Source organism: Peromyscus leucopus, chromosome 22 (genome assembly GCF_004664715.2).
Source record: "Peromyscus leucopus breed LL Stock chromosome 22, UCI_PerLeu_2.1, whole genome shotgun sequence".
In the NCBI taxonomy this organism is placed as follows: Eukaryota; Metazoa; Chordata; class Mammalia; order Rodentia; family Cricetidae; genus Peromyscus; species Peromyscus leucopus.
The window spans coordinates 10,152,496-10,291,986 of NC_051081.1; the positions used below are offsets into that span (position 1 = coordinate 10,152,496).

The 139,491-nt window shown below is 38.5% G+C and overlaps 1 protein-coding gene and 1 pseudogene across 6 annotated transcripts; one reads left to right on the forward strand and one right to left on the reverse strand.

The window, feature by feature from the left end:
• The first annotated feature begins 17,106 nt into the window (after window positions 1–17,106).
• Window positions 17,107–19,015, forward strand: LOC114684976 (annotated as a pseudogene).
• A 40,890-nt stretch (window positions 19,016–59,905) lies between these two features.
• Window positions 59,906–121,475, reverse strand: LOC114684975 (vomeronasal type-2 receptor 116-like). Of its 6 annotated transcripts, none has more exons than XM_028859526.1 (7): window positions 121,291–121,475; window positions 87,680–87,959; window positions 86,491–87,297; window positions 85,438–85,662; window positions 84,537–84,660; window positions 74,161–74,163; window positions 59,906–60,810 (listed from the first exon to the last, which is right to left on the reverse strand). In XM_028859526.1, the coding sequence occupies exons 1-7, from the start codon at window positions 121,473–121,475 to the stop codon at window positions 59,906–59,908; spliced, it is 2,529 nt and encodes an 842-aa protein (XP_028715359.1). The 6 variants fall into 6 exon arrangements, with proteins under 6 accessions (XP_028715359.1, XP_028715360.1, XP_037054140.1 ...); XM_028859527.1 differs by lacking the exon at window positions 74,161–74,163 and adding an exon at window positions 81,520–81,522; XM_037198245.1 differs by lacking the exon at window positions 74,161–74,163 and having other exon boundaries at window positions 84,537–84,667; window positions 85,439–85,662.
• Between the last annotated feature and the right edge of the window lie 18,016 nt (window positions 121,476–139,491).

Consider the following 139,491-nt stretch of genomic DNA (forward strand, 5'->3'; position numbering starts at 1 on the left):
CCAAACAAGTACCAACATGTGACAGCATTTATTTTTGCCATCAAAGAAATCAGCAGAAGTCTCAATCCCTTACTTAACATGTCTCTGTATTATGATAGGTACAGGATTAAGTAGAATCATGCAAAGACATTGAAAACTTCCCTCAAGTGGCTCATAGGATTGAATAAGGTAATCCCTAACTATAACTGCAGAAAAGACACAAAAATCTATATCATTAGTTACAGGAACAACATTGGAAATTTCTTCCCAAATTCGTACCATTCTAGAACACTGCAAATGTCCTCAGGTGAGGCACAGTGAAATGAAGAAAGGAAAACTGCATCTCTTTAGAGATACTTGAAGGAATTATAGGGGTTGAAAGGATTAAGTGATAGTAGGTTCCAGTTACATTTTCTTTTTTTTTCCCTTTTTTCTATTATTAAGAAATTTTCTGTTCATTTTACACACAAACCACAGATCCCTCCCCTCCCTCCTTCTACTCCCCAGGTTTCCCCTCTACCCTTCCCCAATTCCCACCTCCTCCAAGTCAAGGTCTCCCATGGGGAGTCAGCAGAGCCTGGTACATTTAGTTGAGCTAGGTCCAAGCCCTGCCCCCTACACTAAGGCTGCACAAGGTGTCACACCTTAGGTAGTAGGCTCCAAAAACCTTGCTCATGCACCAGGGACAGATCCCGATCCTCATACCTGGGGGCCCTCCAAACAGTTCAAGCTAAACAGCTGTCTCACAACTGTCTTCCAGAGAACTAGTCCAGTCCCATGGGGGTTATATAGCTGTTGGTCCACAGTTCATGGGTTTCCACTAGTTTGGCTGGCCATCTCTGTATGTTTTCCCATCATGGTCTCAATTTCCCTTGCTTAGAGAATCCCTTCTCTCTCTCAGGGATTGGACTCCTGGAGCTCAGCCTGGTGCCTCTTGATGAATCTCTGCATCTGTTTCCATCAGAAACTGGATGAAGTCTCTATGAGGACAGTTAGGATATTCACTAATCTGTATACTGAAGTAGACTAGTTCAGGCAGCCTCTCCATTATTGCTAGTAGTCTAAAGTGGGGTCATACTTGTGGATTCCTGGGAACTTCCCTAGCACCCTGTTTCTCCCTATTCCCATGATGTCTTCATTTATCATGGTATCTCTTTCCTTGCTAAGGGCAAGGAATGGGGGATGAGAACATAAGGAAATGGGAGGTTTGAGCTGGAACAGGAACAGAGTGGAAGAGCAAGAAAAAAGATACCATTTATGTTTTCAAACCAAGACTCCAAGAATGACTACTATCGAATTTGGTTAAATAACTATATAACAATAGTTTTCATGGATGAAAGTCATGGGAATATAATGGATTATGACAGAGTTCTGAGTATGTAAGTCATTTTCTATGAAGCTTTGTGAAATTTGAAGATGGCTTCAGAACAATGAACAAATATTCACTCCTAGTTATCTCTGTGTCTTTCTTAAAGGCCATTAGATTTATTTAAACTCCATGGAATTTTTTTATTCATGGCACTACCCATACTATTTTTTCCTCAGCTGACCTTTGATTCAATACTGAGTGACCATGTTAAGTTTTCCTATTTCTATCAGATGGCTCCTGAGGACTCATACCTGACTCTTGGCATGATATCTTTGATGGTTCATTTAAGCTGGATTTGAGTGGGGCTGGTCATCTCAGAGATATATGGCAAGAAAGATGGGGAAAGACAGTGTGAGTAGCCTTTGTATCTGCTCAGTGATAACCTCCTGTACTCCTTGGTTATTCATCCATTTTTAATACCTTAATCACAAGAAAAATGCTGAAATTGTCATTGTTATTTGGTGACATTGACTCTACTGTATTTGTTGTAGCATTGCAAAGGGGATATGTACTTCTGTCTGCAAGGGCAAAGGAGTAGAAGTGGCAACAGAGAGCTTTGTACATGGCTTGTGAGCATGGACAAAGACAGCCTTCTGGAGACTACTTTCAGTGAAACAAGTCAGTTTTATTTCAGAGTGAGGGATATAAAGGATTGGGACAGAGACTGGGACCAGGAACTGTGCCAACAGTAACATTGGAGATGAGTCAGGCATCCAGACATAGAGATATCCTCCAGATAATTTCAGGTAGAGAGGAAGAAACCCCTGCTAAGAGGGAGTCCTTAATGTTACCAAGATCAGGGAGAACTGCCAGGCCACTGTGGATTGCCACCTCTGACTAGCTGATGCTCCCAATATCTCCCTCTGTTTTGTTTTATAACAGAAAGGTGTAATCATAAGCCCTAAGGAATCTATCATATGTGTTAGAAGGGTCCAAGCCTTGATAGTGAACCATGACCTGATTGGTGGCAATTTTATCAATGGTGGTGATCTGTTACCAGAGGAACTGAATAAAGACATGGGGCAAGTACCAAAATAAAACAGCATTATTAGGGGGCTGACAAAGGGTAAGAGCCATGAGAACAAGAGTTTCTTGAATTAAATAAGTTGTATAAGGGCTGAAATCTTGAAAGCAGGACTTTTCACAGTTTCTTGAGGCTATTAATGTTAGTTTCAACAACATTTGATTTGTTTACATAAGGCAGCATTCTTCCCTCAAACCAAGAAAGTCCCTCCATGGTCAGCAGTTATTAGATCCAGGGATCTTCTGTTTTGGATGATGACCCCACCAAGAGAGTTTATCTGCTGCTGGAGGGATTCAATGCTGTCAGTTGTGGATATCATTTCTTTATTTAGTCTGTTTAAATAAGTCTCCATCTAGATGATGCATCTGGGTGATGGGCAATTGTTGCAGTCCCAGCAGTCCCAAGGGAGATAGCAAATTGTATTCATATCAGTAAAGGAGGGAATATTACTTGTATTTGGTTTGTAGCAGCAGTATTGCTTTTTCATCCTCATATAGATAGACCTGTGGAATAATAAGAGGGTTGCAAAACCCTGGGAGGGGAGTGTCTATGCAGGTTATGAATGTCTTTCCAGGAAAATTGGTTGCTCTGCAAGGAATGGCATTTCCTCCATCTCCTCTGCCCTTTACTTGTCAGTGAAAGGCAGGCCATCTTTTTGGTTGGCAGGATGATGTTGGATATTTTTGGCTGTGACTCAAATAATCCTTAGTTGGTCCTGGGGGGCGGGGGCGGGCGGAGCACAAGCTAAAAGCTTTTCCTTTTGTGAGGAGAAGTTTTATCTCCCTTCTGTATTCCATTCATTGGTGTAATGCCATTGGACAACAATTAGAGGGTGTTTGGAGTTTTTGTAGATATTGAATATATTTAGGATAGCCAGGGTCATTGCCAATTGTATGTTAGAGGTGTAAATGATTGTTTCTTTTTTAAGTTGAGCCTTCAGAGTTTGATGTGTTTTTCTATGATAACTTGGCCCTGGGGATTGTAAGGAATCCCAGTGTGGTGGGCAATCCCCCACTGTGAGCAGAAGGCCTTAAATTGGGAGCTGGTAAATGTGGGACTATTGCTAGTTTTTAAAATTTAGGACAAAGTATGTGAGCCATAATCTGTTAACAGATAGGGACTGAGGGACACTGGGAGAACCTGGCAGCCAGGGCCAGGTTTGATATGTTTAAAAGGCACCTCAGTCTTTTGTCCCAGGTTGGAAATATATATATATTTTCATATATATATATATATATATATATATGAAAGTAAAGTTAAAAATTAGCTTTTATTAATATTTAAAATATTGACCAAGATGGAATCTTGTCAGGCGCACCATCTGGAAACTTTCCAGCTATGTGGCCATGAGACATGTGTTTTTAGAGATTATGTGGACAAAACCTTTAGGCCAATGGACCTTTTTATGAGGCTATGTTGTTATATTGCAAGAACTACAACTCCCAGAATCCCTAGGAAGTTACCCAGTCCTTGGCCAGGTATTATCTTTTGAGAACTACGATTTCCAGAATTGCAGGATGTTATGCAGTCTTCAGGCAGGTGGATCTTTTATGTTAATGTTAGGTCTTACATTCCCCTCTGAAGTTGTATCCTGGATCAAATCTTTGACTTTATAATGGGTAATCATTTATATTTGGCTCTAAATACCATTAGCTCAATGATTTCCAAATATGAATCATCATTTAGTTCTCATATCAATGTTGTAAGAGCCAATAGTAATTAATAGAAAGCAGATGGGCCAAAGGCCTCTGATGGGCAATATCTCTTTATTTTGCATAAAGCAGGACAAGTGATCTATCATATTATAGAACTATTTTAATAAATTAATATACCTGTTAATAAAATTGAGCCCATTTTTATATATCAATTGGCATTATAGGTAGTTATTTTGTCCCCTGTTTCAGGGAGTATCTTTTTGACTTAGCCTTTTTTTTTTTAAGATTTATTTTATTATGTATACAGTGTTCTGCCTGCATATATGACTACAGGCCAGAAGAGGGCACCAGATCTCGTTACAGATGGTTGTAAGCCACCACGTGGTTGCTGGGAATTGAACTCGGGACCTCTGGAAGAGCAACCAGTGCTCTTAACCTCTGAGCCATCTCTCCAGCCCCCTTGACTTAGCCTTTTTTAACAACTGTTATGGGGATAGGGATGATATATTGTATTTTGTAGCTGCTTCTAGCTGAACTGTGGCATAGGTTGTCAGGACTCAGGAAGGCTGAAAGGCTAGTCAAAGGCTGGGTAACAGGGCATTTATCAGAAGCATCCAATTAGCTACTCCAGGTGAAGTGGCAGGGAGCATTCATATTGGGTGCACTGGTTCATATCAGCTTTTAGCCAAGTCCAGAGCTCAGGAGCTTGTAGTTTGTAGGCACTCTCTGGATGATGATTGTCAGCCAAGTGGAAGTTCATTAAGATATAGACTAGGGACAGAAGTTAAAGTTTAGGAACTCAAGAATAATTTTAGATTTTGGAACCCTTATTTTTTTTCTGTAAACAAGTGGATCCAAGCCTTATAATTTTGATCCTCTGAAACTTATATGAATTTTAGTTCTCCATAAGCGACAAAAGTTTTAGACATATTAGGATTACCAATCTATTGAAATCCACATTGTAGAAAATGCAATTTAGCTAGTGTCATTCAGCACAAACAGCTGAAGTAGACTCATTCCTTTGAATCCTAGCAAAAGCTATAACTTTGGTGAAAAAGAATTTACATTTTTTCCTCTGTCTCGAGAGGCAGATATAGATTGGACAGAGATGTCTTTAATCCATTGAAAAGCATCTTCAAGTCTACATTTAGAGAACAACCAAGGGATACTTAAAATCTTGTGCTTGTGACTGAACAATAAGTAGTCAGTGTTTTTAGAGCTAGATAATATCTTGTCAGAACTCCATTGGATAATATTAAAACTCTGAAATTTCAAAATCTTAGTGTAATGAAAGCACAGAAGGGGAAATAAAGCAGAAATATTTTCACATACCTTTAGCCATTTTTATAACCTTTACAAGTTTTATCCATCCAAATATATCAAAACACCCTTTGAAATCCTCACAACACAGGTCTTGATTTCCTCAGACCTCTGTATCCTGAATTTACACACCTTTATAACTTGTATTTACACATATAAGTCACTTTCTTATCACAAGTTAAGCTTGCTTTCACGTTCTCAAACCTATATAACTTGATTTATATACCTTAAAATACCTTCTCAGACTCAAGAACAATTTCTTAGATCCTCACAACTTAAGGTTTAAACTTTGCAACTTTTTTCTATCAAAGCATATACCAGGGGTCACAGATGGTAGATTACTAAGGACAGTCATTGTAGAGTGAGTTCCTTTAAATAAGGGAATAGTAAAAAGTTACATTGAAATCTGTTTTGTGAGATTATCTTTTGGGCCCTGACCTTGGGTAGTTGTTGCTTTGCTTGCTGACCTTGATCAGATGTCCTCCCTATGCTAATTCCCTGCTGGTTTCCTTCCTCCTAAACAGCTTACCTGAGGTGTAATCAGGTAGGTTGCAAGAATGTCAAACATCTGTAGTGAAATTCTGCCCTCCAGGGTTCTCCCACTGTGCTGCAAGCCTGTATTTAAGGCCTCTTCCCTCCTTCAATAAAAGGCATTTTACTGAGATGAATGACCCGCTATCTTGTCTCTGCTTTAATCCTCAGCCCCTGGCTCAGACATGGTGAGTTACAGTGTAGGCACTACAATTATCTGTTTTTGGATCTGGTAATAAGATAAACTGTATCTAGACCTAGTAATAGCTCTTAGAAAAGCAAGTTTTGTGGCATGAATTTTACACATGTGAAAGAAGCTGAAGCTTTGGGGGGAAAATGGGTACTTGTTGTTAAAGCTACTTATTTACCAAAACTGTATTATAATAAAACCTTTTATGAACTCAAGCTATTTTATAGCCTTAAAATGCTCAATATTTCTAAAAATGATTTCTTAAAATATATCCAGTATTTTTTTGTAATTTTTAAAATTTAGTTTTTTTTAACAAAAAATATTTTACATTCTGTTTCTTTATTTTACGTACCAACCACAGTTTCCCCACCCCCTCCCTTCTTATCCCCTCCCCACCTCCCTTCTACACCCCCTCATCCACTCCCTCCTTTCCATTTAGATGGTATAAGATCTCCCCTGGGAATCAACAAAGCGTGACATATCAAGCTGTGACAGGACCAAGTTCTTCCACCCTGCATCAAGGTTGAACAAGGCATCCTACCTTAGGGAGCAGGTTCCAAAGAGCCAGCTCATACATCAGGGATTGGTCTACGTCCCACTGCTAGGGTCCCCACAAAAGACCAAGCTATATGGCTGTCACCCAGATTCAGAGGTCCAGGTAAGTCCCATGCTGGCTCCCTGTCTGTCCAGAGTCCAAGAGCTCTCACAATCTCAGGTCAGCTGTCTCTGTGAATCTTCCCATCATGATCTTGATGCCCCCTTGTTTATATAATCGCTCCACTCTCTCTTCAACTGACTCTGGAAGCTTGGCCTCATACTTGGCTGTGGATCTCTGCATTTGCTTCCCTCATTTACTGAATGAATAATCTATGATGACAATTAGGGTAGTCACTGATCTGATTACAGAGGAAGGCCAGTTCATGCATTCTCTCCAGATAAGGAGTTTTATCTGGAATCATCCTTGGGGTTTCCTGGGAGTTTCACTGGCACCAGGTTTCTTCCTAACCCCGTAACAGCCACCTCTTTCAAAATATATCTTTTAATATATTTTTTTTCATTTTACATACAACTACAGTTGCCCTTCCTCCCCTCCTCCTGCCTTGCCATCCCCCATTCAGTCTTCAGAAAAGAAAAGGTCTCCCATGGGGAGTCAGCAAAGTCTGGTACATGAAGTTGAGATAGGACCAAGCACCCCTACCCCTCCCCACAACAAGGCTGAGTAAGGTATCCCACCATAGGGAATAGGCTTAAAAAACCAGTCCATGCACCATGGATAAATCCTAGTCCCACTGCCAGGGGCCCCACAAACAGTCCAAGCCATACATTCAGAGGGGTTAGTTGAGTCCTCTGTAGGTTCCCCAGCTGTCAGTCCAGAGGTATTGAGCTCCCACTAGCTCTGTGAGTTCCCCCATATGGAAATTTATGCCCCCTGCTCATGCAATTCCTCCTCCCTCTCTTTAGCTGGATTCCAGGTGCTTGGCTCAGGGCCTAGTTGTGGATCTTTGCATTTGCTTCCATCAGTCACTGGGTGAAGGTTCTGTTGTGCCCTGGGTGTGAAACCCCCTAAGAGACCACCAGAGACATGAACTCACCGAAATGCAAAAGCAAGGTTTATTTCAATTCAAGCCGCAGCAGGTACCTCAGTCGAGCATCCCGACACAGTGGAGGTTAGAGGAGGTGCCTGCCCCTCTGCAAGCTCAGTTTTTAAAGGCAAAAACCTCAAGGTTACATCATTTAGGGGTGCTAGTATGGGTACAGTTTTGACTGGCTCAAGTTTAAGGGGCTTTTCAGAATTTCTGTTACCTTACTTTGTAGTTTTAACTTGTTGTCTGTTAAACTTTATAGACTAGCTCTGGTATTGGGGCATTCTATGGTTAATCAGTTGCTACCAGATAGTCCTTCAAACATCCTGACTTTGTACTTTGACCTATGTCAGCAGCTCTGGGAATTTTGAAACTCAGGTCTGTTTCAAGCTGGGGTGAGGGGCTTGCTTGAAATGGGGGTGTTTTGGTTCTTCAGGTTCTATGATGACAATTAGGGTAGTCTCCAATCTGATTATGAGACAATGCCAGTTCAGGCACCCTTTCCACTATTGCTAGGAGTATTAGCTGGGATCATCCATGTGGATAACTAGAAATTTCCCTAGCAACAGGCATCCCCCTAACCCCATAATAGCTCCATCTATCAAGATATCTCTTTCATTGCTCTCCTTCTTCACCCCTCCCCCAACCTGCCCATCCTGTTCCCTCATGTTCTCATCCTTCATCCCTTCCCTTTTTCCCCCTCCCTCCCAGTTTACTCAGGAGACCTTATTTATTTCTCCTTCCCAGGGTGATTCCTATCTGTCCCTCTTAGGGTCCTCCTTGTTACCTAGATTCTCTGGGGTTGTGGATTATAGTCTGGTTATCATTTGTTTTACCTCTAATATCTACTTATGAGTGAGTACTTACCATGTTTCTATTCCGAATCTAGGTTACCTCAATTAGGATGATTTTTTCTAGTCCCATTTATTATCCTGCAAATTTCTGATGCCTTGGGGCATGGTTGGGCTGCTTACTGGCCACTGTGGCTGAGATAGGTGGGGGGAGGGCATGGAATGTACCTTGGGGCCTAGGGTATAGAGACCAAGCACTCACCTCTTCCTCTGATCCAATACAACTGTAGGATCAGTGAGTCTCCAGGTAGAAAAAGTTCCTGGAAAGGGACATAAGTGCAGACCAGGGTAGCAGAGGCTGCCCCAGTCTAACTTTAAAATTTACTCTTAAAAAGGTTTAAGATCTCTCAAAAATAAGGTACCCTTTTTTACTTCAAGAGGAAAAACAACCATAATCCACACAAGGTAAAAACACATTTTAATAATGTAGATTATTTAATATTTAATATATGGGATTTATTTATAAACATTGTTTTTAGGCCAAGACAAGAATTATCACATAAAAATCCATCCTAATAAAAAGTTATCTTGGAGCCCTATTGTTGTCTACCTGGCAGGCCCACCCGACATGGTCACCTTTAATTCAGATGGTGGTGCAGTCACATGGCACCTGTTTTCTCCAATCCTAGCAAAAATGGCAACTAGCCATGTGCTGCTTCTGTGCCAGAAGTAAACACAGTCTCTTTAAGATAACTTTTGTATAAATTTTTAATTATCAACCATATGTTACCAGTTTTAAGTTAATTCTTTTTATAGGGTTTTTTTTTTGTACAGATATTTAACCAAATCCAATAAAATGAACTTATAAGTCTTGAGGTATATAATGTTTCCATAAATCAAGTCTAATTTTTTGGCTGTTCTGCTTTGCTCTCTGTAAAGGAGGCTTAGCCTGCCACAGGGCACAGAAGGAAGCTTTAAAACATGCTTGAATGTAGAAAAGAGGAGAGCCAGACCCCAACTCTAGAGACAGCTTTTCAATAAAATAGAACATCCAAAAACATCTAACCTTCTGTTAACCTGCATCCAGTGACCTCAGAGGTGTATTCTGAGGTCTGGCCATAGAGGCAGCCATGTGGTAACTGGTGGCTGGTGGCATTTGACCTATTTTGTCTCATCCCACACATAAAACCATTTATGGACACATCAGAGTGCATATAGGCAAACATACTTTTTTTCATTTTTTATTAAACATTTTCATTTATTCTACATATCAACACAGTTTCCCCTCCCTCCTATTTTCCTGTTCCCTCCTACCACCTGCTGTCTACAACCTCCCCCCCATCCACTGCTCTATTCAGAAAAGTTCAGGCTTCCCATAGGAGTCAACAAAGCTTGGCATATCAAGTTGAGGCAGGAACAAGCTATTCCACCTGCATCAAGGCTGGGCTAGGCATCCCAGCATGGTGAATAGGTTCCCCAAAGCCAGCTCATATAACAGGGACAGGTCCTGATCCTGCTGTTAGTGGCTCCACAAACAGACCAAGACACACAACTGCTAACCACATGGAGAGAGCCTAGGTTGGTCCCTAGTTGTCAGTCTAGAGTCCATGAGCTCTCAGAAGCTCAGGTCAGCTGCCTCTGTGGGTTCCCCCATCATGATCTTGAGCCCTCTTGCTCATGCAATCCCTCCACCCTCTCTTCAACTGGACTTCTAGTGCTTAGACCAGACCAGTGTTCAGCTGTAGATCTCCATATCTGCTTCCAACAGTTACTGGATGAAAGCTCTCTGATGACAATTATGGTAGTCACCACTCTGATTACATGAGAAGGCCAGTTCAGGTACCCTTTCCACTATTGCTAGGAGTTTCCAGTGGGTCATCCTTGTGGATTCCTGGGAATTTTCTGGCACCAGATTTCTACCTAACCCCCAAGTGACCCACCCAATAAGATATCTCTTTAATTCTTCACTCCTCCATCCCTCCCCCAACCTGTCAAAACTAATTGCTCCTGGTCCCATCCTCCCATCTCCTCAATCCACAGATACCCAGGAGATGTTTCATTTCAACTTCCGAGGTAAATCCATACAACCCTCTTAATGTCCTCCTTGTCACCTAGCTTCCCTAGGGTTGTGAATTGTAGCCCGGTTACCCTATACTTTATAGCTAATATCCACTTATGAGTGAGTACATATCCTGCTTGTGTTTCTGGGTCTGGGTTATCTTACTCAGGATAATTTTTCTAGTTCTATCCATTTGCTTGCAAATTTCATGATGTCATTTTGTTGTTGTTGTTGTTTAGCACTGAGTAATAGTCCATTGTGTAAATGTATCACATTTCCTTTGTCTATTCTTTGGATGAGGGACATCTAGGTTGTTGCTAGGTTCTGGCTATTATGAACAACACTTCTGTGAGCATAGATGAGCAAGTGTCCTTATGGCATGATTTAGCATCCTTTGGGTATATGCCCAAGAGTGGTATTGCTGGGTCTTGAGGTAGCTTGACTCCCAATCTTCTAAGAAACCACCATACTAATGTCCAGAGTGGCTATACAAGTTTGCATTTCCATCGGCAGTGAAGGAATGCCCCCCTTATTCCACATCCTCTCCAACGTGGGCTGTCATTATTGGTTTTGTTCTTAATCATTCTGACAGGTAGAAGATAGTATCTCAGAGTTGTTTTCATTTGTATTTCCCTAATAGCTAAGGATGCTGAGCAATTCCTTTTGTCTTTCAGCCATTTGAGATTATTTTGTAAAGAATTCTGTTTAACTCTGTAGCCCATGTTTTAATTAGATTGTTCAGTATTTTGATGTCTAGTTTCTTGAATTCTTTATATATTTTGGAGATCAATCCTCTGTCAGATGTGGGGTTGGTGAAAATCTTTTCCCATTCTGTAGGCTGTCATTTTGTCTTATTGACCATGTCCTTTGCCCTATAAAAGATTCTCAGTTTCAGGAGATCCCATTTTTTAATTGTTGCTCTCAGTGTCTGTGCTACTGGTGTTATATTTAGGAAGTGGTCTCCTGTGACAACGCACTCAGGGCTACTTTCCACTTTCTCTTCTATCAAGTTCAGTGTAACTGGATTTATGTTGAAATCTTTGATCCACTTGGACTAGATTTTTGTTAAAGCTTAAAAATACAGATCTTTTTGCATTATTCTACATTCAAACATCCACTTATGCCAGCACCATTTGTTGAAGAAGATTTCTTTTTTTACTCATATAATTTTGTCTTCTTTTGGTGTTCATAGATGTGTGGATTTATTTTAGGGATTTCAATTCTATTCCATTGATCCACCTTTCTGTTTTTATGTCAGTACCATGCTAATTTTATTACTATAACTGTATAGTAGAATTTGAAGTAAGGGATGGTGATAGCTCTGGAAGTTCATTTATTATACAGGATTGTTTTGGCTATCCTAGTTTTTTTTTGTTTTTCCATATGAAGTTGAGTATTGTTCTTTCAAGGCCTCTGAAGGATTATGTTGGGATTTTGATGAGAATTGTCTTGAATCTGTAGACTACTTATGGTAAGATTGATATTTTTTGCTATGTTATTCTTACCAATCCATGAGCATGGGAGATCTCTCCATTTCCTATCACCTTCTCCAATTTCCTTCTTAAAAAATTGAAAGTTCTGGTCATATAGTTTATTTTCTTGTTTTGTCAGAGTTACCCCAATATATTTTATATTATTGTATAGGGTGGTGTTTCTCTGATTTCTTTCTCAGCCCATTTACCAGTTTTATATAAGAGGGCTACTAATTTTTTTGAGTGAATGTTGTATCTAGGCACATTACTGAAGGTGCTTATCAGCTGTAGGCATTGTCTGGAAGAATTTTTGTGGTCACTTATGTATACTAGCATATCATCTGCTTCTTTGATTTTTGATTTCTTCCTTTCCAATATGTATTCACTTGGTCTCCTTTTGTTGCCTTATTGTTCTATCTAGGACTTTGAGTACTATATTAAATTTATATGGAGAGTAGACAGCCATGACATCCAAGCAAACTTTCTAAGGACACAGGCAGACACAATTTCTTCAGAAACAAAAGTTTCCATGGGAAAGACACCTTTTATGAATTATATAGATTTTACACCTTGCCTGGCAGGCAACTTACAAATCCCAAGACAAGAATTTATAGTACAATCTTAATTTAGAGGAAAAGGTTTTTAGTGGGTCTTATAGGCAGCTGCAGGTAGGACTTCAGCTCCTGGAAGAGAGGAAAGAAGAGAAGAGGAGATGTCCACAGGGCAGCATCAGCCTGCATGAGTCAGACAAGCATGTGTGTACCCGTGTGGATAGTAAAACAGGGCAGACAAAAGCAGCAACTGTAGGCCTATAGGTTTTTGACTCAAAGACAAATGAACTATCCATGTCTTAGATCTGCCTGTGTTGCATGGGAACGACTGTGCTCACACAAAAGCAGCAGCTGGGGACATCGTAGGGAAAGAAAGAGTCAGGGACCTCTTTCTCTCTGATACCATGTTGTAATAAATATATGGACAGGAAATTTATCTAGTTTGAGAGAGGGAGAGGGAGAGAGAGAGAGAGAGAGAGAGAGAGAGAGAGAGAGAGAGAGAGAAAACAGAAAGGAACAGGCAAGTTTGAAGTGAAGGGAAAAGAAAAAAGAGCAGAGAATTCTCTCTCATTTCTCAGTTGCTCAGTTTACAGTAGAGGTAATTGCCAGAGGCAGGTAATGAGTCACTGCTGCAGAGCAGCAACCTTCCACCAGGTGTGGTGACTTGAACTCTGCCTGTGCTGCAGCAGTGATGGACCAATCCTGCATCCTAACAGGGCTTGAGTAGGCAGGGACTTACCTCCACCTATGCATGCAAGGCAGGATGGCTAGGAGACAGGCTCTGTCAGCATACTCACATGGTAGCTTGGAAGGGCTGAGCTCTGTGTGTGTGTGTGTGTGTGTGTGTGTGTGTGTGTGTGTATCTGTATGTGTGTGCAACTGTGCTTGTGCTATCACATTGCAACTACCATGGGACAATCTGCACCCTCTGTGGTTAGAAACATTACACCTTTAAGCAATTTATTATGAAAAGATGAGGATAATATAGATAAGTAGCTGATGAAAAGCAGAATTTCTGTATTATAGACAAGAGAAAATTCTGTCAGATGCATCTAACTTTCCTGAAGCAATTTCCACTGTTTCTTTGTATTTTCCTGTATTACTTTCTATTTATCTGTTTATCTATCTATTATCTATCTATCTCTTTATCTATCTATCTGTCTGTCTGTCTGTCTATTTGAATTTTTCAAGACAGGAGTTGTGGTGATATTTTATTTGTGCTGAAATGTGGTGATATTTTATTTGTATGTTAATAAATAAAGTTTGCCTGGAGATCAGAGGTCATAGCCAGCCATAAACAGAAGTGGTGTCACATGCCTTTAATCCGATCACATGGCAGGCAGAGTCTCTGTGTGTTCAAAGACACAGTCAAGCGTGGTGACACATGCCTTTAATCCCAGTACGACCATAGAGACCTGGAGGTCTGTATAGATAGGTAGTGACGAGGAAGTGAGGTGGCTGGGTTAAGAGCCAATGAGAAGGCAAAACAGTGGGGCAATAACGGTGCATGTTAGACACAAAGCTGGTTCTCTTGCTTGCTTGGGAAGCTATGGCAATGTGGTAAGCTAAGGTTAGTTGGTGGCTATTTGCTATTTCTCTGAACTCTTAGGCTGTATTTGGCTCTGTGTTTCTTATTTAATAAGACTGTTTAGAAATTCATCTACAAGGAGTTCTCCTGTAATAGTCCTGCTCTCCTGAAACTCATTTTGCATGCCAGACTGGCATCAATCACACACAGATCTATAGCAGAAATTCTTTTTTTTTTTCCATTTTTCTTTATTAAGAAATTTTCTACTCACTCTACATACCACCCCCACATCCTCCCTCCTCCCACCCCCCAGCCCTCTCTCCCAAGCCACCCCACATCCCACACCCCCCAAATCAAGGTCCCCATGGGGAGTCAGCAGAGCCCAGCACACTGAGCCTAGGCTGGTCCAAGCCCCTTCCCACTGCACCAAGGCTGCACAAGGCATCACACCACAGGCACTGGATTCCCAGAGGCCTGTAGCAGAAATTCTAATTGTTCTTTTTGTTTGTTTGTTTTTGTCTTTTGAGACAGGGTTTCTCTGTATAGCTTTGCACCTTTCCTGGAACTCACTCTGTAGCCCAGGCAGGCCTCAAACTCACAGAGATCTGCCTGGCTCTGCCTCCTGAATGCTGGGATTAAAGGTATGCACCACCACCACTCGGATCTAATTGGTCTTAATAATAAAAATCCAGAGTCAAATATCATGTTAATGCTGAAAGATCAGAGAAGTAAAGGACCAGCCAAAATCACCTCTTACCTCCACAACTCCTTAGACCGAAAGGGCTGATCTCCTGTCTCTACCCACCTTATATTTCTCTGTCTGCCCAGCTACATCACTTTCTGACTTCTGTCTGTACAGACCTCCAGAACTCTATGGTTAACTATTGGCTAGCTCCACTTTCTGATCTGTAGGCAAGCTTTGTTAAAGCACAAATAAAATATCACCACACTCCCCCCTTTATGTCTAAAATAAAAAAAAGAAGATGATAACTAGAATAAGAAAACCTATATAGTAAGCACAATAACTATATATAATATATACAGGCCACAAATACATCAACAATGTCTAGTCCATAAACATTACACAAATTCAGAGAAAATACTCCATTATCTATCCTATCTTGGTGAGTCCTTAGGGTTGTACCTAATTCACCTTCTATCCTAACTTGCATTACCAATCAAAAACTATCTTTTGATGTCTCTCAACTGTATACACTTTACACCTCTTTAGTGAATATCTTTTCTGAATCCAATAACAAGGAAAACTAAAACTATCTATAAATATAAAGTTTTCAACTCGATCAGAGATCCAAGAAGCAAATAATATTGCTTGAGTAAACAGGAAGTGTAAGTAAGCAACTTCCAAAACAATGTGAGACATGACAAAAACAGGTGGCTCTCTGGACAGTCACTCAAAGTTCCTCTGTAACATTGGGGAATCCATCTTTGGCCTACAGGCCTAAAATATCTGACAGACTTTTCTGTGAAGCAGGATATTCTGAAGGGCTGTCCTACCTTGTCTTGGCAAAGTTTGGCAGTCACTTTCTTTTGTGTCCTGCTTATCCAATTTAAACAGCATATATCAGCAGTCAAGGCAAAGAGCAGTTTCTTGCCCAGTGAAATCCCTATGGAGTTTTTTCTTAGCCCATCATCTTCTCTGAAATAGATTGGTGTTGCCAAGAGCAGACATGTCTTATATTCATAAAAAAGAACCATAAGACCATATTCTGTAGATCTTTGCAGTGTGTGAAGACTACTTGTCTATCTAAAATGTATCACTGTTTGACCTTGAAAACATACCTAACATGACTACAAGTTTGGTTGTAATAGATGCCTAACTAATAACTTGCATTTATTTATTATCCTAAACAGATTGTAACAATAAGTTTCAAGAAATAGAAATTTACATTACCTTGTTAGATGAACCATATAGGTACAATACCATGAACAAGAGTAGATACATATATACACCATGCTTACCAAAATATTCTTAAATTTGTATCAATATACCAAAATCCATATCAATGTAAAATATTTAAAACTAGTAGTTGCTTTTTTGGTTTAAAAGTAGATTCACAAGAGATGGAACAGAGAATCTCTGACACTGAAGACACGATAGAGAAAATAGATTCGTCAGTCAAAGAAAACACTAAAGACAAAAAAGTAGTAACACAAAACGTCCAGGAAATTTGGGACACCATGAAAAGACCAAACCTAAGAATAATAGGGATAGAAGAAGGAGAAGAATACCAACTCAAAGGCATAGAAAATATATTCAACAAAATCATAGAAGAAAACTTTCCTAACCTAAAGAAAGAAATACCTATGAAGAATCAAGAAGCTTACAGAACACCGAATAGGCTGGATCCAAAAAAAAAAAGTCCCCTCGCCATAATAATCAAAACACTAAACACACAGAACAAAGAAAAAATATTAAGAGCCACAAAGGAAAAAGACCAAGTAACATATAAAGGCAAACCCATCAGAATAACACCAGACTACTCAATAGAGACTATGAAAGCTAGAAGATCATGGACAAATCTCATGCAGACACTAAGAGACCACGGATGCCAACCCAGACTATTATACCCAGCAAAACTCTCAATCACCATAGGCGGAGTAAACAAAATATTCCAGGATAAAACCAGATTTAATCAATACCTGTCCACAAACCCAACCCTACAGAAAGCACTAGAAGGGAAAATTCAACCCAAAGAAGCTAAACACATCCATGAAAAATCAAGCAATAGATAATCCCATACCAACATACACCACAGAAGGACAACACAACACAACCACAAAAAATAACAGGAATTAACAATCACTGGTAATTAATATCCATCAATATCAATAGTCTCAACTCACCTATAAAAAGACATAGGCTAACAGAATGGAAAAGAAAACAGAACCCATCCATCTGCTGCATACAAGAAACATACCTTAACTTCAAAGACAGGCACTACCTCTGAGTAAAGGCCTGGGAAAAGGCTTTCCAAGCAAATGGACCTAAGAAACTAGCTGGTGTAGCTATCCTAATATCTAGAGAAAAAGGATGTTTCAAAAGAGAAGTCTTGTGGCAATGCCTCAGTGGTCCAGGTAACTACCAGAACTCGGAAATCCGAGACAGAGACTAAGGCAGCAGAGACGAAACACATAGATGTACATACAGGAAATAATAAAGAAAAAGTCAGTAAAGCCAAGAAGAACAAAAGAAAGGTGGTTGCTGAAGCCCATCCATCAGATGAGCCTGTGAACGAGGAACCAGTGACAAAAAAGAAAAAAAAAAAGATGGAAAGCAAATCCAAAAATAGTACCGAGGTGCCAAAGGATGACAGCAAGACGGAGGAGACTAAGGGGGACAATAAAAAGCAAAATACTTCCATTAAAAAAGGTGAAAAGAAGAAACCTCAAAAAGGTTAATCAAGTAAGAAAGGCAGCAGACCTGCTCGGGAGACACAGAAGGAGACGGCTCTGGCAGAGCCTCCTTCCATGGAGCTGGCTCAGGAGCAGGTCTCTTCCAGTCTTGCGCTCACTCAGGTGGTGGTCACCCCTACAGGCTCTACTCAGACCGGGCTTCCTTCTCCCATGGATATTGCTCAGACTGGGCCTGCTCAGATGGAGCTGCCTTCTCCCCTGGAGCCTCCTCAGAGGGAGCTGCCTCCTCCCCTGGAGCCTGCTCAGAGGGCGCTGCCTTCTCCCCTGGAGCTTCCTCAGAGGGAGCCGTCTCCTCCCACGGAGCCTCCAGGGATGGAGCAGCCTCTTCCCATGGAGGTTACTCAGATGGAACAGCCTCCTCCCATGGAGCCTGATCAGATGGAGCCTCCTCCTCCCATGGAGCCTACTCAGAGGGAGCCGCCTCCTCCCATGGAGCCTGATTAGATGGAGCCGCCTTCTCCCATGGAGTCTCAGCGGGGACAATGTCAGAAGAAGCTGCTTTGTCCTTTGGACCATGCTCAGGTGGAGGTTGCTCAGACAGGGCCTCCTCACATGGGATCTGTTCAGAAGGAGCCTCCTGCTGTCATGGAGTCACCTCTTCAAGTGAAACCAGTCACCAAAAGGTCTTCTCCCCAAAAAGAGAGTACCAAGAAGAAGTCGGGCATGTGGAGTGAGGTGGTACGGCAGGAGCAAGTCCTTATTGAAGTTGGCTTAGTGCCTGTTAGAGATAACCAGCTTCTGAAGGGCAGCAGGTGTGCATAGGATCTTCCAAAGGGAAACTCAAGAAGAGACGAGACACCTAAGGACCAAGAAATTGGCTCTGATGGGGAAGGAAATAAAATGGCCCCTCTCAAGAAAGTGGGAACAGAGGAAGCTGGCAAGAGTCTAGCTACGCTTGCTGCTCCCAAGGAATCTACCAGTGCCTTATCCTCGGAACAAAATTCAAATGGGTCAGATGGTGAAACGTTACATGCTAAGTGTCAGACTGGTTCAGCTGGGCTTTGTGAAATGGAAGTGGACACTGAGCAGAACCCAGACAGTGTCCCTGTGAAAGCCTCAGCACCGGAACCGGCGTCACCATTGCCTCCTGTCCCATCACCAACCGTAACAGCCTCGCCTCCTATCACTTTGGCTGAAAAACGAGTCACCGGACATTGATGAAGACGAAGGCATCCACAGCCATGATGGAAGTGACTTGAGTGATGGTATGTCCCAGGAAAGTGATGATTCTGGGCTGCATGGGGCTTGGCCAGTGCCACAGGAGGCAGGTTCAGAAAGTGGGAAGGAGGGGTTGGCAGTTAAAATAACCGAGGGAGAGTTTGTTTGTATTTTCTGTGATCAGTCTTTCAGAAAGGAAAAGGATTACAGCAAGCACCTCAGTCGCCATCTGGTTAATGTATACTTCCTTGAAAAAGCAGCCGAGGGACAGGAGTAGTGAGCCGGCCGGTGGAGGGCGGCTCGTCACAGTTTGTAAGCAATGCCTCACTTTTAGTTTAAGGCAGTAGACATACACAAGCTCGCTTTAATTAGTGTCCAGTGCTGATTTTTAAGTGACATTATTTCCTTAGGACTGTATATGTTATCTAGTGACTTGCAAAAACCTTAGCAAATCCTAGGGAGTTAATGTAAGAAAACAGATACTTAATCTGTTAGCTTGTGCAGTGCAGTGAAGAATGGCGGGAAGGATGTTGAGAAAGATGCATCACAAGCACAGGCTGGAGGCTGGGGGCTAGATGGTTTTGAGGAAGAGGTCTTGGTGGACTCTTTCATAGAGCAAAGGGAAGCAATGCCTTCTGGGAAATGAGCTAAGTTTTAATCTAGTCTTTAAGATTAGAAGTCAAAAACAAAAATATTAAGGAAATGAAAACCTAATTGATCTTTGAAGTATTGTTATGTGGAATTGAGTGGGACTTTTGAGGCCTTTCTTCCAGAAAACAAGGACTTGGTTGTCAGGCCTATATTAGGCCTAAACCTTGGTGCCATGTAGTTGTACTTAAATCATTTTAATGGAAAGTGTCTTAGTGATTGGAACTTCTAGTGCAGTTTGGAGTTCTTCCATTTGAAAAATGTGATATTTGCATGGGATTGTTTGAATCTTGTTTTCTAGTCCCTCCCCATCACCATCCTCATAGTCTGAAGGTAGATTCTTCTCTTGATAAAGGAACAAAAAAAGTGAACATCTTGTTTGTAAATAGGTATCTAGTAACTAGTGGTAAACTTGAAATGGTAGAATTCTTTATAGCCTAATTCTAGGTAGCCTTAGGAAAATGTATCTTAATTATTTTTGAACCTGTATTCACCTTGTTTTTTTCAAATATCTTAAGTTATATTTTTTTTCAGAGCTGCTTCTTATTTGGGGCTACTTTTTTTTTTAATTGAGGCATAATTCATAAAAGGGTATATTGTTTTGATGAGACTTTTTACAACTGTGGCTGGATGTCTTTCTTTAGTCTTCCAAGAAGGGCCATTTTACTTTTTTAGAGTTACTTTTTAAAGTCATGAGGTCAATAACTTGGACTACTATGCATGTAACTGCTAATGCAAATTAAAGTCCAAGTTGACCTCCAGCAGCAGTTCATTCTATGTTGACAGTGAGAGAACACTTTGCCTGTTAGGATACTGTTACTCGTGGACTGAAATGCTGAAGAAACCCCTCCCCCTATTTTGTTTTTTGCAAAAATCAAGGTATATTCTAGGGTTTCCTGGTTGACCTCAACAGATAAACTGAGATGATAGTCTTAGTTCAGAAATTATCTGAATGTAGATTTACAGTCTACACGTACAGCTGGCTAAGTGAGATCATTTTCACAGTTCTGCATGTATCCCACCGGCTCCCCATTAGTCACTGAACTCTTAAAACTGGTATTGTAACATTATCACAATGTTTTGTGCCAATTTTATAAACTTTACAGTGCAATATGTGTTCCTTTTCTGAGGCAAACCAAAGGTATATTTCTCAGGGTTCTGCTGCTGTCAGCAGCACTGATGGAGGATTTTTTATACATTTGTAATAGATAGAAATAAACCAGAAAAAAAAAAGGAGAAAAAAAAAAGTGGCGGAGGAAAAAGTGAACACTGCAAGAATACTCAAAAGGGCTGAGAGTTGCAAACACCAAGAATGGCTTTGCATAGTAAATGGAATAGAACAGCTCTGAACTATAGCTTACTTTTCCTGGTTTGCTCTGACAGAATGATTAAATGCTTTTGTACAAAAATCAGAGCCTTGAAAACAAGGATTTGGTGAGACTGTAAAATGGTGTGCCACTTTGGCAAAACAGTTTGGTGGTTGGTCAAAATGCAAAACATTGTTACTCTGTTACTCAACAATTCTACCCTTAGGAATATATCCTCAAACTACTGAAAATGTGTACCTATGAAACATGTACATGAAGGTTTACAGCAGTGTGTTGCTAATAGTAAAAAAGTTAAAACAACTCAAATACCTATCAAATACTGGAGAGAAATAAAATGTGGCTTACTCATACAATAGAATATTATTAAGACATAAAAATGAATGAGAAGCTGACAGATTAAATGACTTTGGTGAACCTTCATAATTTCATTTGTAGATCTTTCCATTTTTAATTTATAAATACATTTGGGGTTATAAATTATAAATGTACTGTCTCCTGTCAACATTGTATACTTCTATTTGATGATTTCTGTGTCAAACATTATATGGAAATGTTTCCAAGTATTTTCTGTATTAATTGTGAATGAATAGAACAAAATAAATTGCCTGTGATGGAAAAAAAAGTAGATTCAATAATCTACCTTTTTATCCTATCTATATTCCCCATATTTCCTTTCATAATGGATTCAATAATCTACCCTTTTATTCTATCATTTCTATATCCTCCTTTTTCTTTTTAAAACAAGAACCCTGAATCTAATCTCTTTTGTTTAGCTTTTTTCCTTATCACTGCCAAAAAACACCAGCCACCCTAAACAATAACAAATATCCATAAATGACTGACTGACCACAAACTGACCACCTCCCTCTTGAGAATGTGGGTGTCATGTTCTTAAATTTACTTCCTCCTCTCTGGAGGCAGTGGTATCTTTAGGGGACTCTGAAAAAATAGAATAATTATCAAGTCCTGGGAGAGGTAGCTGTATCACTTGTCCAGTATCTGCATAATAGGAAAATATGTGGCTTATCTCAAGTCTTAACTAGAGTAGTCTGTGATGCTGGACCATCTCAGCTAGCTACCTCAAATTTGTCTTGAACAGTTTGTAGTCCAAAGCAGATCTTTAGGTGGTGTTTTTCAGCTTAGTGGCATTACCATAAGCCAGGTGGAATTATCATTGTTGAGCTCCACCATCCTTTTGTAGACTTCAAAAATCACTGCTAGGCATGGACTTGGTTCACTGCAGAAAAGTTAATTAATATGACATTTTAAATGTCATATGTAGCAGATCTCCAAGAAGTTAAAGGACCAATATTGTTATATACATCCAGACTATAAAAACTTAATTGCTAGTTACTGGATAGAGACTCAAACCTCAAATTATATTCAGGAAGCTAGATGAAGCCTTTTTATACAAGTATAGGTTGATCTTATAAATTTTGAGAAAGTAAACCAAAAAATTATGGCATTAGTGGCAATAAAATAGTCCCTAAAATTTGGGATTTCTTCTATCCCATACAAGCTATCTCTTCTGACATGAGACAGAAATTTAGAATTTTACTCTAACAAGAATACTTAGGTTTAGAGGAGAGAGCCACACTCAAACTCCAAAACCAGCTTTAGTTTTCAATTTGAATAGGAACTAGAAAAAGACCATTTGCATTATATGTCTATAGAGGAACAGCACAAACAAACATTTAGGAAAATTTATGAAATTTTATCCTGTTGAAGATGTGATATACTAATAGGACAATTTACTCTTTTTCTAGGGACGTTTTTTCTTGGTGATATGTCCTTTTTCTTCACACGTCTCATTTGTCCAGTTGTATTCAGATTTCTTACCTGGATACCTTAATTCTCCTGAAACAAAAACAAAACCCTGCCCCACCCTAATCTTCAGGAGCTTTCCCTTTGTCAAGTTACATCTGGTCAAAGAAAAGCATTTGTTAGTTGTATAGGTTACTTTAGATTGAACAGCCATGCTGTTTGAACTATCAGCTCTTCTAATCAGGAGGTCTTTCTTGTTCAAATATAATCTTTATCAATTTTGATGGAATTTGTATTTTTTCTTCTCCTGTGGAAACAAAAGCAAAACTTCTTCTTCATTGTAACATATATCTTGGTTTCCATTCTGAGGTCCATACATTTTTAATGTATACAGGCTGATTTAGGAGACATTAAGTTCTTTATTTCCTCTGGGAAGGAGTTTGCTCCATGATGCCAGGAAACAACTAACCAATTTTGACATGGAGGCTGGAGAGAGGCTCGTCAAAGCATTTCTCAAAGACAAAGTTTGTTGATCTACTTTAATTAGTCCGATGCCTGCCTTTGCCAAACCTTCTGCACAATCCAGAAAGTAGGGGTGTTCTATTTAGATTATTTTTAGGAAAAACCATTATTTCTAGGAAGGCCCCATTTACAATCTCTTTTTTGGTGACCTTGTTTACTGTAATTGAAATACTTGACATTTTGGTTTTTCCTCAAACCCCTGGAAATCACCTCTTCTATCCAAGCATCATCACGGTTAAGAAATTCAATATTGACTGTATCTTGGATCCATTCCTCTATGGGTGCTGATCTTGCATTTAATGGCCTAATTACCATTTTGCATTGTGCATTAGCATTTTCAAAAGCCAGATATTTAATTATTAATTATCTATCTTCTGAATTTGGTATCTTTCTATATAATGCTGAAGTCAATCTTTGTAAAAACTAAGTGAAGGTTTCTTTTGGGCCTGGTATAACTTTCCTAAATGACTCAGTTTTCTTTGCTACTTCTTCAATTTTGTCACAAGCATTCAAATCAGCTGCATGGCATAAAGCCAGGTAAACATATAGAGATTTCCTTTGTACATTTGCATTATCTCTTTCTCCAAGAAGTTGATATTGATTGTATACCTCTAGTCCTACCTCATTGTTCAATGGTCTTAGCTTTATCTTTCTACCAGGTCCTCCACTGTAAGTGAGGACCAGGCTCCAAGACTACAGTAACAAAGTCTGTCCAGTCTTGAGGGATAATTATATTACAAGTTGACAACAAGTTTGACATCTGCTTCATATAAAACTATCACTTTCTTGAATCTACTTAAATTTAACATTTCCACAAGAGTCCATTCAGCTCTTACACAGTTTGGGGTATATCTATCATTTGGCAATTCCTGTGAAGTTACAGGATAAATTAAGTTTGGTTGTTTGAAAACCTTTGGCTGTTCCTCTTTAAACTGATAATGCAATGCTGAGATTGGTTCTCCTTTAAATCCCTCTGTCTGGAACTGAGTATCTGTTTTAATACACTTTTCTTTTTTCCTTATTCATTTTACATACCAACCACAGATCTCCCTCTCCTTCCTCCTTCTGCCCCCTAGGCTTAACCCTCAACCCATATCCCATTCCCATGTCTTCCAAGACAAGGCCTCCCATGGGGAGTCAGTGCAGCCTAGTATATTAAGTTGAGGCAGGTCCAAGACCCTCCCCCTGCACCAAGGCTGTGTAAAGTGTCCCACCATAGGCACTGGGCTCCAAAAAGTCCACTCTTGTACCAGGGATGGATGCTGATCCCACTGCCAGGATCCCTTAAGCAGGTCAAGCTAAACAACTACCTTGCCTAAGCAGAGGGCCTAGTCAAGTTCCACAGAGGTTCCACAGCTATAGGTCCACAATTCGTGAGTTCCCACTAGTTTGGTTTGCTTGTTTCTGTATGTTTCCCCATCATGATCTTGATGCCCTTTGCTCATAGAATCCCTCTTCTCTCTCTTTGAATGGACTCCTGGAGCTTGGCATGGTGTTTGGGTGTGGATCTCTGCATGCTTCCATCAGTTACTGGATACAGGCTCTATAATGACAGTTAGGTTATTCACCAAATTGATTATTGGAGTAGGCCAGTTCAGGCACTCTCTGCACTATTGCTAGTAGTCTAAGCTGGGGTCATCCTTGGGGATTTCTGGAAACTTCCCTAGCACCAGTTTTCTCCCTATCCCCATGCTATCTCCCACTATCATGATATGCCATTCCTTGCTCTTACACTCTGTCCCTGTTCTAGCTCAACCATCCTATTCCCTTATGTTGTTATCCCCCATCCCCTACCCTCCATTGCCCCCCATCAAACCCAGTTTGCTCATGGAGATCACATCTACTTCCACTTATCAGGGCATGCATCCCTCTTAGGGTTCTCCTTATTAGCTAGCTTCTTTGGAGTTATGGGTTGTAGCCTGGTTATCCTTTGCTTTATATCTAGTATCCACCTATGAGTGAGTACATACCATGTTTGTGCTTCTGAGTCTGGGTTACCTCTCTCAGGATGATATTTTCTAGTTCCATCCATTTGCCTGCAAATTTCATGATGTCATTGTTTTTTACTGCTGAGTAGTACTCTATTGTGTATATGTGACACATTTACTTAATACATTTTTTGGTTGAAGGTCATCTAGGTTGTTTTCAGGTTCTGGCTATTACAAATAATGCTGTTATGAACACAGCTGAGCATGTGTTCTTGTGGTATGATTGAACATTCCTTGGGTATATGCCTAAGAGTGGTATAGCTGGATCAAGAGGTAGATTGATTTCCAGTTTTCTGAGAAATCACTATATTGGTTTCCAAAGTGGTTGTACAAGTTAGCACTTCTACCAACAGTGCATGAGTGTTCCCCGTGCTCCACATTCTCTCCAACATAAGCTGTTGTCAGTGTTTTTGATCTTAGCCATTCTGACATGTGTAAATGATATCTCAGTGTCCTTTTGAGTTGTATTTCCCTAATGGCTAAGGATGTTTAGCAATTCCTTAAATGTCTTTTGGCCAATTTGAAATTCTTCTGTTGAGAATTCTCTGTTTGGCTCTGTTACCCATTTTGTAATTGAATTGTTTAGTATTTTGATGTCTAGTTTCTTGAATTCTTTATATATCTTGGATATCAGCCCTCTATCAGATGTGGGGTTGGTGAAGATCTTTTCTCACTCTGTAGGCTATCATTTTGTCTTATTGACCATGTCTTTTGCCCTACAAAAGCTTCTTAGCTTCAATAGGTCTCATTTATTGTTTCTTTCAGTGTCTGTGCTACAGGTATTATATTTAGGAAGTTGTCTTCTGTGCCAGTGAGTTCAACACTACTTCCTACCTTCTCTTTGATCAAGTTCATTACAACTGGAATTATGTTGAAGTCTTTGATCCACTTGGACTTGAGTTTTGTGCATGGTGAGAAACATGGATCTGTTTGCAATCTTCTACATGTTGACATCTAGATACCCCAGCACCATTTGTTGAAGACACTTTCTTTTTATAATTGTACAGTTTTGGCATCTTTGTCAAAAATCAGGTGATCATAGGTGTGTGAATTAATGTCAGTGCCTTCAATTTGATTCCATTGGTCCACACATCAGTTTTTATTCTAATACCAAGCTGTTTTTATTACTGTAGCTCTATAGTAGAGCTTGAAGTCAGGGATGGTGATGCCTCCAGATGTTGCTTTATTGTACAGGATTCTTTTAGCTATCCTGGGCTTTTTGTTTTTCTATATGAAGTTGAGTATTAATCTTTCCAGGTTTGTGAAGAATTGTGTTGGAATTTTGATGGGGATTGCATTGAATCTGTAGATTGCTTTTAGTAAGATTGCCATTTTTTACTATGTTAATCCTACCTGTCCATGAGCATGAGAGATCTTTCTATTTTCTGATATTTAGTTTAATTTCTTTCTTCAGAGACTTAAAATTCTTGTCATATAGGTCTTTTGCTTAATTAGAGTATTTTATATTATTTGTGGCTATTGTAAAGGGTGATATTTCTCTTATTTCTTTCTTAACCCACTTTTCATTTGTATATAGGAGAGCTGCTGATTTTTTTGAGTTAATCTTATATGTTGACACATTACTGAACATGTTTATCAGCTGTAGCAGGTCTCTGGTAGAATTTTTGGGGTCACTTATGTATGCTATCATATCATCTGGAAGTAGCAAAAGTTTGGCTTCTTCCTTTCCAATTTGTATTCCCTTGATCTTCTTTCGTTGTCTTATTGCTTTATGTAGAACTTCAAGTACTATATTAAATAAATATGGAGAAGTGGACAGCCATGTCTTGTTCCTGATTTTAGTGGAATTGCTTTGAATTTCTCTTCATTTAATTTGATGGTATCTGTTGACGTGCTGTAAATTGCCATTATTATGTTTAGGTATGTTTTTTGTGTTCCTGATCTCTCCAAGACCTTTATCATGAAGGGGTGTTGGATTTTGTCAATGGCTTTTTGTTCATCTAATGAGAAGATCATGTGCTTTTTTCTTTCAGATTTTTTAAATAGGTGTATTACATTGACAGATTTTTATATGTTGAACCATCTTTGTGTTCCTGGAATGAAGTCTACTTAGTCATGGTGGATAATTTTTTGATGTGTTCTTTGTTTTGGTTTGCCATTATGTTATTGAGTGCTTTTGCATCAATGTTCATGAGGGAGATTGGTCTGTAATTCTCTTTCTTTGTTGCATCTTTGTGTGGCTTTGATATCAGGGTAACTGAAGCCTCATAAAAAGAGTTTGGTAATGTTCCTTCTGTTTCTATTGTGTGGAACAATTTGAAGAGCATTGGTATTAGCTCTTCTTTGAAAATCTAGTAGAATTCTGTACTAAAACCTTCTGGTCCTTGGCTTTTTTTGTTTTGGAGACTTTTAATGACTGTTTTTATTTCCTTGGAGGTTATTGGTCTATTGAAGCAGTTTATCTGGTCATGACTTAACTTTGGTATGTGGTACCTATCCAGAAAATTGTCCATTTCTTTCAGATTTTCCAATTTTGTGGAGTGCAGGCTTTTGAAGTATGACCTGATGATTATCAGGATTTCCTCATTTTTATTATGTCTCCCTTTTCATTTCTGATTTTGTTAATTTGGATGTTCTCTCTCTGCCTTTTAATTAATTTAGATAAGGGCTTATCTATCTCATTGATTTTCTCAAAGAATCAGCTCTTTGTTTCATTGATTCTTTGTGTTGTTCTCTTTGTTCCTACTTTATTGATTTCAGCTCTCAATTTGATTATTTCCTGGCATCTTTTCCTTCTGGGTGAGTTTGCATCTTTTTGTTCTAGAGCTTTCAGGTATGCTGTTAAGTCACTAGTGTGATATTTCTCCAACTTCTTTATATGGGCATTTATTGCTATGAATTTTTGTCTTAGTACTGCTTTCAGAGTGTCCCCTAGGTTTGGATATGTTGTACTTTTATTTTCATTGAATTCTAGGAAATCTTTGATCTCTTTCTTAATTTCTTCCTTGACCCATTATTGATTCAGTTGGACATTATTCAGTTTCCCTGAGTTTGTAGGCTTCTTGTAATTTATGTTGTTGTTGAAATCTGACTTTAAGCCATGGTGGTCCAATAAGATACAGGGGGTTATTTCAATTTTTTTGTATCTGTTGAGATTTGCTTTGTACCCAAGTATGTGGTCGATTTTAGAGAAGGTTCCATGGGGTGCTGAGAAGAAGGTATATTCTTTTTTGTTAGGATGGAATGTTCTGTAGATATCTCTTAAGTCCATTTGAATTATAATGTTTGTTTATTCCCTTATTTCTCTGTTAAGTTTCAGTCTGGCAGGCCTGTCCATTGGTGAGTGTGGGGTAATGAAATATCTCACTACTAGTGTGTAGGGTTTAATGTTCAATTTAAGCTTCAGTAATGTTTCTTTTTACAAATGTGAGTGCCCTTGTATTTGGGGTATAAATGCTTAGAATTGAGACTTCATTGTTGTGTATTTTTCCTGTGATGAATATGTAATATCCTTGCTGATCTCTTTTGATTGATTTTAGTTTGAATTTTATTTTATTAGATATTAGGATAGCTACACCAGTGTGCTTCTTAAGTCCATTTGATCAGAAAGTCTTTTCCTAGCCTTTTACTCTGCAGTAGTGTCTGTATTTGAAGTTGAGGTCTGTTTCTTGTATGCAACAGAAGGATGGATCTTGTTTTCATATCCATTCTGTTAGCCTGTGTCTTTTTATAGGTGAATTGAAACGATTGATATTAAGGGATATTAATGACCAGTGATTGTTAATTCCTGTTATTTTTGGTGATAGTGTCTTGTGTTTCCCTTCTTTGGTATTTGTTGTTGGGGAATTTTCTATTGCCTGTGTTTTCATGGGTTTGTCTAATTTCCTTAGGTTGGATTTTTTCTTCTAGTGCTTCTGTAGGCCTGAATTTGTGGATAGGCATTGTTTAAATCTTGTTTTATCATGGAATATTTTGTTTACACCATCTATGGCAATTGAGAGTTTTGCTGTGTATAATAGTCTGGGTTGGCATCCATGGTCCCTTAGTGTCTGCATAACATCTGTCCAGGACCTTCTGGCTTTTAGAGTCTCCATTGAGAAGTCAGGTATTATTCTGATGGATCTGACTTTGTACGTTACTTGGCCTTTTTCCTTTACAGCTCTTACTATTTTTTCTTTATTCTGTATGTTTAATGGTTTGATTATTATGTGATGAGGGAGCCTTTATTTGGATCCAGTTTATTTGGCATTTTGTAAGCTTCTTGTGTGTTCATAGGCATTTCCTTCTTCAGGCTGAGAAAGTTTTCTTCTATGATTTTGTTGAATATATTTTCTGTGTGTTTGAGTTGTTATTCTTTTCTTCTTCTATCCCTATTACTCTTATGTTTGGTCTTTTCATGGTGTTGCAAATTTCCTGGACATTTTGTGTTATGACTTTGCTGACTTTCGTGTTTTCTTTGACTGATGAATCTATTTCCTCTATCACATCTTCAGTAGAGAGTTTTTCTTTCATCTCTTTCACTCTCTTGGTTAAGCTTGCATTTGTGATTCCTGTTTGTTTACTCAGATTTTCAATTTCTAGTATTCCCTCAGTTTGTGGCTTTTTTACTTCCTCTATTTCATATTTAAAACCATGAACTGTTTCCCTCACTTGTTTAATGCTTTTTCTTGGCTTTCTTTAAGGAATTTATTGATTTCTTCCTTTTTTCTTTTTTTGTCTTCTCCTTGATTTCTTAAGGGAATTTTCAATTTGCCCTTAAAGTCATTTTTTTTAATTGTTTTTTGTTTTGTTTTGTTTTTTAAAGACAGGGTTCCTCTGTGTAGCTTTGGAGCTTTTCCTGAAACTCACTCTGTGGCCCAGGTTTGCCTTAAACTCACAGAAATCTACCTGCCTCTACCATCTAAATGTTGGGATTAAAGGTGTATGCCACCACCAGCTGGCTCTTAAAGGCATTTTTTTTTTTTTTTTTTTTTTTTTTTTTTTGGTTTTTCAAGACAGGGTTTCTCTGCGTAGCTTTGCGCCTTTCCTGGAGCTCACTTGGTAGCCCAGGCTGGCCTCGAACTCACAGAGATCCGCCTGGGTCTGCCTCCCGAGTGCTGGGATTAAAGGCGTGCGCCACCACCGCCCGGCTCTTAAAGGCATTTTAAGGTCATTTTTTTCTGCTTCCTCTGCAATCGAATGTTCAGATCTTTTTTTTTTTTTTTTTTTTTTTTTTTAAGATTTATTTATTTATTATGTATATAGTGTTCTGCCTGCACATATCCCTGCAGGCCAGAAGAGGGCACCAGATCTCATTACAGATGGTTGTGAGCCACCATGTGGTTGCTGGGAATTGAACTCAGGACCTTTGGAAGAACAAGCAGTGCTCTTAACCTCTGAGCCATCTCTCCAGCCCCTGAATGTTCAGATCTTACTGATGTAGAATCACTAGTTTCTGATGGTGCCATGTTGATATTTATGTTGTTGACTATGTTTTTGCATTGGCATGGACCCATCTTTTCCTCCACTTGGTGCAAGTGGTGCCTGTGTCTGAGGCAGCCTCTTTTGGTCTGATTGATACTCTTGGTCTAATTGGGGCTCTTGGTCCAATTGGTGCTGATTGAATCTATGTCTCAGGGAGCAGCTCATAGTCCAATTGGAGCTAGTGGGCTCTGTCTCAGGGAACAGCTAATTCCAATCAGTACAGAGTTGGCTTATGGCTATGGCAGTCACTGGTGTTGCAGAGGATGGTTGGCTTGGTGTGAGGGCAGGGGAATAGGCAGCTTCCTGTTCCTGGGGCTCCAATGGCTGGGGGGAGGGGCACAGAATGTTCCTTCCGGGGCCTTGGGGGTAAGGACCTGGTTTGCCTGGTCCAGAGATGGGATCTTACCTGTTCCCAAGGGGTGCAGGGTGGTGCCTGAAGTTGGGGTTTTCATTCTACCATGTGGGACCCAGCAATCCAATTCAGGTAAACAGATTTGGTGGCAAGCTTCTATACTCACTGAGCCATCTTGCCACCTCTACTGCACATGATCTTAATATGTTTTAAAAATATTTACTTAGGAAAACAGTTAATAGTATGGTTTCTTATGACTTTCAGATACCCTCATTATTATTTTACCATCCTCCCTTCTTCTACTATATTTGTTTCCCTACATCTCCTTAAAGAGAACCCCTTTCTCATTTCTTTGATTAGATCATGTGTACCCTACTATATCCTTCTCTATCATTCCCCCCAGGTCACTACTATAGCCGTGATCCCTGTTAAACTTTCCTGATTTCTGCAGTTACTCCTGGATATTTATTCATGTTTAAAGATTTGGAACTATGAACCTCAGGTGAGAGAGAACATGGGACTTATTTGTCTTTCTGGGTCTGGGTTACTTCATTCCATGTGATCTTTTCTAGTTCCATTTAATCACCTGAAGTTTATGATTTCATTTTTCTTCACAGCTGAGTAGTATTGCATATTGTATATGTACTACATTTTCATTATCCTTTTGTTGGTTATAAAAGATTTAGGTTGTTTACATTTCCCAGCTATAGTGAACAGAACAGTAATGAATATGTCTGAGCAAGTTTTTGTGGAGTATGATGTTGAGTCCTTTGGGCATATGCCAAGGAATGGTATAGCAAAGATTTATTTTTGGTAGATTTATTTTTAGCTTTTTGATAATTCTTCACACTGATTGTCATAGTGGCTGAACTAATTTGCAATTCCAACAACACTGATTGATTGTTTCTTTCCCCCACATCCTCTCCATTATTTGTTGTCAATTTATTGTTTTGTTGATCTTTGTCATTCTGGTTGAGGTAAGATGAAATTTCAAAGTTGTTTTGATTTGTATTCCACTAATTGCTGTGGATGCTATCAATTTTTTTTAAAAAAAATTTTATAAAGAAATTTTCTATTCATTTTACATATCAATGATGGATTACCCTGTCCTCCCTCCTCCCACCCCCAGCCTTCTCCCTAACACCCCCCCCCATTCCTACCTCCTCTAAGGCAAGGTCTCCCCTGGGTAGTCAGCAGAGTCTGGTACATTTAGTTAGGCAGGTCCAAGGTCCTCCTCCCTGCACCAAGACTGAGCAAAGTATCTCAGCAAAGGCACGAGGTTCCAAAAAGCTGGCTCATGCACTAAGGACAGGTCCTGGTCTCAATGCCTGAGGACCCCCTAAACAGTTTAAGCTAAACAACTGTCTCACTTACCCAGAAGGCCTAGTCCAGTACCATGGGGGTTCCTCAGCTATTGGATCACAGTTCATGTGTTTCCACTAGTTTAGCTAGTTGTCTCTGGATTTTTCCAATCATAGTCTCAATATCTCTTGTTCATATAATCCCTCCTCTCTCTCATTGATTGGACTCCTAGAGCTCTGCCTGGGGCTTGGCTGTGGATCTTTGCATCTGCTTCCATCAGTCACTGGATGAGGATTCTATCATGACAGTTTGGGTGTTTGACCACCTGATTGCCAAAGTAGATCAGCTCAGGCACCCTCTATACTGGAGTCATCTTTGTGGATTTTAGGGGACCTCTCTAGTACTGTGTTCTTCCAATTCCCATGGCGTCTTCATTTATCATGGTATCTCTTTCCTTTTTCTCACACTCTGTTCCTGATCCAGCTAGAACCTCCCAATCACATAAGATCTCTTTCCCCCAACCCTTGCCCTACATTACCCTCATCCCCTTACCCCCAGTTTGCTCGTGTAGATTTCATCTATTTCTCCATCAATGGGCAATCCCTGTGTCTTTCTTAGTGTCTTCTTTACTAGCTAGCCTCCCTAGAGTTGTGAGTTGCAATCTGGTTATCCTTTGCTTTCCATCTAGTATCTACTTATGAGTAAGTACATACCATGTTTGTCTTTCTAAGTCTGGGTTAATTCACTCAGGATGATGGTTTCTAGTTCCGTGCATTTGCCTGCAAACCTCATGATGTCATTGTTTCTCACTGCTGAGTAGTGTACCACATTTTATTTATCCATTCTTCAGTTGAAGAATTTTTCCAGGTTCTGGTTATTACAAATAATGCTGATATGAATATCATTGTGCATGTGTCCTCACGGTATTATTGAACATTCCTTGGGTATATGCCCAAGAGTGGTATAGCTGGGTCTTGAGGGAGGTTGATTCCCAATTTTCTAAGAAAATGCCATATTGATTTCCAAAGTGGCTGTACAAGTTTGCATTCCCACCAAAAGTGGAGGAGTGTTTCCCTTGCTCCATATCCTCTCCAACATAAACTGTCTTCAGTGTTTTTTATCTTAGCCATTCTGATGGATATAAGATGGTATCTCAGAGTCATTTTCATTTGCATTTCCCTGATGATTAAGGATGTTGAGCAATTCCTTAAATGTTTTTTGGACACTTGAGCTTCTTCTGTTGAAAATTCTCTGTTTAGGTCTATAGCCCATGTTTTAATTGGACTGTTAGGTTTTTTGATGTCTAATTTCTTGAGTTCTTTATATATTCTGGATATCAACCCTCTGTCAGATGTGGGGTTGGTGAAGATCTTTTCTCACTCTGTAGGCTATCATTTTGTCTTAATGACTATGTCCTTTGCCATACAAAAGCTTCTCAATTTCAAGAGGTCCCATTTATTAATTGTTTCTCTCAGTGTCTGTGCTACTGGTGTTATATTTATGAAGTGATCTCCAGTGCCAATGCATTCAAGACTACTTCCTACTTTCTTTTCTATCAGGCTCAGAGTAACTGGATCTATGTTGAGGATGGATCTTTGATCTACTTGGACTTAAGCTTTGTTCATGGTGCAAGATACAGATCTATTTGCAGTCTTCTACATGTTGACATCCAGTTATGCCAGCACTATTTGTTGAAGATGCTTTCTTTTTCCAATGTACAGTTTTAGATTCTTTGGCAAAAATTAGGTGTTCATACATGTGCAGATTAATGTCAGGGTCTTCAGTTAGATATCATTGGTCCACATGTTGGTTTTTATGCCAGTACCAAGCTGTTCTTTATTACTGTAGCTCTATAGTAGAGCTTGAAGTCAGGGATTGTGATGCCTCCAGAGGTTGTCTTATTGTACAGGATTCCTTTGGCTATCCTGGGTTTTTTGTTTTTCCATATGAAGTTGAGTATTATTCTTTCCAGGTCTGTGAAGAATTGTGTAGGGATTTTAATGGGGATTTCATAGAATCTGTAGATTGCTTTTGGTAAGAATTGCCATTTTTACTATGTTAATCCTACCTATCCATGAGCGTGGGAGATCTTTCCATTTTCTGACATCTTCTTCAATTTCTTTCTTCAGGGACTTAAAGTTCTTGTCATACAGGTCCTTTGCTTGCTTAGTTAGAGTTACCCCAAGGTATTTTATATTATTTGTGGCTATTGTAAAGGGTGATATTTCTCTTATTTTTTTCTCAGCCTGTTTGTCATTTGTATATAGAAGGGCTACTGATGTTTTTTTAGTTACTCTTGTATCCTGCTCCATTACTGAAGGTGTTTATAACTGTATGAGTTCCTTGGTCGAATTTTTGGGGTCACTTATGTATACTATCATGTCATCTGCAAATAGTGAAAATTTTACTTCTTCCTTTCCAGTTTGTATCCCCTTGATTTCCTTATGTTGTCTTATTACTGGGTAGAACTTCAAGTACTATATTGAATAAGTATGGGGAGAGCAAACAGCCTTGACTTGTTCCTGATTTTAGTGGAATCGCTTTGAATTTCTCTCCATTTATTTTGATGTTGGCTGTTGGCTTGCTGTAAATTGCCTTTACTATAGTTAGGTATGTTCGCTGTATTCCTGATGTCTCTAAGACCTTTATCATGAAGGGTTGTTGGATTTTGTCAAAAGCCTTTTCAGCATCCAATGAAATGATCATGTGTTTTTTTCTTTCAGTTTGTTTAAATGGTATATTACATTGACAGACTTTCGTATGTTGAACTACCCTTGCATCCCTGGGATGAAGCCTACTTGATCATGGTGGATAATTATTTTGATGTGCTCTTGGAGTCTTTTTGCCAATATTTTATTTAATATTTTTGCATAAATGTTCATGAGGGAGATTGGTCTGTATTTTTTTTCTTTTTTGTATCTTTTTTTGGGGGCTTGATAATCAGAGTAATTATAGCCTCATAGAAGGAGATTGGTAATGTTCCTTCTGTTTCTATTGTGTGGAACAGTTTAAAGAGTATTGGTGTTATCTCTTCTTTGAAGATCTGGTAGAATTCTGCGCTGAAACCATCTGGTCCTGGGCTTTTTTTGGTTGGGAGACTTTTAATGACTGTTTCTATTTCCTTGGGAGTTATTGGTCTATTTAAATAGTTTATCTGGTCTTGATTTAACTTAGGTATGTGGTACCTATCCAGAAAATTATCCATTTCTTTCATATTTTCCAGTTTTGTGGAGAACAGGTTTTTGAAGTATGACCTGATGATTCTCTGGATTTCCTCATTGTCAGTGGTTATGTCTCCCTTTTCATTTCTGATTTTGCTAATTTAGATGTTCTCTGTCTACCTTTTGGTTAGTTTGGATAAGGGCTTGTCTATCTTGTTGATTTTCTCAAGGAACTGACTCTTTGTTTCATTGATTCTTTGTATTGTTCTCTTTGTTTCTATTTTATTGATTTCAGCTCTCAATTTGATTATTTCCTGGCATCTATTCCTTCTGGGTGACTTTGTTTCTTCTTGTTCTAACGCTTTCAGGTGTGCTGTTAAGTTACTAGTGTGAGATTTCTCCTACTTCTTTTTTTTCATTTTTCTTTATTAAGAAATTTTCTACTCACTCCACATACTATCCACAAACCCCCTCCTCCCTCCTTCCACCCCAGCCCTCTTTCCCAAGCCACCCTGCATCCCCACATCCCCCAAATCGAGGTCTCCCATGGGGAGTCAGCAGAGCCTAGCAGACTGAGCCTAGGCAGGTCCAAGCCCCTTCCTACTGCACCAAGGCTGTGCAAGGAGTCACACCACAAGCACTGGGTTCCAGAAGCCTGCCCATAGACCAGGGACAGATCCTGATCCCCCTGCCTGGGTACCCCCCAAACAGTTTGAACCAAACAACTGACTTCCATATCCAAAGGGCATACTCCAGTCCCATGGGGGCTCCCCAGCTACCAGTCTACAGTTCATGGGCTTCCACTAGTGTGGCCGGTCATCTCTGCATGTCCTCCCATCATGATCTCGATGTCTCTCACCTGTAGTATCTCTCCTCTCTCTCATCAATTGGATTCCCAGAGCTCAGCCTGGTGCCTGGCCATGGATCTGCCTCCATCAAAGGCTCTATGATGACAGCTAGGTTATTTGTTAGGCTTGCCACTAGAGTGGACCAGTCCAAGAACCCTCTGGACCACTGCCAGCAGACCAAGGTGAGGTCAACCTTATGGATTCCTGAGAGCCTCCCCAGCACCTTGCCTCTTCCTATTCCCATGAGTCCTCATCTATCATGGTATCTTCCTTCCTGCCTTCCCACTCTGTTCCTGTTCCAGCTTGACCCTCCCATTTCCCTATATTCTCATCCCCTACTCATCACCCTCTGCCACCCCCCACACACCCAGTCCACTCATGTAGATCTCATCCACTTCTTCTTCACAGGATCATCCATGTGTCCCTCCTAGGGTCTTTCCCTGTTAGCTAACCTCTCTGGAGTTGTTCCTCCATTTCTTTTTTTTTTATTATTTATTTATTTATTTTACCATACTATTCAGTTATACATAATAGCCACAGATTCCCTTGTTCTCTCCCTTCCTGCCCCCTTCCCCTTCCCCCCAGCCAACCCCCCATTTCCACCTCCTCTAGATCAAGGTCTCCCCCGAAGACTGGGATCAACCTGATAGACTCAGTCCAGGCAGGTCCAGTCCCCTCCTTCCAGATTGAGCCAAGCGTTCCTGCTTAAGTCCCAGGTTTCAAACAGCTAACTCATGCAATGAGCCCAGGACCTGGTACCACTGCCTAGATGCCTCCCAAACAGATCAAGCCAATCGACTGTCTCACCTATTCAGAGGACCTGATCCAGTTGGGGGCCCCTCAGCCTTTGGTTCATAGTTCATGTGTTTCCATTCGTTTGGCTATTTGTCCCTGTGCTTTATCCAACCTTGGTTTCAACAATTCTCGCTCATATAAACCCTCCTCTTTCTCACTAATTAGACTCCCAGCACTCCACCAGGGGCCTAGCCATGGATGTCTGTATCCAGATTCCTCAGTCCTTGGATGGGGTTTATGGCACAACTATTAGGGTGTTTGGCCATCCCATCACCAGAGTAGGTCAGTCCCGGCTGTCTCTCGACCATTGCCAGCAGTCTTTTGTGGGGGTATCTTTGTGGATTTCTGTGGGCCTCTTTAGCTCTTTGTTCCTTCCTTTTCTCATGTGGTCTTCATTTACCATGGTCTCCTATTCCTTGTTCTCCCTCTCTTTTCTTGATCCAGCTAGGATCTCCCGCTCTCTTTCCCTCGACCCTCGCCCTTCATTGCTCCCACTCATGTCCAGGCTGTTCATGTAGATCTCATCCATTTCTCCATGTCTTTCTTGGGGTCCCATTTTCCAGGTAGCCTCACTGGTGATGTGAGTAGCAGTCCAGTCATCCTTGTTCCACATCTAGCATCCTCCTATGAGTGAGTACATACCATATTTGTCTTTCTGAGTCTGGGTTACCTCACTCAGGATGATTTTTTCTAGATCCATCCATTTGCCTGCAAACCTCATGATGTTATTGTTTTTCTCTGCTGAGAAGTATTCCATTGTGTATATGTGCCACAATTTATTTATCCATTCTTCAGTTAAAGGGCATCTAGGTTGTTTCCAGGTTTTGGCTATTACAAACAATGCTGATATGAACATAGCTGAGCAAGTGCTCTTGTGGTATGATTGAGCATTTCTTGGGTATATGCCCAGGAGTGGTATAGCTGGATCTTGGTGTTCCCCCATTTCTTTAAGGGAATTTTTCACTTCCTCTTTAATGACCTCTATCATCTCCATAAAGTTATTTTTAAGGTCATTTTATTCTGCTCCATCTGCTATGGGATGTTTCTGTCTTTCTGTTTTAGAACTGCTAGCTTCTGGTAGACCCATATTGCTCTTTATGTTATTGAATACATTCTTACACTGCTTTCTACCCATCTGAGTATGGTAACTACTGTATAGGTACAGGTGTTGATTTTACCTCCAATATGTGCAGATGGTACTTATGCCTCAGGGCCTTTCTTCCTCCAATTGATGCATGTGGTATCTATGCCTCCAATGACCTCTGATGCCAATAGGGATGGTAGGCTTGCTGATTGGCTGATGGGGCTGCAATGGGTGGGTAAGCAGCACAGAATATGCCTTGGAACTTAGAACCTGGAGAGTGCACCTGTCCAGCTGGGAGGCCAGAAACCTACCTCTTCCTCTTGTTGGTGCAGATTGCATCTTTCTACCCCAAATTTCTAAAAATAAAAGGTACCCTATCTGGGAACCATGGACTACATTGCCATACAAATTGTAAGAAAACAATCAACTTTGAAGCATTAAATTAAATCCCCTTTTCCTCTAAAGTATCTTGCATTATGTCTAGAAAGAGTCTTCCTTTTTTAGACTCCTTATGACCCATGACTTCTGAAAATTTTTTTAGTTCTTTCTTTCCAATTCTCTCTTGCCTCATCTATCTCTTGCACAGGCAGCTGTATATACCCTTAGATAAAGTCTTTCCTACCCAACAAACAGGGTTTCTTTCTGCAGGGTCCCTGTTCTGATGTCAGTTGCCAGGGGGCCAGCCCCAGCATTGAACATATTCCAGAGAGGATATAAGAATCAGGCAAGGTGGAGGCTGAATCAGGCATCCTGATGAGAAAACTTTGCAAATCTGACTAGCTAGCAATCAGAAAATTTATTTATTTATACAGTTTTCACAGACATTCATAATTATACCAATACAGATCAATTTATTGTGTCCCAAGCATAATTACTCACATGCCCAGGGATACATGTTAAGTAGAGATAGAATACATTTTATTATCAACCCTATGCCATTATTCCTACAATTCTACCAATCATTTCAGCTTAAGCAAGAATAATATAGCAACCTGTTCTCAGGCTGGCAGAAGTTTTCAGTTTTAAGATAATTTCAATAATATCTGAGTCAGTCCAAGTGAATCATCATGCTGTGAGCAGTATGATAGTAATTTTGATGGTTATTTATATTCTTTGCAAATTGGCCTAAGCCTGATTGGTTTAGGAACCATTGTAGCTCTTATTCAATGTTTGCAATATTTGTTTTTATAATCTTATAAGCATTTGTGTAGTAAATGAATTCTTTTGTTTCTAAATTAGATAACATCACAGCAACCTGATGTAAATCAATCATTTTAGGAATGACAAATATTAATAACGTACTCTTCTTACATTCTTCTATATCATTCTTATATCTCCTATAGTAGCTGTTATGTTATCCTAGCCATCCAAGTTCCTATTCCTGAATTACTTTAGAGGTATAATGTGTGTGTGTGTGTGTGTGTGTGTGTGTGTGTGTGTGTGTGTGTGTGTGTGCGTGTACCTCTAAATTTTGGGTTCTGTTCCTAAGAACTTTTCAAATTACATCCAGTAATTTTCCCTTCAAAGATGTCTCAGAAACTTTTGCCAAAACCAATTGTTTTGGTTTTCACAGATGATTCATCTAATGGAATGGCTGTAAAAATAAGAGATCAAGAAATTTATTCATGAATGACTCAAGAGACCTCAGCTCAACAGGTGGCATCAGTTGTTGACATATTGATTTTTTCTGATTTAGTTGATAGATCTTTTAATTTGTATTCTTACTCACAATATATTGTTAAATAGGTTACTTATATTGAAACAGTTACCTAGCCCTCTGGTCAAACTTTAATACTTTCACTCTTTTAATATCTACAAGATCTTATTCACAAAGGATTTTCCCTTTTCTATTGGATTTGTTAGAGCCTATTCATCCATGCCTGGCACAATACATAAAGGAAATAGACTTATAGATCTTTATACCAGGATGATTATCCTTTCTGCTGTTGAAAAAGTCAATCACCAAAATGCTTCTGCTTTAAAGTATCAATTCCATATTCCCAAAGAGGGAATTCCCAAAGAGATATTATAAGAAATTGTTCAACATGCCCTGCACTTATTCATAATTTATGTATGGGGGTAAATTCTTGAGGATTTAGACCTGGTGACTTATGGCAGATGGATGTTACACGTGTCTTCTTTTGGAAAACTATCCTATATTCATGTACTGCAGATACTTATTCACATGTTATTATGGCCTCTGCCTGAATAGGAAAGACCTACAAAGATGTTGTTCAACTCATTTTCCCTTGCTTTACTATTTTTGGTACAACCTAGGACCTTAAAAACAGATAATGTGAAAGCTTATACCTCTAAATCTCTTTAAAAGTTTTGTATTTGCTGTTGCAGGTCATTAGGCAGGATGATTACAGGCATGCCTGACTACCACCATCCCTCACCAGACCCTGTAACCTACAAGCCCCAATCTTGCCCCCAAACCCACCCATCTTCCAAGACTACAGCTGTTCCTTGAGACTCCTCCAGCTCTGATTATAACAAGAAGTAAGTCTTTGTTCTCCTAGCCAATCACCCCAGCCTCTAGGCTTTATGCCCAGGGGCACAACCCATTGCAGGCCAGCAGGCAGAACTCCTGCAGGCAGGTCTGACTACTGTCATCCCCCATCAGACCCTACAAACATCAACACAATCCATCCCCCAAGCCCATCCATCCTCTGAGACTACAGCTGCTCTTTGAGAAACAGACTCTAATTGGACCAAGAGTGACTCCCTGAGACACAGACACTGTACCAATTACAGGAAGATATAGGTAGACACCAGTGCAAGAATACATTCAACATCATAAAGTGCAATATGGCATCATTAGAACCTAGTGGTTTTTTTTTATCAACAAGAGCTGAACATCATGAAATAGAAGAAGCAGAAGAAAATGACATAAAATTACTTTAAGAAGATAATTGAGGCATTTAAAGAGGAAATCAAAATTTTCCTTAAAGAAAGTGAAGAAAAGACAAACAAAAAATCGGAAGAAATAAATAAATCCCTTAAAGAAAGCCAAGAAAATAAAGAAAAAGCAATTAAACAGGTGAAGGAAACAGTTTAGGACCTGAAAATTGAAATAGAAACAATGAAGAAGACATACACCAGGGGAATGCTGGAAATAGAAAATCTTGCCCTGGAGGAGGTGGAAATGGAGGGTGGGCTGGGGGGAAGGGGAGGATGGCAGGAGGGGGGAGAAAAAGGGAATCTGTGGCTGATATGTAGAACTGAACTGTATTGTAAAATAAAATAAAATAAAAAAGAAGCAAGGAACAAGGAAGAAAAAAATAAAAAGGGGGAAATATGGTGGTATTTTATTTGTACTGAAATGTGATTTTAATTGTAATAAATAAAAAAACAAAAAAAAAATCTGAGTAAATGAACAGGGACTACATATGCAAGCATAATCAATAAAATATAAGAAATGGAAGAATCTCTCATGTAGAGGATAAAATAGAGGAATTAGATCCATCAGTCAAAGAAAACACTAAAGTCAAAAAAGTCATAACACAAAATGTCTAGGAAATCTGGGACACCATAAAAAACCAATCTATGAATAATAGGAATAAAAGAAAGGGAAGAATATCAACTCAAAGGCACAGAAAATATATTCAACAAAATTATATAAGAAAACTTTTCCAAACTAAAGAAGGAAAACCCTATGAAGATATAAGAAGGTTACAGAGCATTAAATAGAATGGACTCAAAAAAGAAATCACCTCACCACATAATAATCAAACCACTAAACATACAGAATAAAGATAAATATTAAGAGCTGCAAAGGAAAATAGCCAAGTAAAATATAAAGGCAGACCCATCAGAATAACACCTAACTTATCAATGGAGACTCCTGAAAGCCAGAAGGTCCTGTTATGCAAACACTAAGAGGCCATGGATACCAACTCAGACTATATAACCAGCAAAATTCTCAATTGCCATAGATAAACAAAATACTCCAAGATAAAACTAAATTTAAAAAATATCTGCCCACTGTAGATGTAACCAATCGTTTTATTAAAATAAGAAACACAGAGCCAATGTAAAAGAGAAAGCCGAGAGGTCAGAGCTCAGAGATAAAATCTTACCTCCTGCAGTGCTCCTAACTTCCCCGCGAGAGAGCTACTTCCTGTTTGTCTGTGTTTAAATAGTCTTTCTGTTCTGCCTTCTCATTGGTTCTAAACCCAACCACATGACTGTCTCATCACTGCCTGTAAGTACCGCCCTCCAGGTCTTAAAGGCATATGTCTCCAATACTGGCTGTATCCCTGAACACACAGAAATCTACCTAGCTCTTCTAACCATCACGCTCTTGCTATGGCTCTAATAGCTCTGACCCCATGGCAACTTTATTTATTAACATAAAATTAAAATCACATTTCAGTACAAATAAAATATCACCATAGCCCACAAATCCAGCCCTACAGCAAGCACTAGAAGTAAAAATCCAGCCAAGGAAGTTAGGTGCACATATGAAAACATAGGCAATAGATAATCAAACACCAACAAACCCCAAAGAAGGGAAACACACAACAGTACCTCCAAAAAGTAACAAGAACTAACAATCATTGGTCATTAATATTCCTTAATATCAATAGACTCAATTCACCTGTAAAAAGACAATGCTAAAAGAATGAATAGAAAAAGATGAGCCATTCTTCTGCTGCATACAGGAAACACTTCAAATTCAAAGAAAGACACTACCTCAAAGAAAAGGGCCATCAAAGTATTTCCAATCAAATAGACTTAAGAAGCAAGCTGGTGTTGCTATCCTAATGTCTAACAAAACAGGCTTCAAAGTAAATTAGTAAAAAGAGATTGAGAAGGACATTACATATACATCAGAGGAAAAATTCACCAAGATGAAGCCTTAATTCTGAACATCTGTGCCTCAAATACAAGAGCACACACATATGTAAAAGAAATATTATTTAAGCTTAAATCACACATCAAACCCCACACACTAATGGTGGGAGACTTCAACTCCCCACTCTCACCAATGTTCCAGTCTGCCAGACAGAAATGCAATAGAGAAATAAGGAAACTAACAGATATTATGACTCAAATGGACTTAATAAACATCTACAGAACATTTGACAAAAACACAAGAGAAGTACCTTCTCCTCAGCACTCCATGGAAATGTCTCTAAAATTAACCACATTCTCAGTCACAAAGCTAATCTCAAGACATACAAAAATTGGAATAACCTCCTGTATTTTATTGAACAACCATGCCTCAAAGTTAGACTGAACAATAGCACAAATTACAGAAAGCCTACAAACTCTTGGAAACTGAAAATGCTCACCTGATTCACTGGAAGAAATGAAGAAAGAAATTAAAAACTTCCTAGAATTGAATGAAATGTACAGTGTACCCAAACTTAGGATACTATGAAAGCAGTACTAATAGGAAAGTTCATAACTCTATATGCCTATATTAAAAAGATAGAGAAATCTCACACTAACGACTTAACAGCACACCTTATAAGATGCAAACACACCTAGGAAGAATAGATGTCAGGAAATAATTAAACTGAGGGCTGAAATCAATAAAATAGAAACAAAGAGAACAGTACAAAGAATCAATAAAACAAAGAGTTGGTTCTTTGAGAAAATCAACAAGATAGACAAGCCCTTATCAAAACCAACTAAAAGAAAGAAAGAATCTCCAAATTAACAAAATTAGAAATGGAAAGGGAGACATAACAACTGACAACAAGGAAATCCAGAGAATAATCAGGTCATACTTCAAAAACCTGTACTCCACAAAATTGGAAAATCTAAAAGAAATGGACAATTTTCTGGATAGGTACCACAGACCCAAATTAAATCAAGTCAGATAAACAAATTAAATAGACCTATAATGCCTATGGAAATAGAAGCAGTCATTTAAAATCTCCCAACCCCCCCCCCCAAAAAAAGCCCAGGGCTAGAAGGTTTCAGTGTAGAATTCTACAAGAATTTCAAAGAAGTGCTAATACCAATACTTCTCAAATTGTTCCACACAATATAAACAGAAGGAACATTGTCAAATTCCTTTTATGAGGCTACAGTTACCCTGACACCCAAACCACACAAAGATGGAACAAAGAGAATTACAGAACCATCTGCCTCATGAACATTGATGCAAAAATACTCAATAAAATACTGGAAAACCAAATCCAAGAACACATAAAAAAAAAGATCCATTATAATCAAGTAGGCTTCATCCCAGATATGCAAGGATGGTTCAACATATGAAAATCTGTCAGTGTAAACCATCATATAAACAAACTGAAAGATAAACCCCACATGATCATCTCATTCAATGCTGAAAAAGCCTTCAACAAAATCCAATACCCCTTCATGATAAAGGTCCTGGGTTGATCAGGAATATAAGAACCATGCATAAACATAGTAAAGGCAATTTACTGCAATGTGACAGCCAACACCAAATTAAATGGAGAGAATCTCAAAACTAAAATCAGGAACAAAACAAGACTGTCTATTCTCCCCATATCTATTCAATATAATACTCGAAGTTCTAGTTAGAGCAATAAGAAAACAAAAGAAGATCCAGGGAATACAAATTGGAAAGGAAAAAGTCAAATTTTCACTATTTGCAGATGATATGGTAGTCTACATAAGTGAACCCAAAAAATCCTACCTAGGAACTCCTACAACTGATAAACACCTTCATTAGTGTGGCAGGATACAAGATTAAATAAAAAATCACTATCCCTCCCATACCCAAATAGTAAATGGGTTGAGAAAGAAATCAGAGAAACATTATCCTTTTCAATAGCCACAAATAATATAAAATACCTTGGGATAACTCTAACTAAGCAAGTGAAGAACCTGTATGACAAGAACTTTAAGTCCCTGAAGAAAGAAATTGAAGAAGATGTCAGAAAATGGAAAGATCTCCCATGCTCATGGATAGGTAGGATTAACATAGTAAAAGTGGCAATCTTACCAAAAGCAATCTACAGATTCAGTGCAATTCCCATCAAAATCCCAACACAATTCTTCACAGACCTGGAAAGAAAAATACTCAACTTGATATGGAAAAACAAAAAACACAAGATAGGCAAGAGAATCCTGTACAATAAGACAACCTCTGGAGGCATCATGATTCCTGACTTCAAATTCTACTATAGAGTTACAGTAATAAAAACAGCTTGGTAATGTCATAAAAACTGAAATGTGTACCAATAGAATTGAATTGAAGATCTTAACATAAATCCACACACCTGTGAACACTTGATTTTTGACAAAGAATCCAAAACTGTACAATAGTAAAAAGAAAGCTAATGAGGCAATTACACAGAATTTATCTGATAATTAAAGGGGTTTATTTTGGGTAAATTTACAATAAGCAAAAGGGAGTTGGTTGTGATGTCCAGGAGAGATGAGCAGTGGTCCAAAGTCGTTCTCTGGAGAACTCAGCCTTGGTCTGCAGTACCAGAATTCAGCATCCATGTCCATGAGGTAGCCAAGAGAGTGAGCCCATATGCATTCCAAATCTTACGAGGTTCACCCTTGGCTAGATCCCAGGGGGACAGGTACCTAGCAGTTACTGACTGCCTGCTATGGGTGGTGTTTCAGGGGCAAAGCACAGACAACCACCACTACATCACCTCCTTTTGTCTAAGGAAGAAAATTCTATCCTAACACAAAACTATGTACAATAGGAATAATTATCAAGGAGAAATAAAGCATAATGACATAAACAAATGGAACTACAATCAACAAGAGCAACATGAAAAAAGAGACACATACTAAAATCCAGAGAAAGTCTGAAGCATAGGTAAGTGGTATGTTATAGAGATCATTCCAAAAGGTGTGCTATTCTGAAGAACCTGAATCTAATACTTAATATGTTCTAGCTAAGATACAAGAAGATTGGAACTCTAACTATTCATCTTCAATCCCATCAAGGACCTGAGAAGGAATATAACAATATCTGAGAAATGGAGGATGGATGCAAGCAACTTTTGGGAGTCTTGCCAGAATAGACAGAGACAGCTGGCAGCCTGGACAGTCACCCAAAGTTTCCCAGCATCATTGGTGCATTATAATTGGCTAGAGGCCTAGAGTATCTGACAGATCATTTTTAGAAGTGGGTATTTTGAAAGACTATCTTACCCTGTCTTGGCAGAGTTCAGTGGTTGCTTTTCCCTGTGTCCCACTCATCCAGAAAGGACAGCATTTGTACTGTTGTCAGTTGAGACAAGGGCAGTTCTTTGCCCAGTAGGCCATTTTATGCAAAGAAGACAAACTTCCAAACAGAAATGACTTAAAAACCCAGCATTCTCTCAGGATCAAATTGATGCTGCTAGGAGCAACCATGTCTCATGTTTACAGAATTCTAAGTTATTTAAATGCCATATTCTCTAGGACTATGCTGTGTTTGAAGATTACCTATCCATTTGACATATGTTTCTGTAAATCTGGACAGCCTAACATAACAATAGAGATGACAAGCATAGGTGACTATAAATCTGTAAGTCTTATCTACCTAGATAACCTAAGGAATAAGGCTTTACGTAAACAAGGTAAACAGTCTGTAAGCAAATGTATGATAAAAGGACAATGACTTCAAAATTGTGACAATACACAAAATAGCTTAAGCAGAGGTCAGAATGTATAGTGCAATATGCAATATGACAATAATCTTAAATATGTATCAATATACAAAATGTCCTAATCAGAGGCAGAATATGCACACAGTATGACAAATATAATTTTATATTTGTATCAATATACAAACATTTCAAATAAGAGTAGAAATATATGTACATTACAACAAATATAGTTCTGTATTTGTATTAATATACAAATTATCCTAAATAGGAATATAAAAATAGTTTACATTTGTATCAATATACAAGAATCCATAACAGTGAAATTTATCTAAGGCTGATATTGTACTAAATTAGTTTACTAGTATATGCAATAAACTTCCTTAATAGCCTATAACTATCTATTCCCCCTTTTCTTTTCTTAAGGAGAATACTAAGTACAATATTTTCTTTCATTCCCCAACCCTATAACCATTATCCACAACGCTGAGAAACATAAAATCTTTAGGAGAAATAGAGTTGGTTTCTTAGAATTGCTTCCTGGTGTTTAGGGGTGACAGTACCTCTGTAGGGTTCTGTAAGAAAGCTCAGATTGTTAGGTCTCAGTTGCGGTAACTGTAGATTCTGGAGCCAGTCTCAGAGCATTGGGTAAGGTTGTCTGAGATTCTGACTAGTATGATAGACCATCTTATTATAGAACTATCTGGAGAATTTTCAGTCCAAGTTTGATCATTCAGTAATGTTTATGAATACCATGACATCATTCTGGACTGGGTAAAATCATTGTTGTGGAGCCCCATCTTTCTTCTGGAGACTTCAGAGATTGCTATTGGAAAAGACTTACTTTTTACTGTTGAAAAACTTGAACATTTTCAATATCAAGATTGAAAGTTTTGGGTTTATACTGGATAGAGAATGAATTCTTCAAAGGCAAAGAAAAGCATAGAAAGAAATAGAGTCTGGGTGACAATGGTCCCTGATTTATTGTTTTTTTCTGTCTCACATCAGTTGGCTCTTCTGATATGAGACAGAATCTCCTAATTTTTCTTTTAGTAATATGCTTGGGTTTAGAGAAGAAGGGAAACCAAATTTCTTTTCAGTTCAGCTGATAATTCTCTTGTTCTATTTTAAGTCCTTTTCCCCTTTTAGGGTATTAGCCAACTTTTTAAATCCATCTTTAGGTATCCCAATGATGCCCTGTAGGTTGGAAATGCAGGCAGTCAGTCATGTGTGGGCATGGGCATGTGACACAGCAAGCCTTAGACATGTGCTGCATGGACTGTAACATTCCATGGCACTGGCAGCCACAGCTGGCAGAAAGACCATGGAGCAGCCCAGGCAAGCACCAGCGGTGAAGCTGGGAAAATTGTGAGTGGTGGGTAAGGGTCAAATTCAGTGGCTCAGTTACATGGGCAGAAAGCGCTGGTAAGCCTGCCATGGGACCTGACTCAGCCACTCCCTTATGCTGCAAATGGAACCAGACTCACTGTGGAGATGCTCCCTGGCACCTGTGAAGGGGGTGGGGGTAGCAACCAGGTGGGGGTGTGCCCATGAGCTGGGGAAAAGGGAGGGAGGGAGCAGTTGTACCTACATGATTGTGGGCCCAACAGTAAGCGCCCAGGAGGGGCGGGAATTTTAAAGAGACAGGGAAGGATGGGAAGTGTGACAAGTGTGCCACCGTAGCTTAGAAATAGAGGGTGAGGGTGTAGGCCCTAGATGTTTGAAGTTGGCCCCACTTGAGCACCAGAGAATGAGGCAATTTCGTGGAGTTTATCTGATAATCAAAGGGGTTTATTCTGGGTTAACAAGCAAAAGAAGTTGTTCACAGGGTAAAGGAGGGGTGAGGCATGGTCCAACATGGTTTTATGGAGAACTCGGCCTGGGTCCACAGTACCAGCATCCAGCATCTAAGACCATGAGGTAGCCAGGAGAGCAAACATATATGCATTCCAGATCTCAAGGGGTCCCCCCTTTGGCCATGCCCTGGTGGGGGTCAGGTACCTAACAGTTACCTGCTGCCTTCTAGGTGTGGTATTTCAGGAGTAAAGCATTGACAACCACCACTACATAAAGTATCTTCAACAAATGGTGCTGGCATAACTGGATGTCACCATGTAGAAGATCACAAAATGATCCATATCTCTCACCATGCACAAAACTCAAATCCAAGTGGATCAAAGACCTCAACATAAATCCAGCCACACTGAGCCTGATATAGGAGGAAGTAGAAAGTAGCCTAGAAAGCACTGGAACAGGAAACCCCTTCCTAAATATAACAACAGTAGCACAGATAACTGGGAGCAACAATTAATAAATGAGAGCTCCTGGAAATGAGAAGCTTCTGTAAGGCAAGGACACAGTAAATAAGACAAAACAACAGCCTACAGAATGGAAAAAAATATTTACTAACCTCTCATAAGACAGTGGACTGATCTCAAAATATATAAAGATCTCAAAAAACATACCAAACAATCCAATTTAAAAAATAGGTAACAGAGCTAAACAGAGAATTCTCAACAGAAAAATCCCAAATGGCCAAAAGACATTTAAGGAATTGCTTAACATCCTTAGTCATCAGGGAAATGCAAATCAAAACAACTCTGAGATACCATCTTAGTCCTGTCAGAATTGCTATGATCAAAAATACTGATGACAGCTTATGTTGGAATGGGTGTGGAATAAGGGGAACACTTCCACTGAAGGTGATGTGCAAACTTTTACAGCTCCTTTGGAAGTCAGTATGGCAGTTTCTCTAAAAATTGGGAATCAATGTACCTTAATACCCAATGACACTACTCTTGGGCTTATATGCAAGAGATATTCAAGCATACCACAAGGACACTTTCATAGCACCATTATTCAGAATAGCCAGAACCTGGAAGCAACCTAGATGCTCCTCAACTGAAAAATGGATAAAGAAAATGTGGTATATATACACAATGGAGTATTACTCAGCTGTTAAAAAAATGACATCATGAAATTTGCAGCCAAATGGATGGAATTAGAAAATATCCTGAGTGAGGTAACCCAGACTCAGAAAGACAAATATGGTATGTACTCACTCATAAGTGGATACTATGATGTAAAGCAAAGGATAAGCAGACTACAACCCACACTCCAGAGAATCTAGGAAACAAGGAGGTCACTAAAAGTGATGTATGAATCTCCTTGGGAAGGGGAAACAGAGGAAATCACAATGAGTAAAGTGGAGATGAGGGAGGGGCAACAGAAGGTAGGAGATACAGGATGAGAACATGAGGGAACGGGAAGGTGGAGCTGGGGGAGGGTCTCAGTGGGAGAGCAATGAACAAGATGTCTTGATAGAGGGAAACATTATGGGGTAATGGAGAAACTTGGAGCTAGGGAAATTCCTAGGATTCCATAAGGACAACTCTAGATTAGACTACTAGCAACAGTGGTGAGGGTGCCTGAACTGGCCTACACTGGTAATCAGATTGGTAAATATCTTAACTGTCATCATAGAGCCTTCATCCTGTAACTGATGGTAGCAGAGGCAGAGATCCAGAAGCATACACAAGGCTGAACTCTGAGATTCCAATGGAGGAAAAGGAAAATGGATTACTTGAGCTAGGGCAGTCAAGATCATGAATGGGAAATCTACAGAGACAACTGAACCAAGTTCAAAATAACTCACAAACATTAGACTGACAGCTGTGGAACCTGCATGGGACCAGACTAGACCCTCTGCATATGAAAGACAGCTGCGTAGCTGGATCTGTTTGAGGGGCCCCTAGCAGTGTGATCAGAATCTATCCCTGGCACATTAGCCAGGTTTCTGGATGCCATTACCAATGGTCAGAAACCTTGCCTACCCCTGATAACACAGGGAGGGGCTTGGTCCTGCCTCAACTGAATGTACCAGGTTTAACTGTTCCCCTTGGGAGAACTTATTCTGTTGGAGAAGGTGATGGGTGGGGGAAAGTGGGGAGTGGGTGGATGGATTAGAGGGGCATCTGTGGTTGGTATATAAAATGAATAAAAAAAATTTTTTAAGTTTTGTATTCAAATGGGGATAAGTCATTCCACAGATATTTCATATAATCCATAGGACAAGCTATTATGGAAAGAGCTCACTGTGGTGGTATTCTAATTGTACTGAAATGTGATTTTGATTGTATGTTAATAAATAAAGTTACCTGGGGGTCAGAGCTATTAGAGCCATAGCAAGAGTGTGGCAGTGGTAGCACACGCCTTTAATCCCATAGATCTCTGTGTGTTCAGGGATACAGCCAGCATTGGAGACATATGCCTTTAAGACCTGGGGGATTGTATATTCAGACAGTGATGAGGCAGTCACGTGTTTGGGTTTACAACCAATGAGAAGGCAGAATGACTATGAAATGACTTACACACAGGAAATAGCTCTCTTTCGGGAAGCTGGGACACCACAGGAGGAAGGATGAGATTTTAGCTCTGAGCTCTGACCTCTCAGCTTTCTCTTTTACATTGGTTCTGTGTTTCTTATTTAATAAGACTGTTGATTACATCTACAGCTCAACAAACATTAAAAATGGCAAATTATTAAATTACAAACAGAAAAATTTAAATATATATCTTCACATTATATTCTTCAACATGACCTTTTTGTAATTAACCATTTAAATAGCAATGAATAATGTCTTACATCTATGCTTCAATATTGGCAACAGAATAAAAAAAGTTGCAAAGGCTTTAGTAAAATGAAAAGAACTTTGACAGGTCAATGCAAAGTCCCTGATATGCTCCTAAGAGTAGGATGAGGATATGCGAGTGTTTTTCCACATAATGCTGATTCTCCAATTTGGGTCCCTGACTACCTGATTTGACCTTTTGGCTGGCCTTCCTCTTCAGTATCCACAACAAATGAGCCTGACTCCACTCCAAAAACATGAAGAAGCCATGACTGACTGTAAAGAGCCAAAGGCTATTGTCACAAAGCTCATGCCCCCACTTCAGCAGCTCCATATAAAAGAAAGATTGCCAAGAAGCTGACATGCAAGATCTACTGCTAATATCTCAATTCCAACCTAAAGTCAAGTCAATTAAATCTCACAACAGACGCAAATAATAATTATTCAACAAGGCCTTCCACTTTCTCCTGTAAAGCTGTTTGTTGCTACAATGATTCTTATTACTGCTCAGTATTTTTTATTCCTCATGTTCGTGCTAAAAATGGTAGTACCTATTGAACACATGTTTCAGACCCCCCCCCCACTTTTTCATGAAATTTCATGGGATGTCCCTAACATAAAGTTATAACTAATAATACTAATCTCATGGGAGAAGAAGGAAATTCTTTAATTCTACATAAGACTATTCTGAATGCTTCCTATTTTGGTTACACTAGATTTCCTATGTGTTTTACTACCAAAACAAGAAATGTGCTTCCAGGATGTGTATACCGTATGCCCAGATATTTGCTTGCTAATTCTCCTAATCTAGCTGGAATACAAGACATATGGATTCTTAAGTTTAAGTCCATTAGTTAACCTTTGAAACACCTATGCAAACTTATGAGTTACCACCTCCTGACATTCCTCCTTGTAAAAAATCATAAGACAACGGATGTAATTTGGAAACATAGTAGTAGAACAATGAAATGTCCTTATTGCCATCACTGTTTTATTCTAAAAAAAGATATTTTATTTCAATTCCTCCCACACTTTTACAAATTTGTTGTTGGTCTATATACAGTCTTGATAATGATTATAGATAACACCTTGAGAAAAATATGCTTTATTTATGGAATGATTCTTCTATTCGTAAGCCATTTTTTATTAATAAATGGCATGGTCTTGGATAGCCATCACCTATATTTTGGACTCTTTATACAAATAAACCTCAAAAAGGACTATTTCACATACAGGCTGCCTCAAATTTTGTAGAATTAAAGAGGCCCAATATTAAAGATCCAGAAATATTAGCAATACAGGTCTGTGTTTTTGCTCACTTTGCTATACTAATAGGAAATATGAAAGATGGTTTTATGGTCTCTGAATCTAAATCTGCTTACATTGTAAAATGTTCATCTTGTACTGTTTTAATTGTATTAGTTCCCCATATGATAAAAGAATTTTTGTTGTAATAAATCAACTCTCTAATGTTTTACTACCTATAAATATAAGCCAGTCTTGGTTTGATGATCCAGGTATACAAGTATTAAAAACAGTCACTAACATTCTTACTGGACCTAAGATATTTGTAGGTCATCTTATACTTGGAATTACTGTATTAATTGGAATAATGCAATCTATGATTCCCTCTGTTATTGCTTCAATTCAATAAATACAAACTGCAGAGCACATTAAACAATTTTCAAAAAAATGTCTCTTTAGCATTATTTATACAAGAAAAGACTGATAAAAATTTAGAGGACACAATAAATGCATTAAAAGAAGCAGTTCTATATATAGATAATAAGATTCAAAATATTAAATTAGAGTAACTATTTCTTGCCATTCTCAGTTTAAGAGGATATGTGTTACCCCACATCAATATAATTCACCAAAGTGATTTGGGAACAGATTAAAACCTATGTCCATGGCATATGGAATAATTCCAACTTGTCTACAGATACTCAACTTTTATATCAACAAATTACAGCTGTAAGCTTCACCCAATCAAACTCTTCTTCAGTCTCAAAAGTTATAAATAAATTCTTACAGTCCATGACATTCTTTTTGTTTCAGGACAAAATTTCTTATGTTTAATTATCAATCTGGGCATAATTTTAGGAATTATAATTCTAATTCTTGTTCTACCAATCATAAACAAAGATTAAAAAGTACAATATGTGCCACACAACTAGATATACAAATCTCAAAATTAATAAATACAAAAGGGGAAGATGCCATCTCCCTAGAGAATGGTGAAAGTCATCAAACAAGCATAAATGCTTGACCATATTCCAGCAAAGCTGAACCCCATGATAGGATTGTTGACCTGATGCTCATTACTTTCCATTTAAACCTTTGCATGCTTCTCTCTTGGGGGCTATTAGCACAATAATTTACCCATATCTTTCCTGAAGAAATTGTTTCTAAACCCCCATGAAGAAATCCTGAACATACTAGACCCTGTTTTCAGGGAAGTAACCTTAGTTGGCCCTACTTGGGAATCTTCTCTATGCTCTGGAGATTGTTATCTGCCCCAGAGCAAACACAAGAACAAAACAGAACTATGTAAATTTGAAAGAAGTTGACAAACATTCAGCAGGATAGGAGAATTGGCAGCAGTTCAGAGCACCAAATTTCTTTTACACTATACTTAGAATTTCTTAGAAACATAACCCAAAAGATAGAGGAATAAATATATATTAAACCTCTAAAGAATTCAGCAATAAGAGCTAGAATGATGAGGATAACATAACAGCATCTGTAGGTGGGGTAAGAATAACAAAGAAGAATGTAAGAAGAACAAGAAGGTATTATGATTTGTCGTTCTTTTTTTTTTTAAACAGACTTAATTCACTTTACTTATTTTTCTTATATAAAAAGTCTTATGTGGTAGCCATAACCAGTGTCTTGTCCTCTGAACAAGTCTCTGGTGTGGGTTTTTACAAAGTGTTCATTGAATTCCTTATGGGGAAATTTGGTGAATACAATTTCTTTCAAGAGGTCAGGGGTCAGGTAACCGTAGGTCTTAATAATGCACCACAGGGGTCCTTGAATAAGTTACCCAGGGTGTCGGTGCAGTTCTTGACTGATGTATAGTAGTCAAGAATATTGGACATCATTAGTAGCTTCTTGGGCACAGTAGCAGAGACTACACCAGTGACTCTGGGTTCGAAGATGAGATGTACCAACACAAGCCACGATAGCCTGTCATTTTGCACAGAACAGTGTGGGGCTTGCCAATATTATTCCCCCAGTAGCCTTTCTTCACAGGGAGAATGAAAAGATTGGCCAAGATGATAGACCCATGAAAGGAAGACTGACATGACCATTGTAGTCCCCTGTAGGGTCAAAATCCTTGAACCTGCTCCACTGGCTAACACACGGCAATTTCTGCTCTCTCATGATCTTCAGAAACTCATTTTTTTTTTTTGTGGAGACAACCAGGGAAAAAAAAATCAACAATCTAAGATTCCTTAATGGGCAGGTACAGCAGGTAGATCTCTTCCAGGGACTTGATCTTCATGTCCTTAACCAGGCTACACAGCTTGGTGAGGGGGATCCACACCTTGTCTTTGGCTTTACCTCCAGGAGAGTCATGGCTTTGACCGTAACCTCAGGGACATAGGATGGATAATAAAATGCATTCTATCTGTACTTAACCTTTAACTCCACACAAGGGAGCAAAGAATGCTTGGAACCAAATGATATGAATTGTATCTCTTGATATAATCATGAATGCCTCTGAAATTTTTATAAATAAAGAAGTGTTCTGATTACTAACTAGTCTGTCAGATTTTCAATGTCTTCCCATCTGGGTGTCTGACTCAATTCACCCCTCGACTGATCCTTACATCCTCTCCGGAATTTGTTTGCTCCTGGGACTGGGCCTCAGCAACTGATGCACTAACAGGGACTCTGCAGAATGAAGCCCCATTTGTTGGACTTCAATTAAAGGTTTATGGAGCCACCTAGGTAAGAGATAGACCAGGCAAGAGAGAGGTAAAAAGAAAGAACTGAAAAAAATAATTGAAAAATCATGTGCCATAAGGAGTCTAAAGAAAGAAGTCTCTTTATAGAAATAATAAAATGTACATTAAAGAATAAAAAGGTAATTAAAGTTAACACTACAATTTAAGCTAAAACTTAAATTGTTTTCTTACAATTTGTAAAGCAATATAGTTCATGATTCCCAAATCAAGAAACTTTAGATTTAGAAATTTGGGATAGATTAGGAAAACATATTTAAGCCTGTTACCAGGAAAATGGGCAGAGAATATAATACTCAAAAGTTATATGCATCACATCAAAGATTGCATCATGTAGCTCAGTTTTGGTGGACTTTTATCAAGCAACTATGCTGGCTTCATGATTGTCACCATTCCCCTAGGAAATGGCTGTGCTACACTTCTACTACACAGCCTCACCTTTGGATACCTGATATAGATTACCAGTTTTAAAGATGTTGTACATGATGAGGCTGCAAGTTCTACATAACATAAAGATACTCCACAGACATAATTAAACAATTAACATACCTCAAACTATTGTTTTATAGTGAAGTTAGGTTATCCAGAACTCCCAATGTATCATCACATTGGCCAAAAGGGAAGGAAAATGTCAAAGTCATGTTGGGTAAAATATAAGGGTTCCTGATGATCTCATCAGCAGCAAGAAAAATTTCCAAAAAAATTATACTTCCATATTACTATTCTGAGAAAGGTTCATGAGCATTATGGGAGATGTTCTAAACATAAAAAAGTCCATCAATTGCAGTGGACTTTGTAATATTTACATGCAAAATTTCCATGGAAGTGCTATTTATAAAAATAAGTCACTCTGATATGAGGTATTTTATTATTGTGGAAATTCATAAAAATCATGTTTTATCTCTGAATGCCACCCATTAACTAAACCACAGTCCTATACATTCACTCTGCACTGTTTTTGTCTTGGAATTCTCATTCAAGAGAAACAAAAAAAAATCCCATGACTTAAACCATATATATAATCCATGGCACTTTCACCTTTAATAATTTCTGTTAATTAAAAATTACATTCATATATAAAAAGTATTTTGATTCTATTTACTATGTTATGAATTGACTGATGCATTATGACATTTTATTGTAATTTAATTTTTTACTCTTCACCTTCCTAAAAGTATCATATTAAACATATCTAAAAATATGTATAACTCAGGGCCACATTTCTAAAGCTTGAATACCAAATTATGTTTTTAAACTTATAAACTACTCTTTGAAAACTAAACATTATATTTTTTATTTATTTATTTATTTATTTTGGTTTTTGAGACAGGGTTTCTCTGTGTAGCTTTGCGCCTTTCCTGGAACTCACTTGGTAGCCCAGGCTGGCCTCGAACTCACAAAGATCTTCCTGGCTCAGCCTCCCGAGTGCTGGGATTAAAGGTGTGTGCCACCACCACCTGGCTGAAAACTAAACATTATAAAAAAGTATAAAATATTAAAGAGTGAATCACCCAGGAATATGTTTTGAAGACAGAATATGAATTCTGAATACTCAATATGTTTTCTTCTGACACTATAATCAGTATGAAATTGTCTAAGAATCAATGTACTTGAAAAGGGTTTATAATTCATTCCTCTATGAGAGAATATGTTTAATCAATGAGAAAAATTATTTATTTATCATAATAAGAAAACTAAAGTTATTATGAAAATGCTAATTTCATGCAAAGAGAGAGAAATTATCATTAATGATATTTCTATGATTTTTAGCATATGCTTAATATATTCAAATGCTAGTGTTCATCAAACATTTATTTAATATACATGTCATTTAATTAAATATATCCATTTTCCTCATATATAAAACAATGGAATATTCATTTTACTTTAATTCAAGGAAGTCTTTAATTTATTTCTTATTTCTTCATTGACCTAGAGGTGATTCAGTTGAGCATTGTTCAATTTCCATGAGTTTGTAGGCTTTTTGCAATTTATGTTGTAGTTGTATTCTAGCTTTTCGCCATGGTGATCTTGATAAGACACAGGAGATGATTACATTTTTTTGTTGAGGTTTGCTTTGTTGCTAGTATGTAGTCATTGTTAGAGAAAGTTCTATGAGGTGCTGAGAAAAAGGTATATTCTTTTTGTTTGAGTGGAGTGTTCTGTAGATGTCCATTAAGTCCATTTGAATGATAACATCTGTTATTTCCCTTATTTCTCTGTTAAGTTTCTGTCTGGAAAACCTGTCCATTGGTGGGAGTGGGGTGTTGGAGTCTCCAACTATTAATGTTTGGGGTTTGATGTACAATTTAAGCTTTACAAATGTTTCTTTTGCAAATGTGGATGCCCTTGTATATGGAGCAAAAGTGTTCAGAATTGAGACTTTATCTTTTTTTTTTAACTTTTTAACAATTCTGGACATTTTATTGCAAACATTTTAACAATTCTGGGATATTACTACTATTTTCAGTTTTCCTTTTCTATTATTAAGAAATTTTTTTCATTCATTTTACACACCAAAGATCCCTCTCTTCCCTCCTCCCACTGCCTCAGCTTTCCCCTCCCAACCCACCCTCCAACTCCCTCCCACAAGAAAGCCAAGCCTTCTATGGAGAGGCACATTCAATAGGGGCAGGTCCAAACCCTTCCCCCTGCCTCGAGGCTGTACGAGGTGTCCAATCATAGGTAGTGGGGTCCACAAAGCCTGCTCATGCACCTGAGATGGATTCTGCTTCTAGCAACACCTATTGATTATCTGTAATTCTCCATCTAGGGTGGGGACATGTGAGATTTTCTCCATCTCTTTGGCAGGTCTACTGGTCACTGTTTAGGCCATATTTAGGTGACAAATATGTAAAAATATCATAAGTTCAGCTTCAATGTTATAGGCACTCTAATCTTCCAGGTCTTACTGGTCTTACTGTCTTTCAAGCCCTTTCCAAGAAGTTCCTTGTGCCCTGGGTTGAGGAGTCATGTTGTATATGTGTCAAATCAAGTTTGGCATCCCATTTGTTCCTCACATATCTACAAGTTGGATGTTTCTGTTTTAGTCCCACTGTATTGAAGAAGTTTTATTATGAGTGGCCATGACTATGATTATCTGGGAATATAAGAATAAGTTTTCAGAATTATACTGATTCAGGAAATAGGAATAATTGGCTCTCCCTTAGACTCCAAGACATCAATAATAATAGGCACTTGGCTAGTTTTACAATAACAAGCATATGTTGAGTGTGTTAAGGACAATTAAACAGATGTTGGTTACCTCAAATATATACTTGCCACAATCACACCTTTGAATATATATTGCCAAAATAGTCTTTATGGTGGTTCACAAGCTTTACTGCTGAATAGAACTTAGACTTGCTTTTTCTCTCTTGGCAGGTTTCAGCACCTTCAAATACTCTGAAAGCTAGTCTTCAGGGAGGAGACTCACAAGCCAGTTTCATCTTAAAACTTCCATGTCTGTATCTGAAATGTGTGTTGTCCTAAGAAATAGGGCACATTTTTCATTTCTGGGTGGCAACAAGGTGAGTATCCATAGCTCATATATTTTGTAAAAGGCTTTTGGATTCCCATACCAAATTCACTGTAGAAATCTTTCTCATGCCTGATATTAATGTTCTTGTAAGATTGTCTGTGTATCTTGGGGAATTGTTATCAACCCAAGAAGTACAATGCATTTAATATTTGTATGTAAATACACAACCAATCATATATGTTTTACATGTATTTCTAATTTTCCTTTTTATTTAATCTTTTCCCAAATAATATATTTTGACCATATTTTCCCTTATGTAAATGTCTCCCCTATACCCCTCACCTGTTTATAAATCCAATTTCATGTTTTTTCTTACCTATCTGAAACAAACTATAAATGAATATAATAAAATTAAACTAAAAAGAATAAAACAAAAAAGTGTTGAAAATAACACAAAATATAAAGAAGCCTCTTTCCAAAAACAAAAAAGAAAGAAAAACAAATGAATTATGTCTTGTGTTGGCCAACTACAACACAAGGTATGACCATTCCCCAGAGTGTGGTTGACATAATCATTAAAACTCCATACTAGAAAACTGATTTTCCCTTTTTCAACAGGCAAGAGTTGCAAAATATTTCTCGTTTAGAGATGGGATTTGAGTCTATGTCCACTTGTTAGTACTGGGATATTTTATGGCTTGTATCTCTGCAAGTCTTAGGCATCCAACATCTTGGTGATTTCATATGATTGTCAGTCTTTTTTCCCAGGTGACTTGCTTCCATGCAGACATCTGCTATCTCTGCCTCTTAAAACTTTTCCACCTCTTTTTCCACATAGATCCTTGAGGCTTGAGATGTAGGATGCTCTATACTACCTCCTGTTTAGGTGGTATTCCAGGGGACAACACTTACTTATTTGATCAAATATAGAAAAGTTGAATTGTTACCCACCTAGAAACCTTTACCCTACTGACTAGAATGCAAGGTGCTAGAAAGTAGTCTGTATGATACCAGAGAAAAAATAGGTGAGAAAAAAGACTAACAGGGCTCCATTTATTAATGCTTCTCCCATTCAACATGTACATTTAGAACCAAGCAATTGATCCGTCTATGAAACCTTCCCACATCTAGACTCATGGAAAATTAAAGAAGGAAGAAAAGATCTCAAGAGCCTGAAGAAGAGGGAGGTTCCTGTGAGAATATGTCTACTAGGAAGAGTAAAAGGTATATCATAGTCTTACCTACATGACAACCAAACTGTAAGGTAAACAAAGATGACATTATCAAACTTGATAAACTGCATGGGGAAATGATTAAAGCTGGGAATGGAAGAGATAGTCATCTACAGGAAAGGGAAAACAGATATTTTGAATATAATCTAAAATTTTAAAAGTATGAATAGGTCAATAAAGTGATCTATCCCTGAACTTTTGAAGAGAATTTAAATCTGGTCTTATCAAAATAACATAACATTTTGGGACAAAGATGCACCCTAACAACCCTGCACTGGAGGCCAAAATGGAGAAGACCTCCACAGTCACCATGACCTTCCCCTTGGTGCTGTGGTAGACAGGGAGGAAGGTGACCCAGACACTGCAGAACACCAACATGCTGAAGGTCAGGAATTTGGCTTCATTGAATCTGTCAGGAAGATTCCTGGCCAAGAAAGCCACAGTGAAGCTCCCCAGAGCCAAGGAGCCCAAATATCCCAACACAAAATGGAATGCAATGACTGATCCTTTGTTGCACACAATGATGATCTGTCCATGTTCAGAGTGTGTATCTGTGTCAATAAAGGGAGGAGATGTGACCAGCCATATTCCACAGAGAACAAGTTGGACCATGGTGCAGATGGGAATAACAAAATTAGGTGCCCCTGATACCAACATTCCTCTGATCCTTTTTCCTGGAGTAGTGAGCTTGAAGGCAAGGACAACAGTAATTGTCTTGGCCAAGACAGTAGACACAGCCACTGTGAAAAAGACTCCAAATGTGGTCTGCTGCAGGATGCAGGTGACTATATTGGGATGCCCAATGAAGAGCAATGAGCAGAGAAAACAGAAGGTGATGGATATCAATAGGATGTAGCTGAGAATGCGGTTATTGGCCTTCACAATGGGAGTGTCATTGTACTTCACAAAAGCACCAAGAACAAGAGCTGTAAGGGCAGAGAAACACAGGGACATGCAGGCCAGTGTCATCCCCAATGGGTCTTCATATGCCAGAAAGGAAACATGTCTTTGTAGACAGTGTGTGTGCTCTGCATTGGAGTAATGGTCATCTGGACAGCTCACACATTGCTCCATATCTGCAGGACATTAACAACAAAGTCTTATAAAATTACATTATTATATACTTAGTCTTTTAGTGTCTGTATTATTCAAAGGATATCCTAATAATCATTTTGGTGTTCAGTGACAGTTTTCTTCCTTGTTGCTATAGGGAGCAGTTAAGACAGACTGCTGTATAACAATACACCATGATAATGGAGCACACTATCTACATGATGAAGGGAGCTGAGAAGTTTCTTATTCCTGTTAAAATTTCTTTATTCATGAAAGTTATTAAAAATAAAAAATCACTTACTTTCTCGAAGCATATGATTAGCAATAGAAAACAGCTCAAATTAGTAGATTTCTCAAATATTATATTTATTATCTTCATATCTGAGGACTGTGAATGTGTGGGGGTTACAGTGAGAGTGGTCCCCCTATGCTCATACATTTGAATGCTTTGTAAATAGGGAGTGGCACTCTTTGAAAAGATTAAAATATTTGTTCTTATGGTAGTATGTAAGATAAATTGCTAAATGATCTTTTTAATAAAAAACCTGGATTCAAGCTAGGCGGAGGTGGCGCATGCCTTTAATCCCAGCACTTGGGAGGCAGAGCCAGGCGGATTTCTGTGAGTTCAAGGCCAGCCTGGACTACCAAGTGAGTTCCAGGAAAAGGCACAAAGCTACACAGAGAAACCCTGTCCCGAAAAACAAACAAACAAAAAAAAACAAACAAACAAACAAAAAAACCCTGGATTCAGATATTATGATGAAAACTGAAATCGAGGAATATGACAAGACACAGCCCTCCTCACCTTAACAACTACTCAGCCTTCAGAGAGAGATACTACTGGTATACTCATACCTATAAACCCTTCTGTGTTCTGTCATCTTACATCTCTTTCCACCCAGCTACATCGCTTCCTATTTCTGCCCAGCTCTATCACTTCTTATCTGTCTATACAGACCTCTAGTCCTTTATGATTAACTAGCACTAAGATTGAAGGCATGTGCCACCATGCCTGGTTCTGTTCCCAGTGTGGCCTTGGACTCACAGAGATCCAGATGAATCTCTGCCACCCAAATGCTAGGATTAAAGGTTGTGCTACTATTGCCTAACCTCTACATTTAATATTATGGCTGGCTTTTTCCTCTGATCTCTGTGCAAGCTTTATTTATTAGAGCACAAAGGAAATATCACCATATTTTATTTTTTGTGTGTAAAATAAAAAATATAAGTAATATAAAAACTATACATAATAAGTACAATAACTACATACATTACGTACAGATAATAAATACATCAATAATGTCTAGTCCATTTGCATTTGACAGATTCAGAGAAAATAACCCATTATCTATCCTATCTTTGTGCATCCAAAGAATTTTACTTAATTTACCTTCTACCCTAATTACCAACCAAAAACTACTTTTTGATGTCTTTCAAACTTATACACTTTACACCTCTTTAGTGCATTTCTTTTTTGAAATTGTTAACAAGGAAAACTGTAACTATCAAACCTTCAACTTCCCCAATGGCTCCAAAAGTAAAAAGTATTAACTGAGTAAGTACAAATAAGGGACGTGCAAAAAATTTGAGAAATGACAGAAATTGCTGGCTGCCTGGACAGTCACCCTAAGTTTCTCTGTAACTTTGGGGTATCATCTTTGCCCTACAGGCTGAGCATATCTGACAGACTCATTTTTTTTGGGGGGGGGGTTCAAGACAGAGTTTCCTATGAATTTTTTTTTTTGTTCCTGTTCTGGATCTTGCTCTGTAGACTAGGGTGGCCTCAAACTCAGAAAGATCCACCTGGCTCTGGCTCTTGAATGCTGGGATTAAAGGTGTGTGCCACCACTGCCAAGCAGACCCATTTTTCAATGCAGGGATTGTCTGAAGAGCTTTTCTATCTTGTTTGGCAAGGATTGACGGGCCTTTATTTTGTGTGTTTGTCCATTTTTGACAGCACAATGTCAGCAGTCTAGACAAGGGCATGTTATTGCCCAGTAGCTAACTTTTGCCACAATGAAAGTAAACTCTATATGGAGTTTCTTCAATACACATCATCTTCTCTGAAGTAGATCATTGCTGCCAGTAGTAGACATGTCTCCTTGTAAAAAAAAAATCTGTCATTAAAACATCTTAAATGCTGTATCACAGACACTGAGAGAAACAATTAATAAATGGGACCTCTTGAAACTTAGAAGCTTTTGTAGATCAAAGGACATGGCCAATAAGACAAAATGACAGCCTACAAAATAGGAAAATCTTCACCAATCCCATATCTGACAGAGAGCTGATTTCCAGAATATATAAAGAACTCAAGAAATTAGACATCAAAATACCCAACAGTCCAATTAAAACATGGCCTATAGAGCTAAACAGAGAATTTTCAACAGAAGAATCTCAGGGCTGGAAGACATTTAAGGAATTGTTCAACATCCTTAATCATCAGGGAAATGCAAATGAAAATGACTCTGAGATACCATCTTACACCCCCCAGAATGACTAAGATCAAAAACACTAAAGACAGCTTACTTTGGAGAGCATGTGGAACAAGGAGAACACTCCTCCACTGTTGGTGGGAATGTAAGCTTGTACAGCCACTTTGGAAATCAATATGGCATTTTCTTAGAAAATTGGGAATCAACCTCCCTCAAGACCCAGCTATACCACTCGAGCATATACCCAAGGAATGCTCAAACATACCACAAGAACACATGCTCAACTATGTTCATAGCAGCATTATTTGTAATAGCCAGAATCTGGAAACAACCTAAATGCCCTTCGACTGAAGAATGGATAAATAAAATGTGGTACATATGTACAATGGAGTACTACCTAGCAGAGAAAAACAATGACATCATGAGGTTTGCAGGAAAATGGATGGAACTAGAAAAAATCATCCTGAGTGAGGTAACCCAGACTCAGAAAGACAAACATGGTATATACTCACCAATAAGTGGATACTAGATGTAAAGCAAAGGATAACCAGACTGCAACTCACAACTCCAAGGAGGTTACCTATTAAAGAGGGCCCTGAGAAGACACAGTGATCACCCCACAACAATGAAATGGATGAGATCTACATGAGCAAACTGGGGGTTGGGGGTAATGGAGGGCAATGGTCAGGGGAAAGAGCTTAGGGAAGTGGGAGATACCAGCTGGATCAGGAGCACAGTGGCAGAATGGGGAGGGAGATACCATGATGAATGAAGACACCAGGGGAATAGGAAGAAGCAGAATGCTAGAGAAGTCCCCAGAAATCCACAAAGATATCCCCATGGTGGACTACTGGCAATGGTCAAGCGAGTGCCTTAGCTGACCTGCTCTGGAGATTGGATGCCCAAACACCCTGGCTGTCATGATAGAACTCTCATCCAATGTCTGATGGAAGCAGAGGAAGAGATCCAGGGCCAAGCCCCAGGTGGAGCTCCAGAAGTCCAATTGATGAGAGAGAGGAGGGATTGTATGAGTGAGAGATATTGAGACCACGATTGGAAAAAGCACAGGGACAAATAGCCAAACTAATGGAAATTCATGAACTGTGAATCAATGGCTGAGGAACCTCCATGGAACTGGACCAGGCCCTCTGGTTAAGTGAGACAGTTGATGAGCTAGAACTGTTTGGGAGTTCCCCAGGCAGTGGAGTGGGATCTGTCCTTGGTGCATGGGCTGGCTTTTTGGAGCCTGATGCCTGTGCTGGGACACTTTGCTTAGCCTTGATGTAGGCAGGAGGGGACTGAACCTGCCTTGGCTAAATCTACCAGGCTGGGCTGACTCCCCAGGGAAGATCTTGCCTTGGGGGAGATGGGAATGGAAGGTGGATTGGGAGGGAGGGCTGGGGGGTGGGAGGAGGGAAGATGGGGTAATACATGGCTGATATGTGAAATCAAGTTAATTATAAAAAAATTAAATAAATAAAAAATTTAAAAACATCTTTAATGACATATTCTGTAGACCTTTGAAGTGTTTGAAGATGACCTGTCTATCTAAAATATATCTGTTTGACCTTGAAAACACATAATATGACTACATGTTTGATTGTAATGACTAACCTGCATTTTTTATTATCCTAAATAGTTGGTAATTATTTTCTAGGATTCACCAATTGCATTACATTGTTAAATGAACTGTGTAGGTACAATACCTTGAATAAGATTAGAAAGATATGTACAGTATTTTCTACCAAAACCAAATTCAAATTCATATCAATATACAAAATTTCTGTACAATATACAAAAATCAAATCCAATGTAAAATATTTAAAACTAGTAGTTGCCTTCTAAAAGTAGACTCAATAATCTACTTTTTATCCATATCCTTTTCTTTCTTTTCTTTCAAACAAGAACCTTAAATCTAATCTCCATTGTTTAGCCTTTTTCCTGACCATTAACAATAACAACTTATAACCAATCATCGTAAATAATGATAATTATCCAAAACCCATTGAAACACCAAAAACCACCCACCCCACCTCTTGTGAATATGGGTGTTGTATTCTTAAAATTATTTCCTGATGTCTGGGGGTAAAGGCATCTTTAGGGGATCCTGAAAAGAAAAATTTTGGGTTAATGGTCAAGTCCTGTGAGAGGTAGCTGTATCATCTTTTTAACAGTCTCTGCATAATGCAAAAACACAGGGCTTGTCTCAAGTATTTTCTCAAGTACCCTGTAAGGCTGGATCATCTTAGCTACTATTAAAACTGTCCTGAGCAGTTTTTAGTCCAAATCCTATCTTTTGGGTGGTGTTTGAGAATTTAGTGGTATTGTCATCATTTGGGTGGTATCGTTGTTGTGGGGCTTCATAATCTTCGTGGAGATTTCAATGTCACTGTTAGGCGTGGTCATGGTTCCCTGCAGAAAGTTGATAGAAACTCAAACATGAGAACATGTACAGGCAGGTAGATGAAACCTTTTTTCTATGACTAGTTAGTACTCTATATGATCATTCATATTATGATAAAAGTTTAAAATATATATAAAATATAATGTCAGAGTCTCCAGTTCAGTTCCATTGGTCCACATGTCAGTTTTTATTCCAGTACCAAGCTGTTTTTCTTACTATAGCTCTATAGTAGAGCTTGAGGTCAGGGATCGTGATGCCTCCAGAGGTTGCTTTATTATACAGGAATCTCTTAGCTATCCTAGATTTTTTGTTTTTTTCATATAAAGTTAAGCATTGTTCTATCCAAGTCTCTGAAGAATTGTGTTGGTATTTTGGCTGGGATTGCATTAATCTGTAGATTGCTTTTGGTAAGATTGCCATTTTTACTATATTAATTCTACCTATCCATGAGTATGGGAGATCTTTCCATTTTCTGATATCTTCTTCCATTTCCTTCTTCAGAGACTTAAAGTTCTTATCATACAAGTCTTTCAATTGCTTAGTAGGGTTACCCCAATGTATTTTATACTATTTGTGGCTATTGTAATGAGTGATGTTTCTGATTTTTTTTCTCAGCCAATTTATCATTTGTATACAGAAGGGCTACTGACTTTTTTGAGTTAATACTGTATCCAGCCACCATACTAAAAGAGTTTATCAGCTGTAGGATTCCCTGGTAGAATTTTTGGGGTCACTTATGTATCCTATCATGTCATCTGCAAATAGTGAAAGTCTGATTTCTTCCTTTCCAATTTGAATAACCTTGATCTCCTTTAGTTGTCTTATTGCTCTAGCTAGAACTTCAAGTACTATGTTGAAGAACAATGGGGAAAGTGGACAGCCTTCTCTTGTTCCTGATTTTAGTGAAATCACTTTGAGTTTCTCGCCATTTAATTTGATGTTGGCTGTTGGCTTGCTGTAAATTGCCTTTATTATGTTTAGGGATATTCCTTGTATTCCTGATCTCTGTAGAACCTTTATCATGAAGGGGTGTTTGATTTTGTCAAAAGGCTTTTTCAGCATCTAATGAGATGATCATGTGGGTTTTTTCTTTCAGTTTGTTTATATGGTGTATTACATTGACAGATTGTCATACGCTGAGCCATCCTTGCATCCCTAGGATGAAGCCTACTTGGTCATGGTGGATAATTTTTTTGATGTGTTCCTAGATTTGGTTAGCCAGTATTTTATTGAGTATTTTTGCATCAATGTTCATGAGGAAGATTGATCTGTAGTTCTCTTTCTTTGTTGCATCTTTGTATGTATCAGGGTAACTGTAGCCTCATAAAAAGAATTTGGTAATGTTCCTTCTGTTTCTATTTTGTGGAACAATTTGAAGTGTATTGGTATTAGCTCTTCTTTGAAAATCTGGTAGAATTCTGCACTGAAACCATCTGGTCCTTGGCTTTTTTTTTTTTTTGGTTGGGAGACTTTTAATGACTCTTTTGATTTCCTTAGGGATTATTGGTCTATTTAAATAGTTTATCTGGTCTTGATTTAACTTTGGTATGTGGTAGCTATCCAGAAGATTGTCCATTTCTTCCAGATTTTCCAATTTTGTGGAGTACAGGTGTTTGAAGTATGACCTGATAATTCTTTGGATTTCCTCATTGTCTGTTGATATGTCTCCCTTTTCATTTCTGATTTTTTTTTAATGTGGATGCCCTCTCTCTGTTTTTTTGGTTAATTTGCATAAGGGCTTGTCTATCTTGTTGATTTTCTCAAAGAATCAACTCTTTGTTCATTGATTCTTTGTATTGCTTCTATTTTATTGATTTCATCTCTCAATTTGATTATTTCCTGGCATCTCTTCCTCCTGGGTGACTTTGCTTCTTCTTGTTCTCAAGATTTCCAGTGTGCTGTTAAGTCACTAGTGTGAGATTTCTCCAACTTCTTTATGTGGGCATTTAGTGCTATGAGTTTTCCTCTTAGCACTGCTTTCATAGTGTCTCATAAGATTTGGTATGTTGTACATTCATTTTCTTTGAATTCTAGAAAATCTTTAATTTCTTTCTTATTTCTTCCTTGACCCATTGGTGATTCAATTGGGCATTATTCAGTTTCCATGACATTGTAGGCTTTCTGTAATTTTTGTTGTTGAAATCTGACTTTAAGCCATGGTGGTCCAATAAGATACAGGAGGTTATTTTAATTTTTTTGTATCTGTTGAGATTTTCTTTGTGACCAAGCATGTGGTCGATTTTGGAGAAGGTTCCATGTGGTGCTGAGAAGAAGGTACATTCTTTTGTGTTAGGGTGGAATATTCTGTAGATATCTATTAAGTCCATTTGAGTCATAATGTCTTTTATTTCTCTGTTAAATTGTCCTTATTTCTCTGTTAAATTGCTGTCTGGCAGACCTGTTCATTGGCGTCATTGGTAAGAGTGGGTTGTTGAAGTCTACTAGAGTACAGTGTTTGATAGACAAGTTAAGCTTTATTAATGTTTCTTTTACAAATGTGTGTACTCTTGTATTTGGGGCATAAATATGCAGAATTGAGACTTCATCTTGTCATATTTTCCCTGTGATAAATATGTAATGTCCTTCCCGATCTCTACCAGTTGATTTTAGTTTGAAGTCTATTTTATTAGATATTAGAATAGCTACACCAGTTTGCTTCTTAAATTCATTTGACTGGAAAGTCTTTTATTCTGAGATAGTGTCTGTTTTGAAGTTGAGATATGTTTCTTTTATGGAGCAGAAGTATGGATCTAGTTTTCATATCAATTCTGTTAGCCTGTGTCTTTTTATAGGTGAATTGAGACCATTGATAAAAATGGATATTAATGACCAGTGATTGTTAATTCCTGTTATTTTTTGGTGGTCATGTTGTATGCTGCCCTTCTTTGGTATTTGTTGGTGTGGAACTATCTATTGCCTGTGTTTTCATGGATGTATCAACTTCCTTAGGTTGGATTTTTCCTTCTAGTGCTTTCTGTAGGACTGGATTCATGGAAAGATATTGTTTAAATCCAGTTTTATCATGGAATATTATGTTTACTCTGTCTATGTTGATTTAAAATTTTGCTGGGTATAATAGTCTGGGTTGACATCTATGGTCTCTTAGTGTCTGCATAACATCTGTCCAGGACCTTCTGGCTTTTAGAGTCTCCATTGAAAAGTCTGGTGTTATTCTTATGGGTCTGTCTTTATATGTTACTTGACCTTTTTCCTTTGCACCTCGTATGTTTAGTGGTTTGATTATTATATGGTCAGGGGACTTTTTTTATCTGTTCTATTTGGTGCTCTGTAACCTTCTTGTATCTTTATAGGCATTTCCTTCTTTAGGTTGGGAAAGCTTTCTTCTATGATTTTTTTGAATATATTTTCTGTGCCTTTGAGTTGGTATTCTTCTCCTTCTATCCTTATTATTCTTAGGTTTGGTCTTTTCATGATGTCCCAAATTTCCTGGACATTTTGTGTTATGACTATATTGGCTTTAGTGTTTTCTTTGACTGATGAATTTATTTCCTCTATCGTATCTTCAATGCCAGAGATCTGCTCTTTCTTCTCTTGCATTCTGTTGGTTATGCTTGCATCTGTAGTTCCTGTTCATTTACTCAGATTTTCCACTTCCAGCATTACCTCAGTTTGTGTCTTCTCTATTGTGTTGGTTTCAATTTTCAAATCTTGAACTGTTTCCCTCATTTGTTTAATTGCTTTCTCTTGGCTTTCTTTAAGGGATTTACTGATTTCCTCAAATTTTTTTGTTTGACTTTTCCTTGAAGTCATTAAGGGAATTTTTCATTTCCTCTTTTAAGATCTCTATCATCTTCTTAAGGTCATTTCTAAATTTGATTTCTTCTGTGTCTTCTGTGTTGGGGTGTTCAGGTCTTGCCAATGTAGGTTCTGATGGAACCATATTGTTTTGTTGTTGTTGTTGTTGTTGTTTACTGTATTTTGCATCTCTTTGTCCACTTGGTGCAATTAGTGTCTGTGTCTGAGGGAACCTCTCTTGGTCTGATCAATATTCTTGGTCCAGTGGGAGCTCTTGGTCTAATTGGTACTGATGGACTCTTTGTCTCAGGGAGCAGCTCTTAGTCCAATTGGCACTTGTGGGCTCTGTCTCAGGGAGTAGCTGCATTCTTGGTGTGGGTGGGTGGGGAGGGGTGGGGCTTGTGGGGCATGGTGGTAGTCTGACCTGTCTGCAGTAGGTCTGCCTGCTGACTGGCCTGAAACTGGGACTGTAATCAGTGGTGGTGTAGGGGTGCAGGGTTGTGCCCCTGGGCCCAAAGCCTAGGGCCTGGGGTGTTCGAGTATGAGGATAGAGACTCACATCTTAGTCCAAATGGGTGCTTGCAGGCTCTGTCGCAGGGAACAGTTGTAGTCTTAGAGGGTGAGTAGGATTTGGGGGAGGTGGGGCTTATGGGTTACAAGGTCTGATGGTGGATGGTGATATTCTGACCTGTCTGCAGGAAGCCTGCCTATTTGCTTGAGACGGGGACTGCAATGGGTGGTGGTGTGGTGGCACAGGGCTGTGCCCCTGGACCCCACCTAGACAAAGACTCACTTCTTAGTCCAATGTGGCACTGGCTGGCTCTGTCTCAGGGAACACTTGCAGTCTTGGAGGGTAGATGGAATTTGGGGGAGGTGGGGCTTGTGGGTTACAGGGTCTGATGGGGGATGGTGGTTGTCTGACCGGTTTGCAGGAGGTCTGCCTGAAACTGGGACTGCAATGGGTTGTGATGTAGGGACACAGGGTTGTGCCCCTGGGCCCAAAGCCTAGGGACTGGGGTATTTGGGTATGAGGATGGAGACTCACCTCTTAGTCCAATCTGGTGCTGGCAGGCTCTATCTGATGTAGCTTATTTTTTATATTATTTTTACTGTCTATTTAAAGACTTTAATTTTTAAAACTATCTATTCCTTTATTTAACTGTCTATCTTCCTTTTCCTCTTTCTTTCAAGCCTACATACATTTTTACACATATTGTAAACTGTTTAAAGTTTTATTTAATCAAAATCTGTCATATTGTGAATTTACAATCTTTCTATGACCAGGAGAGGTTTTTTGGTTTTGTTTTGTTTTTTTGTTTTTTGAGACAGGGTTTCTTTGTGAAGCTTTGTGCCTCAATTGGAACTCACTCTGTAGCTCAGGCTGGCCTTAAACTCAGAGATACACCTGGCTCTGCTCCCAAGTGCTGGGATTAAAGGCATGCACTACCACCACCCAACTGACCAGAAAAGATTTTTAAACTGATAAATTGCATGGCTAGAACCAACGCTGTAGCCTTAACTGCTGGCTCCTTCCACCTAAGCATCCCAACCTGGTGGTAAGTTTACTGTCATCTTTGTGGGAGCCATGCTCTCCACTGACTCTGGGAAGCAGTAGGTCCATGCCTCCACCCCGCAGTCTGTAGCCCAAGAAAAATTTTTAAATTAGCAAACCTTTATTTACCACACACCATGTTACGTGGTTTTCAGAAACCTCTGTGTATCTTGGTGGGAATCTACCATGCTATGCTCAAGCCTGAATTCTGCCGTGTCTTACAGCCCACATGAGACATGAAGCAGGAACCTATTTTTGGCTCCATTTAGAATCCATCATTAAGTATTCTCAGGCTTCAGGTGGAAACTTGAGCCAACCCTGTGGGCACCATTTGTAGCTGAAGTTTGCCTGTGCTCACACTCACCAAGGTGCCACAGCCACTTACAAAATTCCTGTGTCCTGCCTGGTCCTGTAACCACTCAGACCCAAGTAAATATGCAGAGCTTATATTAATTAAAACTTCTCGGCTATTAGCTCAGGCCTACCACTGTTTAGCTCCTACACTTAAACTCAGCCCCTTCCTGTTAATCTATAAATCACCACATTTTCTACCGTGGCTTTACCTGTGTGCCATTACATGCTGCTCCCTGGACAGTGGGCTGGCATCTCCTCACTCAGCCTTCCTCTTCCTAGAATTCTCCTTTTTTGCTTATCTCACCTATACTTCCTGCCTGGCTACTGGCCAATTAGCATTTTATTAAACCAGTGTACAAAAGCATTATCCTACAGCATGCTTGGGTTTAGAGAAGGAGAGAGCCATGCTCCAACTCCAAAGCCAGCTTTAATTTTAATTGAACTGGGACTACATAAAGACCACTTATGTTAAGTGTCTATGGAGAAAAGCAGAAACAGATATTTAGAAAAATTTATGAAATTTTATGTGTAATATACCAATAGGCCAATTTACTCTTTTCTTGGGACAGTTCTTCTAGATGATTTGTCCTTTTTCTTCAGATGTCTCATTTGTCCAGTGTTCTTCAGATTCCTTAACATTTATTCTGCTGAAAGACAAAGGCAAAAACCCTTCCTCAAAACTAACTTTGGGGAGGTTTCCTTTTGGCAAGTTATACCTGATTAAATGAAAAACATTTGTTAGTGGTATAAGAGCTTACATTGAATGGTAATGACGGTTGATCCCTTCTAATTTAGAGTCTCTCTTGTTCAAATAAAACTTTTACCAATTTTGATGGTATCCATAGCTTTTATTTTCCTGTAGAAACAAAAGCAAAACCTCATCCCCAATGCAATACATATCCTGGTTTCAATTCTGAGGTCAGCACATCTTTAACCTATTCAGGCTGATTCAATTTTGTAGCTCTTGCTTTTATCCAATGTCTCTCCACAACTATTGTTCCTTTCTCATTAGGATTGAGTAAATTAAAGGTGAAAAGAGCATTATGTAATCTATTTCTAGGAGTTGTTACCCCTTTCTGTTTATTTAACATATCCTTCAGAGTTTAATTTGATCTTTCTATGATTGCTTGGCCTGCAGGATTGTGTGGTGCACATGTAATATGCTTTATATTGAAATAAGCAGAAAACTGTTTCATTTTACCAGAGATATATGCTGGAACACTGTCAGTTTTAATTTGTGCAGGTATACCCATGATGGCCATAACTTCTAGCAAACACGTGATTATAGAATCACCTTTTTTGGAACTCAGAGCAGTTGCCCATTGAAATCCTAAATAGGTATCAATGGTGTGGTGTATATATTTCAATTTTCAAATTCTACAAAATAAAACACACCCATCTGCCAGATTTTATTCCTCTGAATGCCCTTTGGTTACATCCTGCTGATAGTAGAGTTTGATTATAAGAAGAACAAATAGTATATTTCTTTATAATTTCTTTGGCTTGTTTCCAGGTTATGGAAAATCCTTTTTTAAACCTTACTATTGACTGAGATTCTGAGGCCTCCAGCACATTTCCTATCAAGAGTTTATAAATCTCTTTATTCCCTTGTGCTAGAGGGCCTGGCAGACCTGTATGGGATCGCATGTTTATTATATGTAAGGGATAAATTCTACTCCTGATTATATCTTGTAACTGAATAAATAACAAAGTTAATTCTGACTCATCAGGGATAAATTATGCTGTTGCAATATATAAGACCAGTCTTTCAGCATACTGAGAGTCAGTAAATATGTTGACAGGTTATGAAAAATCCATTAATACCATCAGAATAGCATATAATTCTGATTTTTGAACTGAATTATAAGGACTTTGAGCCACTTAACTTAAATTTTCTGATTTGTAACCTGCCTTTACTTGTTTGTCTGCATCTGAATAAAATGTAGGGGTTCCAGATATTGGTGTTTCCCATACAAGGATAGACAGCATCCAGTAAGCAATCTTTATGTTTTTTGCTATCACTATTAGGACATTTGTTGTTAATCTCTCCCAAAAACTTACTGCAGATTCTTTGCCAAGGTTTACTTTCTACCCATAATTTGTCAATGTCATCATTAGTTAAAGGTATTATAATTTCTGCTGGATCTACTTTGCTAATTAATGACATCTCAATTTTCCTTTTAAAATCAAATCAGAGATCATTTCCACATAATCTTTATTTTTTTTACCCTGTTTATTTGGCAGAAATATCCATTTCAATATGATATCTTCCCTCTTCAGTAAAAATCCTCTAAGAGAATACTTAGAGGATATGATAACCAAAATGCAACCAAGCTTTGGATCCACACAATCCACATGTGCATCCTGCATTTTCTTTTCCACCAAAGCCAATTCTCTCTCACCTTCAGCTGATAATTCTCTTGGACTATATAAGTCCTTGTCACCCTCTAAAGATTTGCACAAATTACTCATTTCATCATTTTCCCCAACAGCAGTCCATAGATAAAAATGTCTCTGAATGATTTTTGAAAGTCATTAAGATTCCATAATCAATCTTGCCTAATTTGCCTCTTTTGGGAATTAATTTTTATAGACCTATTTTATACCCTAAATAATTAATAGAATCTCGTCTTTGTATCTTTTCAGGAGCAATTTGCAATCCTGAAAAAGGCAAATTTTTCTTTACTTCTTCAACAATTATTTTTAAAATATCTACATTTGAATCAACTAGTAAAATATCATCCATGTAATGATGAATTATAGATTTAAAAAATTGTTCATGAATTACTTCCAATGGCTGTCATACAAAGTATTGGCACAGGGTTGGGCTATTTAATATTCCCTGTGGCACTATCTATTGATATCTCTTAACCAGCTGAGAATTATTATAAGTAGGTACCATGAAAACAAATCTTTTTCTGTTTTCTTTTTGTAATGGTATTGAGAAGAAACCCATTTATTTAATTAATTAATTATTCAATTATTTATTTATTTATTTTTTAATTTTGGGGGGGTTGAGACAGGGTTTCTCTGTGCAGTTTTGGCGCCTGTCATGGATCTCTCTGGGTAGACCAGGCTGGCTTTGAACTCACAGAGATCTACCTGGCTCTGCCTCCTGAGGACTGGGATTAAAGACATTTGCCTCCCTACCTGGCAAAGAAACTCTTTTAAATTGATAACTATAAGAGACCATCCATTAGGTACCAGAGTAGCCAAAGGGATTCCAGGTTTTAGAGAGCTCATTGGCTGAATTGCATTGTTAATTGTTCTTAAATTTGTTACCATTCTCCACTTAAGAGATTTATTTTTAATAACAAATACAGGAGAATTCCAGGGGATGGTTGATTCTTCAATAGGCTGAGAATTTAACTGCTCTTGTACCAGGTCTTCCTATGCCTGCAGTTTCTCTGTTGTTAAAGGCCATTGCTGAACCCATACAGGCTTGTATGTTAACCATTTGAAAGTAGAGCTGTTGGTGTCTTTGAAATATCAGCAGCTGTTGTCCCCTGTTTTTGTACAATCTAGATGGTTGGTGACTGTTCTTTATAATACCTTCTAATGTTTTTCTCAGAAATATATGTTAGTTTATGGTTTGTTTCTGTGGTTAGAGGAATGTTAATCTGGGTATTCCATTGTTGTAATAAATCATGGCCCATTAAATTCATAGTTATATTCACCACATACGCCTTTATTTTCCTCTCTGTCCTTCTGGCCCTATACATTCAACAGCTCTTGCACACTGTTACACTTGAGATAATGTTCCAGTATCTAGCAGCTGAACATTTACCTCCTAGAAAGTCCAATTTTGGTGCCAAGATTATGGTGTCGTTATTGTTATGTCTGCACCTGTGTCTACAAGACCTTCAATGAGAACATAATTTATTCATATTTGTAATTTTTGTCTTTGTTCATTTATAGAAGTTTGCCAAAAAATTCGTTTTATTTCTCCTGAATTTTTGTCCTCTCTACTACAACTGTTCTATCACCCCATACAGTATGATTTTTAAACTATGCATTTGGTTATTTAATTGCTCTGAGAAGGGTTTTCTTCTACAATGACAGGAAATTAACTAAAATTGCCATGGGGGGCTGAAAGATGCCCCTCAGGGAGTTTCCCAGTGCAAAGGCAAAGGATTACCTTGTCTGTCCCTTGTTGATCTACATTCATTAGTGCAATGTGTGCCTTTACCACACCTTCTGTATAGTCCAAAAGAGAGAGGCATTCTGTTGCCATTGTTCCTTGAAGAAACATTGTTTCTAGTAGTGCCCTGTTAACAGTGCCTTTTTAAGTGAACTTGTTTACTGCAGTGAAAGCCTCTGACATCATTATTTTTTCTTCAAATCTCTGGAAATCACCTCTCCTATTCAAGTGTCATCATAGTCATGAAATTCAATATCTCAGATACATTCCTCCAAGAGTGCTGATCTTTTTTTTTAATGACCTAATTACCCTTTTGGATGCTGTGTTCACATTCTCAAAAACCAGAGATTCAATTATCTGTCTAGCTTCTGAATTTGGTAACATTCTTGCTGTGGGATGGTCTGTATGTCAAATTACTATGATTGGTCAATAAATAAAACACTGATTGGCCACTGGCCAGGCAGGAAATATAGGCGGGACTAACAGAGAGGAGAACTGAGAGAAGAGGAAGGCAGAAGGAGTCACTGTGAGTCGCCGCCATGACAAGCAGAATGTGAAAACGCCGGTAAGCCACGAGCCACATAGCAAGGTATAGATTTATGGAAATGAATTAATTTAAGCTATAAGAACAGTTAGTAAGAAGCCTGCCATGGCCATACAGTTTGTAAGCAATATAAGTCTCTGTGTTTATTTGTTTGGGTCTGAGTGGCTGTGGGACTGGCGAGTGACAAAGACTTGTCCTGACTGTGAGCAAGGCAGGAAAACTCTAGCTACACATTCTATTTACTGCTGAAGACAGCTTTTGTAAGAAATCTGTGAAGGTTTCTTTTGGGCCCTGTATAACTTTTATAAATGACTCAATTTTCTTTCCTATTTCTTCAGTTCTATCCCAAGCATCCAGGGCTGACATTCTACACAAAATTAGAGTGTGGGCATTATATAAATATACTCTTTGTATATTAGCATAATCACCTCTCCAAGAAGTCGATCTTGGTAAATTTCTATACTTCTATCACTACATAGTTCCATAATCTTAGCCTTCTCTTTCTACTAGTTTCTCCATTGTAACTGTGGACCAGCCTCTAGGCAGCTGTAACCAAATCTTTCCAGTCCTGAGGGATAATTCTATTACAAGTTGACCATGAGTTTAACATCTGCTTTACAAATGGAGAATGCATGCCATATGATACTATAGCTTCCTTAAATGTTCTTAAATCTAACATTTCCACAAGAGTCTTACATAGAAATGACATAATAGAGGGTAGATTATTGAAGCAATTTTAAGAACATGATGCCTACATTCCCAAAGAGGTGGTATGGGGAGGATGGTTTTTATTCTTTTAATGGGTTTTGGGTCTGGGATAATTTCATTGTTTAGGAGGGTTGGTTACAAGTTGTTGTTAAGGGCTAGGAAAAGGGCTAAGCAAAGGAGATTAAATTTAAGGTTCTTTTTTTTTTTTACAAAAAAAAGGATATATAGAAATGATAGAATAGAGAGTAGATTATTGAATCTACTTAGAAAAATAAAGAGAAGATATAGATACAGTATAGATAAAAAGATAGATTATTGAATCTACTTTTAAAAGACAATTACTAGTTTTAAATACTTTACATTGGATTGGATTTTTGTATAGTGTATACAAATTACATATATTGAGATTGATATTAATGGAAAATGCTTTACTTATATTTCTAATCTTGTTCAAGATATTGTACTGATACCATTCATTTAACAATTTGCTAATCCTTGAATGCTATTTTTACCAACTATTAGGATACAAAGAAACGAAAGTTAGTAGTTAAACGTTACAATAGAACTGGTAGTCATATTAGGTATGTTTTCAAGATCGAGCAGATATATTTTAGATAGACAAGTCATCTTCAAACCCTTCAGAGATCTACAAAATATGGCATTTAAAATATTTTAATAACTTAGTTTTTTTTCTTTTTTTTTAATGACTATGAGACATGTCAGCTCCTGGCAATACCCATATACTTCAGAGAAAATATGGGCATTGAAGAAACTGAATATGGAGTTAACTTTCATTGTGGCAAAAGTTAGCCACTGTACAACAAAGTATCCTCGAATCGACTGCTGACAAACAGGACAGACAGGACACAAAGCAAAGGACTACTGATTCTTTCCAAAACAAGTGTGGTTATGGCTTTAACTTCAGGCATCTTCTGAGGCCAGGACAATATGGTACCATGCCTGAAATGGCCTTTGCAATCCAGAAAAGGTACAGTGCCCCTTTCTTCAAAAGCAGTTGAACTGGCAGTGGACTGATGGCTTCTGATGTGCAGTGGAACAGTAACTGTAATAGTTATTCTTGAAAGAGTAACTAAGCTGACAGGGTCTAACCTGCCAATGATAGACTGGCATTTAATGAAAGAGATGGAGCCACCCACAAGCCAAGAAAAATGGGATGCAGAGAAGAATGGGATGCTGAGATGAAGCCACGCACAAGCCAAGAAGAATAGACAGCTGAATTTAAAAAAAATCAACAATTTCCAGAATTTAAAATCCTGAATCATGCTAGAAAACTAGTGGAATTCAGGTGTTTCTGGTACATGGACTGCTCTCACCAAATGTGAGGTCGAACTGTAGGCCTTGTGTACACCCTACTTCACAAATAAGTCTGTTGGATATGCTAAGCCTATAGGCTGAAGAAGATGCCCCAACATTGCAGAGAAACCTTGGCAGCTGGCTGTTTCTGTCAATTCACTTTTTTTTACAAGTCGCTTGTTTGCATTTCCTGTTTTATTAGGTAATATTATATCTTTCTTGGGTCTCTGAGAGAGTTGAAGATTAGATAGTTATAGTTTTAGTTAAAGATTAGATAGTTATAGCCATAGTTTTCCTTGTTAAGAATTTCACAAAAGAAACTCACTAAAGAGGTGTAAGTGTATAAATTTGAAAAACATTATAAGATAGTTCTCTGTTAGTAATATAACTTAGGATAGAAAGTGAATCAGGTACCTTTTGGACTATCAAAATAGGATAGATAATGGAATATTTTCTCTGAGTTTGTCAAATGCAAATGAACTAAACATTTTTTGGGTATTTTTTGCTTTTATATGTTGTATATAGTTATTGTACTTATTGTATATAGTTTTTCTTATATTAGTTATAACTTTTTTCCTTTTTTCTTTTTATTAGACTAGAAGGTGGAAATGTGATATTTTATTTGTGCTGAAATGTGATTTTATTTGTATGTTAATAAATAAAGTTGCCTGGGGATCAGATCTAAGAGCAAGCCATTTAGCAGAAGTCTGTACATGCCCTTAATTCTATCACAAGGCAGGCAGAGTCTCTGTGTGCTCAAGGACACAGCCAACTGGTGACCTGAACCTTTAGTCTCAGTATGAACCACAGAGACCTGGAGGTCTGTATAGACAGACAGTGATGAGGATATCATGTGGTTGGGTTTAGAACCAATGAGAAGGCAGAACAGAAAGGCAATAAAAAGACAGGACACAGGAAGAAGGTCTCTCTCAGGGGAAGGACAGCAGTGAGTGGTAAGATTAGGTGGTCTTAGCTCTTGGCTGCTGCTCTGATCTCTGGGCTTTTAACTCTTTATTTGTTCTGTGTTTCTTATTTAATAAGACCATTTAGAATTACATCTACAGAGTCTAATTAGCTCCTATACTGCCTTGAGCATTTGGCAGCTCCTGTAAGGTTACCAGACAGATTAATGTTGGCTGTTTGAAAACATTAGGCTGTTTCTCTGTAACTGTATAATTCAATGCTGAGATAGATTCACCTTTAAATTCTTCTGTATGGATCTGAATTTCCCCATGATTTATTTTAACGAGTTTTTTTCTAAAACTTTTGTCTTGGAACTCAAATTAACCAACCTTTTAATGATAAAATAAAAATGAGCAAACAAATAATATTCAAAATTGACATTATGCAAATCCCATCAACATTAATTATCCTCTCATTTAATTGTTCCATTTTCAGACTTCCAAATGTGTTATTAAACAGAGACCAAATTCCCTCCATTGTAAAAATATATCCCATTTTTTTATGTGGGAAAAATTTCTTTTTTAATTAATTTTTCCCTTTAAGATATCCTGATTTACTCTACATGTCTGCTGACTACATAGAATAGAAGTCTGAGGGAGTTTCAAGACAGCTACTTAGTGTTGTAGTAATTCGAGATGGAAGTCCAAAGAGAGTCTACATCCCACCAGGAGAGAAGAAGCAAGAGACCCGGGCCCATGTGGGGTGGTCACTCCAGCTACATGTAGCTCAGGCTTGAGCCAGGGCCTGTAAGGCCACAGGCAAGCAGCTTTTCTGTGAATTTGGGTTACAAACATTAGGGCACCAGATGTAAGATGTACCTTAAATGGTCTTATTAATAAATATCCCAGAGCCAGATGTTGTGGTGAAAGATCAAAGGAATTGGCCAAGACACAGCCAAACTAACTTTACCAATTCAGCCGCTAGAGAGAGCTACTACCTGTATACTCACACCTATAAACTTTTCTGTGTTTTGCCATCTTACTTCCTCTCTCCACTCAGCTGCATCACTTCCTCTTTCTTCCCAGCTCTATCACTACCTGTCTGTCTATATAGACCTCCAGACCTCTATAGTTTACTAGCACTAGGATTAAAGGTGTGTGCCACCATGCCTGGCTCTGTTCTCAGTGTGGCCTTGAACTCACAGAGATCCAGAGGAATCTCAGCCTCCTGAATGGTAGGATTAAAGACATGCGTTACCACTGCCTAACCTCTATGTTTAATGCAGTGGCTGGCTTTTTCCACTGATCTCTGTGCAAGCTTTACTTATTAGAGCACAAATAAAGTATCACCATAGGAGCAGGTGTAGCCTTGGTGGCCATTGAGGATGGGCTTTGATTTTTCAAAAGATCAAGTCAACATCAGTGTCTATATCTTCATGTTCCTGAGTATCTGGATGTATAACATTCAGCTACTTCTCAAGAAACATGCCTGTGTCTGTGCTACCATGTTCCCTGACATTATGGTGATAGACTAAACCTCTGAAACTGCAAACAAGCCCCAACTAAATGCTTTATTTTATAAGTATTGGCATGGTTATGGCGTGTCTTCACATCAATATAACATATAGCAAAACATACTAGGGAATGGGGTATCTCTGTGATAGACTTGGCCATGTGACACAGGATATCTCATGTGACAGACCTAGATGCCAGAATGTAGACTTCATAACTGTGGAATAGGAAAGCAACTGAATGTTTTAAGTGAAGCTTAATGGAGCAAACTAGCTGGAGCATATAAGATAGTCCTGAGGGATATTTGAACTCTTGGACCCAGCTCAAGCAGTTTCAGAAGGGAAGAAATTTAGTAAAAAGCTTAAAGACTATTATTTTAATATTTTGACTAAGGTTATGCTTGATTTTTGCCCTGGTCAAAAATATATGTCTGATGCTAAATTTAAGAGTTTTGGATTAAGGGAATTGAGGAAATTTTAAGATAGCCTGCTGTGGGACGGTCTGTATGTCAAATCTGTTGCTCTGATTGGTCAATAAATAAAACACTGAATGGCCAGTGGCCAGGCAGGAAGTAGGTGGGACAAGGAGAGAGGAGAATTGTGGGAAGCTGAAGGCTGAGGCAGAGAGACACTGCCAGCTGCCGCCATGACCAGCAGCATGTGAAGACGCCGGTAAGCCACCAGCCATGTGGCAAGGTATACATTTATGGAAATGGATTAATTTAAGCTATAAGAACAGTTAGCAAGAAGCCTGCCACGGCCATACAGTTTGTATGCAATATAAGTCTCTGTGTTTACTTTGTTGGGTCTGAGTGGCTGTGGGACTGGCAGGTGACAAAGATTTGTCCTGACTGTGGGCAAGGCAGGAAAACTCAAGCCACAATAGCCTAGTGTTGACATCTTTATATGGTTATTAGTGGTTACTCTTATGCCAATCTATAATGAAAAGCAGTAAGGTGAGCATAGAAAAATACAAAACAAATGGTTTAAGAAAAAAAGGAACACCAGAAAGTGAAATGGAGCTAATTCCAGAGCTTAAAGAGATAAAAAGGTTTAAATAAAAGCCTGATGCTAAATGGAATAAAGGGAGTGGCAAACTCAGGGCAAGAACCCACTGAGATAAGATTCCAACTTGAGAAATGAGGTGCATAATATCTCAATGAAAGAAATAATCAAAAAGACAAAACTGGTGAAAATGTATTTGAATAAGAGGGCCCAGTTCCAACCCTAGCAAGCAGAAAACCTTGGAAGATTTGGCCGCATGGTTCTGGCTTGGAGTAAAGTATAGAAGAAAAGGGTTATAGAATATTCCTTTATGGCTATGTAAAGCCACAAGGACAGATAGTTGTCTGATGTGTCCCTGCATGAAGGCCAAAAGATATCATCGAGTGAAGCTGTGAAAGTAAAACCCAGATTTCACTGGAGATCCCAAGACGTTGGAGATACCAGAATCATTGGATATCTGCAGACAAAATGTTGAACTAGCCCAAAGCAGAGAACTTTGTTGCAGACAACAAAGCAGAAAGGAGTTGGAGATCTGAAGAGTGCTTTTAACGTCAGATATAGAAATGCAGAATTTGAGGTTTGCACTGTTGAATTTTGGTCTTTCTTTGGGTCCATATGTCTTCATTTTGCTTTTTTCCCTCCCTTTTGAAATGGCAGCACATATTCTGTGTACGCTGGAAATATTTGATCTGCTTTTTAATTTTAATTCTTACAATAGCTTAAAGGTAAGAGACTGCCAGGAGTCTCAGAAAACACTTTAATCTTTGGGCATTTAAACAGTTCTGAGGCTGTTATAGAGTATGAGGCCTTTTGAAGTTGGGCTAAATGCATTTTACACTATTATGTACTTGCAAGCTTATGGAGTCAGGGACTAGTATGTGGTGGTTTCAGTGAGAATGATCCCCATAGGCTGATATGCTTGTTTTCTAGGGAGAGGCATGGTTTGTTGGAATACATGTGGACTTGTTGAAAGAAGTTTGTCATTGGTGATGTTTAAGTTCTCAAAAGCACAAGCAGCACCACAGCTTCTCTCTTCCTTCTCCCTGAGGATCTGGACAGAGAACACTCAGCCACTTTTCCAGAAACATACCTGCCTGTGTGCTACTGGGCTCATTATTATTACAATAGTACCTCTGATCATATAAATGAGCACCGATTAAATGCTGTCTTCAAAAAGAATTGTCATGTTTGTGGTGTCTCTTCATAGCAATAGAACACTGACTAAGATCGCATGTCTAGATTGCAAAGCCAGCTGATACAATACTATGTACATTTTGCTTGTGCCCTTAGTCTGTATCTGCATATAGAATCAAGGAAGTACAATTCACTCAGGTGCATACTGTTTACATAAAGCGATATTTCCACTAAAAAAGCTGTTCTTCTCATGCACTGAAATGCCATTCAGTTTCAGTACATCACATCAATAATCAACATAAAGATTTAGAAAAAAAGGATGTAGTAGGAATCTTCAAAGTTCTTACTAATAAAATCAAACCTGAGGCGAGTTATTGGGGTCCATGCTGGTAGATCAGAGAGACAGAACAAGCCACAGTTATTTTACCTCGCCGGATCCTCAGCTGGTCTTGTCTCCTCAGACTGGAGGCCTCTGAGTCCTCATCCGGAATGGGTCTCAGCTGAACTGCTGCTGGAAAGCCTGAAGCTTAACCAGGCCAAATGCTTAACCAGCCAAATCCTTTTAGTTTCTGGTCCTCACGCCTTATATATCTTTTTGCTACCACCACTCCCTGGGATTAAAGGCTGGCTTTCTGGGATTAAAGGCGTGTGTCACCATGCTTGGCTATTTCCAATGTGGCCTTGAACTCACAGAGATCCAGAGGGATTTCTGTCTCTGGAATGCTAGGATTAAAGGTGTGAGTGCCACCATTTTCTAGCCTTTGTATCTAGTGGCTGTCTGTTCTCTGACCCCAGATAAATTTATTAAGGTACACAATATTTTGGGGAACACAATACCACCACAAAAGGACATTTACCTTTTTCACAAATTTTCATTCCTATAATACCTGTTTATGGACTTCTATCAATTCACATTTAGATTTGTTCTTGTCACTACTTACCTGTGTATTAGAAGCAAAATGTAAAACCACAATACACATCAATTTTGAATATGTCACAACATAAAAATACAGATTTTTCAACACTGTATTTAAAATTCATACATTAATATAGTCTATTTGGATTTATTCTACCTTTCTAGTCCTTTTCCTATTGAATTGGGAATGAACGCAGCATGTAAAAGTGTTTCAAGTGAGGCTAATGCTGATGCTGCAGGGAGAAATGAGGGGGATGTAATTAATTTTCAACTAAAATATATTTAAATTAAAAATGTTCTTATGTGTATATAGTATGCCTAAATGTGTGTCCATGACTTTATATGTGAGTGATTTTTGCATGTCAGTGTAAGCACACATGCATCTCTGTATGTATTTGTAATTTAGAAGACAATCATTGGTGTTTTTCTTCACTTACCTCTCTTGTAGTAGTCTCCTTTTGTTCCCAACTACACATTTCAACCTAGATGACATGCAAAACTACACATATTCTGAATCCATCCCTTATATCTTGGTAGGATGTGATTGCTGAAGAACACTAACACAAGTTTGGGTGTATTCTTGTGTTCTGCACTATTGACCAAATCATTTCACAATAAATACTTCATTCTGTAAGCTATTACTCAAGATCTTAAAAAATGTTTCTTTAAACAACAAGAGTCTGAGGTCTTTGCCGAGGACAATCTATGTACCTGGTGGCCAAGATTGTGGACTGACTGATCTTGTTATAAATTCAATTTGTACAATGGGTTAAGGAGATTTGGCATATGGATAGCAATAAAATTTTTCTTAAAGAATTAATTACAAAATGTTTTTGTTTCTCATCAAACATTCTTTGGAAAAATTAAAAATTTGTAACCATCAAAGTGTAATAAAGATATGTGGTATAAGGAAGACAGTATGTTCATTCCAGGGTTCATAATATGCTTGATGTCTGTAAAATCATCAAATTAAATTACATATTTTATGTCTTCAGTTTCCTTATAGGCACTTTTTAGTTTTAAAAATAGAATATATTCCGTTTCAGCACCTTCTTCTGCATACTAACACATACCTGTCTCATTGGAAATCTCATTCTCTGGGCACCAGGCACAGTCAAAGCAGCAGTCTGCTGTTTGTTCCTGATGAAATTTTCTGAATCCAGGAGTGCATTTCACACTGCATGTAGAAGTGGGAACCTTAGGGAAATGAAATTTTAGTTGGTAACAGACACAGGTTACAAATATTCTTCTATTATCATGCATTATTTATCAAATTCAGGTATCTGAGCATTTTCTACGAATCTGCAATGAAATTGAAGGCCATACAATATTTAGTACATGGTGTAATATTCTATGTATAAAGTATTGGTTGTAGAGATGAGAAACTGTTTCTTCCTAAATTGAAATGATCTAATAGGGATACTTAGGAGGCATGCATTGCTCTTGATAAGTTTAAAACTCAAAATCAAGGATACTGACTTTGGTGGGAGGGAAAGCAGGGTGGAACAATGAAGAGTAATGGAATGAAGAAAATAAAGCATGTTGTAGGAGACTTTCATTGACTTAAATTTTTTAAGTTAAAATAAAAGCTTAGGATAAAGAAAAATGTTTTGGAAACAATAACATGATATCCTTCATTAGGCTATAAAGATGTTTGCACAGAATCACAAAATTTCATGGTTTATACCCAGTTGCAAATTTTAATAATTTAATATTTTTATTTTGTATATATGTTTCTTTGGTATAAGGTTAATTGGAATATAACCCTAGGCATCCATGGAAGCCAAAAGGATTGTATCCCCAACACCTGGACTTAAAGAAAGTTGTGAGCCATCAAAAACAGGTGCTTAGTGAACTGAGCTTTGGCCCTTCCCAAGAGCAGTGATTGTTTTAAACATCCAACCCATCATTCCCATTGTACAAATTTTTATAACACAGATGTACTTAAAAGAATGAAAATTATGGTGTACACACTGGTGTTTCTCCAATGGATGACTCTATGTCTTCAGAAATGTGTAGTTGTTGGCTTTGTGGGAAATAGGAAGAATAACTTCCTATTTTCACCTTTAATCCAAAGCCATGTGGGAAATTCCAAATGTTGTAAATGTCATACTCCGCACACAGTTTTTCTCTCAGATTCATATTCACCAGCTCCCCGACAGGGTTAATAAATACTCTATTCCTCAGCAAAGAAGCCATCTAAGTGAGATGCATCATTAGAATACATATACCCGCCCAGTAATGCAAAATGATATTGTGAATGAACCCAAATTTTCAATATCTTCCAGAAAAGACAACTGTGTTGAAGATATCCTATCTACTGAAATACAAAATATCTCGTGGATAACTATTATTTGTTATTCTTCATATCAATTTTTCATGGTGAAAAAGGTCAGAAGACGTGCTTACCAAATAATGAGTAAAATAATGAAAGAGTCAGAACATTTATTATTTATATGAAAACTGTCAAAATGGATGCTTTTACATATGTGAGTATGTGTCTGTGTGTGTGTGTTCATAGCAAAAATTATTTTTAAAAAGAGAGAAGTCATTAAATTAAGGAGTGAGATGCCTGGAAGTTGTTGAAAGGGAGAGTGGGAGTACATGCCATGTAAATACAGTATACATATATGATATAAAATAAAATGAATAATATGCGGTCATCACTCTTTGTTAACATACTTAATTGAAACTTTATATTAACAATTATTTGACATTGATCAATACATATTTTGTTTATTGAGATAGAAATTCTCTTCTAGTTGTCACTGAAGTTTTTATGATAAAATTTTCCATTACTATTTCTAATATTGAAATCATTTTTGAAAATATTGGTACACATTCTCACAAAAATAACTTGTCTTCATATAAAATATTGTCATCCATTGAATGTTAATTACATGAAGTCTATTCATCTATATGAAAGATTAAAATTAGGAACTTTGGAGTAATAGAAATCTTTGTATTGAGAAAACAATCATTTAAAAATATCATGACTTAAGCATGATGGAAAGTAAGATAATTTACCTGATGAAAGTCATAGCATATTCCTTGGGTTTTGGCTATATGCTGAGAGTCTACTTGTTGAAAAATGATTTCATGGTAGGTGTGGGCAACAGCATACACAGCATTGTATAAATTGTAACCTTCTTCACTCAGGACCATGTCAAATTTGTGTTGTGATAACCATTCCAATGTAGTGTTGAATGAGCAATGATTCATTGAGCTGTAGTTGGTCTTACAGATTGAACAATTAAAATAATTCCACTTTGTTCTCATCTGAGAAATGTCTATTGGATATTTGGAAGTGTTCATTGTTTGCATAAAGTTCGAAAATTTAGAAACCTTACCATGGTGATGTGCAAAAGTGACAGTCCCATAGAAAGGATCAAGGCTGAAATTTCTCTTACTTGTGGTGACATCCCATCTTGAGGTGGTGACCCAAATTCTGTGTATACCTAAATATTCCCATCTTCTAAAACTGACTTCAAGGGTAGAGTTCATCTCACCATAAATGATAACAACCTTTGTTGATGATGTCATGATTTGTTTTTCATATATTCCAGCCATTGTCATGTATAACTGCATGTTTTCTGGGACCACACTCACAAAAGCTAAACAGACTCCTTTTCTTTGCATCTCTTCTCTTAAGTCTGAGAGAAACTGAATTCCCTGGTCATCATCTGAGACAACCAGCCCTATCCAAGTCCATGTAAAATAAAGCATCAAAGAGACCATGGCCTTGGGCAAACATGTATCTTTTTGTGCTATCTGGCAGACATAGGGAAACTGTATATTGTCACTCAGGATAGGATGATATGGTCCAAAGAAAATCTGAAGGATGAAGAACAGAAGAAGCAATTTGAGGAATATTTTTAGCAGGACATTCATTGTTATATATGAGTTGTATTACTCACCTTCCAGAACTCCTACAAAGGACAGTAAGATTACCATATAAATGTTGTGTATTAGTCCTTTTGTATTCTAGAATATTTCTGACAATCTGAATGTTTAACAAAATTTTGCAGGTTTCTCCAATTCTTTAATTTTTGTAATACAAAGAAATGTTGGTGACATGCCAATATGTGATTCCTTAAGCCTTTAGAATATGTAGAGCAGCACACACACACAAACCCATGTTTCCTATTCATTCTCTATAAGGACTTGGGATTAGTATAGACAAGCTGGTACCTCTCCTTTTACCACACAGCCTTACCTTTGGCTGCCTGTCATAAGTCATCACTTTCAAAGATGTAGTCCATGATGGCCCTGTAAGTCCTACATCACATACAGATATTCCACAGTCATAATTAAGAATTCTTGATGTGTTGTTTTGTAATAAATATAGTTCATCCATTTTTTCCAATGTATCAAAACAGAAGCCAACAACAAATGAAAACTTCAAAGACATGTTGGGTAAAAGGTAAGGGTTCCTGTTGATCTCATCAGTAGCAAAAAACAATACCAGAAAAAACTCATATTTTCCTTTTGGTATTCTAAAAAAGGACAGATGAGGATCAAGGAGGATATTATATATATGAAATTTTCAAACCAATTGACTCAAACCTTTTTCTCTGCCGTCTCTATATTTCTGTATTAATTCTATATATCCTCTTATAAAGACAGAGAAAAGAGATCTTTAAAGTTTAAAGCATTTTCAGAATTCATCCAAATGAGGCATTCTGATACAAGAATTTTTTTCTTTGTGAAAATCTGTAAAGAGCTTATGTGATTCCAGAATACCATTCATGAACTAGAACATAGCCAAAGACTTTCAGTCTGCTACAAGATTTGGGGGATTTTCAATCTAGAGAAACTTGAAAAAAAACCATGTATCTGCAGAATGCTACTTTATACTTTAATTGTTAAATGATAATTATAGAAGGGTTGAAGTTTTTTCAATCATATATAAAAAGCATCTTGACCATATTGAGTACTTCAGAAATCATACAATAGATGCTGGCCCACAGCCCCCCATAGAAGACTCCTGCTCTGTTTTGGCCACACTGGTACTAGGAACTTAGGGAGAGCAAGGAAATATAAATATATAAGGAAGAAGTCAAACTACTGATATTTGTAGATGTTATTATAGTATACATAAGTGACACTCAAAATTCTACCAGGGAACTCCTAAAACAGATAAATACCTTTAGTGAATTGGCTGGCTACAAAATTAACTAAAAAAAAAACACTATCCTTATTATATATGAATGATTAATGGACTGAGAATCTAATCAGGAGAAAAAACTCTTCACAATAGCTAAAAATAATTAAAAATACCTTGGTGTAACTCTAACCATGCAAACTCACATAGTACAAAATTTTCAAGTCTTTGAAGAAAGAAATTGATAAAGATACCAGAATATGGAAAGATCTCCCATGTTCATGGATCAGTAGAATTAATATAGTAAAAATGGCAATCTTACCAAAAGCCATATATAAATTAAATTGCAATCCCCATCAAACTCCAACACAATTCTTTTGTTGTTACTGGTGGTAGTGGTGGTGGTTTTTCGAGACAGGGTTTCTCTGTGTAGCTTTGCACCTTTCCTGGAACTTGCTATGTAGACCAGGCTGGCCTTGAACTCACAGACATCTGGCTGCCTCTGCCTCCCAAGTGCTGGGATTAAAGGCGTGGACCACCATCGCCTGGCAGTCAACACATTTCTTTACAGATCTTGAAAAAACAATACTCAACTTCATATGGAAAAGCAAGAAATCAAAAAACAAAAAGAACAGAATAGACAAAACTATTCTGTACAATGACACAACTTCCAGAGGTATTATCATCTCCAATGTCAAGCTCTACTACATAGCTATAGTAATAAAAACCACAGGGGATCCAGGGCATTGGTATAAAAACAGAGAGGTTAATAAATGGGATCAAATTGAAGATCTAGAGATAAATCCAAAAACTTACAGACGCCTTATTTTTGACAAAGATATCAAATTTATACTAAGAAAAAAAGTCTTCAACAAATGGTGCTAACAAAACTGAGTGCCCACATATAGAAGAATGCAAATAAATCCATATCTATAACTCTGCACAAACTCAAGTCCAAGTAGATCAAAGCCTTCAGTATAAAACCAGTTACAATGAACCTGACAGAAGAGAAAATTGGAAAGAGCCCTGACTACATTGACACAGTTGTCTACTATCTGAAGAGCATACTAATAGCACAAGCTCTAAGACTGACAATAAATAAGACCTCATGAAACTGAAAAGCTTATGTAAGACAAAGGACATCATCAGTGGCAGCCAACAAAATAGGAAAAGGTCTTCAACAACTCCACATCTGACAAAACATATAAAGAACTGATTTCCAAATATATAAATGTCTGATTTCCAAAATATATAAGGAACTGAAAAAATTAGACATCAACAAACCAAATAAGCCAATTAAAAAGTGGTGTACAGATCTAAACAGCAAATTCTCAAAAGAGTAGTCACAAACAGCTGATCAGTTCTGAAAGAAATGTTCAACATCCTTAGCCATCAGGAAAATGCAAATCAAAACTTCACTGAGATTCAATTTTGTATCTGTCATGATGCCTAAGACCAATAACACAAGTGACAGTTCACCCTAGTGAGGATAGATTATAAGGTTAGCACTCGTCCATTGCTGATAGGAGTGTACACTTATACAGCCACTGTAGAAATCACTGTAGTTGTTCTTCATTAAGAAGGGAATCATTGTACATGAATATCCAGCTATTCCACTTTTGGACATATACCTAAAGGATGTTTCATCCTACCACCATGACACTTGCTCAATCATATTCATTCCTGCTCTATTCTTATTTGCCAGAAAGTGTAAACGACCTACATGTCCCTCAGTGAAAAAAAATGGATAAAGAAAATGTGTGGTATATTTACACAATGAAGTATTACTCAGCTGTTAAAAAATGAAATTTTCAGGCAAGTGGATTAAACAGAAAAAAATTACCCTGAGTAAGAAAAGATAAACCCAGAAAGATTAATATGGTCTTTGCTCATTTATATGTGGATATTATCTGCTAAATAAATGATAACCCAGCTACAATCTGTAGACCCGGAGAGATTACAAATAGAAGGACCAAGGGGGAACATGCAGATTGGGAGGGGAAAATAGAATAAATATTATGGGAGGACTGGACATGGTTGATGACAACTGGAGGATAATGTGGGGGGAAAGTAAGAGAAATTGGGATGGGGAAGGAAATGTGAGGAGAGACATCTAGCATTTGGGGGCATTTAAAGATTGACAAGGAAATCAATTAGTGTGAATTTCCTAAAATATGTGAAAGTGGTGATAATGAAGTCTCTTACTCATGAAGGAGATAGATTCCCCACTGGCAACTCTAGTCACCAAATATTGCTTCTAGTACCTGAACTGGGTTTCATCCTATTTTGTTGGTGGTCAGAGAGGTTCCATAGAAATTCTCAACAGCACATACTATTGGCAAGACAATAGTATGTTCCTGCAAACTGTACAGCAAAGCTTCATTGCTGAAGACAACACCTGCACAATGCATTGAATATGCAGAGGTCAAACTGCTGCCTCCATAGAACCTTTACACTTAAATTATAGTGCCTTTGGCATGGAAAAGCACCCTGAAGGCTACCAAAAAGAAACTTAAACATCAACTCAGCCACATAACATTTGACCTACAATCTCTTCTGCTTGCAAAATATGCTAGGGCAATGTTGGCACAAAACTTGTAAGAGTAAGCAACCAATCTCTGTTTTGTCTTAGAGGCCATTCCACCAGAAGGAACCCATATCAACCCAACTTTGATTAGAAAGAATCAGAGAAGAGATTCACAAGAGACCTGGGGTAAACCAAAGACTACTGGTCTAAAAACAAGTAACAATAAAATGCCTCCTCATGATATTCTCATATATCCATTGATCAGTGCCTTATTCAAACATTATTAGAGAAGCTTCCTTCTACCATACATGACAATAAATACAGAGACTCACAGGCAGATATTATGGACATATAGTAAGACACCTTAGAACTTGTAGCTCAAATTGGATGTCTCTACCAAACACCTCCCTTCAGAGTTTTAGAACTTGCCTGGAAGTGAATGTGGAGAGAGTGCCAGAGCCAAAGAGGATGGAGCACACAAGGTCAACAAAGCCCTCTAAATCAACTGAACAAAGCTCATATGAACTTAAAGAAGCAAGCACTTGGGCTCATACAAGTTTGTACCAGTCCTCTGCATATATATTAAATTGCTTTCAATTTACTTTGAGGATGGGACTACTAAGTGTGTGAATAAGTGGGTCTCTAATTATTGTGCCTTTTCTTGGAGCTCTTTTCCTTATATGTTGTTTTGTTTTGGGTTTGCTTTTGATTATGTTTTATCTTGCTCAACTTTTTGTGGTGGTTGGTTTTTTTTTTATCTTAATATTTATTTACCTTGTTATGTTTGGTTGTCATCTCTTAGAATCCAGTTCTTTTATAATGAAATAGAGAAGGGTAGTAGATTCAGATGGGACTAGATGTGTTAGGAACTTGCAGGAATAATGTGAGGGGAACTGTAATCAGGATATTTTATGGGAGAAAAGAATCTATTTTTAATAAAATGGGTAAAAGTAAAAAAAAGAGTATAACAAAACCTTAATCAGTTAGGGAAGGAAGAAAATAAGAGGAGCTTCTCAGCAATTTGCCGGACTCAGGTGGTAGAGGATAGTATTAGCTTCCCTCCAGACTCCCAGGTCTAGTAGGGCACAACTACCAGTAGCCTGCCTAGCACCAAAGGCCAAAGGTTGATCACCATCATACCAAGCCCATTAATTCTATGCCCAGGCATATAAGAGATGAAAAGCAGATCTCTGCATCATGCCTTGTGGCTGAGGTAGGCAGGGTTCAAACATGTGCTACGTGTGACTCAACCAGCAGCCCTCCAGGAATGAACAGACTATTATAATAAGTGAATACAGAGTGGGGGAAAGGAAGAAAGAGAGAGGCAGAATGGTTCATGGGCTAGGGAATGAGGAAGATCTGAAGGAATGACTGTGGTGAGGAGCAGGCTGATATGAAAGGTCTGCTTGCCACCCAAGTCCCAGATGATGTCCAGGCCAGGGCTATTGCCAAGGTGCAAGTCTTGGCCCAAGGCCCAGAAGCATCTAAGTGGCCTGGGTTGATGTCTTTAGCTCTTGTCACCAGTGAGGCCCCTGCAGAGCTCTGGGGCTCTGCCACCATCTGGAGACATGATGAGTTCTAAGAGCCACATTGCTGGAGGGACTTTGTCACCCTGAGTGGCACACACTGCTACCTGGGACTGCAGTAACAATCAGACCTGGGCTGCTGCTGAGGACCATGTCTGGGTCCACAGTTCTATCAAAGCTGAGATCTGTGTTGATGACCAGTGGCCCATGTTGTTACCAAAGGCCAGAAATATGCCCAGGGTCTAGGCTGCAAGCTGTGACCATGTTAGTGTCCAAAGACTGTGCTTTCACTGAGGCCATGCACAGTTGAGTGACCAGCACTGTGACCTGGGGCCATTGTGTTATCTGTGTCAGGGTTGCTGCCTAGGGCCATGTCATGGTCCTGAATCATCCAGGCTCTATGTTGATATCAATAGCTCCTTATATCATCAAAGGTTGTGCCCCTGCTATGGGTCTGAGCCACCACTTAGCCCATGTTGCCACCAGACAACATATGGATAGCAGGAGTCTGTGTGCCAACCTGTGGCCAGTTATGTGTCCAAAGGCCATGCAACTTCCAGGGACATTCTGATCAGAGAGGCCTGTGCTCTTATGTGGGGCTATTATGTCATTTAGTCAAAGCCTGATACTGATGAATATGTCTGCATCAGTGGCCCTACAGCAAACAAGGTCTGAATTAATGTCCAGGTTTCCTGTTAAAATTGAGGGCCATGCAGATGATAAGGTTCTGGTCAGTCACCTGAGACCATCTCAGTATCCTCATCCCATGCTTCTGCTAGGCCTGTAGTGATTTGGAAAGCTTATGCTGCCACATGGGGACTTGGAGACATCTAGGCCCAGGCTGCTGCCTAGGAATATGTCTAACACCATGGCTCTGCAGCAGCCAGGGCCTGGGGTAAGTTCTATGGGTCTTGTTTTCATCAAAGAGCTTGCAGATACATTGTATCTGGTCAGCAATCTGGGACTTTGCTGGTGTCTAAAGGCCATGCCAATAGCAGACCCATACTTACCTGTGTGGTTAGTGTTGCTACTGGAACTATGCTGGTATTTGGTCCCGATATGATACCAAGGACAATATCTACATCCATCCTTCTGCTACTGGCATCTGTGATGATGCCCATGGCCATTGTTAGCACAGGGGGTAATAAGAACCACATGTGTGAAAATCTGAGGGCTATAGAGAGCCATATGCACACTTCACTGGACCTGGGATATCTGGCCCTGCTCCTATCAAGATACTGCAGTGGGAGAGCTGGTCCTACTCCTCAGAGGAGAGTTGGAATCACACTTGTGAACTATGACCCAATGTTCAGCAATGGGCATGCTATTCACCTGGCCAGCACAATAGACATGACCCTTTGCGCCCACTAAGGTTTTCTAGTGGCTTTACCCAGCAGGACTGCATTAGAGGATGAATGAACCACAGGCCTGAGTACCAGGTGTTTGGAAGGGTCTACACTTGGCTGTATCTCACAAGAGGTCTTTTGCCCCTCAACTTGGCATTATTATAAAAAGCCCTTTTGAATAAAGTGCTGACCGGGTGGATAAAGATCCAGTTCCTCCCTAGGCTATTCTCTCTCTCTCTCTCTCTCTCTCTCTCTCTCTCTCTCTCTCTCTCTCTTTCTCTCTCCCTCTCAAGATATTTCTATTGAATATTTCCTGCTGCTCCTACTCAAGTACGTTGGGGAAAAGTGGGGGTGGGGTGCCCCCCCCATAGATGACACCATTGAACAGGAACAAAGACAAAGACAACAAAAGTAGGATTTGGCCCTGACAGAAAGCAGTTGGGTCTATACGGTTTTTTAGTGAATAAAGAAAAGAGAGGCAAGGAGTTTTGTCCTCAGTAGAAAAAGAAACAACGGGACTAAAAGTATGCCTCAAGAGGCTGCAGAGTAGATTTCTCTCTATCAAGCTCTCTCTCTCTCTCTCTCTCTCTCTCTCTCTCTCTCTCTCTATCTATCTATCTATCTATCTCAACTTCTATCTATAAAAATTAGGAAAATAGGATATAGGAATATAGGGTAAGAAAAAATATAAAGTAAGATAGAGTAGGAATATTAGGAAGAAAATTTAGGATAAAGATAAGCAACAAGATGCAGGAACTATGTCCTTAATTTTTCAACTATGAGGCTAGGCACACAAGCTTGGAAAAACTGGAGGAAAAGAAAAAACATGCAGAAAAAAGCTTCCAGTAGAAGCATTGTCCTGGGGACAGCAAAAAATGCTAAGTCCAAGCAGCTGAGGAAATAATTTTCCCTCAAGCAAAGGCAAGTGAAATAAATTTTTTCACTCTGCAGATGCTGCCACTGTATGGCAATACCATACCATCAGGATTAGTGTCCTCTTGGCCATGAAGCCAAAGTTTAGAGAAAAGAACTCCTAGGAAAACTGTTTAGTCTTTCTCTCTCAAAAACTGAAAGCTTTCTTGGAAAAACTTAGCAATTCCTCTCTAAAAAACTAAAAACCTTTAAGAACTTTCTTTCTCCAATTCTCTTTCTAAATGGGCAAATTTAAACTCCCCTGGAAGAATGCAGGAAGTAACCTATGGTTTGCTCTAAGAAAAAAACAAAAAGATCTCTTGGTACTAGACAAATCCTCTCTGCTAAGGTCTTTCCCTACAAGCTACTAAAAAAAGCAGCTAGAACTTCTCCTGCAGCTGGAACACTCAGAAAATTGCAGGCAGAGGAAGCAGTAAAGCTGAGCTGCAGCTTTGGTTGCTGGGGAATCAGAGACTATGTGCCTGGGGAGGAGACAAGTGGGGACAAGCAAAGAACTACCCAGGAGAAAAGCTCTCTTTTCTGTCAGAGAAAGGACCTTTCTGAAAAAGCTGTTTCAAGTGCCTTCACTTTCCCTTACTCACCTAGTGAGGAGAGGGAGTGAAGCCCTGAAGGGTCTTAGCCTCTGGCAATAAGCTCCATCTGAGTGTGAATGAACAGACAGATGCTACCCACTGGGGGACAGGATCAGATGAATGGCCTGATTAAGGAAGTACACCTGTCCTAATATGAGCTTACAGGAAACAAAAACTTCTCCTGATAAAAAAGCAGAAGCTTGATTTCAGTGTGAACACAAACCTCACAGACCCTCTAAACAGAAAGGGGAAGTAGCATACTTTAAAAGCAACATGGAAAATGTAGTTTGAAAAAGTAGCTTGGAAAATGTAGTAATGGCATGATGATACAGAGAAAGGCACCATGGAAAATGTACTTATTTCAGCACAAAATGGCAATAATGTCTATAAACTCATTTTTTTTTTCAGCTTAGAATGAAGTTTCTTTTCAAATCAATGCTGGAAAGCTTAATTTTACCTCATGAGAACTAAGAACACGTGAACAACTTCCATCTAAAGAGATAATTAAAGTGCTAGTACTGTTTGTCAAGAAGTCACTTTGAAAACTTTAATAAAACAAAGAAAAGTCCATACACTGGAAATTTGCATTGTAGATGGGGATTAAACTCCAGATAATACAGCTGTCTTACTAAAAGTTGAAAAGCTGCAACTACAGTCTGAGTTAAATAATGCATGGATAGAGTATATCACAGCTACTAGGAGAACTGGCATCAAGGATTCAGAAGCTAATATACTAAGTCATGAAACTGTTCTTCCTCGGAGTATGCTAATGAAGGATGTACTTCATGAACATCCTTGTCTGAGAGTTTGGTGATGAGTATGAAACAGAGGAATATCAGCTCCAATAAAAAGCTGAACAGAAATGGAGCTCAGAGCCACATCACTTTGCACTAGTGGCAAATCAATGCAAGCTTCTCTCAGACAGTGTCTAAGAGCTGCACAAGATGTTTTTGCTAAGTACTTTATGGCAGCTCAATATGGTAATTTTATCCTCACCCTAAGGCCAGGCTTCTGTGTCAACTGAGTGATGCCAACAGTGTTTGTCTGAATTGAAGCACTCAGGGGAGCTCTTATGAACTTGGGTAAAGGGACAGCCTCCAGTTAGAAAGTATTACCACTGAGTGCATCTTTGTTGGTTCCTGAACATTTGAGAGAACTCGACAGGAAAGGTGACTTTGTCTAAGTGACATTGTCCCGAGAGTGTTTCAGACCCCTAGTTATAAGTGTTACAACTCCATGTCAACAGCACTCACTAAATTCGAGGGTTGAGGGAGATCCATTGACAAATTAGGCTCTTGTTTCCAACTGTCAGAAGAACTTTCATAATGATATCAAAGCTCACTATAAACTCTGAACTTTAATAAAAATATCTGAACCTTAGAAATGATTTGTGTACTTCTGGTTTTGTTAATAGTGTAGTTAAGAAACTTGTTTTAGGTGTTAAGACGTCTCTTATAGATATTTACTAAGCTCTGCTAAGAGAGTCTTTCCAGTTTAAGTTAGTTCCATTAAGAGGATATTTCTAATAGTTTTATAATTTTCTCATAAATATAAGGTTGGTAAATACTGCTTCTAAGAAATCTTTTCTAAGAGATGTGTGAGGTGATAATAGTTCGGAGATCTCTTCTAGATGTTAAGGTTTATAAAGTAATCCTATAGAATGTAAGTTTAAATAAGAAGTGTAAATATATATAGTAAAGTAAGTTTAGTTTGATAAATGTAGGCTCAAATATTTAGGGTAGAATAAACTTTAGGCATAAGGATATTGTGTAGGCTTAAATAAGACTTGGGTATGATAGAAATTTAGAGTACAGTAAGTTTTTTTTTTCCCCAGAGTACAAGCAGAACCTGGGACACAGAAAGCAGTGTCCATAGAAGACTGCAAACCTGGCAATCTGAGCAGCTTCAGAAGCTCCAGAAGCCACCAACAATGGCAAATGCTAGAGGTAATACAAAGGGAAGTGGGCAAGCATTGGTAGTTGAGACCCTTGGGACATCAATGCAGCACAGATGGCAGATGCCTGAGACAGTGAGAACATCTAGGTCCTGCAAGCTTTCTGCCAAGAGGAAGCCACAGTGAGGAGCAGAGCAGACATGCTAAGCCATGAGAAAGGTGAGCAGCAGGCAGCAACTTGGAGAACAGAGTGGCTTTCCTCACCTCAAGAAAGGTGAACAGTGAGCAATGGTGACTGCAGAGATCATACTACTACCAGGGGCAGAGAAGCAATGTCAGCATAAGACAAGCAGCTGAGATGCACTGGAGCCAGGTAGCTGTGATGGTGAGAGATGTGCCCCAGCTGAAGAGCCAGACTGGGGCTCTATGGGAACTGCTGAGACAGAAGCAGCCTGAGCTGCCAGCATCAGGGTATAACTGGAATCATGGAAATGCCCTGGGGCTACATGTGGCCATGCAACAGGACAGCATATGGAGGTTTCCAGGACCGGTGGTACTGAGCTCAGGGCCTCCCATGAAGCAGGTAATAGGACCCAAGGAAGCCACAGATCATAGCAGCTGTGGTTCCTCCAAGAGCCAGGGTTACTGTAGTAAAGCCACTGCTTAACTTGTAGAAGCTGGAGGAAACTTAAACCCATATGGCATGAGGCAACTGAGAGTGCACTAGCCTCAGGGCACATGGGTCCTGGGAACACCCAGTTACAGGAAACACAGACAGAATGGGACTGTAAAAGCTGCAAAAAACTGAACAGAGCTAACAGCAAAAGCCACACAGTTTCTGTTTGCTGGTTGTAAGAAAGTCTCTTTAGAGAGGACTTTATGATAACCAGCTCTCATGGAGCTAATATATTTCTGCCCTGAGGCAAAGTTCCTCAGGAAAGAGTGCCATAATATGCTGTTGTAAATGAAAATTCCTCTGAGACTGAGAACAAAAGTTGTAGAGATGCGTGTTTGAACTAAAATTGTTAACTGTAACAAGCTTTTGGTTATGAGAAATGCTTCTTCATATTTGGAACACTAGTAGCAGAATTTAATTTCTTTTAACTTTTCAGACTTAAGAAATGGTTTGAACAGGAGTGATTGCATTACAATGGGTCAATTTTGAATTTACTTATGCATATAGACTGCATCAACTGTGTTGATTCATGAACTGGTATTATGTTAAAAATGGAAGTGTTTAAATAGAGAAGTTTGGGTTTTTTCTAACTAAGCTCAAGATTTAGTTTAAAAAATTATAAAGAAATGGGAGAGTTAATATTCCTTAGTTTATTTAATTTAAAAATATTTTCTGGTTACTTGAGTGGGTTAATGTTATGTTTTGTATAGTTCTATTAAGAAATTGGTCTTGAATGTAGGCTTGTAGGAATTACAATTGTGTGTAGTAATATTTATGAGTTATTACATTGACCTATTGGTATTGACTCACAATAGTTTGGTACAGTTAAGGTATATTTAAGCTTGATGTGAATATATCAGAAGTTTATCTTATTTTTGTTAGCAAGAAATTCAAATGGTTCTATTAAGAGTTTACATTTGGATTAAGTTTCAGAGAATTGTAATTATGTATAGCAATATTTAAATTAGACTTCCAGGGCACAAAGGGGAGAAGAGAAAAGAGAATGGAAGAACTAGATGGGTAGGAATTTGAGAGGAACAAACTGAGATGGAGAAAAACTAGATTGAAGGGCTAAAAGAGAGGACTAGAGGAACAAGATGGAAGATGAGGAAGAGCCAGATGGAGAACAAGATGAGGAAGAGCCAGATGAGAGAGGAGACGGGAGAGGAGCTGATAGGGGAAAGAACTAGATAGATGAGAACCTAGAAGGGACAGAACTAGATGAAGTAATTAAGATAGAACCTAGAGGGACAGTAGATAAATATAGAGAAATCAGGCAAGAAAGGAGCTAGACATGAGAGCAGAATAGAAGCTGTGTAGAGAGAGAACTATCACAGAATAATAAAGTGTATGAACTAAGGAGTTTTGTGTACATAGATTCATTTCTTTTCATCAAAGATTAATTATCAGCTGGTTGTAGATTCTTCCTGGACCTTGGGAGGGGACTATCAAGGGGCTGGACCCCCATAGTCTCCGATAAGCTATGGAGATTGTTGTGAACTCTTAATGGGGAGCTGTTATAAAATATTAAGAGGAGAAACCTATTGGAGCCCACTGAGGTTTCCTAGTAGCTTTACCCAGCAGAACAAAATAAGAGGATGTTTGGGCCAGGGGCCTGAGTGCTAGTTGTTTAGAAAGGTCTACACTTGGCTGTATCTAGCAAGGGGCAGGTCTTTTGCCCCACCCCATGGAATTGTTATAAAAATCCCTTTTGAATAAAGTTCTGGCCTGGTGGATAGGGATCTAGGCTCTCCTGAGGTTCATATATATATACATATACATATACATATACATAGATATATAGATATAGATAGATGGATGTATAGATAGAGAGAGAGATGATGATGATAGATAGATAGATAGATAGATAGATAGATAGATAGATAGATAGATAGATAGATATAGAAAGATAGAGATAGAGATAGAGATAGAGATTTCTATCTAATATTTATGCTGCTCCTACTGAGTCCCCTGGTAAAAAGTCGGGGTGGGATGGCTCCCCACAGAGCCTATTGTCAGGGATTCAGGTGGGCTGACCCATAGGGTGTAAGAGTAGAATAGTTGACCCCAAACCCCTTGTCTGCTATGTGGTAGCATAGATGAAAGATGTCATCCCCTACTCACCCTTTCCCATCTGTGGCAGGTGAGAGAGGTGGCCCAATGTTTGTGAGACTGTGAGACCTATGTCTGCTCCATACCAGCTTCAGCACACAGGAGAGAGAGTCCTGCATCCCCACTTAATAGCACACTAGACATGGTCCTGTTGTCATGGGCACAATTGTGCCAGGCTTCTGAACATGAAAGTTGGAGATCTGACCCCACCCTCATCACTCATATGCCCTCTATAGCAATCAGAAGAGAGGGTGCTGTGCTTTACCTGGGCAAAACAGTAGATTTGACCCTGGTGGAGTGAGTGCTGGTGAGTCAGGTCTGAGGAACCAAAAACAGGAGAACTGGCCCTACTCCTTGATATATGCTGCACTGTGTGACCTAGCCAAGCCAGTGTTGGAGAGCTCACCCATGTTGTGAAGACCAGGGAAAGCTGATTGAATGACCAGCTCAGCTACATCCCAGTTCCAGAATCAGACCTATGTCTTAGCCCACCCCAACTTTCACTGCATCTACAAACTATTGGAGTGCATGCAGTGAGGAACCTACATATCCAATATTGCAGAATCTCCACCACACAGAACAACGACAGAATATCTAAGAGGAACTTCAGAGAGAGCTTATTATGAATACTATAGCAGAAGCAAATGGCCTTGAAGCAGAGCAACGATTCATAGCAACAAACACAAGTAAAAATCAATAAATTAAAGGGTAAACAGTGTGACTCAAGAGGCTACACTACAGTATCTTCAAGAAGAACTTCTTCTTCTCCTCCTCCTCCTTCCTTCCTTCCTTCTTCTCCTTCTTCTCCTCCTCCTTCTTTTTCTACTTCTTCTTGGGTTTGATTTAAATTTTGTTTTCTTTCAGTGGAGAGGTTTCATGGCCCGCAGTAGGTAAGAGGTAATAGGGAGATAAGTGGGATCAGGATGCACGATGTGACATCTCAAAAGTATCAATAAATGTTAAATAGAGAGAAAATGAAATTTAATAATATAAATGTGTGTCTAGAAAAATTCTAAAGTAAAAAACAAAATCCTCCGATCACCAGAGTAGGTCAGTTCAGGCTTTCTCTCCATCATTGCCAGTAGTCTATTGTGGAGGTATCTTTGTGGATTTCTGGGGTCCTCTCTAGCACTTTGCTTCTTCCTATTCCCATGGGGTCTTCATTTATCATGGTCTCTTTTTCCTTGTTCTCCCTCTCTGTTCTTGATCCAGCTGGGGTCTCCCATTGATGAGAAAGAGGAGGGATTGTTGAGACCATGATTGGAAAAAGCACAGGGACAAATAGCCAAACTAGTGGAAACACATGAGCTATGAACCAACAGCTGAGGAGCCCCCAAATGAATCAGGCCCTCTGGATAAGTGAGACAGTTGATTAGTTTGAACTGTTTGGGAAACCCCCAGGCAGTGGGACCAGGACATTTCCTTAGTACATGAGCTGGCTGTTTGGAGCCTGGGGCCTATGCAGGGACACTTTGCTCAGCCTGGATGAAGGGGGGAGGGGACTGGACCTGCCTCAACTGAATCTACCAGGCTGAGCTGAATCCCCAGGGGAGTCCTTGCCCTGGAGGAGATGGGAATGGGGGGTGGGCTGGAGGGAGCACACAGGGGCAGGAGGAAGGAGGACAGGAGAACCCGTGGCTGATACGTAAAATTAAATTAAATTATAAAAGAAAAAGAAAAAGGAAAAGGAAAAAAAATCCTGGTACTCAAGTCAACTAGAAGCCCCTTGAAAAATCACAGGCCACACCAAACCATCAAAACTTCAGGGAGGATTCATACCATGGGATTCCCTTAACACTCTTAGTCTGCACCCACCCTAGCCCCAATCCCTCCACAGCTGAGTGCAGTGTCCCTACATCTAATGTGGGCAGAGACCCCTCTGCTTCCCAAGTGGCTACTCCATCCATCAGAAGTCTATCTCACAACATGAGTGGACACCCTCTGCTCAAAGACAGTCCACATATTCTGGAAGATCACAGAAAAAACACAAGAAAGAAAGCACCCATCCAACAAAGCAAGATGCAGAAGTCAACATGTAGACCAATAATCATCTCAAACACAGATGGCTCAATACCAATGTAAGAACACAATCAACAACAGCCAAGTCAATTTGCTACCTCCAGAGCTAAGCTATATTACTACAGCAAATCTTTAATATTCCAACCCATCCGAAGCACAAGAAGAAGACCTTAAAATCAACTTAATGAAGATGATAAAGGTCCTTAAATAGGAAGTGTATAAATCCATTAAAGAAAGCAAAGAAAAAGAGTTGAAGGAAATCATTAAAATTTCCTGAAAATGGAAATGAGAGTAATGAGACAGATCCATCAATCAAAGAAGATGTTAAATCTAAAAAATTCCTGACAAAAAAAATCAAGGAAATCTGGGGTACCATGAAAAGTTCAACCTTAAGAATAATAGAAATCAAAGGAGAAGAATCCCCACTCAATGGCCCAGAAAATATATTCAACAATATCATAGACGAAAATCATTATAACCTGAAGAAGGACATGACTATAAAGGTAAAGGAAGCTTACAGAAAATCAAACAGACTGGAAAGGAAAAACAAGTGCCCTCACCACATAAATATCAAACACTAAGGACACGGAACAAAGAAATCATACTAAAAGCCACAAAAGAAAAAGAGCAAATAAATAATAAAGGCAGAACTATCAGAATTACACCTGATTTATCAGTGGAGACTATAAGTCAGAAGAGCCTAGACACATGTCCTACATACATTAACAGACGACAGAATGTGGCACAGACTACTATACCCAGGAAAACTTTCAATAACCATAGATGAAGAAAAAAGATAGCCCATGATAATAAAAAATTTAAACAATATCTATCTACAAATTCAGCCGTACAGATGGTACTGAAAGGAAAACATCAATCAAAGGTGGTTAATTAATCCTAAGAAAGCACAGGAAATAGTGGCACACCAGAAAAACCAAAAAAAGGGAAGTACACACACACACACACACACACACACACACACACACACACACACACATTGCCAGCAACAACAACAAAATAACAAGCATTAACAGTGTTTGGTCAGTGATTTCTGTCAATATCAACAGACTCACTTCCCCAATAAATATACACAGACTAACAGGCTGGATTCAAAAGCAGGATACATTCTTCAGCTGTATAAAAGAAACACATCTTAAAATCAAAGACAAACATTACCTTAGAGTAAAGGGCCAGAAAAAAATTTCCAAGCAAATGGACCCAAGAAGCATGCTTTTGTATCCAACTTACTTTCTAACAAAATAGACTTTAGACCAAAATTAATCAAAAGAGATGGGGAAACGCACTACATCCACATCAAAGGAAAAATTAAGCAAGGTGATGTTTCTTTTCTTAATATCTATGCTCCAAATAAAAGGGGACCCATGTTTGAAAGATAATCATAACTAAAATTTAAATCACATATCAACCCTCACATGTTAATAGTGGGAGACTTCAATATCCCTCTCTCACCAATAGATAGGTTTTCCAGACAAAGACTAAACAGAGAAAAACTCGAGTTACCAGAAGTTATAAAACAAATGGACCTAATAGATGTCTACAGACCATTTCACCCAAACACAAAAGAATATGCCATCTTCTTAGCATGTCACAGAATTTTCTCCAAAATTGGTCACATACTTGGACACAAAGCAAGTATCCACAGATACAAGAAAATTAAAATAACACTCTGTTCTCATACTACCATGGAATAAATCTATATTGCAACAACTGAAAAACTACAATTCATGAGGAAAGTCCTCTCTACTGAATGACTACTCGATCAAGACAGAAATAAAGAAATTAAAGGCTTTCTGTAATTCAGTGAAAATGAATACACAACACACCAAAACTTATGAGACACTATGAAAGTGTTATCAAAAAATTAGAGAGATATCATGTTATCTATGTAACAGCACACCTGAAAACTCTAGAAAATTAGAGGCAAGCACACACAAGAGAAGTAGACTGAAGGAAGGAATCAGAAGGCTGAAATCAATAAAATAGAAACAGGGGTAACAACAGGAAAAAAACAATGAAATAAAGAGTTGATTCTTTGAGAAAATCAACAGGACAGAGAAAACCATATCCAAACGAACTAAAAGACAAAGAGAATGTCCAAATCAACAAAATGATAAAAGCATAGGGGAAAAAGTAGAAACACAAAGAATCACCAGGTCATTCTTTAAGAACCTGTACTTCTCAAAATTGGAAAATAAAAAAGAAATGAATAATTTCTTTGATAGATATTTTAAAGACAAATTCAAGTCCTTTGTTTGTAAATGAAAATTATAACATGCACTTGAAAATACATAGACAAATAGCAATGTAAAATGGATAGAAATGAAAGGCTATGAAATGAATAGTGGAGCTAGAGAAAAACATTAAAACATAAACTGGCTTAGGAAAATGTAGCTGAAATCTGTGACATTAGCATTTTGCATTCCTGAAAAGGTCTGTATGATAAAAATTCTATTCAATTTTGTACTTAGTTCTATCATACGATATTCACATCATTGAGTTCATCTGGCGAATCTTTGGTTTCAATAGTGTGAATCATGTGTCCATCAATTTGTTCAATCATCTAATAATCACTGAAGACTCACTCTCACATAGTTGGGCATTGGACAGACAACAACAAATAAACTGTATTTTCTTTGTTCATGGGACTTAATCTATTTTTGATGCATGCTCATAATCAAGTAGCTGATAAGCCATTGTATTACAGGAGAGTGCCTAAGAATTCCAATATTCTTCATCTTCTGGAAACCTCCATCCATATCACTCTTCAGCCCCTCCCTTCAGTCATGGAAGGAAACCATTCAAACATACAATGAATCTCTAAGAGTATTTCCTGAGAATTTGAGATTCATACATATTGACATATATTACATAAGCTTATTTTGTAAGACACAACACTGAATTTACATGGTAACCAACCTGGTCACCCCATTTCAGAGGTTTTATATAAGCCAACAGTCAGATGAGTCACAGAGAATTGCTTATTTTCCAGAGTATTATAGTCCATTTCTGCCATAAAATACCATAATACCATTTTATTAATTGGTTGGCTGGTTTTTAAATAAAAACTGGTGGTAAAATATTTGTACCTAGTTAGAAAAATTACCCTGGTCATTTGATTCATTAAACTTGTTATTTCACAGCGCCTCTGAGGCAGCAAACTGAATACTACACACAGCAGCCCTGATAACACACGTGTATAAGATGTTTAATCAATAAACCAAGAGCTCAATTCAATTGAATCTACTCAGAGAGGGTGTTAAGTACTTTCTAACAGAAGCCTAAAGCTAATCATAAAAACTGGTTCTTCCCTTTCTATCTAAATAAATGTATTGGAATTCAATGACTAGATCCTCCTCTTAGGGCTTCCACCAGAGCAGTTCTGCCTCTGAATATATAGAGGGCTAAGAAACCTGCACTAAGCCTGGTAGTGGTGGTGCATGCCTTTAATCCCAGCACTGGGGTGGCAGAGGCAGGCAGATCTCTGTGAGCTCGAGGCCTGCCTGGTCCACAGAGCAAGCTCCAGGGCAGCCAGGGCTACACAGAGAAACCCTGTCTCAAAACAAACAAAAACAGAAAAGGAAAGAAAGGAGGGAGGGAGGCAGGGAGGGAGGGAGAGAGAGAGAGAGAGAGAGAGAGAGAGAGAGAGAGAGAGAGAGAAAGGAGGGAGGGAGGGACAGAGGGAGGGAGGGACAGAGGGAGGGAGGGACAGAGGGAGGGAGGGACAGAGGGGTAGAAAGGGAGAGAGAGACAGAGAAAGAGAGAGACAGAGACAGAGAGAGAGAGAGAGAGAGAGAGGCTTGCATGCACACAGATGGATACTGTGTGAACATAAATGTGACTGTGACTTTCCTTTCTCCTTCATCCATGATGACATTAGAAGCCCCTATCTACAACTTTCCCAAATACATTTGGGGAAGTTCTTTGAAGACAGTTGTATACACCCTTCTGTGTATTTCCTGGCCTGGAGCTCACCATAGCTCAGGCCGGCATCACAGTCAAAGCAATCCTTCTGCCACAGACTCCCACACAATGAGATTACTGATGTGAACTACCACATCTAGCTTTCTTTCTTTCTCTTTTCTTTCTTTTTCTTTTTTTTGTTTTTGTTTTTGTTTTTACAGAGACAGGGTTTCTCTGTGGGTATCCCTGGCTGTCCTGGGACTCGCTCTGTAGACCAGGCTGGAACTCAAACTCACAGAGATCCACCTGCCTCTGCCTCCTGAGTACTGGGAGTCCTTCTGGAGTAAGTATTTTAAACAATAATTTCTAAATAATTTTTGAGATCTCTGGACCCCACTTTGAGAAACACTGCTAAATAGTCCAGATAAAATTCAGTGTTTTATTTTAATGTAAAACAATGATTCCATATAAATTGAGAGATGAATCCCAAAAGATTCACTCAAGGAACTGAGATGCAGCTCAGTTGGTCAAATGCTTGCCGTGTGAACAAAAACTCCTGAAAAAAGCTGCATCCATCTGATTGTCACAGACTGACTGGCTGACTAAGACTTCAGTACTGTGGAGAGTTTGCAATGCTGCAGGCCTATCCAATAAGTCTAATTACCTCAGTTCTCTCTGAAACAGCCATCCCATGCCCATCAATAGACAAAAAAACTTTTACAGTTGACTTAGGAGAACACTGGAACCTACCAATCCAAATGCTAAGAATGTCATCAGATAAACCAGGTAGTGGTTACTCACACCTTCAATCCCACTTTGATAGATAATACTTACCAAAGTTAAATTAAGATCAGATAAAGGACATTAATAGACCTATAACTCCTAAGTAAATAGCAAACATGAAAAGTTTCCCAACCAAAAAAGAGCTCAGGGTCAACCTGTTTTAGAGCAAAATTCTATCAGACTTTCAATGATAAAATTGATTTACCAGATATTTTCACAAACTAAAAATAGAAGTAACATTGCTAAACTCATGTTATGATGTCACAGTTACCCTGATATCCAAAACACACAAGGATTCCATAAAGAGAGAGTTACAGACCATTTTCCCTCATGAACATAGATGTGAAAATACTCAATAAAGTCCTCACAAACCAAATATAAGAACACATCAAGCCCTAGGACCCAGGCCCTGGGACAGTCAGTCCCCAGGAACCCCCACCCAACACTGCCCCAGTTGCTGGCCAACAGGGAAGGCTCCTGCAGGAAGCCCCCCCATCAAAACACCCCATCGGGCCCTGCAATCTACAAGTTACATGCCCTACCCCAATACCCATCTGCCTGTGACCCCAGTAACTTCTTGATGCATGGAAACCAAACCACCAGCTCTCATTGGACCAAGAGCTCTCATTTGACCAAGAGTAGCTTCCTGAGGCATGCAAACTAAACTGCCAGCTCTCATTGGAACTAGAGCTTTCATTGGACCATGAGTAACTTTCTGAGACAGGAAATCCACTAGCCCTCGTTAGACCAAGAGTGGCTTTCTGAGACATAGACTCTGCCAGCTCTCATTGGACCAAGAGAGGCTTCCTGAGATACAGAATCTGTCACCTCTGACTGGACCAAGAGTCCTGATAAGACCAAGAACGGCTCTGTGAGTAACAGAATCAACTAGCTTGGATTAGGCCAATAGCAGCTCCTTGAGATACAGAATCTGCCAGCTCCAATTAGACCAAGAGCTAAGACTGGACAGAGAGGGAGCTCCCAGAGACACAGACACAACAAGCACAGAGTAGACCAATAGCAACTCAGACACAGGCACCTTTTATACCTATTAGAGGAGGAGATGGGCAGATGCCAAGGCAAAAATACATATGACAACATAAACAGCAGTATGGAATCACCAGAACCTAGCGCTCCTCCAACCACAAGACCTGAACATCACAATGTAGAAGAAGGAGAAGAAAGCAACCTTAAAAATAGCTTCATGAAGATGCTAGAGGCCTTTCAAGAAAAAGTGAAAAATTCCCTTAAAAATTGAGGAAAAGACAAACAAAAATGGAAGAAATCAATAAATCCCTTAAAGAAAGCCAAGAAAACCCTGAAAAAGCAATTAAACAGGTGAGGGAAACAGTTCAAGACCTGTAAAGGAAATAGAAACAATGAAGAAGACACAAACAGAGGGAATACGAGAAATAGAAAATGTGAGTAAACAAACAGGAAGCACAGATGCAAGCATAACCAGCAGAATTCAAGAGATGGAAGAGAAAAATCTCTGGTGTAGAGGATACAATAGAGGAAATAGTTTCATCAGTCAAAGAAAATACAAAGCTAAAAAAGTCATAACACAAAATGTCCAGGAAATTTGAGACACCGTGGGAAGACCAAACCTAAAAATAATAGGGATAGAAGAAGGAAAAGAATACCAACTCAAAGACACAGAAAACATATTCAACAAACTCAGAAGAAAACTTTACAAACTTAGAGAAGGAAACACCTATGAAGATACAAGAAGCCTATAGAAAAACAAACAGACTATTTCCCCCAAAAGAGTCCCCTTGTCACATAATAATTAAACAACTAAACATACAGAACAAAGAAAGAATATTAAAAGCAGCAAAGGAAAAAGGCCAAGTGACCCATCATAATAACACCCAACTTCTCAGTGGAGACTTGGAAAGCCAGAAGTACCTGGACAGATGTAATGCACAAACTAAGAGACCATGGATGCCAGCCTAGACTAATATACCTAGAAAATCTTTCAATCACCATAGGCAGAGTGAACAAGACATTCCAACAAAAAACCAGATTTAAACAATGTTTATACAGAAACCCAGCCCTACAGAAAGCACTAGAAGGAAAATTCCAACCTAAGGAAGTCATATATACCCAAGAAAACACAGACAATAGATAACCCCACAAAAGTAAATCCCAAAGAAGGGAAATAAACGCACATTACCACCAAAAGAAAACAGGAATTAACAATCACTGGTCATTAATCCCTTAATATCAATGGAGTTAATTCACCTGTAAAAAGACACAGGCTAACAGAATAGATAAGAAAGCAGGACCCATCTTTCTGCTGCATACAAGAAACATATCTCAACTTCATAGACACTACCTCAGAGTAAAAGGCTGGGAAAAGTCTTTCCAATCAAATGGTATTAATAAGCAAGCTGGTGTAGCTATCCTAATATCCAACTAAATAGACTTCAAACTAAAATCAATCAAAAGAGATTGAGAAGGACATTACATACTCATCACAGGAAAGAGGTACCAAGATGAAGTTTCAGTACTGAACATTTATGCCCCAAATACAAGGGCATCCACATATGTAAAAGAAACATTAATAAAGCTTAAATCACACATCAAACCCCATACATTAAAAGTGGGAGACTTCAACTCCCCACTGGACAGATCTGCCAAATCGAAACTTAACAGAGAAATAAAGGGTTTAACTGATGTGATGACTCAAAGGAACTTAATCAATATCGGCAGAACATTCCACCCAACAAAAAAGAATATGCCTTCTTCCCAGCACTCCATGGAACGTTCTCAAAAATAGACCACATACTCAGTAACAAAGCAAATCTCAATAGATATTTCTAATTGGCGGAACCTGGAAACAACCTAGATGCCCGTCAACTGAATAATGGATTAAGAAAATGTGGTACTTTACACAATGGTGTTCTACTCAACAGAGAAAAACAATGACATCATGAGGCTTGCAGGCAAATGGATGGAACTAGAAAATATCAACTTGAGTGAAGTAACCCAGACTCAGAAAGACAAGCATGGTATATACTCACTCATAAGTGGATACTAGATGTAAAGCAAAGGATAACCACACTGCAACCCACAGCTCCAGGGAGACTAGCTAATAAGGAGGACCATAGGAAAGACACAGGAATCACCCAGCAATGGAGAAACAGATGAGATCTACATGAGTAAACTGGGAGTAAGAGGGGTTAATAAAGGGCAAGGGAGGGGGAATGAGAGCTTAGGGGAGCTGGAGGTTCGAGCTGGATCAGGAACAGAGTGGGAGAACAAGGAAAGAGATACCACGATAAATGAAGGTACCATGGAAACAGGGAGAAGCAGAGTGCTAGGGAGGTCACCGGGAATCCACAAAGATGACTCCACCATAGACTACTGGCAATGGTCGAGAGGGTGCCTCAACTGAACTACTCTGGTGATCAGATGGCTGAATATCCTAACTGACATCATAGAACCCTCATCCAGTGACTGATGGAAGCAGATGCAGAGATCCACAGGATTGTCCCAGCCAGAGCTCCAGGAGTCCAATTGATGAGAGAGAGGAGAGATAATATGAAAAAGAGATATCGAGACCATGATTGGAAAAAGTACAGAGACAACTACCCAAACTAGTGGAAACACATGAACTGTGGACCAATACCTGAAGACCACCCATGGAACTGGACTAGACTCTCTGGATAAGTGAGACAGTTGTTTAGCTTGAACTGTTTAGGGGACCCACAGGCAGTAGGACTGGGACCTGTCCCTAGTACATGAGCCAGCTTTTTGGAACCTAGTGCCTGTGGTGAGATACTTTGTACAGCCTTGGTGCAGGCAGGAGGGGCTTGGACCTGCCTCAACTGAATGTACCAGGCTCTGTTGACTCCCCAAGGGAGACCTTGCCTTGGAGGATCTGGGAATGGGGGATGGGTTGGGGGAAAACTGGGAGGTGGGAGGAGGGAGGACAGGGGAATCTATGGTTGATATGTAAAATGAATAGAAAAATCTCTTAATAAAAATAATGGAATAAAAAAGAAAAACACATCAAAAAGATCATCCACCATGATCAAGTAGGCTTCATCCCAGAGATTTGGGAATGGTTTAACATTAAAAAAAAATCTGTCAAATGTAATACAAAATAAAAATTTTTTAAAATGAACAAACTATAAAAAACCCTCATGATTATCACATTAGATACTGAAAAATCCTTTGATAAAATCCAAAAATCTTTCTTGATAATTCTTGGAGAGATCAGGGATACAGGAACAAACCTAAGCATAATGAAGGTAATTTTCAGTAAGCTATAGCCAATGTCAAATTAAATGGAGAAAAACTCTAAGCAGTTCTGCTAAAATCAGGAATAAAACAGGGCGTCAACTCACTGTTTCCATATATATTCAAAATAGGACTTGAAATTTTAGCTAGAGAAATAAGACATCTGACATAGATCAAGGAATGTAAATCAGAAAGGAAGAAATCAAGTATTGCTACTCTCAATTGACACAATATTATAAGCAAACCAAAATTAAAAAAATTACCATGAACTGGGCAGCAGTGGTGCATGCATTTAATCCCAGCACACGGGAGGCAAAGCCTGATAAATCTCCATGAATTTGAGGTCAACCTGGTTTACAGAGAGAGATCCCAGGCAGGCAGCAAAGCTATACAGAGAAAATCTGTTTCAAAAAAAATACCATATGGAAAAGCAAAATACCCAGGATAGCTAAAACTATCCTAAACAATAAAAGTACTGCCAGAGGTATAACTATCCCTGACTTCCAGCTCTACTATAGTACTATAGTAAGAAAAACCCCTTGAAGTTGGCATTAAAAACAAACATGGTCATCAATAGAATCAAATTCAGGTCTCAGTTATAAATCTACTCACCAATAGACACCTAGATATTGATAAAGAATACAGAAATACACAATGGAAAAAAAAGAAAGCATCTTCAACAAATGGTGCTGGTCTAACTGTATGTCTGCATGTAGAAGAATGCAAATAGACCTGTATTTATAACCCTGCAAAAAAAACTAAAGTTCAGGTGGATCAAAGCCTCATCATAAAACCATACACACTGAATGAAAAAAAGAAGAATTGGAGAATAGCCTTGAATGTATTGAAACAAGAGACAATTTCCTAAACAGAACACTCATAGCACAGGAACTAAGTACAAAAATTAATAAATTGTACCTCATAAAACTGAAAAACTTCTGCAAGACAAAGGACAGGGCAAACCATCAATTAGACACAACAGAATCCTAAAGAATGGAAAAGATTATGAACAACTTCACCTTGTATTATGGGCTAATATCCAAAATATATAAAGAATTCAAGTAACCAACAAACCAAATAATTCAATTAAAAATGGGGTAAAGATATAAAGAGAGATGAATCTCAAATGGCTGGGAAACATGGAGAAGAAATGTTCAACATTCTTAACCACCATGGAAATAAAAATCAAAACTATTTTGAGATTCCATATTACACCTGTCTGAATGTAAGATCAATAACACAAATAAGAACTCATGCTGGAGAGGATGTAGAGCAAGGGGAGCATTCCTCCATTGCTGATAAAAAAAGTGAAAACCTTGTGTGGATAATTTAGAAATCAATATAGATATTTCTAAGAAAATTGAGAATCAATCTATGTCAAGATTCAGCCACTCTTGGGCATAAACTCAGTTCATGCCCCCATCCTAAACAAGGACATTTTCTCAATTATGTTCATATTGGCATTTTTCATAGTACCCAGAAACTGGAAACAATATATATGAGCATCACCAAAAGAATAGATAGAGAAAATGTGGTGTATTTACAAAATGAATCTTACTGAGTTGTTAGAAAAAAATGGCATCATGAAATTTGCAGGCTAATGAATGGAACTAGACAAATATCGTACAGAGTGAGACAATCCAGACCTAGAAATATAAACATAGCATGTTCTTATTTGTAAGTGCATATTAGCTGCTAAGTAAAGGATAATCATACTACAATCCAAAGACCCATAGAGGCTAAATAAGAAAGGATCTAGGGGATCACATGGCTTTCCCTATGAGTGGTAATAGAATAGATTTTACAAGTGGACTGGTAGAGGGTAAAGATGTGAACAGGAGTGGAGGAATAGAGAGAGAGAGAATGTGGAGAGACAGCTGGAATAGGGGGCATTTAGGAGACCATGAGGAAACCTAGTGCATTGGAAACTTCCTGGGACCTATGAGAGTAACACCAGCAAGGACTCCTATTAATGGAGGATATGGAGCCTTAACAAGTCATCTTCTGTAACTAGGCTAGATTCCAACAACAAAATCTTCAGCGTACACCTGTGCTACCTGCAAGATGCAATGTTGCAGTGGCAACTCAGATCTTCAAAGATGACCAACTAATGATTATTGTGAAACCCAAGCCATGAAAGAGAATCCATGATAGACAGCATCTGGATGGCCAGGAATGACAAGTTGGATGGCTCAGAAACCTAGGGTAAAATAAAAAATAATTGAGAGAGAGAGAGAGAGACAGAGAGAGAGAGACAGAGAGACATAGACAGAGAGACAGAGAGAGAGAGAGGAATGAAAGAAGGAAGGAAGAAAGAGAAAGGAAGGAAGGAAAGAAGAAAAATAAGTCAATGAAATGATTCCTAATGCTGTTCTGTTATATCCATAGAAAAGTGCCTAGTCCAATCATCATCAGAAAGGCTTCCTACTATAGCTTAGAGGACAAGACACAGATACCCATACCTGAACATTAGGCAGTGTTACAGAACTCTGCAAAAGAGGGGAAGGAAGGAGGTATGAGCCAGAGTGGTCAAGGACACAATGAGAACGCAGCCCATAGAATCAACTAAGCAGTCCTCATAGGGGATCACATAGATTGAAGTCACAATCATAGAGCCTTGCATGGGTCTGCACTAGGTCCTATGCATATATGTTAAGAGTTTTTAGCTTGTAGATTTATTGGGACTTTTAGCAGTGGAAGTGGGGATGTGTCTGACTCTATTGCCTGCTCTTGGGACCCCTTTCTGCTTACCAGGTTTCCTTGTCCTCCTTGTTATGAATGTTTGTTCATAGGCTTATTGCATCTTGTTATGGCATGTTCATTTGATATCCCTGGAAGGCCCACTGTTTTCTGAAGGCAAATAAAGGAGGAGTGGATGGAGGGAGGGGGCAGAGAGGAAAGCTGGGGTAGGAACTAGAAGAACTGGATAGAGGGAAGGTTACTATTGGGATGTAGATTATGAGAGAAAAATAAAAAAGACCAATAAACAAAAGTTTGCAAAAAGTTCTGTGAAAGACAAACAAAAAACAAACTAAAATAAAACAAAACAAAAATAGGGGAAAACTCAACTAAAATGGTATTAATGCCAATTTCTGGATGATGAGACTCCTCAGGTTCTTCATGAGTTTTAGGTATTTCCTAATTTACAATAACCACAGGAGCACTATAATCTTTGCAGAAGGAATTCACTACCCATTCTGATTAGAAATTCTCTATCTAGTAAACTTTCAAGTGCTTCTTGATGAGAATAGTTTCTGATAAATGCATCATTAGCAAATTCTATTATTGTACAAGTACAATATACTTACAGAAACCTACATGGTCTTTCATACTGCATATGCAGGCTATAGTGGACAGATTATTATATATGTTGTCAGTCACTTACCAACATGTTATATAGCCCATAATAATATATCTGTGGGCAGACTAAGTGCCAGTCTGTTTTGTCTTTTTATCCCCCAACTCTATTGAAATTATTCAGTATATATTTTCTTTAGTGTCTTTGAGTGAGACTATGTTGAATTAGGCTAATGGAGAGGATAGTACTTATTGTGGTTTTTCCAAACATAGATTTAAACAATACCTATCCACAAACCCAGCCCTACAGAAAGCACTAGAAGGAAAATTCCAACTGAGGGAAGTCAGATACACACTCGAAAACACAGGCAATAGATAAAGCCACAACAGTAAACCCCAAAGAAGAGAAGTACACACACACTACCACCAAAAATAACAGGGATGAAGAATCACTGGTCATTAATATCCCTTAATATCAATGGACTTAATTCACCTATAAAAAGACATAGACTTACAGAATGGATACGAAAGCAGGACCCATCTTTCTGCTGCATACAAGAAACACATCTCAAATTCAAAGACAGACACTACCTAAGAATAAAAGGCTGGGAAAAGACTTTCCAATCAAATGGTCTTAAGAAACAAGCAGGGGTAGCCATCCTGATATCCAACAAAATAGACTTCAAACTAAAATCAATCAAAAGAGATCAAGAAGGACATTGCATCCTCATCACAGGAAAGATCCACTAAGATGAAGTTTCAATTCTGAACATTTATGCCCCAAACACAAGGGCACCCACATATGTAAAAGAAACATTACTAAAGCTTAAACCACATATAAAACCCCACACATTAATAGTGGGAGATCTCAACACCCACTTTCACCACTGGACAGATCTCCCAAATCGAAACTTAGCAGAGAAATAAAGGACTTAACTGATGTCATGACCCAATTGGACCTAATAGATATCTACAGAACATTCCATCCTAACAAGAAAGAATATACCTTCTCAGCACCCCATGGAACTTTCTCTAAAATCGACCACATACTTGGCCACAAAGCAAATCTCAACAGATACAAAACAATTAGAATAACCTCCTGTGTTCTATCAGACCACCATGGTTTAAAGTTAGATTTCAACAACAACAAAAACTACAGAAAACCTACAATCTCATGGAAACTGAATAATGATCAACTGAATCACCAATGGGTTAAGGAAGAAATAAAGAAAGAAATTAAAGACTTCCTAGAGATCAATGAAAATGAAGACACCACATACCCAAACTTATGGGACACTACGAAAGCAGTGTTAAGAGGGAAATTCATAGCACTAAATGCCCACATAAAGAAGTTGGAGAAATCCCACACTAGTGACTTAACAGCACATCTGAAAGCTCTATAACAAGAAGAAGCAAAGTCTCCCAGGAAGAATAGATGCCAGGAAATTATCAAAGTGAGAGGTGAAATTAATAAATTAGAAACTAAGAGAATAATACAAAAAATTAATGAAACAAAGAGTTGGTTCTTTGAGAAAATCAACAGTATAGACAAGCCCTTATCCAAACTAACTAAAAGACAGAGAGAGAGAATCCAAATCAACAAAATCAGAAATGAAAAGGGGGACATAAAAACAGATATTGAGGAAATCCAGAGAATTATAAGGTCATATTTCAAAAACCTCTACTCCACAAAACTGGAAAACCTAAAAGAAATGGACATTTTTCTGGATAGGTACCACATACCTAAGTTAAATCAAGACCAGATAAACTATTTAAATAGTCCAATAACCCCTAAGGAAATAGAAACAGTCATTAAAAGTCTCCCAACCAAAAAAAGCCCAGGACCAGATGGTTTCAGCGCAGAATTCTACCAGATCTTCAAAGAAGAGTTAATACCAATACTCTCTAAATTATTCCACACAATAGAAACAGAAGGAACATTACCAAACTCCTTCTATGAGGCTACAATTACCCTGATTCCTAAACCTAACAAGGATGCAACAAAGAAAGAGAACTACAGACCGATCTCCCTCATGAACATTGATGCAAAAATACTCAATAAAATACTGGCAAACAGACTCCAAGAACATATCAGAACAATTATCCACCATGATCAAGTAGGCTTCATCCCAGGGATGCAAGGGTGGTTCAACATACAAAAGTCCATCAATGTAATACACCATATAAACAAACTCAAAGAAAAAAACCACATGATCATCTCACTAGATGCAGAAAAGGCATTTGACAAAATCCAACACCCCTTCATGATAAAAGTCTTGGAGCGATCAGGAATACAGGGAACATACCTAAACATAATAAAGGCAAAATATAGCAAACCAACAGCCAACATCAAATTAAATGGAGAGAAACTCAAAGCAATTCCACTAAAATCAGAAATGAGGCAAGGCTGTCCACTCTCCCCATACTTATTCAATATAGTACTTGAAGTTCTAGTCAGAGCAATAAGACAACATAAGGAGATTAAGGGGATTCAAATTGGAAAGGAAGAAGTCAAGCTTTCCCTATTTGCAGATGACATGATAGTATACTTGAGTGACCCCAAAGATTCCACCCAGGAATTGATAAAGCTTATAAACACCTTCAGCAACATAGCAGGATACAAGATCAACTCAAAAAAATCAGTAGCCCTCCTATATACAATGGACAAAGAAGCTGAGAAGGCAATTAGAGATACATCACCCTTTACAATAGCCAAAAATGACATAAAATACCTTGGGGTAACAGTAACCAAGCAAGTGAAGGACCTATATGACAAGAACTTTAAGTCCCTGAAAAAAGAAATTGAAGAAGATGTCAGAAAATGGAAAGATCTCCCATGCTCATGGGTAGGCAGGGTTAACATAGTAAAAATGGCAATCTTACCAAAAGCAATATACAGATTCAATGCAATCCCCATCAAAATACCAACACAATTCTTCACAGACCTGGAAAGAAAAATATTCAACTTCATATGGGAAAACAAAAACCCAGGGCAGCCAAAAGAATCCTGTACAATAAAACAACCTCTGGAAGCATCACAGTCCCTGACTTCAAGCTCTACTATAGAGCTACAGTAATAAAAACAGCTTGGTATTGGCATAAAAACTGACATGTGGACCAATGGAATCGAATTGAAGACCCTGACATTAACCCACACACCTATGGACATATAATTTTTGACAAAGAAGCCAAAAGTGTACAATGGAAAAAAGAAAGCATCTTCAACAAATGGTGCTGGCATAACTGGATATCAACGTGTAGAAGGCTGCAAATAGATCCATATCTATCACTGTGCACAAAACTTAAGTCCAAGTGGATCAAAGACCTCAACATAAATCCAGCTACTCTGAACCTGCTAGAAGAGAAAGTGGGAAATAGTCTTGAACGCATTGGCATAGGAGATCACTTCCTAAATATAACACCAGTAGCGCAGACACTGAGACAAACAATCAATCAATGGGACCTCTTGAAACTGAGAAGCTTTTGTAGAGCAAAGGATACGGTCAACAAGGCAAAGCAACAGCCTACAGAATGGGAAAAGGTCTTCACCAACCCCACATCTGACAGAGGACTGATATTCAGAATATATAAGGAACTCAAGAAATTAGACATCAAAATGACCAACAGTCCAATTAAGAAATGGGCTTTAGAATTAAACAGAGAATTCTCAGCAGAGGAAACCCAAATGGCTGAAAGACATTTAAGGAACTGCTCAACATCCCTAATCATCAGGGAAATGCAAATCAAAACAACTCTGAGATACCACCTTATGCCTGTCAGAATGGCTAGGATCAAAAACACTGAAGACACCTCTCTCCTCCACTGCTGGTGGAAATGCAAGCTTGTACAACCACTTTGGAAATCAATATGGTGCTTTCTTAGAAAATTGGGAATCAATCTCCCCCAAGATCCAGCTATACCACTCTTGGGCATATACCCAAGAAATGCTCAATCATACCACAAGAGCACTTGCTCAGCTATGTTCATATCAGCATTGTTTGTAATAGCCAAAACCTGGAAACAACCTAGATGCCCTTCAACTGAAGAATGGACAAATAAATTGTGGCACACATACTCAATGGAATACTACTCAGCAGAGAAAAACAATGACATCATGAGGTTTGCAGGCAAATGGATGGATCTAGAAAAATCATCCTGAGTGAGGTAACCCAGACTCAGAAAGACAAATATGGTATGTACTCACTCATAGGAAGATGCTAGATGTGGAACAAGGATGACTGGACTGCTACTCACATCACCAGTGAGGCTACCTGGAAAACGGGACCCCAAAAAAGACACGGAAAAATGGACGAGATCTACATGAACAACCTGGTCATGAGTGGGAAAAATGAAGGGCGACGGTCGAGGGAAAGAGAGTGGGAGATCCTAGCTGGATCAAGAAAAGAGAGGGAGAACAAGGAATAGGAGACCATGGTAAATGAAGACCACATGAGAAGGGGAGGAAGCAGAGAGCTAGGGAGGCCCACGGAGATCCACAAAGATGCCCCCGCAAAAGACTGCTGGCAATGGTCGACAGACGGCAGGAACTGACCTACTCTGGTGATGGGATGGCCTGACACCCTGATAGTTGTGCCATAAACCCCATCCAAGGACTGAGGAATCTGGATGCAGACATCCACGGCTGGGCCCCTGGTGGAGCACTGGGAGTCTAATTAGTGAGAAAGAAGAGGGTTTATATGAGCGAGAATTGTTGAAGCCAAGGTTGGATAAAGCACGGGGACAAATAACCAAATGAATGGAAGCACAGGATCTATGAACCAAAGGCTGAGGGGCCCCCAACTGGATCAGGCCCCCTGAATGGGTGAGACAGTCATTTGGCTTGATCTATTTGGGAGGCAGCTGTGCGTTGGTGCCGCGTCCTGGGCTCGTTGCATGAGTTGGCTGTTTGAATCCTGGGACTTATACAGGGACACTTGGCTCAGTCTGGGAGGGGGGAATGGACCTGCCTGGACTGAGTCTACCAGGTCGACCCCGGTCCTCGGGGAGACCTTGATCTGGAGGAGGTGGGAATTGGGGGTGGGCTGGGGGAGGGGGAGGGGGGTGAGAGGGGGAGAACAGGGGAATCTGTGGCTATTATGTTGAACTGAATGCTGTTGTAAAATAAAAAAAAAGAAAGAAAAGAAAATCTCTCCATGGAATAGGCCTGCAGGCAAGTCTGTAGGATATTTCTTTGATTTATGGTTGATGTTGGAGGGGCCAGCATACAGGGGGCAGTGCCACCTCTTTGCAGGTGGCCCATCATTGGTATAAGAAAGCAGGCTGAGCAATTCATGAGATAAAGCAAGCATGGACCCTTCATGGCCTCCACATCTGTCCCAGCCCTGACTGCCTTCAAATGATAGACAATGATGTGGAAATGGTAGCTGTAGTAAGCCTTTCCTTTCCCCAAAATAAGTAGGAAGTAGTGACAAACATGGAAATGTCAGCCATCTGCCTTGACCAACAAACAATGTATATATGTCTTGAAGGTTACACAGCATTCAATATGTACATATGACAATTGAGTGTTCATCAAATGTTTTGTTTCAAATGGTAGAGATGTTAATTATGTTTATCGTTATACACAATTTATATGTAAATAATTGCATGAAAGCCTCTAAGTGCTATATTATGTGCACATATATTTGCTTAAATACATTTTTCAATAAAGCATAGTCCATGTTGATAACTTTTTGAAGTGTTATCAATGAGAATTTCCATTATGAGGTAGAATTTCAAAGATGAACCAACAGAAATGCAAACTCTACTGACCTGAAACTGAAAAACAATACTGTGAAGCAACAATCAGAATCAAAGTGTCCACAGTACACTGGGGCTAACAGTTGTAATACATTTAGATGTAAACAAAAGTGAATGTGTGATGAGTGTTAGCTTAATGAAAGCACAGGGAACCTCAATACATTGATAAAAAGGGTCCAGACACAATATATTGCAGCAAAATTGAGGAATTTCAACAGTGTGTGCCTGCTCTCTCTGCTCTGCAGCCACCAGTGTTAACATCTGACACTCAGGATCTGAGATTTTTGTAGATACATTGCATCTCGTTTTCGAATAAGAATATATTAGTTCTCCTATTATTCTCTTAATGTTGTATTTACTCATTAATTAAAAGGGATATTGATCACCTATCTGATATTAATCATGCCCCAAATCTGTGATTGGGCACATGTGAAGCAAAATAAAATTGTGTTGATATAGAATCTAATGCTCACAGATTTATTTTTTCATACTCATTTTTAGCTCAAGAATGACATTAGGGATTGGTACAGAAATTATTTTTAAAGCAATATATACATATATATACATATATATACTCACAAATATGTATGTAATATTTGACATGTAATTTTACATACTAGTCACACATCTCTATTTCTACGTATAAAAATGTGCACTCTGATAAGAGACCAAAATTAAGTAACTTCTTTATGAAGGCTTTAGTTATACTTGCTGATGTAGGAATCCTTGGCACACTCTTGAAGAGACATTGTAACACAGCCTCTTCACTCCAAACTCATGCCAGTGTTGTGCATTTGTGTTTTCATGTCAGATCATGAGACCCTGTGTAATGACAACTTTCAACATAAAGAGATCCATGAGGAGACAAGAAAGAGAAACCTGCTTCTCCTACCTTCCATATTAGTGAATTGGAATCTAATATAAGAAAACCATAGTACAATAAAATGCATTAGAAAATACCAAAATAATGATCGATAAAGGAGAATTTTTTTTCTAGCTCAAATATTACAAAGGGAAATACAGAATAGAATCCCCTTGAGTTTTTCTATACAGGCATCAACTTCTAACTCATGACATTTATGCAGGAAATGAAGAAGTTAATGACTTACATAAAATCAATTATAGTATTATAAAAATCTTCCTCTACAGGTTCTGGAGTAATGAAAAGAACAAAACCACAGTCAGTCCGCAAATCTCCATCTACCTCTTCATTGTGCTTTATTCTCCAAAAGCAGCTGGTTTCTGTCAAACTGTACAAGATGAGAGAAATAGTGAAAGTACAAAGCTTCTTCATGTCTTCCAGGATCTAAAATTGAACAAAGGTGAAACTTGTTTCTCATGCAAGAAACATCACATATGCATTCAAGTCTACCTGCCTTTTTTATTGCTGTTGCTGACTGGGGACCATGTTTATACATCCCAGTTCCCTTTTGCCCATCTGTGCCATTCTTCTTGAATACATTTGGAAAATTCTAGCCTAAGGATTTGCATCTGAGGTCTGCAAAATTTTCATCAACACTGGAAGAAAAACATGTTGTGAAGATCATATTCTGCAGCCCCAGGTGCCATAATTTCATTCATGTCCATGATGTAAATGCCACAGGGACAATCACCTGCTGAGCAGCTCGGGCTCCATCCTGTTTTAACACTCATGTGCATGAACACCATTGGCCATCTTTCAGTGTATTTCATCAGGACTTTCATAGGAGTGAGAGGTGAAGGGGTCATAAAGGGCCTATGTCATTCAGAGCTTGAGTTGAATCATGGGACAATACGTCCTCTGTTGTCCATGATAGTGAAGGGCAGTATCACATAGAGCATTCAGCCAGGAGCACTTTCTGTGTTGTTCATACACTAATGTAGGCTAGTCACATGTGCAGAATCTCGTGAAACTACAACTGTTTCCTGCCCTCTGGAGAAACTGTCATCATGCCAATGCCAGAAAGTTTATGAATTATTGTATGAATTATTGTGACTCAACACCCACTCAGTCAGTCCAATACAAATATCAATTGCATACTTTCACAGTCAAACAAAGTTCTAAAGCATGATCTCCCTGAGGTATAGAAGGATCACATAGTTTGAATTGTAATTTTTGATCAAACCTTATACTAATTTCTATAGTGGCCACAGTAGATACATTCCATTACTACTACAAAAGAGGGGATTCTTTCCCCTTTCCCAACTTTGTGGAATTTATTTTCTAAATGTTTGCTGTCTTCAATGGGTTGGGATAGAATCTAATGCAGATTTAACTTGTGCTTTTTCTGTCAGTATAATTTTGATCTTTTTTCATAAACCATTTGAATAATGTGTTTGTAATTTTTAATATCTTTTGCTCAAAACCTTTGCAGACTTTGGTGGATTGAACATTTGGATGTTCAAGATTTTTTTTTCTTTATGTAGTATGGATATTCATTCCAGGTGAAATGAATGGGGAATAGACTTTTACCCCATCTAGAGGCTGTCTCTCCATGGTGTACTGGTTGTGCAGAGACTTTCCTACTGAAGCATGCCATGCAACATCTCTGAAAAACCCTTCTGAACCTTGGACAGCCGTTTAGGATGCTATTTTCTGCATGTGTGCATCATAATGGGATTCATATAATATATTCAAGTTATTTCTGATCTGCAGGTCAGAAATCCAATTTGAATTTTTTCCAAAGAATGATAAATAAAGTCCCATATTGTTTTGGAGCACATGGATTTAACTTGTATTTAATTTGTTTTCTGTATTGATGCTGGATTATTCAAGCTATTTGTGAATGAGTGGCAAGTGTGCAGAACTTGATATTCTAGTTCTTGAAGGGAGGAATGAAAACGCAGCAGTCAAGAATCTGACTAGTAAAATGACACATCCTAATATGGGGCTGACACCATTCCTGGACCACAAAGTCATTCTTCAGTGATGGCATCCTGGGAAGACTAGTTCAGAGGATCACAGATAAAGAGAATAAAATGTGCTTTCTCAGGAGGTCCTGAATATTATTTTGTCTGCCAAGCAAGATTATTATGAAGTACAGCATCTCATATGCTGTCTTTGGATGGGACAAACTTAGAAGAAACTATCATACAATGGAACTATGCCTATTTTCACATGAACACAAAAACAGTTAATAATATGCTTCCCTATCTTTTCTGAGGAAATGTTGAAAAGCTCTTCCCTTTTGTTAGATAGTAAAAAAGCTATTTTAATCCTTATATCTAAAATGTTTCCATTTAACAGATATGCAGGGCAGCTACCCACTAGGCCCACAGTTCCGCAGAGTCTTCTTGAGTAAGAACAGGAGGAAATATTAGATAGAATGATTTAGAGTGTAGAAATGAACAGATAGAAAATAAAAGATAGCCTCCAGAGGGCCTGGAACCTAATCCAATGGGACCTGACTGTCTCTGACTCTGCATCTTCATGTTTAATGTCAAAGCTCCTCAGAACTCCAATTCTTTTCAGTTTGGTTGACTGCAACACACTTCTCTCTCTGGATCAGGTTCCTATCTCTCTTTGGTAGATATTTTATGGTTCTGGAAGTCCCAACATTTTGGGGTTTTGAAGGCAACACAGGCTTCACGTGCACATCTTCACACAGTGGTCTCTTGGATCTGCATGCAGGAACACTGATGATACAATGCTGACCTCAACTGTTTTCCTTAATTGTGGAGGAAATTGCATAACCCTTTTCTTCTATCCATGACTCTAAAACCATAACCAGGTGGCCAAAACTTCCATCTTCTGCCATTTTCTAGGGCTATAACATGGCCCCCTTGTTCAATTATACCTTCATTAGCTTACTGTATTTTCCATGGTTTCCTTCATTGTTTTAGCTTCACTGTCCTGGAACTCTATCTGTAGATCAGGCTAGCCTCAAATATAGAGGTTCACTTGCCTCTGTCTCCAGAGTACTAGGATTAAAGACATGTACTACCACATCTGTAATCATTGTGAGAAATGCTTTATACATGCTGACCATCTTAGAGTACATCAGAGAATTCATTCAGGAGAGAAACCTTTTAAATGTACTGATTGTGAGAAATCCTATATATATGCTTCAGATCTTAAAGTACATCAGAGAATTCATAAAGGAGAGAAACCATTGAAATGTAGTGATTGTGAGAAATCCTTTACATTTGCCTCTTGCCTTAGAGTACATCAGAGCATTCATACAGGAGAGAAACCATACAAATGTAGTGAACATGAGAAATCCTTTCGACAGATTTCAAATCTTACACAACATCAGATCCTTCATACAGGAGAGAAACCTTACAAATGAAGTGAATGTGAGAGATCTTTTGCATATATATCAAGTCTTACATATCACCAGAGAACTCATAGAAGAGAGAAACCTTACAAATGTAGTGAATATGAGAAATCATTTTCACGTGTCTTCATTCTTAGAAAACATGAGAGAATTCAGAAAACTGACCTTTCAAATGTAGTGATTGTGAGAAATCTTTTAAAGAGGATTACAATCTTAGAAAACATCAGATCACTCATACAGGAGAGAAAACCTACAAATGTAGTGAATGTGAGAAATCCTATACACAAGGTCCAAGTCATAAACAACATCAGTTGTAGATAACATAAAGGAGATAAAAACTGAATGTAGAGAATGTGCCAAAGTCTCTATTTGCCTCTCTCATTTCTAAGAATACTTGAAAACTTCATCCTAGAGAGAAAAGCTTCCATAGTAAATAATGTGGCATATAACTCATACAAAGATCTGCACTGCCATATAATTGAAACATTATGAAAACGAGATATTTATGAAGAATTTAAATAATGTACAAATCTTACAAAGTATGAGGAGTTTATACTGAGGAAAAATTCTGAAAATGTGAAAATGTTGGACAATTTTCATTAAAACATAATTTTTCAAAATAAAAATTGCATAAGAATGAAAAATGAAGAAGCCTCCAGACTGTGCTATATTATATCAATTTCCAGGCTTCTAAAACATTCCATCCTGTGGATCTAGAAAAAAATCATCCTGAGTGAGGTAACCCAAACTCAGAAAGTGAAACATGGTATGTACTCACCCATAGGAGGATACTAGATGTGGAACAAGTATGACTAGACTGCTACTCACATCACCAGGGAAGCTACCTGGAAAACAGGACCCCAAAAAAGACACAGGGATCCCCCAATGACAAAGAAATGGATGAGATCTACATAAACAGCCTGGACATGAGTAGGGGTAATGAAGGGCAAGGGTTGAGGGAAAGAGAGCTTGGGGGAGCGGGAGATCCCAGCTGGATCAAGAAAAGAGAGGGAGAACAAGGAATAGGAGACCATGGTAAATGAAGACCACATGAGAATAGGAAGAAGCAAAGTGCTAGAGAGGCCCACAGAAATCCACAAAGATACCCCCACAATAGACTGCTGGCAATGGTGGAGAGACAGCCTGAACTGACCTACTCTGGTGATGGGATGGCCAAAAAACCCTAATTGTCATGCTAGAAACCCCATCCAATGACTGAGGGAAATGGATGCACAAATCCATGGCTAGGCCCCAGGTGAAGCTCCAGGAGTCCAATTAGCAAGAAAGAGGAGGGTTTATATGAGCAAGAGTTGATGAAACCAAGATTAGATAAAGCACAGGGACAAATAGCCAAACGAATGGAAACACATAAACTCTGAACCAATGGCTGAGGGGCCCCCAACTGGATCAGGCCCTCTGAATGGGTGAGACAGTTGATTGGCTTGATCTGTTTGGGAGACATCCAGGCAGTGGGACTGGGTCCTGTCCTCGTTGTATGAATTGGCTGTTTGAAACCTGGGGCTTATGCAGGGTCGCTAGGCTCAGCCTGGGAGTAGGGGACTGGACCTGCCTGGACTGAGTCTACCAGGTTGATCTCAGTCCTCAGGGGAGGCTTTGCCCTGGAAGAGGTGGGAATGGGGGGTGGGCTGGGGGGAAGGGGAGGGGGTGGGAGGGGGGCAGGAGGGGGGAGAACAAGGGAATCTGTGGCTGATATGTGGAACTGAATTATATTGTAAAATAAAATAAAATAAAACATTCCATCTTGAATAGACGCTGATTAGTCAGGAAATAAAGACCTCTAATTCATTTCAGGAAGTCCAAAAAAAAAAAAAAAAAAAAAAAACCGACAGGATTCACTGTCCTAAATTCTGCTGAAGAAATGGAGACCAGCCATGCTACTTAGAAGAGGCACTGATGAACTAAGTCTCCTAGAAAGGATGTCATACAACCTGTAGATACACCTACAGGTGTGCAGTCAATTATTGGTGTTTAGGGTTCATAAGCCCTATCACATGCAGGGTTGGATTTCATGTTGACATCTATTTTTCAGTCTGACTTGCTCCTGTAACCAACTTATTTTCATATCCATTAAGGTAACCCAAAGAGAGCTTATTGATTTTATAAGCTGCACTTCAGTGATATCCATTCTTGGTTCTGTTTTCAATCTACATTTTGAGTGAGTAGATGCATATGTTTGTTGCTTCTTCTCAGGAAATTTCTACCAAATAGCATGAGCTGACCTCACTAATAGTTCTTCCCGAGCATCTATACATCAGAAAATTGATATCAGAGAGAAAGCACTGAAATGTTCACCATTGTGTTAGATATGTGCTTCATTGTACCTTATAAAGTCCACTTCTAGAAATTTCTAGAAATGAACTGACATTATCAAAACCTATTGATAAAAGTGTAAACTCCTCTGAAAATTGATCCTGAAATAAACCACCTCTACAATCATACATTAAAAACTCATCTATAATTATTTATCTTCACAGTATTGATTATGGAAAGGATACCTACAAATAGAATGTGAGGATTTTTTAAAGTTATAACCTGTAATCATGACAACATGCATGTGGATGTATAGCTTTGAAATATCAAATTGTGTGAAGGAAATTAGTTTATCAATGCTCATCTGAGGAAAGTCAATGTAAAGAGGAAAGTAATCATAGAAGACTCACATAGAAATACTAAGACAAACAGATTAGGTCACTAGACATTTAAGAATCAAATGCAGTATATTAAACTCTGATGCACTTTAGTCAGAGAATTCTTCTTTGGAGTAACTGTGAAACATTTTTTGGAAATATGTTTGATTTACCAGTATTGGATTTGCTAATATGTCAACACAGTTGCATAGTCAACCTACAATAAAAAAATTCTTTGATTTTTTTATCTTTGATTTCCTTCAATGTAGCTGTTAATTTTTAAATTTTTTAATCTGTAAATTCTCCCTCACAGTTTGATTTGTGGTCCTTACTGTAGAATTTGTATTTTTTTGGTTTATTTTTTTATTTTAAAAATGTGTTCCTTGAAATGGAATTACAGCATATTTCCCCTCACTTTCTTCCTCACAGCACCTCTCAGATACAATCCCTTAAGCCCATTTCATGTCCTTTCCACATTCAAGTTTATAGCATTTTTTCTGTCATTATTTTTAAGTATTTTTATCTGTGAGTCTGATTTTGTCATTTGTGTATATATGGTATCAAGAATACTATTCTGTTCTATTGGAAAACCATGAAGAGGACTCATCCCTGTGAGATGCTTATTGTTGGCAGTGTGCGAGAGGAACAGCAAGCAACCTTGGAACTCAGACCACATATTTGCAGCTAGGAAAATGATGCCAAGTGAGCTTGGAGAAGCAGAGCCCCGAGGGCTATGTGCCATGAAAATCTCATTCTGTTACAGAGCATAGTTCTGCTTATTGTGCTCATTGTCACAATGTCCCTCATAATCTCTGAAATGAATCCAGCCCAGAGCTCCCATCTGTACCAGAGGTGAGAGATTGGGTTCATACCCAGGGAGGCCTGGCCTTAGGTCCCATCCCTGGGCCTCAGCCATTCCCAGGAAGACCAACTGAACTCCACCCCAGTTGCTGGCCAGCAGGCAGGGCTCCCATGGGAAGGTTCCCCTTTTCCAAGACCCCCCAGCAGACCCTGCAATCTACACTCCCTGCCCGCTCACCCCATCTGGCCGACAGAGCTCCCATCTGACCCAGAGAGCTCCCATCCAGCCCAGGGTGTTCTCATATGGCACACAGAGCTCCCATCCAGCCCAGACAGCTTCCATCTGGCCCAGAGAAAGAGAGAGCTCTCATTGGACAAAGAGCCATCATTGGACCAAGAGTAAACTCAGGAGACAGGGAATCTGCCAGCTGTGATTAGACCAAGAGTGAATTTCTGAGAAGTAGAACCCACCACCTCTCATTGGACCAAAAGAAGCTTCCTGAAACAAAGAATCTGTCAGGTCTAACTGGACCAAGAGCCCTGAGAAGACCAATAACAAATATGTGAGTAACAGAATCAACTAGCTTGGGTTGACCCAAGAGCAGCTCCCTGAGACACAGAACCTGCCTGCTCCAATCAGACTAAGAGCTAAGATTAGACCCAGAAGGGCCCCCTGAGACACAGATACAACTAACACAGAGTAAACCAACAGCAACTCACTCAGACACAGGCCCCTCTTATACCTATTAGAGGAGGAGATGGGCAGACATCAAGGCAGAAGTATATACAACAACATAAAGAGCAATACAGCATCACAAGAACCTAGCCCTCCTCCAACAGCAGGACCTGAACATCACAAGGTGGAATTAGCAGAAAAAAGCAACCTTAAGAATAGCATCATGCCAGGTGGTGGTGGCACATGCTGGAGGCAGAAGCAGGCAGATCTCTGTGAGTTCAAGGCCAGCCTGGGCTACAGAGTGAGTTCCAGGACAGGCTCCAAATCTACACAGAGAAACCCTGTCTTGAAAATCCAAAAAAAAAGAATAGCATCATGAAGATGCTAGAAGCCTTTCAAGAACAAAAAAATCAAAAATGAAATTGAGGAAAAGATAAACAAAAAAGTGGAGAAAATCAATACAGAAAATGAGAAAAAATCAAACAAAAATGGGAAGAAATCTATAAAGAACTAGAGGAAAAGACAAATAAAAAGTGGAAGAAAACAATAAATCCCTTAAAGAAAACCATGAAAAAGCAATGAAACATGTGAGGGAAACAGTTCAAGACCTGAAAAGGGAAATAGAAACAATGAAGAAGACACCAACAGAGAGAAAGCTGGAAATAGAAAATCTGAGTAAATGAACAGGAAACACGGATGCAAGCATAATCTACAGAATTCAAGACATGGAAGAGAGAATCTCTGGTGTAGAGGATACAATAGAGGAAATGGTTTCATCAGTCAAAGAAAATAACAAAGCTAAAAAAGTCATAACACAAAATGTTCAAGAAATTTGGGGCACCATGAAAGGCCAAATCTAAGAATAATAGGGATAGAGGAAGGAAGAGAATACCACCTCAAAGGCACAGAAAATATATTCAACAAGATCATATAAGAAAACTTTCCTAACTTAAAGCAGGATATGAAGATACAAGATGCCTGTAGAACACCAAACAGACTAGACTCTCCCTAAAAAAAGTATCCTTCCCACATAATAATTAAACAACTAAACCTATAGAATAAAGAAAGAATATTAAGAGCAGCAAAGGAAAGAGGCCAAGTGACTTATAAAGGCAAACCTATCAGAATAACACCTGATTTCTCAATGGAGACTTTGAAAGACAGAAGGACCTGGAAAGATGTAATGCACATGCTAAGAGAACATGGATGCCAGCCTAGACTAATATACCCAGCAAAACTTTCAATCATCATAGATGGAGTGAACAGGACATTCCAAGATAAAACCAGATTTAAACAATACTTATACACAAACTCAGCCCTACAGAGAGCACTAGAAGAAAAATTCCAACCAAAGGAAGTCAGATACACCCACAAAAACAAAGGCAATAGATAAAGCCACAGCAGTAAACCCAAAGAAGAGAAGTACACACAAACTACCACCAAAAAAAAAAATAACAGGAATGAACAATCACTGGTCGGTAATATCCCTTAACATCAATGGATTTAATTCACCTATAAATAGACACAGGCTAACAGAATGGATAAGAAAGCAGGACCCATCTTTCTGCTGCATACAAGAAACACACCTCAAATGCAAAGATAGACACTACCTATGAATAAAAGGCTAGAAAAGACTTTCCAATTAAATGGTCTTAAGAAGCAAGCTGGTGTAACAATCCTGATATCCAGGAAAATAGACTTCAACCTAAAATCAATCAAAAGAGATCAAGGGGGGCATTACATACTAATCACAGAAACAATCCACCAAAATGAAGTTTCAATTCTGAACATTTATGTCCCAAACACAAGGGCACCCACATATGTAAAAGAAATATTACTAAAGCTTAAATCACATGTAAAACCCTACACATTAATTGACTTCAAGACCCCACTCTCACTACTGGACAGAGCTGCCAAATCAAGACTTAAGAGAGAAATAAAGGACTTAACTGATATTATGACTCAAATGGATTTAATCAATATCTACAAACATTCCGTCCTAACAAAAAATAATATATCTTCTTCTCAGCACCCCATGGAAACTTCTCTAAAATTGACCACATACTTGGCCACAAAGCAAATCTCAACAGATACAAAAAAATTGGAATAACCTCCTGTGTTCTATCAGACCACCATGGTTTAAAGTTAGATTTCAACAACAACAAAAACTACAGAAAACCTACAATCTCATGGAAACTGAATAATGCTCACCTGAATCACCAATGGGTTAAGGAAGAAATAAAGAAAGAAATTAAAGACTTCCTAGAGATCAATAAAAATGAATATAGCACATTCCCAAACTTATGGGACACTATGAAAGCAGTGCTATGAGGAAAATTCATAGCACTCAATGCCCACATAAAGAAGCTGCAAAAATATCACACTAGTGACTTAACAGTACACCTGAAAGCTCTAGAACAAGAAGAAGCAAAGTCACCCAGGAGGAAGAAATATCAGGAAATAATCAAATTGAGAGCTGAAATCAATAAAATAGAAACAAAAAGAACAATACAAAGAATTAATGAAACAAAGAGTTAGTTCTTTGAGAAAATCAACAAGATAGACAAGGCCTTATCCAAAATAACCAGAAGGCACAGAGAGAGCATCCAAATTAGCAAAATCAGAAATGAAAAGGGAGACATAACAACTAACACTGAGGAAATCCAGAGAATCATCAGGTCATACTTCAAAAATCTCTACTCCACAAAACTGGAAAATCTAAAAGAAATAGATAATTTTCTGGATAGGTACCACATACCTAAGTTAAATCAAGACCAGATAAACTATTTAAATAGTCCAATAATCCCTAAGGAATTAGAATCAGACGTTAAAAGTTCTCCCAACCCCCCCCCCAAAAAAAAGCCCAGGACAAGATGGCTTCAGTGCAGAATTATACCAGATCTACAAAGAAGAGATAATAACAATACCCTTTAAATTATTCCACACAATAGAAACAGAAGGTACATTACCAAACTCCTTCAATGAGGCTACAATTACCCTGATTCCCAAGCCAAAAAAAAGATGCAACAAAGAAAGACAACTATAGACCAATCTCCCTCATGAACACTGATGCAAAAATACTCAATAAAATACTGGCAAACAGACTCCAAGAACACATCAAAACAATTATCCACCATAATCAAGTAGGCTTCATCCCAGGGATGCAAGGGTGGTTCAACATATGAAAGTCTGTCAATGTAATACACCATATAAACAAACTGAAAGAAAAAAAAACACATGATCATCTCACTAGATGCTGAAAAGGCATATGACAAAATCCAACACCCCTTCATGATAAAGGTCTTGGAGAGATCAGGAATACAGGGAACATACCTAAACATAATAAAGGCAATTTACAGGAGGCCAACAGCCAACACTAAAGTAAATGGAAAGAAGCTCAAAGCAATTCCACTAAAATGAGGAACAAGACAAGGCTGTTTGCTCTCACCATACTTACTCAATATAGAACTTGATTCTAGCCAGAGCAATAAGACAACATAAGGAGATGAAGGGGATACAAATTGGAAAGGAAGAAGTGAAGCTTTCCCTATTTGCAGATGACATGATAGTATACATAAGTAACCCCAAAAATTCAACCAAGGAACTGATACAGCTCATAAACACCTTCGGTAATGTAGAAGGATACAAGATTAACTCTAAAAAATCAGTAGCCCTCCTCTATACAATTGACAAACGGGCTGAGAAGGAAATCAGAGATACATCAACTTTTACAAGAGCCCCAAAGGATATAAAATACCTTGGGGTAAGTCTACCTAAGCAAGTGAAGGACCTGTATGACAGGAAATTTAAGTCCCTGAAAAAAAGAAATTGAAGAAGATATCAGAAAACGGAAAGATCTCCCATGCTCATGGATAGGCAGAATTAACATAGTAAAAGTGGCAATCTTACCAAAAGCAATCTACAGATTCAATGCAGTCCCCATCAAAATACCAACACAATTCTTCACAGACCTGGAAAGAAAAATACTCAACTTCATATGGAAAAACAAAAAACACAAGATAGCCAAAAGAATCCTGTACAATAAAACAACCTCTGGAGGCATCACAATCCCTGACTTCAAGTTCTACTATAGAGCTACAGTAATAAAAACAGCTTGGTACTGGCATAAAAACTGACATGTGAACCAATGGAACTGACCTGAAGATCCTGACATAATCCACATAAGAATACATAATTTTTGACAAAGAAGCCAAAACTGTACCATGGGGAAAAAAGAAAGCATCTTCAACAGATGGTGCTGGCATAACTGGATGTCAACATGCAGAAGAACTCAAATAGATCCATATTTGTCACCGTGCACAAAACTTAAATCCAAGTGGATCAAAGACCTCAACATAAATCCACTTACTCTGAACCTGATCGAAGAACCTGATAGTAGGAAGTAGTCTGGAATGCATTGGCACAGTAGACCACTTCCTACATATAACACCAGTAGCACAGACACTGAGAGAAACAATTAATCAATGGAACCTCTTGAAACTGAGAAGCTTTTGTAGATTAAAGGACATAGTCAATAAGACAAAATGACAGCCTACAGAATGGAAAAGATCTTCACCAAACCCACATCTGACAGATAGCTGATATCCAGAATATATAAAGAACTCAAGAAATTAGAAATCAAAATGCCCAACAGTCCAATTAAGAAATGGGCTATAGAGCTAAAGAGAGAATTCTTAACAGAGGAAGCTCAAATGGCTAAATGACATTTAAGGAACTGCTCAACACCCCTAATCACCAGGGAACTGCAAATCAAAACAACTCTAAGATACCAGCTTATACCTGTCAGAATGGTTAAGATCAAGAACACTGAAGACAGCTTATGCTGGAGAGGATGTGGAGCAAGGGGAACTCTCCTCTACTGTTGGTGAGAATGCAAGCATGTACAGCCACTTTGGAAATAAATATGGCACTTTCTTAGTAAATTGGGAATCAGTCTCTCCCAAGACCCAGCTATACCACTCTTGGGCATATACCCAAGAAAGTGGCAGATTCTACTTCTCAGAAAGCCACTCTTGATCTAATGAGGGCTGGCAGATTCCCCATCTCAGGAGGTTACTCTTGTTCCAATGAGATCTCTTTGTCCAATGAGAACTGGCAATTTGGTTTCCCTGCCTCAGGAAGTGGCTGGGGTCTCAGGAGGATGGGTATGGGGGAAGGAAATGTAGATTTGCAAGGACTCTTGGTCAAATGAGAGCTCTCTTGTTCTAATGAGAGCTGGTGGTTTGGTTTCAGTGCCTCAGGAAGTGGCTGGGTTCTCTGGTGGATGGGTATGGGGGCAGGGCATGTAGATTGCAGGGTCCAGTGGGGGATCTTGGTGAGGGATGCCTTCCTCAGGTGCCCTGCCTGCTGGCCAGCAACTGGGACAGAGTTGGGCGGTCTTTCCCAGTGATGGGATATGTCATAGGAAAAGGTCCAAAGGGTAGGACTCTCTGGATATAAGCAGAGTCATTAACCTCTTGGTCCAATGAACAAAAAGGATAGGTTTTTTTATTGCAAATAACTGTATTGTAATCTTAAAGAACAAAAGAATCAAAAAATAAATCACATTCTGGAAATGGTAATTATTGGTGAAATTATTAAGGCCACTCCATGTAATTAAAAGGGAGATTTATTTAGTGGGTAACTTACAAATGAAGGGATAGGTAGGTGGCAGGTTCTGGAAAAGATGCAATGCAGGCAGTGTTCTCTGGAGAACTCTCCTCAGTCTACCTCTAACATCTGGGCTCCCAGCAGCAAGAGAGCACAGTGCGTCCTGATCTCAGGTCTTCAGGGCCCTCCCTTGGCCCCACCTTGTAGGAGAGATAGTTACTGAAGCCTCAATGGGGGTTGGAACTTCCAGACCAAAGCTGAAATGACTACCCACTACCTCTCCCCCTTTTTGTCTAAATAAGAAGGTTCTAACTTAATACAAGACTATATACAAAGGAATGGTTATCAAATATTGTCCAGGAGTAATGAGGGATAATGACCTAGATAAGATAGAACTACAATCAATGTGAACAATATCAAGGAAGAAACACATCCAAAATCCAGAGAAGTCTAGAGTGTAGGTAAATGGTATGTTACAAAGATCATTCCAAAGGGTGTCCTATCCTAAAGAACCTGAATCTAATACTTAATATGTTCTATCTAAAATAATTGTGTGTGTGTGTGTGTGTGTGTGTGTGTGTGTGTGTGTGTGTGTACAAAGTTGTAACTATAACTGCTAGTCTTCAATCCCATCAAAGAACTGAGAAGGAATATAATGGTACCTGAGAAATGGTAGATGGATGCAAGCAACTTTTGGGGATCTTGCAAGAGTAGACCGAGACAGCTGGCAGCCTGGACAGTCACCTAATGTTTCTCAGTATTGTTGGTGCATTCAAATTGGCTACAGGCCTAAGTATTTGACAGACCATTTTCAGAAGCAGGAATTCTGAAAGACCATCTTACCCTGTCTTGGCAGAGTACAGTGGTTGCTTTCCTTGTGTCCCACTTGTTCAGAAAGGACAGCATTGCACTCGTACTATCAGCAGTCAAGGCAAGGGCAGTTCTTTGCCCAGTAGGCCATTTTGTGCCAAGAAGACAAACTTCCAAATGGAAATGTCTTAGAAGCCCAACATTCTCTCAGGATCAAGTTGGTGCTGCCAGGAGCAATTGTGTCTCATGTCAACAAAATTCTAAGTTATTTAAATGCCATATTCTCTAGCTCTATGAAGTGTTTGAAGATTACCTGTCCATCCAACCTATGTATCTGTAAATCTGGATAACCTAACTAATGAAACTATAAAGATGACAAGCATGGGTGACTATAAATCCATAAGTCTTATCTACCGAAATAACCTAAGGACTAAGGTTTCATGTAAACAAGGTAAACAGTCTATAAGCAAATGTATGGTAAAGAACAATGACTTCAATATTGTGACAATACACAAGATATTTATAACAGAGGTAGGAATATATAGTGCAATATGCAATATGACAATAATCTTAAATATACATCATATACTGAATATCCTAAACAGAAGTAGAACATACATAAAGTATGACAGATATAAATTTACATTTGCATCAATATACAAATATTTCAAATAAGAGTAGAAATATATGTACAGACAAATATAGTTCTGTATTTGTATCAATATACAAATTATCTTAAACAGGAGTATAAAAATAGTTTACATTTGTATCAACATATAAGAATCCATAACAGTGCAAATTATCTAAGGCTGCTATTTTACTAAATTTGTTTATAAGTATATACAATAATCTACCATAATATCATATACCTATCCATTCCATTTCTTCTTTTCCCTTTTTTCTTTCTTTTTTTATGAGAATACTGAGTCTAATATTTCTTCCACTCCCAACCCTATAACCATCATCCATAACCCTGAGAAATATGAAAACTTGGGGAGAAGGGGTGTCGTTTTCTTAGAATTGCTTCTTGCTGTTTAGGGGGTCATGGTATCTTTGTTGGGTACTGTGAGAAAGCTCAGATAGTTAAATTTCAGTTAGACTAACTGTAGGTTCTGCAGCAAGTCTTAGAGTAATGGGTAAGATTGTCTGAAATTCTGGCAAGAAGTATAGTATGATGATGATTACCATAGCATCATTCTGGATTGGGTAGAGTTGTTTTTGGGGCCCCATCTTCCTTCTGGAGACTTCAGAGATTGCTATTGGAAAAACTTATTTTTTATCGAAATGGAAAGTTTGGATTTAAAGAGGACATAACATGTAAGAAAGGGTTCTGAAAACATAGAGAGAATTAGAATCTTGAAGACAATGGTCCCTTTTTATTGGTTTCCTTCTGCCCAATGCCAGTGGGCTCTTCTGATATGGGACTGAAGAATATCTCAACATTTTCTTTTAGCAATATGCTTGGGTTTAGAGAAGGAGTGAGCCAATTTCATCTCCAAAGCCAGCTTGGCTTATAATTGAATTGGAACCACAACTTTTCTAGATTGATAGAGAGATAGATATTAGACAATGAGATTTTACCGTGTATAGATTGGTACCAATAGATTCTTTCTTTCTGCTGTAAACATCCAGATATCCAAGGCCTTATGATTTTTGGAAGATGGGTATTTTCATTATCCTGGAAAGACAAAAACAGAATCCTACCCCAACCTTTGATTGTTAAATTTTTCTTACAACCTGTAGAGATGTCACATTGGTTGATGACCTCCTCATCAAGGGGTTTTTCCTGTTCAAATCAAATTTTTATTAATTTTGTTGGTATCCATACATTTCTTCTCCAGCAAAAACAAAAGCAAAACCCCTTCCCCAACATAGAACATATCCAAGTTTCCATTCTGAGGTCAGCACATCCTTGAAATAAACCAGTTGGTTTAGCTCAGGAGTTTTGTCTGTCGTCCAAGGTCTCTCCACAGCTGTTGCTCCTTTCTCATCAGCATTGAGAAAATTCAAGGCTAATAAAGTACTATGCAATCTATTTCTAAGAGTCATTGTTACCTGTTGCTGTTTATTTAGCATATCCTTTAAAGTTTGATGGGATCTTTTTATGACTGATTGGCCTGTGGGATTGTGTGGTATACCTGTAACAAGCTTTATATGGTAATAAGCAAAGAATTGTCTCATTTTATTGGAGACATATGCTGGGGCATTGTCTTTCTTCATTTGTGTATTCCCATGATGGCCATAACTTCTAATAGGTGTATAATCACAGAATCAGCCTTTTCAGAACTCATAGGAGTTGCCCATTGAAATCCTGAATAGGTGACAATGGTATGATGTACAAACTTTAATCTTCCAAATTCTGCAAAATGAAACACATCCATCTGCCAAATTTCATTTCTTTGTATACCTTTTGGATTGCTCGCTGCAGATAATGGAGTTTGGTTATAGATGGAATTTATTTGGTTATAGTAGGACATTTTTTCGAAATATCCTTAGCCTGTTGCCAAGTGATGGAGAAATCCTTCTTCAAACCTTGCCATTTACATGGTATTTCTTATGAAATTCTGAGGCTTCTAGCACATTACCTATTAGTAACTGATCAATCTCATCATTACCTTATGCTAGAGGTCCTGGCAGACCTGTATGGGATCTGATATGTAATATATATATATATATATATATATATATATATATATATATATATATATATATGATGTTCCCTTTTTCTGATGATTTCCTGCAATTGAATGAATAATGAAGTTAATTCTGTATTATCAGGAATAAATTCAGCAGTTTCAATATGTAAAATAACTCTCTACATATTGAGAGTCAGTGACTATATTGAGGGGTTCTGTGAAGTCCATCAGTACTATAAGAATGGCATACAGTTCTGCCTTTTGTACAGAGCTGTATGGACTTTGTTCCACTTTACTTAAGTATCCTGATTTATATCCTGCTTTCCCTGATTTATTGCATCAGTATAGAATGTGAGGACTCCAGAAATTGACTTTTGTCATACAATGTGAGGAAGGACCCATTCAGTCTTCTTTATGAATTCAATTCTCTTGCTTTTGGGGTAGGGGTTGTTAATCTCTCCCAAAACGTTACTGCAGGCTCTCTGCCATTATTCATTATCTTTCCATAGTGATGAAATTTCCTCATTAGTTAAAGGTACTACAATTTCTGCTTGGTCCATTCCTGTCAATTGGCAAGGTCTTAATTTACCTTTTTAATTCAAATCAGAGATTTTTTCTATATAAGTCTTTAATTTCTTATTTGGTTTACATGGTATGAATATCCATTCCAATATAATATCTTCCCTCTGCATCAAAATACCTATGGGGGAATGTCTGGAGGGGAATATGACAAGAATGCATTTAAGATCTGGATCCACACAATCCACATGTGCTTCTAGAATTGTCTTTTCTACTAGAGCCAATTCCTTCTCAACTTTGGCTGATAATTCTCTTGGACTGTTTAATTCTTTGTCCCCTTCTAGAGTATTAGCCAAATTTTGTAGTCCATCTTTGGGTATTCCCATGATACCCAGTAAGTTGGAAATGCTTCCTAAAAAGTTTTAAAAATCATTAAGAGTCTTCAATCGATCTCTCCTAACAAAGGGTACAACTAGTACCCTTTGGGGTCTAATTTTTTTGTAGCTCTATCTTATATCCTAAGTAATTAGGAGAATCTCCTCTTTGTATTTTTTCAGGAGCAATTTGCAGTCCCCAGCAAGGCAAAACTTTTTTAACTTCTTCAAAAAATGCTTTCTAATGTATCTAGCTTTGGATCAGCTAATAGAATATCATCCATATAGTGATAAATTATGGATTGTGGAAACTTTACACAAATTATCTCCAATGGTTTTTGCACAAAGTAGGACTGTTTAACATTCCCTGTGGGAGGACCTTCCATTGATATCTCTTGACTGGCTGAGAATTGTTATAATTAGGTACTGTGAAGACAAATTTTTCTCTATCATTTTTTTGTAAGGGTATGGTAAAGAAAAGGTCCTTTAAGTCAATAAATATCATAGGCCATTCTTTGGGTAGCAGAGAGGGCAAGGGCATCCCAGTGTGTACGGAGCCTATTGGCTGAATTACTTTATTAATAGCTCTCATATCTGTCAGCACTCCAATTTCCACACTTTTTTTAAATAACAAATACAGGATAATTCCACGGGCTGGTAGATTCTTCAATGTGTTGAGCATTTAACTGCTCTTGAACCAGCTGTTCTAAAGCTTGTAGCTTCTCTTTTGTCAAAGGCCATTGTCCAACCTAGACAGGTTTATTAGTTAGCCACTTTAGAGTTAAAGCAGTTGGTACTTCTGAGAGTTCAACAGCAGTTGTGCTCTGTTTGTGTACAGCCTGAAAGGTTGGTGACTGATTTTTGTTTGTTTGTTTGTTTTGTTTATTTTATTTTTTTTATTTTATAATACTATTCAGTTCTACATATTAGCCACAGATTCCCTTGTTCTCTCCCTTCCTGCTCCCTTCCTCTTCCCCCCA

Coding starts and splice junctions, on each gene's coding strand:
- LOC114684975 (XM_037198245.1), bottom strand. CDS start 121,475: ATGAAGAAGCTTTGTACTTTCACTATTTCTCTCATCTTGTACAGTTTG. Junction 85,663..86,490: donor TATGCTATGACTTTCATCAG/GTAAATTATCTT, acceptor CATCTCACTTAG/ATGGCTTCTTTGCTGAGGAA. Junction 60,811..84,536: donor TGAGATTTCCAATGAGACAG/GTATGTGTTAGT, acceptor AATGTCCTGCAG/ATATGGAGCAATGTGTGAGC.